Source organism: Canis aureus, chromosome 9 (genome assembly GCF_053574225.1).
Source record: "Canis aureus isolate CA01 chromosome 9, VMU_Caureus_v.1.0, whole genome shotgun sequence".
Taxonomy (NCBI): domain Eukaryota; kingdom Metazoa; phylum Chordata; class Mammalia; order Carnivora; family Canidae; genus Canis; species Canis aureus.
The window spans coordinates 6,133,276-6,277,454 of record NC_135619.1 but is presented as its reverse complement, the minus strand read 5'-3'; the positions used below and the strand labels follow the sequence as shown (position 1 = coordinate 6,277,454).

The window sequence follows — 144,179 nt, the reverse complement described above, 5'->3', positions numbered from 1 at the left end:
AACTATATTTTCCATATATGAGGCATTAACAATGACAGTGGTGAATAAATCAGTCTTTCATGAAAATAGAATTTACAACTTTAAGTGAACACATGGCCTTCTGAAAATCAACATTAATTTAATTTTATTTATTTATTCATGAGAGACACAGGAGAGAGAGAGGCAGAGACATACACAGAGGGAGAATCAGGTTCCTCAGAAGGAGCCCAATGCGGGACTCCATCCCAGGAGCCCCTCCATCCCAGGACCCTGGGATCACACCCTGAACCGAAGGCAGACATCAACCCTTGAGCCACCCAGGCGTTCCTGAATACATTTTAAACACATGAGATCCCCTGTAACAAATATATTTAATTTCAATGTTACTAGACAATTATCCATGGAACTATTTTTTAAAATCTTTAATAATGTAGGAAAGTACTTTGGTCTTTTTAGTTGGCTGATTTAGACAAATGCTCAGTTCTGCAAACACAGATACAGAAAAGACATATTTAACTAAAATTTGTAGTAACTGGCATCTATTTTCTTATCTATCTAATAAGGTAAAGTGGTTGGTGTAGGGCTTTCTTTCCTTAAAGCATCTATGTCATTGGTCTCCCATTCTTGCAAGTCACTTCATTAAATTGTTAAACTAAGCCTTTTGTCTTCAGTTACAATTTTTTTTTTTAAGATTCTATTTATTTATTCTTGAGAGACACAGAGACATAGAGATATAGGCAGAGGGAAAGGCAGGCTCCCTATAGGGAGCCTGATGCAGGACTCTATCCCAGGACCCCGAGATCATGACCTGAGTCAAAGGCAGATGCTGAACCACTGAGCCAACCAGGTTCCCCCCTTCAGTTACACAATTTTTAACCAAGATCAAATTAATGAATATGGAACTTATATTTTTATGACTTCAAAGTTAGAATTTTAATATTTCCATTGAATATAGTCATTAGATTTCTTGTGAATATTTGAAATTCCTTTCTATGCTTAAACATTTCATCTATCCATAGAAGCATAGATGCTTACTAAGAGATTAAAAAATTGGGTCAGGTGGTGGGATTTTGGTGCTTATTGTACTCTTCTTCTTTTTTTTTTTTTTTAGATTTTTTTTTTTTTTTTTTTTATGATAGTCACAGAGAGAGAAAGAGAGAGAGGCAGAGACATAGGCAGAGGGAGAAGCAGGCTCCATGCACCGGGAGCCCGATGTGGAATTCGATCCTGGGTCTCCAGGATCGCGCCCTGGGCCAAAGGCAGGCACCAACCGCTCTTCTTTATGCTTTTCTCTACATTTGAACTTTTCATAATAAAAAGTTCCAAAAAATCAGATCTATTTGTATAATTGCAAGAGACATTTAGAAACACTCTAGAAATGATAGAAGAAAGAGGGAGTCAGCCATGGGAAGGAACTAGAGGTTGTGTGATTTATAAGTAGACAGTTGATACCCTCTGTTGTTTTCCCTCATGGAGAGCAGAAATGCTCGAGTGTGGCAGAAAATATTTAGATTGTATATAACAAGGGATGTCTTTCTGCAGAAGACCATGCAGCTGTTCTGCCTTGATTATCTTTAAGAGCTCCAGAGATGCTCTCTGCCTAGCAAGGCAGAAGACTTGCATGGGGGTGAGATAGCTCTTCCTTTGATTGGGGAGAGGAGGCAGTGTAATAATTCTTCAAACAGACCTGGGGGCAGCTGCAACTCATATAACTGAATGGAGTTAGCAGGATGGTGTCTAACTGCCCTGAAAAGAGTGGGAAGGCACCAGGCAAGGATGCAGATTAGGTTCTGCCTCAGTGGACCTGCTGTGGATCAGTCTCTGCCTTACATCTCACAGAATACTTCCATTGAGAACACGGATCACAAGGTAGGGAGGTGCTCTGGGGTTCATGAAGCCTAGCTCTTTACTCTTCTGGGAATGAAGAATTCATACTAAACTGTCACTCACGAAAGCATGGGATTTTCCAAGGGAAACAATCTTCACGACATCAGCCAGGCAAAATGCCCTGACAGTCATTCATGCAAAACATTAGTTGGTGCTCACTATATTCAGAAGAACCATTTTGATTATATTCGGGCTACTGAATAGTTTCCAGAGTGCCATGCACATGACACCTGGAAGTATAGGTTCCAGATTCTGAGCTGGATTTAAGTCCTGACTCTTCAATTAACTAGCTGTGGAACTTTGCAAGCAAGTGCCTTATTAGTCTCTGTGTCTCAGACCCCTGGGTGGATTTGGTATCATAATAACAGCACCTAGTTCATAGGATTAGAGATGACAGATGTAAAGTGCTTGGAATGTCATGTAGTAAGTGCTCAGTAAGTGTTAACTATTATTATTTAGCATGGTCATGTTGTATCTTCTTTGACAAGCTTCATGTTCCTCATTTTCCAACAACTCAGGTACCTTAAATGGACCCCGAGTTACCTCAGGGCTGAGAAGCAGCTACTCTTAAATTTTCCTGGTCATCCAACTGGAGGGGGTTCTCAGGAGCTTCTTGCCTTTCTAGCCTCATCAAAACATTAAATTCTAAGGTGAGAGGACTCTGAACCTTGCTTTTGGGTTCTGTGGGTGATGGAACAAGTGAACCATCCTATGGAAATGGCTTTGGAGTCTCTCCTCTTGAGCTAAAGATATAATTGTGGGTAGAGATTCATTCAGCTCAACTACAGGCAATCTCGGAGCCTACTGGATTATCCTTCACCTACATTCTGGAGTAACATCCTTGAGTATCCCAAGGACTTGCTATTCTGGGGAGACTTTGTGACTCTGTGTGCATCTAGCACAGGCCTTGTGTATGTGGATTGTTTCCCAGTTTCTATGGAATTTTGAAACTTGGAGTCCCAAACTGAGAGTTTTCCCCTCTCTGGAGAGAGGTTGTGGGGCTTCTCCAGAGACTCATTACAACACTGTGATAACAAGGCCCTAGCCACTTCAAATCCCCCGCCTGTTGATTGCTCTAATTTTAAAAATGAAAGTTTAGGGGCACCAGGCCAGCTCAGTGGGTGGGGCATGTGGCTCTTGATCTCAGCGTTGTGAGTTTGATCCCCACATTGGGTGCAGAAATTACTTTAAAAAAGCCTGAAGCAAAGTAAGTCAGTCAGAGGAAGACACATACCACATGATTACACTCATATGTGGAATTTAAGAAACAAAATAAAGAACATGGGGGTGGGGATAAACCAAAAAATAGACTCTTAACTACAGAGAACAGAGGATTATGGGAGGGGATTTGGAGGGGATGGGTTAAATGGGTGATGGAAATAAAGGAGGACACTTCTTATGATGAGCACTGAGTGTTGTATATAAGTGATGAATCACTAAATTCTACACCTGAAACTGATATTGCACTGTGTGTTAACTAGCTGGAATTTAAATAAAAACCTGGTAAAACCCTGGAAGTGCGCTCTTTTTCCCTCCATTTGCAGAGCATGGTAACTTTGGAAAAGCTTAATGAGCCTGGTTGAGGGAGTGAAGGGTAAAATAGCAGCTAAGCCCTTTCCTAAGGGCTTAACCAGTGAGTTATGACCATGGGCATTGTATGGCTGTAGTATGTGGGTGTGGACCATGCTCCAGGAGCTGCAGCATAATTCCTTCTCTGTCTCTTTTTTTATGAATCTCTGCCTGCCCCTTGACCTCCTCATCCCCCAGCTTCTATGATCTAGCTCTACCCATGGTGGCCTTCTTGTTCTTCAACCACACTCACACCTGTCTCAGGGCTTGGGTCTCAGCCCTTGGGTCTCAGCCCTTGTCGCATCTGCTCAGTGTCACCTCTTTAGATGGGCTTTTCCTGTCTAATGTAAAATAGATCCTTCCTTGTCATTCCTTGTCCCCTTACCCTAATTGCCCTAATTCATAACACTATCTGATATTTTATTTACATATTTACTTTTTTTGTTTACATACTTACATATTTCTGTTTTTCCTACTAGAAGGAAAACTATGAGGATAGGGACTGACCTGCTCATTGCTCTATCTGTTATGCTTAGAACAGTGCTTGACATAGAAAAGGTGCTGAATAAATACATTTTATGAAACTGAGAAAGCAACACACCTCTTGCCCCGAGGACTTTTTGCATGGAACAGAATAGCTGTGGGTAGTCAGAAGGGGAGTAATGAGCACTTTTTGTAGCATTTTGAAGGGTTTCAGGCTTAAGATGCTGGAGTGCCTTTTGAGAAGGGGACATGAGACATAAGAAGACCAAAGATGAATCACTTAGCTAATTTGTGTCCTCTTGGGATGATTGGTCTCTCTCTTAGAAGTAGCACCAGTTAAATCAAGATGTCTTCAGCACCTCTGATTGCTCCACTGAGACCACTTTAATATATTCTTATCTCCAGGCCTCTTATCTCCGGGCCTCAAGAAATGTGGAGGATGGATACTTAAGAATATAAACTTGCTTCCAGCCAGACCAGGTCCATTCCTTGTTTAAAGCATACCTTAGACTCTGGCATCTTCATGCTTTGGCTCCTGCCATTTCTCCTAACAGGAATTCTCTTCCTATTCCTCCCACTTTCCAGTTACTACCCCCTCTTCAAGACCTGGTTCAAATTCTTTTGTGGGGATCCCTGGGTGGCGCAGCGGTTTAGCGCCTGCCTTTGGCCCAGGGCGTGATCCTGGAGACCCGGGATTGAATCCCACGTCGGGCTCCCGGTGCATGGAGCCTGCTTCTCCCTCTGCCTATGTCTCTGCCTCTCTCTCTCTGTGTGTGACTATCAAAAATAAATAAAAATTAAAACAAACAAACAAACAAAAAAAAACAAATTCTTTTGTGAAGCCTTCACAGTCATCATGGGCAAGAACTTTTCCTTCCTCTGAGCTCCTTTAAGTCTTATTGTTCACACATTCAGGACACTTAGGTATGAACAAGTGGGGCAACTCAAGAAACTAATTAACTCCGAAGTCTTTTTCTTTGGCTTCTCAAGTCTTCAGATATCACCCTTCCCTTTGGGGCTTAAAGTCACAGATGACCAAGGCCAGATCTTGATAAACAGCCTGAAAGTTCAGTAGATTACTGGATTCCCTCCCAAGTAATTCCCAGAGAATGCTTACATTTTCTGCCATCCCTGCTGGTTCTGCAGTTTGGCTGGTCTTCTGGCCATCTTATGACCACCTTGTCCAACTGCTATTCTTTTCCCAGACCTTCCCCTCCATGTGCAAACAAAGGTCCTTCTGTTATCTTTTTTTTTTTTTTTTAATATTTTATTTATTTATTCATGATAGTCACACAAAGAGAGAGAGAGGCAGAGACACAGGCAGAGGGAGAAGCAGGCTCCATGCAGGGAGCCTGACGTGGGATTCGATCCCGGGTCTCCAGGATCACGCCCTGGGCCAAAGGCAGGTGCCAAACCGCTGCGCCACCCAGGGATCCCCTTTTTTTTTTTTTTTTTTTTTTAATAATACCTTCTGTTATCTTTCCAAGTGCACCAGCTCTAGCAACTACCAAAACTTCACAAAAAGCCTTGGAATAAGAAGAGGGAATTGTAGTGCAGAAAAGGGATGGGTTGGGGGGGGATCTCATAAAAGAACATGTAAAGAACAAGTGGAAGTTATTATTCTTAGAGTGCACTAACCATAAATCTTTACACTTTCCTCATCCCTCTTTCTACTGCCATATTGCTAAAAAATCTTGCCTTTAAGTCATGCAATGCCATCCCCATACCTCACTCTGCTCCATTCACCTCTGGATGCAAGATCCTGATCTCTGAGGCCTAGTGAGATGTGAAAACCCCATTTGAGCCCAACGACACATTCTATTCAACAGAGATGGATCTTTCCCCAATGTAAACCATTTCAATGTCTTGATGAGCCGTATAGCTCTGCATGGTCTTAAACCACAGAGGACATCATTTTGGCTTTACTGCCAATAAAGCAATTGAAATGTTTTCCCCAAACAAACAAACTAACAAATACAGTATAGTCTCCAAATTGAATCAGAAAATTGCTGGCAATTTTTAAATAACTTACCTTGGCTTCTAGACATTAGATATTTTTAAAAATATTGTGGTTCAAACTCCTCAGAACACTCTGGTATATATATATATATATATATATATATATATATATATATATATATATGCTTTAAATGTGTTTTATTTCTTATAGAAGTCAGCAGAATAGTAAAGCATCTAGGAAGAGAATGGTGGTGGCATCCAAGTGAAGGCCTGGGGATCTGTCCCTCCCTTTTGAAAGCATAAGGTGTGTAGGGGCATGGGTGAGTCGTGTTGATGCAGTTTTGGAATGTCGGTGAGGTTTGGTGGGGTGGGGTGGGGGTGCGGAGCTGATGACCAAGAAAGAATTTTGAGATGTCTTTGGTGCAAAATGGTGGTTTTATTAAGGCATGGGAACAAGACTTGTGGGCAGAAAGAGTTGCCCTGGGGTTGTGAGAGGTGGCTGATTATATACCTAGGAGTTGGGGGAGGTAAGGAAAAGAGAGGTTTCAAAAGGATTTTCATATATTAAAGAAGACTCACAGGATGCCAGCCTCGCCATTGTCAAATTAAGGTTGTTTTTCCTTCTAACAAGGCATAAACATTAAGATAGTTGGGAGTTTCCCGGATGAACATTACCTCTGCCGCTTGAAGTATCTGTCAATGGGCTGCAGGTTATAAGGACATTTATTTGGAGGGGGTGCCTGGGTGGCTCAGTTGGTTAAGCGTCTGCCTTCAGTTCAGATCGGAGTGTCCTGGGTGTTGTGCCCAAGATTGCGAATCCGAGAAACCACCAAGGAGCCGACACCGATGCAAGCACACGAGGGTTTTTTTACAAGCTCGAGCTTGCGTCCAAGTACACCTGACACAGCAGAGCAGGGACTTGGACCCCGAAGTGGGTTACAGCTGGGTTTTTTATGGGCTGTCTAGGGGATTTTCTGAAGGGGTGGAGGAATTTTTTTTTTTTTTCCAATATGGGGGAAAGGATGGGGGAGTTTCTTAAGATCTGATATGGGATTCTCTGCCGAGGGCAATTCTGAGCTCTGTTGTCTTTCTGATAGGGGATTCCCGGCCGAGGACATTCTGCAGTTTTTCCTGTAAAGTTCAGCTCTTATTCACAGGGGCCTAAGATGGCTGTACTTGTGCTAATGCTAAACTTGAGGTGGGATGGCCTTAATTTTCTCGGCCTCCACACTGGGATTGAGCTCCATGTCTGTTCCCTGCTCCCTGGGGAATCTGCTTCTCCTTCTCCCTTGCCACTCTCCCTGCTCATGCTCTCTTTCTCTCAAATAAATAAATAAAATCTTAAAAAAGAGAAGAAAAGAAAATGCCTTAAAGAAAGGCCATTTAATTGTATCTACATATTGATAAAAATGCTTTGTTCTTGTAAATTACTAAAACATTTGTAAACTGAGGGAGACTCCTGTCTTTCAGGATTGTGATCTCTATAACTTAATTATTTGTTTTTTCCTTTCCTTAGCTTTAGGGCAGCCAGGAGTGCCTGTGGAATGTCACACATATCCTACCTGGGATGGGGATGGAGGGTTGCAGGATGTCTGCTTCTGCTTTGTCCTCAGCTTTCCTTCTGTTCTCTCATCAATGTTTGAGAGGGAGTCACACTAACAAAAATATACTTGTATGATGAGCATTTCAGAAAAAAACATTTTATTAATCTCTGTGAGAAATAAGACTGCAAGGCCAGAATTGCTCTCCCCAGTACATTCACTCCCTTTGCCCTCTTCCTCATCTGAACCACTCCCTAAGATCTCTTTGACCCTTCATAACAGAGAAGGGTGTTCTTCCATCTTCAGTCAGCGTATGTTTAATCTGGAAAGTCTAAGCAAGCAGGCATTACTTTAGAAAGAGATACAAATTTTTCTCTGGTCATGCTGCAAGTCAGGGAGTAGACAGTGGTCTGCCTACTGGATGAGCCCAAAGTCATCCAAAATTTCAAGGGCAGTCACTCCCTGGGTAAAACTATCCTTCCTGGGGCTGAGCCCCTGGTAACCAGGAGACAATGGAAATCATGAGTTGTACTTCCTTCCTCTACCGCCAGGAGTCTGTCACAAGCTGGTGAGGAAGGCGGGTCAGGAACACAGTAAAAAGCTAGAGACACCCAAGAGGTGCTGTAAATACTTGAATACTTGCCAAAGAGCTTAGAAATGAAAAAAATGGATGGTTCCAAATCACTGTTTTTTAACCTTTTTTCGAGTCACAAAGCCATTTGAGAATTTGACTCTTCCCACTTCCCTCTCAATCTACATAGACATACTCGTTTGAATGCAGTTTAAGGGATTTCCTAGAACACCCTGAGGTTCATCTACGGACCTTCTGCTCTAGACTACTAACTTTTGGAGGGCAAAGATTGGGCTTGTTCTCTGATGTGTGTTCAGCACCTGTTAAAAGTGCCTGCCATATGAGCAGTGTCAATAAATGTTTGTGGAGTGGAAGAGAGCAGAAGCAAACCTGCATTTGCCTGGCAAAGGCCAGTCTGGGCTGAGTACATGCTAGTGGCATCAGTGCCTCAAGAGGCTTTGGTAGTGACTCCTTATCTTTATTCTTGATATGAAGGTTGGTTAAAGCATCTGACTCCTGATTTCAGCTTGGGTCATGATCTTAGGGTCCTGGGATTGAGCCCTGAGAGTTGAGAGAGTTGGGCTCCCCACTCAGTGGGGAGTCTGCTTGCCTCTCTGTCTGCCTCTCTCCACTCACACACACACACACACATACTCTCTCTCTCTAAAATAAATGGATAAATTTTTAAAAAAATCTTAAAAAATCACTTTCTGATGAGAAAAGTGATATTGCTTCCTCAGCCATCATACTTTGAATTTAAAAACAGAAGCCTATTAGAGCTAGATGACTAAAGGTGCATGTGTGTGCACAAGTGCACGCATGTATAGGGCAACGAAGAGAAGTCACAAATAATGTTGTTGATCTTTTCAAGTATAAGGTTGAGCAAATGATGTCAAATATAAAACAATGCATGCTATATGAATTTCAAAGACACGAAAAACTAACCCATGGTGTTAGAAATCAGGATAAAGTTCACCTTTGGGACAGGCAGCTTGAGAGGGACGTCTAGGGGACTAGTGCCATTCTATCTCTTGACCTAGATGGAGGGTTTTTTTTTTTTAATTTTTTTTTTTTTTTTTTTTTTTTATGATAGTCACACAGAGAGAGAGAGAGAGGCAGAGACACAGGCAGAGGGAGAAGCAGGCTCCATGCACCTGGAGCCCGACGTGGGATTCGATCCTGGGTCTCTAGGATCGCGCCCTGGGCCAAAGGCAGGCGCTAAACCGCTGCGCCACCCAGGTATCCCTAGATGGAGGTTATATGAGAGTATTTACTTTATGGTAATTCACTGAGTGTATGCTCTGTGTGCATTTCTGTGTATATATATATTTAAATAAAAATTCAAATTCTCAAATTCTACACTGTGGATTCCTGATTCCAAGTGCAAGAAAAATATGTCTAAGAGGGACAACACACTTTAGGCTTAAGCAGGAAGGATATGAGCTGGGCTCTGGAAATTAGGTGTGTGAAGACTTTCCCAATGGTAGGACATATGGGGACACAGGGGCAGTATGGCGCAGGGTGAAGATAATGGCTAGATTGAAGTAAATGATGTATATGGACTATGTAAGGTATGAGCGGAGACTGGGAGGTAATTCTGAGAGAGACTAAGGGTAGGGCTCTCAAGTGCCAGGCTCAGCAGCTGGGGTTTTTCTTTCAGATAATGGAAAATCACTGATGATTTGGTATATTGATAGCAGTTAGGATGTTAGAGAGGATGGTATTGAGTAGCATGCAGTGGTAGCATGTAGTAGGGCTGTGGATGGGGGTAGATGGAGGACGATGTACTGTGAGATTCTCTAAGATATGTCTGGTAGTACTGATTTTGGTTAGTGTTCCTACTCTAGTTCTTGCTAGTTTAGACATGTTTGGGTTTGTATTCTTTCCCAAGTGGGCTTCAGAGGCATCAGGCTCAGGCAGTGGCAATTCAGAGACTGCACTGTAAATTGTCCCCCTGAAGACTCCCTATGACTGGATCCTTCTCAGATAGTCCATGCTCTTACCTGAGCCAAACCTGCCCCATTTTCCCCCTGTGGGGTCCAGCATGGGACCCAAACAGGAGACCTTTGTATAGTATTGCCCCTTTTGGCCCTGAGAGTGCAGAGTCTGCTTGTGCAAGCCCCCAAGCCTGGGGCTGCTCTGTGGGCAGGACATGCTGAGGGCTGGCCAGCCTGCCTCATTTAGGCTAATGTGAGTATTGCTGAGTCCCGTGTATGACAGTTACTCTGAGTATGCTGACCCCTCTGTAGAATGCAGATGGTGGAGGACAGAGGGGGTTGATTCCTTCACTCTAGGAATTCTAGGCAAGTAGGGCTAAGCAAAATTCCCATGTACAGAAGTATCTTCCCTTTGTCTTTACTTTTGGTAGTCAACTAGGTATACTGTCCAAGGAGAAAACAACTGATTGAGGCAGAACTATGGCCTGACAAGATATATTAGTGGGTTGGGTGGGATGGTCAATATCTCAGTAGGGACAAGGAAAACAGAATTTGTTCTTTGCTAAAATTAGAGAATAGCAGAGCTTCTAGAAATAACGGCAACATCTTATGATTTCCTAAGGCACTGCATATGAATTATTTTCCATTTTGAATTTCTCAATCAGGCTATGAGAAAGATGAGGAAAATAGCATTATCCTTGATTATCATATGAGGATTCATGTACATATGTCCAGAAAGGGGAGGTGATTTGTCTAGTCTCAAGAATGGTAAGAGGTAGACCTTGACACCAGGTCTCTTGACTCCAAGTCTAGAGTTTTCCCTGTGTACTAGCTATATTGCCCCTTGGTAGGACTCTACCGTCCTGTAGTAAACAGAGAAGTTTAGACCTATGGACAATTTGGCCTTCCAGTCTCTGAAGAAATCAGATGGGAAGGTGGTACATGTTGGACTGAGTGGGCATGGAAGAGTAAACGAGAGAAGTAGAACAGTAATTGTTGTCTATCAGGTGAGTCAAGCAAGAAGCAATGAAGACTGGTAAGGGGGCAGGGAATATGGTAGGAGAAGGGATAAAGCACTATCCAGAGAGACTACTTTGCCTTCTGTCCCCCAGCCAGTTTAGACTGTGCACATAGCACGAGAGGCTCCAGTTGGCCAATGGGTGGCCCAGATAAACCAAAGACACTTCCTCACCTACTCAGAGGACTTGTAGACCTCTCAGTGCTAGAACCGGTGCTACAACCTATAATTTTTTTTAAGATTTTATTTATTTATTCATGAGAGACAGAGGGAGAGAGATAGAGAGGCAGAGACAGGCAGAGGAAGAAGCAGGCTCCATGCAGGGAGCCTGATGCAGGACTCACTCCTAGGACTCTGGAATCATGCCCTGAGCCAAAGGCAGATGCTCAACCACTGAGCCACCAGGCATCCCAACCTATAGCTTTCTAAGTGGCATAAACATCCAATAGACTAGACTGTCCAGCTGTCCATAACATGTGCATGCTCATCAATGAAGACTTCACAGCTAGAGGGGCAATCTAGAATATTTGGGTGTGATTCATTTCACTGGCCAGACACTGCTGGTCTAATATGGAGCTCACTGTGGCTTTTGATCAAGATAATTATTATAGGGGCACCTGACTGGCTCACTTGATAGAGGATGTGACTCTTAACCTCAAGGTGGAGAGTTCAGGTCCCACATTGGACATAGAGCTTACTTAAAAAATAATAACAAAAAAATAAGATAATTACTGTAGAAGATCCTAGGTGGCAGTAAAGCCAAGGTGAGCAGACCTAAACTGTAGAGGTGAAATGAGAGGTCCCCAGCAGAGGTGAACACAGAACAAACATTCTGCTGTTCCGGGTTACTTAAAGAGCAGAGCTTCTGCTATAACCTAAGGCATGTATCTTCACTTTCATTAAATTTCTTGGTATTTCTAAAAAAAAAAAAAATTCTTGGTATTTCTGATATGGGGGAGTTATTTTTCACTGGATATAGTGGCAGTTCCTCCAAAGATGTATTTTGAGAGTTGAATGGATTGTCTGGCTCCCTCATCTTATTTCCAGATTTGGTTACCAAGCTCAGCCCAGGCTCACCCCCTGTACAATTCTTCTTGATTTTATAGACTTTGAATATATCTGCTTTTAGTAGTTCCGTGTGTGGGTGTGTGTATGTGTGTGTATGAGCAGGTGTGTCTGCCATGCCTAGGGTGGGTCAGGGCTTCTCCCTGAGGCCTTTCCTTCTGCCACATTCCTTCTTCAGGATTCTTGGCAATGATCTGTGCTACAACATGGATGAAACTTGAAAACAATATTGTAAGTGAAGGAAGCCAGACTATGTATTATATGATCCAGTTATATGAAATGTCCAGAGTAAACAAATCCCATAGACACAAAAAGATTAATAGTTGTCAGAGGTTGGAGAGGGTTGATAAAAATTTTCTTAAATCGATTGTCGTGATGAATGCACAACTGAATATACTAAAAGCTATTGATTTGCATACTTTAAGTAGATGCATGGTATGGTATATAAATTATATCTCAGTAAAGCTTTTAAAAAAGAAAAGATCCTTGTGCACAGTGAGTTAGCTGGTGAGACTGTCTATGTGACATGATTGCACTGAGATGGGGGCAGGTGTTGGGTACAGACTCCATGCAGGAGTGGCTGATACAGAATTCTGGCTCAGTTGAGATAGGTAGAGGTTAATTCAGTCCTCAGGACTCTGCAGTCTTTCCTTTACAGATGTATTCTTCTGGTTTTTTTCTGTCTAATTCATAGACCTTTGGTCACCAGCAAGCACATGGTCCCTTCTATCTAGTATCCAGCCCACCCCACATAGTTACCTGACCTATTTGACCTTATCCCTGGAATCTATCCATTTCCTTGGCATTTGGTTTGCTGTCTAGACTAATGGTCCAGGGCTAATAACCTATGAAAGAAATTTTGCTTTCCCTTAATTTTTCCTGTTTCTGTAACTTCCCTGAACTCAGGTTCCTCCACGTGTCTTTAGACCAAGAGCTGGGATGCCTGGGTGTCTCAGTGGTTGAGCGTCTGCTCGGGGCGTGATCCTGGGGTCCTGGGATCGGGTCCCACATCCAGCTCCTCGTGGGGAGCCTGCCTCTGCCTCTCCCTCTGCCTGTGTCTCTGCCTCTCTCTCCCTGCATCTCTCATGAATAAATAAATAAAATCTTAAAAAAAAAAAAGACGAAGAGCTATTCAAGGGCAAATGTTTACCTGCTGTCTCCAAAGACTCACATCAATCGTAGACCCTGTGACATAGCCAGCTGTCACTATGTGCTTGCTCATAGACATTTCCCTCCTACCTTCAGAGCTACAATTAAATTATACATATATATTCTTTTAGGATAAATCTAACTTAGAGTCCTACCATTGTAATAACCCCTGTTGGGGCACCTAGGGTGGCTTAGTCCGTTAGGTGGCCAACTATTGATTTTGGCTAGGATCATGGTCTCAACGTCCTGAGATTGAGCCTGCATTGGGCTCCCTGCTCAGTGCAGCACCTGCTTTAGGATTCTCTCTCTCTTTCTGCTCCTCCTTCTGCTTGCCGACATGAGTGTGAGTTCTCTCTCTGTCTCTAGAATAAATAAATCTTAAAAAATAATTACCATTGTTAATAGTTTGGCAGAACATAGTATGTTCTTTACATACACGTTTACATTTTTATTATCTTTTAAAATATAAATTTTGGCATACATCAAAGAATATATTTAGCATGTTAAAAAGAAAACCACAAGGCCCTGGGACGCCTGGGTGGCTGAGTGGTTGAGCGTTTGCCTTTGGCTCAGGTCGTGATCCTGGGGTCCTGGGATCCCTGCAGGGAGCCTGCTTCTCCCTCTACCTCTTGTGTGTCTGTCTCTCTCTCTGTGTCTCTCATGAATAGATAAATAAAATCTTTAAAAAAAGAGTGTGCAGCTGCTTCCTGATTGGTGAAGTCCTCCTTCCTTCCTCAGCAGTATCTTTTAGGAGAAAACTACTAGAACTTCACATTTGAGAATTTGCTGTCCCTTTTGAGCCCCTTACATAATTTTCCTTGGAATATTTAAAGATCTGACTTCCTGAAAACATAAAAAATATGTCTGGCCATCTTCCTTCAACATTCTAGCAAGTCAAATTGTTAACGGGGTAAAAATTTACTATGTGCTCCGCTTCCAGCAGAAGGAGCTGATGTCCTGATGCCTGGGACTGCTGGCACAGCTGTATCCTGCCTTAGATCACTTTTTCGGTCTGAATTAAAAAACATCACCCATGTCCCCTCTTTATTTTAACATCTATTCTGTATTCCTACCAGGTTTTATTTCCTGTTTGCTTCTTCTTTTATCTGCATCCAAATGCTTCTTTTCCGAAGGTTTGTGATTTCTTTCTTGTCTTATACACTACTATTGAATACTGTAATTAGATCTAGTTCCTCTGAGCAGTGTTATCTTAAAGGGTCATCCACCAGTCATGAGCTCCTAATAATCTGTTTATTTTCTTGTGATAAAATTCAAGTTCCTTCCCCATTCTGGTCTTCTATAATACAGCACTTCCCAGACTTTAGGATTTTACTATAATTAAAATTTCAGGGGAAAAAGGGCCCAAGTTAATGTGTTTGGTAACAAAAAATGATATTTCCTCCCACCCCCCAACAGTCTTAGAATATCATCATCCTTTTTTTTTTTTTTTAAGATTTTATTCATTTAACAGAGAGTGAGCACAAGCAGGGGCAGCAGGAGAGGGAGAAGCAGGCTCCCTGCTAAGCAGGGAGCCTGATGCAGGGCTCTATCCCTGGATCCTGGGATCATGACCTGGGCCAAAGGCAGATGCTTAACTGACTGAGCCATCCAGGTATCCCATCATCTTTTCATAGAAGAACAATAATTTAATTCTGTAAATATTAGAAAGGACATAATTTCAGAATTTAAAAATATTGAAAAAGCATTACTTTATTATAGACCTGAAAACCTTTGTCATAGACCAGCTCCAGTCCACAGACCCATGTGGGAAACACAGCTAGAATATATGGTTTTGCAGTGCTATTTGGACACTTTTCCCTTTCCTCTAAAATTTTAGGAAATCCATGATGCCCAGTTTTTGTGTTAGTTACCTTGTCATTCATCAGAGGCCCATAAATCTTCTGTCACAATCACAAGCCGTCCCCCAAATCCTAGTCTGTGACACTATCTTTGTTGTCAGATGTCCGGCCTTGTACTTGCTCTTTTCCAAAGTCACTCTTTAAATTGGGAAGATGAAAATATCATTGTAACCACAAGCCCTTCAGAGTCCTCTTCAGTAACTAGCATGCCTCAGATTTCTCTGCTTGTATAATTTGTTCTCATATGGATCAATTAAAATACGAGGTTGCCAAATTACAACAAACTCTACCTCAGGCCTCAGAATACACTTGAGGAAGAGACTAAATCATTACCAAGGCCAGGTCTGCAGTGGGCTCCTACCCTCTTACAGAGTTCCTAAGAGAATGGGGTCTCATCCTCCTGGGTTCAGGGGAGGGCTCGGTCATCTGTTGACATCAATGGATCCTCCTTGGTATACTGTGTAAGGATGCATTGTTCCTGTGCAAGTGTCAGGTTGGGATTGTCCTTTCTCTTCAACCATACTGAAGAGTGATATTTAGTAGGATAAAGACAAAAGACTTTTCTACCATGATAATGCTGAATTTATGCTATGAAAAAGTCGACATTAGCAAGAGAAAAGATGGTTTGAGTTATTTCATTCAGATGGGGTTGGGATGACCCTCCAAATCTCACGTCTGGTTTGCTATGAGAACGTTGGGGGCAGGACAGAGGGGGTGGATACCAGAGAAAAATGACCTTCCAGAGCCTATCCAAAGAGGACTCTGTATGAATCAAAAGGTCACATGATGAGAGAAGTGATGTTTTTCACTGTTTATTAAGCCTTGTGCTTATTATCAGCCAATAGGGTTATTTTCTATCTGGTCATGAACTGTAACCTGCACTCACAGGCTTATCGTGTGATAGGTCAGAAAGGAGAGAGGTATTCATCAAGATTTCACCATCTGTTTTGGCAATGAAACCAGACTGCATTTTTAGCACACATATTTTGGTGTCTATCCCAAGAAGGGAGTTAAATTTAGCACATTTCCTCCTAGCCACTGAATAGTGCAGCAGGACGCTCCAGTCTTGGGTTACTCACAGTCCTCTATGTCTGTGTGTGGAATCTCTCCCTGCAACTGCTATGCCTTTGAGGAACCCCAGTGTATAGGGTAAATTGGTACCTCAAATCCTTAGAACCCACCAGTAAAGGTGTAGACCATTGTATATTCATAGTGATTTCATGGTATATTCATAGTCTCAGCCCTGAGAATGTTAGGAATGACCCAGTTAGATGGAATGTGTGTGTGGTATGTATGTGTATGCCTGTGTGTGTGTGCATGCACACACACGCCAGCAAGCATCCATATATGTGGGCCTGGGAGTGTAACCAAGGTACTCTGGGGGGACTTTCCTCAGACTCTTCTTGCATGTGGTCTTGCATTGTGTTGGGTTTGAGAAAATTAGATGAGCACGTTATGCAGGTTCCCAAAGAGAAGTGGTTCTGGAGCAAGCAGAAAATGGGAACTCTCAGGCACCGTAAGCTCTCTCTCCACATAGGGCCTTCTGGACTTAGCGTCAGAGACATAGGTTCCCTTACATCAGTGCCTGCACGCAGGAGGCATCAGACTCTCTGAGCAGATGTGTTTGTTTAAATGAGGATGTCATGGCTAGACTCCATCCAGATACACTGAATCAACCTCTGGGGATTACGGCCCAGGAATCTATACCCAGGATTCCATCCATCCATCCATCCATCCATCCATCCATCCATCCATCCATTCATTCATTCATTCATTTACTCATGCATTCCTCATGACATGGGCAGCTTGTGTAGCATCATTCAGTGTTCACCTCAAGTCCTTTTGATTTTTCCTAAGCGTTTCTTGCAGCTTTTCTCCTCTTGTGTGTCCACTAGGCATATGCCAAGTGCAAGCTACCAGCCTCTCTGGCTTGGAGCACTGCAGTAGCCTTAAATTCTCCCACAGGGGCCACCCCTCTCCCATACTCCATAGAGCAGCCAGGGTGGCTGGCTCAAGTCACAAATTAGATTGTCACCCTTCCTACTCCACCCTGACCCTCACTCCAGTTCTTTCTGTTGCTCTTAGGATGAGCACAACATTCTTCTGGAGGCTGGAGGACCCAGATCCCTACCCATCCCAGCCTCACCTCAGGCATCATCCCTGCTAACTGGCCTCTGCTCTCTCCAGAGGCTCCTTCCTCCTCCCTACCTCACTGCCTTGCCTCCAGGCTCAGCAGGGCTCCTCACCTCCTAAGGCCTTCCTACCTCTCTGGGTGGCCCTTTTCAGTTGCAGTTTTGTATTGATTCACATAATAATCGTGTCTCTCCAAGTCCAAGTGTGATGTCCCATGAAGGCTGGCACCAGGCTTCTTCATTATTGCAGCCCTCGTGCTTGGCTTACCGTAAGCTCTACACACCTGCTTTGTCCTCCTCGTAGGTTCAAAGGGGGATGGCCAGGGGTTGGCCATCGAGCAATCTTCAGTCACAAAGACACCATGTGTGATTATAATCACATACCCAGGAGTTCCATTCATTCATTCACTCGTTGATTCGTTCATTCCCTCATGCATTCCTTATGATAAGAGTAGGATGATGTGCTGTTCGGAGCAAAGAATTCTGAGCCTGGCTGGAGTCAGCCAGCACACAGAAGGCACTGTTGGCAATGATTTGAACACATTTTTGAGCACTTGGCATATCTCACTTCTCTTGGCTCAGTCAAAACAAACATTTATTGAACATTAACTAGGTGCCAGATGTGCTCCTTTTCCTTAAGTGGCTTCTGGTCTAGGGAGGCAAGGCAGACATTAAACAAGTGACAAGCTCATCAATCTTACAAAGAAGCAGTTGGGTACACCACAGAAACAGAAGAGGGAGTCCAAGCCTAGTGTGGGAGGTCAGCGGGAAGCTTCCTCGCATAAGGAATATTTGAGCTGAGATCTAGAGGATGAGTAGGTGGTAGAACAGGCTGTTGAACAGTCCAGGTGTAGGCCCAGGTGGAGTACACTTTGGAAGACGGGGCTACTTAATGGCATTGGGGAGTACCTGGTGTTCCCTAGTTCTCCTCCTAGGATTTGGGGCTTGGCCCATCCACACTCCTTGTCCATCCTATGAGGGGCTTGGCTGACACAGCCTGTGCTGACCCAGGGAAATGCTACATTGAACAGGAGAGGGGTGGGGTGTAACCTCTCTGGCCCCCTTCTCTGACTCAGGCACCACCCGGCTCTATCAAACATCACTGCCACCAGTTTTTGCTCATTTCTTTATTAATATAGAAAAGGAGCCCAAGGCAGCTGGACCAGTAGTACAAAGCACCAGGAGTTAATACTATTCTGGTGAAAGGGTTGGCTTTACAAAACTCAAGGAGCAGACAGGAGCTGCCCTGCTTCTGGGGCCAGGCCCAGCCCACTGCCCAGAACCTCAGAGCAGCACCTGGAACCAGCCTGTAGGAGACATGACAGGTAAATTGGGGGCAGGATGAGCTGAAGACCATGGGACAGATGGCAGGGATAGAGGGCCAGGCAGTGAGAACCATCCTGTGGCTGATGAGGACAGGGAATTGCTGGCTTGAGGCTCTCCACTGGACCATGGGCAGGGGCTCATGGTGGGCCACAGCCTGGGGGACAGGTAGAAAAACCCTGATACTAGTAGGAACAGGGAATCCAGACAGTCTTTCCCTTATCTCTCCACCAGGGGCCACCTTTGCTCTCTACTACAGGTGGGGCTTTAGGGCCCAAGGCACAGAGAGAGGAAGGCCAAGAGGCCTCCCAACTGGGAGGATGAAAGGGCAGGGAAGGAAGCACTTGAGTGTCCCCAGCTTTGGCAGCCAGGGCTGAGACACAGGGCAGGGTAACAGCACCCCTGCACAATGGGGCTGGAATGTGGGATAGGGATGGGCTTACCCTTGGCCAGTGACCAGGACCAGCCTCATGACAATGGTGCCTGGCATGAACTTTAGCAGAAGTGAGTACTGGGTGTCAGCAGACCTGGGTTCTAGGCTTAGTTTTCCCAGAGCAGAGCTCTATCACTGTGGGCCAGCTGTCTCCTGCCCTGGGCTGGTCCTCATCAATTAATGAGGCCTTTGGATAGGACTTCTTACTTAGGTCATGGGAGGGACTCCACAGCTCAAGGGTGCCCCTCAACCTGCTCTTGGTAGTTAAGAAGTTAGTAGTTAGTTGGTAGTTAGCTCCCAACCAGATTCTGGACAAAACTGGCATGGAATGGAGGCTAGGGGGTGATGGGGGAGGATGCTTTTGCTTGGAACCTACCCCCACAAACACTCCAGAGTTGGAAAAGACTGCCGGGAGTCCTTTGCCCAGGGGAAGAGGCTGCCCTCCCTTTGGCACAGGGAGGGAAGGTGGCTCGGTGCAATACCTTCACAACCACCATCTGGGTGACACTTGGCATGGAGAGAATGGGTGGCACTATGCAACCCTTTATGTTCTTCCCTGGGGTGGAGTGCTCAAGGCCTCATGTGGCTTCTGCCTCCAACCCTTAGCATGGGCTCAGGAGTGCTCCTTTTCACTGTGATCCTGGCCTGGGGACAGCCCAAGACTGCCTGGCTGGCACATGTTAGTTGGTGAGGAAAGGACACGGGGGCGAGTAAGCGGACAGGGAGGCGAGAGCAACTCTGGCTTTCTCCTCTTCCTCTAGGGACAGCAGCTCAGTCAACTGAGTCACAGATCTCTTCCACCACAGAATTGAAGATGTGTGGCTGGTCTGCATAGACATGATGTGAAGCACCTTCAATCTCCTGTGGAGAGAGGAGGAACCCACAGTGGGTGGGAAGGATCTTTATTCCCAGCCCTGGAAAGATGGCACACCATTTCTTCCCCCTTTAGACCTGCTTGGCGATCATCTATGAGCACTTATCAGAAACAACAGTCCACAGTATACCTGGGAGGCTCAGTCAGTTGAGCACCGGACTCTTGATTTCAGCTCAGGTCATGATCTCAGGGTCATGAGATCGAGCCCCGTATCAGGCTCCATGTTTAGCACAGAGTCTGCTTGAGTTTCTCTCCCTCCACCACCCCCCTCAACGCCCTCACACACACTCACACACACACTCTCTCTCCAAAAAATAAATAAATTTTAAAAAAGAAAGAAAGAAACAAACAAACAAACAATGGTCCACCTTCCTCCTAGAATTTTGGCACTTTCCTGTGTGTGGGGGTAATCAATGAATCCCAGAGTCCCATTCTTGTTCTCCTCTGGCTCTTCACTGTACCTCCTTCAATGCCAGCCCCACTGCCATCTACTCATTTCATCCCCAGGTCTGCTTAACCAGGGCCCACAGATGACACCCAGACTAATTAAGCACACTCATTAGCAAATGAGGAATGGGATAAGAAAAAGGGAAGGTAGTGGTGGGAAGACTTAATGGCAGCCTCTACTGTTTGCTCTACTGTTCATGGTGCTGGTTTTGGGTGGGATACGGGTTGGGAGTGGCAGCACCCGTATCTAGCTACTGAACAAGAACCTGTCATTTGGCTGACCTGGACTGTACGGAAATGAGAAACCCTTCATTACAGTATTGAAGAGTCATCTCTTTCAAATCCACTGCACTATCTGAATCTGTCCATTCCTCTTTCTCCTATTTGCTTACCCTTCTCCACCCCAAGGTTCATCTGCACCCAAAGTTCACTGTGTGCTCGCATTCAACACACAACACTTCTACCTCAGTCCTGCTCTCCTTGCTTGGCTGACATACCATGTCTCGGACGTAGGAATCCGGTCGCTGCATCTTTACTTTCTTCCCTGTGCTGGTATCTATCCAGGTGTTGGCCCCATAGATCATGGTGATGGGCACATCTTTTCGAATCAAGTGAATTCGCTCCAACATGGGGCGCCGTGCCCAGCCGAAGGACTCCATCATGGCTTTGAAAGCTGTCTCACCACTGGAGGAGCAAAACATGATGAGGCAGGCAGTGAGCAGAATAAACCCTGCAGCACCCAGTGTCAATACGACACGGCTGGAACGGTACACTTGACCACGTATGTATTCCTCTTAGAATCCTGGGCCGGGCTCGTTAAATATTGGGAAGATGAGGAGACAGGTCTGAGGCTGTGGAGACCTCCCAGCACAGGAGATAGTCAGGGACATACTTGGATAAACCGCTGACGCCGACAACTGTCCAAGATGCAACAGGTTAACATTTATTTACTCAACAAATATTCACATGTCATGCCCTGGGCCATGTGTGGAGACATGAGAAAGACAGAGGTGGTGCCGGCCCTCATAAAGCTTACAATTATCTTACACTTTGAGGAAGTGGGCGTTTAAGTAGCTAATTATCAATAAGTAAGTAAGTAAGTAAATAAATAAATAGGTGCCTGAGTGGCTCAGTCAGTTGGGCGTCCAACTCGTGGTTTCGGCTAGGTCATGATTTCAGGGTCCTGGGATCCAGCCCTGTGTCAGGCTCTGTGCTCAGTGTGAGTCTGTTTGAGACCCTCTCCCTCTGCCCTTTCCACTCATGCTCTTTCTCTAAAATAAATAAATCCTGGGATCCCTAGGTGGTGCAGCGGTTTGGCGCCTGCCTTTGGCCCAGGGCGCGATCCTGAAGACCCAGGATCGAATCCCACGTCGGGCTCCCGGTGCATGGAGCCTGCTTCTCCCTCTGCCTGTGTCTCTGCCTCTCTCTCTCTCTCTCTGACTATCATAAATAAATAAAAATTTATTAAAAAAAATAAATAAATCCTTTAATAAATAATTAATAGCAAATTATATGATTCATTATTTAACTTGGATTTCTCAAGAATTACAAAAAAGATAGTAAACAGACTAGGGGCTTGGCTTGCTGGGGGTGGAAGAGAGGGGTGAGGGGCTCATGTGAGGGGGGCCGTGAAGAGCAAATACGAGACAGCAGTGCCAGGGGCTTCCTGACAAGACTCTGGAATGAGACACCAGTCTTGTGAGGACCCAGGGGGAGCTGTACTTACTATGTGAGAAGCAAGGCCAATTTAATTTACTTTGCTCCCTGGCCATTTCCTTAGGCAGAGCTGAGAAGTAGTGTGAGGGATCTGCAAGGTTGGGATGGAAGCTGGCCTTCTGGGCTGCTCTGCAGCTTTTGTAGGAGGCAGGAAGGTTCAGGAGACTGCTGCCTACCAGGCCCAGCCTGTTTGGGTATTGTATCCCAGTCTCCTTTGTACCCCCAGCATGAAGACAAGCCTGAGTTCTGCACAGGCCACCAGAAACAGAGTTCTTCCCTGAGACATAACAGCATGGTGGAAAATTATGGACTCTGGAGTCAGAGAGACGGGAATTCAAATCCTGGCTGTTTTCTTAGTAAGTCATACAACCAGAATACACTTCCCTTTTTTTTTTTTTTTTTTTAAATTTACAAGTTGGAGAATTATATCCTCTTTATTTCTTCACTGGGGAAAATGAAAATATGGACAAGGCCCCTAAAATTAGGTAAAGCAAAGTATGTAAACCTTAACTATTTTTCCCTAGCCAGATTTCATGTTTTCCAAGGAACTGATAAGAGTTAAGGTGAGTATGTCAGGGCTACAACTCACAAACATCTGGGCAGTTATAAAATTAAGTGATGGTATTGCAGGGAGAGGGTAGATATCACTGATGTCACCTCTACTTCCCCCAGGACACGAAGGAGTTGCAGGATTATATATTCTGAGGCTGAGATTGGGAGGCCATTCATTACACACAACTAGGTCTGGGACTGGGTAAAGTTCTGAGCAGAGAGCTGGGGTTGGGCCTTGAGTGGGTATGGACTGGCACTGAGCCCAGTGGGGACTGAGAGGGGGGTCAAGAGCAGGAAGTCGGGGGCTACCTGATTTGACTGCTGAGCTGAGTCTCAATACGGCTGCTGAAGCAGGGCACTTCAAACAGCTGAGCTCATGCGGAATGTTGGACAGACAGTTCCCACACTGTCCCAAAGCCGGCTGGGTGTGGGCTAATACTCAGACAGCATTGCTGGAATGTAACCACTCCACCATCTTCACAGCTTTGGGCTCACCACGGCTGACCTGGGCAGGCCTGGAATGAGGTGGTGCAGTGCCTCTGCTCCAGTGACCCTGGCTTCCCCCAGATGCCTCACAGCAAGCTGGGTGAGGCTTCCACAGAGGCAGTGCCACCAACCTAGGCTCCTATATCAGTCATTCCTAGGGCGCTGCCTGGGAGGAAGATTACCTTCCTGACTGTGCCCTGGCTTTCAGTTGCCAAGACTGCAGCAGGTTTGTGGGGCCTGCTGTGTGAATAGTCATGGAAACTTCTCAAGATTCTGGGGACACCTCAAAATGTCCATAAGGTGTGGAAGGGATTCCTATCCCACCATTAAGTATTTCAAGGTGCACCTGGTGTGTCTTGGTGGCTCAGTAGGTTAAGCGTCTGTCTTTAGCTCAGGTCATGATCCCAGGGTCTTGGGATCAAGCCCCACATGCTCTCTGCTCAGTGGGGGGCCTGCTTCTCCTCCCTCTGCCTGCTGCTCTGCCTATCTGTGTATTCTCTTTCTCTATCAAATAAATAAATAAATAAAAATTTAAAAAATAGTATTTCAAGGTACACATAATTAAATTTTAAAATGCATACTACAGCAGTTCTATTTGTAGTAAGGTATTGTATAGATAAAATTGTGTGTGTGTAAAGGAAGATGTGCAAAGAAGTTCTCTAAAGCAATGTCACATCATATCTTGGACTGGAAATAGCAAGGAAATTTGGGAACTACAGGCTGGGATGGGGAAGACTTTTTTTTTCCTGCCTTTTAAAAAATACCATATTCATATTACTTTTTCAGTTAAAAAAAAACTTTTAAAATGTTTTCCAGACTCTTGCCTGTCAGGCTAAGTACCTATCTCTAGGGAAGAGTAAGAGTCTTCCTCTAGAGATGGGCAGTATGTTGAAGCAATCTATTATCTTCTCCATCCTTTTGTGCCACTCCCTAGGGAGGTCTCTGGAAATAATTGAGGCTGCTAGTGCCTGTATTTCCCTAATTGAATGAGAGCTTTGTGCAAGAAGAAATACAGCAGAGAATGATCTTGGGACGGTTCTGGAGTTACATCTCCAAACCCTTCCACTCCAAGCTGGCTCCAGGAGCCACCCTCACCTGGGATTCTGTGCGTTGCAATGGTAGATATACTCAGATATAGTATCATCTTCAAAGAAGTCTGCAAACTTGCGCTTGAAGTCCGGCCGGAATCGCTGTACCAGGCCAGGCCCTGGGAGTGGAGAGAAAAACATGGGAGTGGCTAGTTTGGGGAGCAAGGGTGATGGCGGTGTGCTTATGTATGTTTGAACAACTTGAACCACATGTTATTTCTCCAGGGGTTTGTTTGCTCTGCACGTTTAACTTTATAGTGGCAGCCAGACTGTGTGAGCTGTTGGGAAGCCCCAGACGACTACAGTGAGAGTCAGCTGGTTGCCAAAGAAGGTAGATAGTCCAATGGAACCAGCTTATTTTCAGCCCAATGAAGTCTCAAGCACTTTTCCTCCCAGGATCTCAAGCCTTGTAAGAGTCCATGGCTGAGGAGGGCCTGGGCGGCTGTCAGTTGGACATCTTTTTTTTTTTAAGATTTTATTTATTTATTCATGAGAGACACAGAAAGAGAGGCAGAGACACAGGCAGAGGGAGAAGCAAGCTCCCAGCAGGGAGCCCGATGTGGGGCTCTATCCCAGGACCCCAGGATCATGCCCTAAGCCAAAGACAGACGCTCAACCGCTGAGCCACCCTGGTGTCCAAGGCATCTATCTGATTTTTGACTCTTTATTTCAGCTTGGGTCCTAATCTCAGAGTTGTGGGATTGGCCCTGCACTGGGGGCTCTGTGCTCAGTGGGAGTACTTGTGTGCCTCCCCCACTGCTTGTGCACACTCTCTCTCAAATAAATAAATAAAAATCTAAAAAAAAAAAAAAAAAGTCCATGGCTGAGATGCTTTTCTTTTATAGTCTGAGCTATGTTCTTTCTCCTTGAGATCCTTAGGGATTTTTTTTTTTCTTTTTAAAGTCATCTCTACACTTGATGTGGGGCTCTACCTCACAACCCCGAAATCAAGAGTTGCATGCTCTATGGACTAAGTCAGCCAGGAGCCCGGAGACCCTTAAGGCCTTTCAATCTTCTGAAGGTATCAGATGGAACTAGACTATCTGCCAAGCACCCTCTCAGGTTCAGCCCTATAATAGAATACGAGCGGAGAGGTAAATTTAACTCTGGCATCTCAGACTTGGGCCGTTTTAGAGCAATCTGTTCCCTTCCCTTTCCCCTAGAGCACACACACACAAGCAGGAGGGCACCCAAAACAGACTAAAAATTGGGCCTAATGGTCAACTTCTGATCTCTCTCTTGGTCTTCTCTCTGTGCATGAGGATCAAGATGTGAGAGGGAGGTACAGCCAGGATCCCCTAGGCCCTGACCCTCCTCCATGGCTGCCAGCCAGCTTCTCAACCACACTGGTTCTGAGGCCTCTGCATGAACCTGGCCAGACACAATTCCAGAAAAGGGGAGAGTAATCACACCAGAGCTTATCCCTGGGAAGGGACCACAGAGGGCGTGCTGGAGTCCACAGTGCTGGAATGTCTGAGGTCAGCTCTCTGATCATTTATTCTTCTTTGGCACCTGTGTGTCTTGATAACCTTCCTTTCGTCCCAAACTCCTACCTTCTACTCAAATCCTCATTTTCCCTCTTTTATCCAGAGTCATTCTGTTTCTTTTGAAGGGCCTCAAGAGACAATACTTATTCAACCATTAGTAATTAGCTTTGTAATAATTGGCTACTGAACAGCACTATGTATACATAAGTAATTGTTACAGGATAGGAGATCACCAATCTTTTCTATAGAAGGAATCTGCTTTTTACTTCATCAGATTAAAAGTCACTCCCCGGGGCAGCTCTGGTGGCTCAGCGGTTTAGCACTGCCCTCAGCCCAGGGTGTGATCCTGGAGACCCGGGATCAAATCCCACATCAGGCTCCCTGCATGGAGCCTGCTTCTCCCTCTCCCTGTGTCTCTGCCTCTCTCTCTCTCTCTCTGTATCTCTCATGAATAAATAAATAAAATCTTAAAAAAAAAATCTTAAAAAAAAAAGCCACTCCCCCCTCGAAAGTAAGAGTATTGGCAATATGAGGTCAGAAGGCTGAGACCTACTAATTTTTTTTTAAATAATTTATTTAAATTCAATATGCTGAGACCTACTAATTTTACTTACTCTGGCTGGCTCCCCCTGACTTCCTTCCCTTCCCTTGCCCAGAGTTTGCTGACAGCTCCTAAGTGGTAAAGATATAATACCTAACTGGAATAGGGTATGGTTTAGAGGGGCTTGCCTGCCACTGTGGGTTATGTTGGAGGCTCCAGCACCTACAGGAGGATCTGCGGTGGGTACCATGGGATCTGATGGTGGGTACCATGCTGAATCACCAACGGGTTGCCATAAACATTGCAGCCTAAGAACTCAGCAGAGGAAGAGTCACTTGATGGCCCCTTTTTCTCTCTCTCTAGCCAAGACACAGAATAGTAGTTCTGCTCCATCTGTTCCCCGTATAGGAAAGCTTTTTGCGTGTGGATGAAGAAAAAAAGAACCTTCTGAAACTGTAGACAAAGAGATCATGTCCAGATTAAGAGTTTTAAAAAACAATTGAGGCCTATTCCCACTTCTCATGGGCCAGTGGGCACAAGTGAGCACAGTGGGAATCTAGATGCAGTGAGGCTTCTAGAATGGGACAACCTTGGTTTAAGGAGATAGTTTCTTTATCTGCAGGCTACTCACCCCAGGGCCCAGCTACTCGAAGAACAGCCAGTGGATTGGAACGCCCTAGGACAGACACCACAGCCTTGAACCAGGTTGGGGGTGCACGGATCTCACTGGGGTCAGTCGGTCGAAGAGGAAACCCCCAGGGATCCACCAGGATGAGGTGTTTAACTCTAAAGGAGGAAAAAGGAAAAGACAAGTTGTATGTTCTTGGAGGTACCATGGCCCTTAACTTGCCCTGGAAGAAGAGAACCATTGGAAACTAATATTGTAAGGTTCCAAGTGGGACAAGGAGTTAGGTCATGAGCAGGAGGTGTGACTTTTCCTTACCTTTCAGGGTACTTGATAGAGTAAGAGGTGGCCAGGAATCCTCCCAAACTATGCCCCAGGAGGATCATACTGGGGATCCCCATGGTCTCCCGCCACGTTTCTATTGATGTCACAAACTCGTCCTCGGCCCCTTCAGGGTCCCTCGGGAACGTTGGCCTTGAGCTTCGCCCAAAGCCAAGTAGATCAAAGGTGTGCAGTGTGCGGCGGGCACTCAGTGAATCCATATTGAGGATCCAGAGGCCTACGCCACCCCCGAAGCCATGCACCATCACCAGGGGGGTGCGATCTCTCAGCTCCGGACTCACCGTTACCGTCCAGATCTTGTTCTGATTTGGGAGGGAAACATATCGGGCCAGGAACTTGTTCTGGAGGCCTGGGGAGAGGGGAACACAGGGCAGAACAAGAAGACTGTTTTCTGACTGCTGTCATGTGTGCTTCAGCTTCTCCACTCTGTTGCCAAACCTTCCTCATTTCTTTCCTTTCACAACCCTCTGATCACATGCTCTAAGAGATCAAATCTAAGCATGATCTGTAGGCCATCTAGTCTCTAGGTAATTAGAGGGGCCATCTTATTCCTTCAAATTATGTCCAGGTTCCTTTGGGCCCATGTTGTAGTGACCCCATTGGCCTTATAGAGCTCCTGCATCTACCACTCCAGTACTGTGTGTGCTTGGAACTCAAAAGATGGACAGAAGCATCCTCACTGGGGGTGTCTGGGAGGGTAGCTTCCGACTGGAGCTGAGCCCGGTGGAGGGGTGATGGGTATGGACTGAGCCACAGGCTTATTCCTCTTGGAGACTGATGGTGTGCAGTGCTTACTCTGCTGGCATGATAACTGTCACGTGACAGGGCAGCTGGGGGGCTGGGAAGTTGCCTGGATCCTGGGAGGAGGCTTCAAAGCTGTGGCTGTTCTGCAGCTGTGCCACTCAGGCCCATGGGAACAGAGGGTTTCCATGACTGGGCAGTGGGTGCAGGGCGGGGAGATATGGGCAGATGCGGCCCATGGGTCTTGTTTGAGCCTGTGGCTGCTGTCAATCACAGGATGCCCTGCCCCAACATACTACTGCCCAAGAGAGTGGGTCTGTGGGAATCCCAAACTAACTGTAGTAACCAGGTAAGTGGTGGGCCTAACTGGATGGAATACATGGATAGCAATATTAGAGAATATAGGGCTGCTGCTGGTCCTCAAGTTGCAAGGTGGTAAATCTGAGAAATGCTTATGTGTTTGGAAGAAGAGAGGGAGAAAAGGAAGAAGGGAGGAGGGATCCCTGGGTGGTGCAGCGGTTTGGTGCCTGCCTTTGGCCCAGGGCGCGATCCTGGAGACCCGGGATCGAATCCCACGTCGGGCTCCCGGTGCATGGAGCCTGCTTCTCCCTCTGCCTGTGTCTCTGCCTCTCTCTCTCTCTCTCTCTGTGTGTGACTATCATAAATAAATTTTAAAAAAAATTAAAAAAAAAAAAAGGAAGAAGGGAGGAATGGGGGAGAAAAAAGGAGGGAAAGAGAATGTGTAGATATGTGTGTGTGTTGATAGCTGTTGTTGGGTTTGAAGTGAAGTTGCGGGATGTGCCAGGAACTAGCATAATGGAGACGGAAGGAGCTGTAGAGAAACCACAATCATACAATATGGTGTCCTCTGTGCAAATCCCTTCTCAAATCACTGACATATTTTCCCTCTACCCTAAGCACCGTTAATCAGGAATCAGTGGGCTCAGTGTAGCAGGCAGGCCCTGGAGAGATCCTGTATCTTTGGACCTCCTGATGGAGGTGGGATAAGCCATCCCTTCTACTTACACTGGAGGATCCTGGCTTCCACATTCTTCAGCTGAGACATGGAAGTGGGGCGCCAAGCAGGCAGCCAGCTACTCAGCCAGCCCTGAGGCCTGGGACAAAGAAACACAGTGATACCCATCGGCAACATTGATGCCCTCAGCCTTGCTGACAGTTACAAGAGTAATCAGGGTGTTTCCAGGTTCAGGAGGCCTGCGGCTAAGGCAGTCAGCAATTCCCTGCTGCGGCATAGACTACTCTTCTCCAACAAACGGCTATTAACAACATGCCCTTTGTCTCAAGAGATACTCAGGACACCATGTATATAACACTTCACAGTTTGCAAAGCTCTTTCACATTTATTATCTCATCTGGGCTTTATAACTCCCCTTTGTTACTGGTTATCATAATGTTCAAGATCACAAGGGGAAAAAGAAACAACTATTAACTAATGCTTCAGTTATCTTTATCTTTTGCCATTCCCAGGACTGGCTGTTCCTTTAGGGTAGGACAAATTCCCATGCCACCTGCCTTCTTGGCAGAACCTTGGGGTTTGTGTGTGTCCTTCCAAGCCCCTGGAAGTACAGAGCAGGGTCAGTGCCCAGCTGGGCTCTCAGAAAATCAATCGGTCCAGCCTGGAACAATGAGATGAGACAGAAAGGGAGAAGGAGGCAGGAGACCTGGGTTCAAGTCCTGTTGTGATTGCTTTGCCAGATTGCCTCTAGCCTTGTTTTTCAGATTATAAAATGTGTATAAAATATGTCCTCACCTCCAATGGCATGCAGTAAAATGACAACCCATCCTGCTATCTCCTTTATTTCCAAGAAAACTTAAGATTTCAGGGTAGAGGTTGAAAGCATTGGGTTGAAGGGTGAGGGTGACCCTCTGGTTCTGTATCACACTATCACATTTATAAGCAGAATGGCTTCGGCCTGATAAATGATTGGCCTTTGATCATCTAGATATGTAAGGGACCTCAAAAGGTGCCTAGGATGCTGAATGAGTTTATTATTTTCTGTTGTATATGATATTTCTATTTTCTTGAACTCTGCCTGAATGAAGGGCATTACAGGATGGATACCACCAGCTACAGGAAGGGTCTGTGAATATTAGTATAGTCAGGCAGGGGCATTCTGTGGGGGGAATGAGAGGAACCATTACTGATTCCTCTTGCCACACACTGGACATCCTGATACAGCATTTGAAGCACAGGATTTTAGATTAGGGCAGTTCCTTAGGAATCATCTAGTCCAGCCTATTTCACAGACGAGGAAACTGATGCCCAAGGAGGTCACGTGGCTAGTTAGAAAAAGCAGCAGAACTAGAGCCCACACCTCAAATCTAGGTTTCTCTGTACCCTTCCTCTGGAAGCTCCAGCTGCAGTTTTTTCTTTTTTTTCTTTTTTGGAGAATTACTTTAAAAGTTCATTTATTGATTACTTATTTTTAGATAATCTCTATACTCAGTAGTGTGGGGCTCAAACTCATGGCCCTGCCATCAAGAGTCACATGCTCTATAGACTAGAACCAGCCAGCCCCAGCCTCAGCTTTTCAAACTTAACAGTATATAACCACATTTTCATGCTATTTCTGTTTTCTGAAAGGAAGTGTGAAATAAAGAAGAAAGCCAGAGTTCCAATCCTGACACTGCTACTTACCAGGAATGTGACTCTAGGCACCTTACTTAGCCTCTCTGTGTCAATTTCCTCATCTTTAAGAGAAAGATACTAATAGTGTCTATTTCATATGGTTTATAAAAAAAAGATTAAATAAGTTTATGCCCCTAAAACATACAGAATAATGCCTAGCATAAGATAACCTCCCAGTAAATGTTCTTTTCCTCCAGCTAAGTCATAAGCTGTTTATATTCATTCAACGTTTTGACGACGAGAGAGGCTTGCAAGAAATCCTGGGGTTGGGGAACCTGTGTGGCTCAGTTGGTTAAGTGTCTGCCTTCAACTCAGGTCATGATCCCAGGGTCCTGGGGTCTAGCCCCACAGTGGATTCTCTGCTTGTTGGGGAGTCTCTGCTTGCTTCTCCCTCTACTCTTCCTACTCCCACCCCCTGCTTGTGCTCTTTCTCTGGGTATCAAATAAATAAATAAAATCTTAAAAAAAAAAAGAAAGAAATCCTGAGGTTGCAGCTGAGAGTGGTATATTAGTGACTTCAGCCAGATAAGAGTTCTCATCACAATCAATCCAGTGACTCTCAATCCTTTTGATACTCTACTGGAATTCCTTACGGTAGGCTTGAAGCGTGGGTACCAAGACTGCAGAATTTTGGCAGTCTTAAGAGACCAACTTTCTCTCTACATCAGAGACTGTGACAAGTGAGCCCGTGACATGTGGACTCCACCTTGCCTTGTACCTGCTCAAAGCAGTATTTGGGAGAAATGCCATACAATGCAACAGCACTGTGGGCTGCTTGGCAGATATGCCTCAGGGAGGAGCTTTAGTTTGCCTCTCTTCCCCAAAAATGTTACAGCTAGGGGACCTCTGGGTGGCTCAGTGGTTGAGCATCTGCCTTTGGCTCAGGGCATGATCATGGAGTCCTGGGGTTGAGTCCCATATCAGGCTCCCCATAGGGAGCCTGCTTCTCCTTCCACCTATGTCTCTGCTTCTCTCTGTTTCTCATGAATAAATAAATAAAATCTTTTTTTAAAAAAAATGTTACAGCTAAAGCACTGGAAATAGTCCCTGGCACACTACATCTACTCAGTGCTATTGGGGAGGTGAGGGCTAGGGTGGGAAACTGAGGCAAGGGGCAGAGAAGCTGCTCAGCTGTGAACTTAGCCTGGCCAGAGTGGTCTCTTCCCTCTAGGGGGCTTCTATCCCAGTGGTAGGGGAGGCAAATGGGGTTCTGTGTTGGGTCAGAGCCTGCTGTGGACCTCGGTGATTGGCGCAAGTCTCCTCTAACTTTTATGAGCCGGCTTCTTCATCTGTAAGAAGGAGCTGAACTGCCTGCATCTCTACTAGCTCTAACCTGTGTTTCCCCAAGTCATTGCAGCCGTTGTAAATTTGCTTTCGGAGAGGTCATCTTTAGGAAGCAAAACTCTTCCTGGGCAGTTCCTTCAAGCCCAGGAAGCTATTATGGTCATAAAGCTAATCCGTTTTGCAAGCTGCCAGTCCTGCAGCTCTGAAGAGCAGGAACGCGGGATACAGGCAAGGCCCTGTCGTGGTGAAATCAAGGCTTGGCTGGGAGCTGAGTCATTCTTCTGGAGCAAGCAACTTTTCCTTGCTTCTCTGCGGCTGCGGACGGCTAGTCGTACCACCCACAGGTGGCATCCCAAACCCGACGCCCTTGAGACGGTGAAAACAAATCCCCAAAGGTGGAATTCTGAAACCACAGCATTAGGGATCTTGCGAGGATTTAAAAACGTTATCACCTAGGGTCGAGAGCGACCCAGTGTCTCGGCGGGCGAGCGCCCCAGGCACTCGCGAGCCCCTCACTCCGGGCAATCCCGCCCGGCGCCTCGGCCCCTCGGCCCCTCGGCCCCTCCGCACGCCGGCCGCGTCCCGGGGCAGACCTCCACGAGCACCGACTGCTCTGCGCCCCCGCGCCCCGTCCCACGGGCTGCCGCGGGGCACCGGCCGTCACCACCAAGCCTAACCTCTTCGAACAGCGGCCGCGGACCGGGGAGCGGCCGCGAAGCCACAGCGGCCAGGCAGAGCCCCGGGGCCGCAGGCAGGCGCGTCGACCGCCGCTCCCCAGCCCCGCCGCCGCCTCTTCTGGGCAAAAGCGAAGCCCCCCCGCCCCCGGCCCCCCCGACGCCGACCTGGAAAAGGGAAGGCGGGAAGGTGTTTACAACTGCTCCTCGGTCACCGACCGTCCCGGGGTCCTGGCCCAGAGAGAGAGAGGAAGAGAAAGACACAGGATTAACTCACTGTTGCTCCAGGTCATCAGCCATAGTAAACAAGCCCTGCCGGGTCGAGCTGAGCCGGCCCATCCCTCCGCTGACGCCAGCACCAGCTGACCCGGCACAGGCCCGGAGAACGGGGCGGGCGCGGCCAGGCGGCGGGCCGGGGCGGGGCGGGCCGGGGCGGGCCGGGGCGGGCCGGGGGCGGCGCGGAGCCCGAGAGGACGCGAGTCCTGCGCACGCGTCTGGGGCACCGCGAGCGAGACGGCGGGGCCGCTAGAGCCGGGTCTCCTGCGGGGCCTCCCTCTGCCCTGCGTTCCGTCAGTGACAGAAGCACCCCTGCGCGCTCACACTCTCGGGGCTTCCCCGTACGGCGCCCTCCTCCTGGTGTGTCTTGTTACGTGACGCCGAAGGACTGAATGCCTCGTACAAAGGGGCTGGGGGGCCTGCACCCCAAGTAGAGGGCCACATCTTGCAAATTAAAAAACGGCATGCCTAAAGTTGAACTTCAGGTAAACAACGCTTAAAAAAAAAAAAAAAAAGGACACTCCCTGCAATATTTGAGACATAAGTGGGCATCCAGTATTTTCTCTGGCAATCCTAAACCTTAGCGACCTATGTCAAGATGCAGTTCCTCTGCTCTGGGGATCTCCCAACCTAGTTCCCAGGAAAGACATGCTCAATCCCAGGTATCCCTGTTCCGAGGATCCCTGCCTCCCCTTCCCTCAGGAGGGGCAGCTGAAGGATTAACCTATAAGGACCCACCTGCTTTAGGTTGCAGGAATGGGGTGTGGGGTGGCTGGCTTATCTCTTAGGTCCTGAGCGTACTTTAGGCTTGCTCAGCAGAAGGGCCAAATCTTGAGAGTGGCTCCAGGGCTTAGCTGAACTGGTAAACAAGTCCTAACGTTCCTGGAGTTACAGGTTAGTTAGGTTAAAATCAAAGTGTAGTGGAGGGTGGGTGGGAGAATGCTGGTGGGGAGGGGTTTGTCAGTGTTTTTCCTTATCCCTCTTGCAGGTCTTAGACTCTAAGATTTCTTTCTTGTAACACAGTGTTAAGTTGACCTGATTATAAGGGCTCAAAGTTTAAGAGAATGGGCATCTATAGAGTTTAGGGGCCTGGGAATTTGCAAGATTTGGGGCAAAGTAGTACAAATAGTAGAGTACTTCATTTTTTTCAACAGAGCACAGTGGTTCTCAACTTCAAGTGTGCATAAAAATCATCTAGAGGGCCTATTAAAAATTCAGGTTTCTAATCGCCAACCTCTGAGATTCTAATTTAGTTGGTTTGGCTTGATGCAAAAAACTATAGTTTTAGAAAGCCTTTCAGATGCTGGAGCTCAGTGAGACTCAGTGGTTAATTAGAAGCATAGTTTCTGGGGGTCAGAAGTCTTGGTTTAAGGGTAATCTTGGTTTTGCCACATACCTACTACATGCCCCTGGGTAAGTTACTTTGTTTCTCTTAATTTTCTTCCCTTGACTTGTTTGTATCTTGTTGTGAGGATTAACCAAGATAATTCCAATAAACATTTAGTACATTTGTGCTAAAATCGACTCTTATTATATACCTATTCAAAGCCTAGCGTTATGTTAGGCCCTAAGAATCCCATTATCAAAAGGGAAGAGATTAGCCTGCTCTAATGATAAACGTAGACTTTCTATCTGCTGCCACCCTAGGCTCTTTGTCCCTTTGCAGAGCTGGCAACTTTAGATTCCAAGCTCAGCTCAAACCTCCCCTCTTCTGAGGTCTCTCCTGACCACAGAGTCTAAAAGAGACCTGCAGTGGGATGCCTAGGTGGTTCAGCCGTTGAGCATCTGCCTTCAGCTCAGGGCATGATCCCGAAGTCCCAGGATCAGGTCTCTCTCTGTCTCTGTCTCTCTCATGAATAAATAAAAGCTTTAAAAAAAAAAAAAAAAAAAGAGACCTCCAGTCACTCTATCACACCACTCTATTTTATTTTCTTCATAACACTTGTCACCACTCTGAAATTATTGTGCCTTTTTGTTTACTCATTTAGTAGCAGATCCCCACCCCCACTAGAACTTAAGGTTCACAGGGGCTTTGTCTGTTTTGTTCTCTGCTTTAATGCCAGCACCTACAACAGGGTGTGGCTCAGAGTAAACACATGCATCTACTTATTGGATGAATACATAGATACAAAAGTCTAGCTAGGAGGCAGATGTGTAAACCATTACCTATAGGGCAGCCTGGGTGGCTCAGCTGTTTAGCGCCACCTTCAGCCAAGGGCGTGATCCTGGAGACCTGCTTCTCCCTCTGCCTCTCTTTGCCTCTGTCTGTGTCTCTCATGAATAAATAAATAAAATCTTAAACAACAACAATTACCTCTAAACTAATATGCTAAGGGCTTTAGGAGCTGTATTCTGAATTGTACTGTATAGGGAATTCTGGACTACATCATTCTAAGATAGGGCAACAAAATACCTTGCTTTACTGAAAACCTGCAAGATGTAGAATTTTTTGAGGCAAGGATGACCTGGCTGGGACTGGCTGTATTTCTCTAGACCTCATCTCAGGAGGCAGTGCATTCTGTTTCTATGTGCTAAACCATCTTTACAAGAAAGGTTGCTTGGAAGTAGGAAACATGTATATGTGGAAAATCCTTTTACAACCAAAGTTAATAGATTCCTTAAGGTGTCCCCAGAGCTGGGATAATTTAGGATTGGGCTGGATCCGCTAGAATAATGGAGTGGAGAAGTCTCTTAGTGCCTGCTCTAGGCAGGCCTCTGGGAAGAAATATAAGGTACTTTTTGTTCCTTATCTCTGAGATAAGATATACTATGTACAAGTACTAAAGACTATATTTTCCTTTTGCCATCATGTGTGATTTTATGGATGATTAAGATATTATTATGGTCTTTATTGATGGAAACTAGTTTGATACACTGTCTTTCCTATGCCTGTAAGTCACATTAAATATTCCAGAAGTAGGTGGAGCTGATAACCTGATACATCAGGCCTCGCAGAGATGGATTATTCTTGAGTTTCAAATGGGTGTCACTGCCTTTCAAATGAACTATGAACAAGATATGACTTTCAGATTTAACATAGGAACTAAGTGGAATAGTTCTAAAGTTGTTCTGTCCAATATGATAGCCACTAATTACATGTGGCTACTTAGGTTTATTAGAAAACAAAATTTAACCAAGTAAATGTTGAAGATCTAATTGTCTTTATTAAACAATTCATGAATCAGGAAGCATCTTATCTAGCAAATAGAGGGGAATGCCAGGAGATTTACAAAATGGAAGGCTTTTATACAAAGAGGGTGAGCAACAAAGCTATTAGCAAAAGAATTGTTCAGGTCACTTTGCCTTAGTGTGGAAAGCAAGGGGTCTCATCCTCCTTTAGGGCAGGGAGAGGGCCCATGTGTTAAGACTCATTCGCACTGATGGGAAAATTCTTGCTTAACCCATTAAGACTACGTTTCTGGGGAAGGTTGAAACTGCAATTAGAATAGTTATTAAGGCTTGGGTTTGGAAACTTGGCCTAAGTGAAGCCATTTTGGGCCTGTGGGTTTTTAAAAACAGATTTAAATTAATAAAAATAAAAAAGTTTCTTGTTACAACTGGCTGTATTTGAAGTGCTCAATAGTCACGTGTATTTAGTGGCTGCCATACTAGACAGCTCAGGGACATTTGGATCATCACAGAAAATTCTATTGGATGATGTTGCTTGGGCAGTGATGAGTTCAGTCCTGTGTTGTGGAGTGTCCTGCCCTTGCAAAGGACAATATGGTAGACTCTTGGGTGCTAGGGAGGAAGACTGGGGTGTTCTCTTTTGGGACTCCCAAAGATTATGTCAGGGAGAAAGAATTTCCTCTGACCTAGCTCGACAAAGAATCAAATTGACATGACAAATTAACAGGAGAAAATCAAGTCTAGGTTGTCACCTGTGCTTCTGCCAACTGGCTACAAATTGGAGGCCTCCATGACCCCTCCTCAGGTTCAGTAATTTGCTAGAATAGCTGACAGAACCCAGGAAAACAGTTTACTATATTACTGGTGTTAAAAAGAGACACAAGGTCTAAAACGGAGGCACTTTTGCTAAAACTCTACCAAGACTTAATACCTCACCTTACTGCAGTTGCTGCCTTTGGAACTTCATGGTCAGCACTCGTGAGGTAATCTGCCCGAAGACCCGAGGACTTCACCTATAAGAAGGTAGCCTTACCTGAAATAATCCTCTTCCAGCTTCCTGTCCTACTCTCCACCTGCCTAAAAAACCTTCCATCTTGGTATCGCTCCTTGGAGCTCACTTGTTTGCTAGGGCTTATGTTCCCTGATTCAAAAATTATTGTATAAAGCCAAGTAACTCTTAAGTTTACTCAATTGAACGGTGCCCGGCTGGCTCAGGCAGTGGAGTATGTGAGTCTTGATCTCAGAGTTGTGAGTTTAAGCCCCACGTTGGGCAGAGTTTACCTAAAAAAAAAAAAAAAAAAAAAAAAAAAATATATATATATATATATATATATATATATTTATATTGACTCAGTTGAATTTTTAACACTGATTTTTATAAAAGGATATAACTCAGGCACAGCAATATGGAAGAGATGCATAGAGCAAGGTATGGGGAAGGGGAACAGAGCTTCCATATCCTCCCAATTTGTACCACCCTCCCAGCACTTGGATGTACTTAGGCAACCCATAAATTCTCCAAACTCCTCTGGTTAGGGTTTTGTTGTTGTTGTTGTTGTTTTTATATTTGCTTTTTATTTTTTATTTTTTTATGTATTTTTTTATATTTGCTTTTTAAATAGAAACTTCATTACATAGGCATGATTGATTAAATATTTGTCCACTGGTGATTGAACTCAATCTGCACCTCCTTTTTCTCCTTGGGGTGGTGCTTAAAGTTCCTACCCTGGAATCAGAGTTGTTTCCCTAGGCAACCAGTCCCTACCTTTAATGGCTTTCCAAAAGTCACTTTATTAACTTAAATTCAAATGTGGTTGAAAAGGGCTTGTTACAAATAACAAGACACTCCTTTTATCTTTATTGCTCTGGAGGTATTTCAGTAACTTGGGTCAAAACCAAATATTGTAACAAAAGATACTCCTTGTGGGATACCTGGGTGGCTCAGTGGTTGAGCGTATGCCTTCGGTTCAGGTGTGGTCCTGGGGTCCTGGGATCGAGTCTTACATTGGGCTCCCACAGGGAGCCTGCTTCTCCCTCTGCTTGTGTCTCTACCTCTCTTTTTTTCTTTCATGAATAAATAAATAAAATCTAAAAAAAAAAGAATACTCCTTGTAATGAAGGACAGTTGGAAGAAAGGCAGGAGCAATACCCCCACCACCACCACCCTTAAAAGGATTTTACCTGGGGATCCCTGGGTGGCTCAGCGGTTAGCGTCTGCCTTTGGTCCAGGGCGCGATCCTGGAGTCCCAGGATCGAGTCCCACATCAGGCTCCCGGCATGGGCCTGCTTCTCCCTCCTCCTGTGTCTCTGCCTCTCTCTCTCTCTGTCTATCATAAATAAATAAATCTTTAAAAAAAAAAAAAAAAAAGGATTTTACCTTACTCTGGAATGAGCCCTCCCTCCACCCTTTCCCATGTGATAGGTAGATGACAAAAGCCTGACTGGATGACAGGCACAGAGTGGTTACTCAGATTAAAACAGCCCACCAGGGCAGCCCGGGTAGCTCAGAGGTTTAGTGCTGCCTTCAGCCCAGGGCCTGATCCTGGAGACCTGGGATCGAGTCCCACGTCAGGCTCCCTGCATGGAGCCTGCTTCTCCCTCGGCCTGCATCTCTGCCTCTCTCTTGCTCATGAATAAATAGCAAAATCTTTAAAAACAACAACAACAACAAAACAGCCCACCAATAAGCCCATAAAAACCTTTAGATTTAAATATTTTATTTATTTATTCATGAGACACACAGAGAGAGGAAGAGACAAATGCAGAGGGAGAACCAGGCTCCATGCAGGGAGCCTGATGTGGGACTCGGACCTGATCCTAGGACCTGAGCCAAAGGCAGACGTTCAACCACCGAGCCACCCACGTGTCCGATGTTGAGTGTTGAATGGCAGAACATGCCACCCCAAAATATGCCACTGTAGCATAAGGATTATTTTGAACTGAAGGTAATTGAGAAGCAGCAGATAAAAGCAGCAGGGAAAGCCCTCTACCCTCCCCCTATTTACCTAAAAGCAGGACATTACTTTGTATATGTGTCCCCGCTCCCCCTTATAAGGGACAAACAGAAGAACTCTAGATCCTTAACAACCCAGAGAGGGCACCAGAGGAATCTACAAAACAAACTTTACTAACTAAACCTTGTTTTTATTAATCCTCTTATACATTTTTACCTTCCCACAACTTGCTGCCCTAGAAACTCAAAAGTCCTTTTTCCTTGTCTTGTCACTTCTCCAAAGGGTATTCCTTTTTTGGTAAAGTGCCGTTGTTACACAAACAAGACTGACAGGCCCTAAATGGAGTCACTTATGTTAGGCCCCACATCATCAAACCTTACAGTTTTGGCTTTCCCATAAATGGAATCAATCAGGAATTGCCTAAAGGAAAATTACCTTAATATCACCAGTCTGCTTTTTGTTTAGTGTTTTCCTAGTTCCTGCTCCCATCTGCCTAAAAAGTCTTTCATTTTGTGTAGCTTCTTGGAGCTCCTTTCTTTTAGACTGACTATGCCTGATTCATGAATCATTAAATAAAGCCAGTAATGTCTTTAAAATGTACTCAGTTGAGGGGCACCTGCGTGGCCAGTTGGTTAAGCATCTGCCTTTGGCTCCGTTCATGGTTCCAAGGTCCTAGCATAGAACCCTGCATCAGGCTTCTTGCTCAGCAGGGAGCCTGCTTCTCCCTCTGCCTCTGCTCTCTCTCTTTCCGTCAAATAAAAAATAGAATAAAATATACTCAGTTGAATTTTGTTTCTTAACATGATATAAGCCCAAGTTCTAACCACTCCTTTGAGTTATTAATAATTGAGTACACCCATGTGTCTATGTGATGCATATGTTAATAAACTTGTTTGTTTTCACTTGCTAATCTGTCTTTTTCAGTCTAATTTACAGGGCCAATAATACTAAGATGGTTAGAGGGAAATTTTTCCTCTCCAACAGTGTTTTTGTAATAAAACTCCTGAAGTCTCTTCTGACTTCAGCTTCAATTTATAAATTTGTTTTGCCCCCTGAGAGCCATCTGAGTTGGTCTTTCAGTGCCATCTCTTACATCCCAAAATATTTGGAGCTCTGTGGTTTGCCCAACTTTTAGTCAGAGAAATAGAGGAAGCATAGTTAATTACCAGTATTAATTGTTAAGAGTAAATGTTTACTGAACATTTACTGTGTGTCAAATACTATGTTAAGTGCTTAATGTTAACATCTCATTTAATTCTCACCACTGTTTAAAAAATTCAACCAAGTAAATTTTGAAGACCTAATTGGCATTTAAAAAAAAAAAAGATTCATGGGGTACGTGGGTGGCTCAGTGGTTGGGTGTCTGCCTTTGGCTCAGGTCATGATCCTGGGGACCTGGGATCAAGGCCTGAATTGGGCTCCCTACTCAGCAGGTAGTCTGCTGCCTGCTTCTCCCTCTGTTTGTGTCTCTGCCTCTCTCTGTATCTCTCATGAATAAATAAAAATAAAATAAAATAAAAAGATTCATGAATTGGGCAGTGTTTCATCTAGCAAATAAAGAACTCTGAGGAGTTTTGCAAAATGGAAGATTTTTATAGAAATGAGGGTAGGGTAAGAAAGTTATTAGCTAAAGGAAAGGATTATTCAGACCATTTTTCCATAGTGAGGAAGGCAAAGGGTCTCATTTTCCTCAGGTGTATGGAGAAGGACCCTGTGGCCAACTCATTGGTGACATATTCCTAACTGGTTAAGACTACATTTCTGGGAGAGGTTGAAACTGCAATTAGGTTATGTGGTTGCTCTCCCTCTTTGCCGATGACATGATACTCTACATAGAAAACCCAAAAGCCTCCACCCCAAGATTGCTAGAACTCATACAGCAATTTGGTAGCGTGGCAGGATACAAAATCAATGCCCAGAAATCAGTGGCATTTCTATACACTAACAATGAGACTGAAGAAAGAGAAATTAAGGAGTCAATCCCATTTACAATTGCACCCAAAAGCATAAGATACCTAGGAATAAACCTAACCAAAGAGGTAAAGGATCTATACCCTAAAAACTATAGAACACTTCTGAAAGAAATTGAGGAAGACACAAAGAGATAGAAAACTATTCCATGCTCATGGATTGGCAGAATTAATATTGTGAAAATGTCAATGTTACCCAGGGCAATATACACGTTTAATGCAATCCCTATCAAAATACCATGGACTTTCTTCAGAGAGTTAGAACAAATTATTTTAAGATTTGTGTGGAAGCAGAAAAGACCCCGAATAGCCAGGGGAATTTTAAAAAAGAAAACCATAGCTGGGGGCATCACAATGCCAGATTTCAGGTTGTACTACAAAGCTGTGGTCATCAAGACAGTGTGGTACTGGCACAAAAACGGACACATAGATCAATGGAACAGAATAGAGAACCCAGAAGTGGACCCTGAACTTTATGGTCAACTAATATTCGATAAAGGAGGAAAGACTATCCATTGGAAGAAAGATAGTCTCTTCAATAAATGGTGCTGGGAAAATTGGACATCCACATGCAGAAGAATGAAACTAGACCACTCTCTTGCACCATACACAAAGAGAAACTCAAAATGGATGAAAGATCTAAATGTGAGACAAGATTCCATCAAAATCCTAGAGAACACAGGCAACACCCTTTTTGAACTTGGCCACAGTAACTTCTTGCAAGATACATCCACGAAGGCAAAAGAAACAAAAGCAAAAATGAACTATTGGGACTTCACCAAGATAAGAAGCTTTTTTTTTTTTTTTTTAAATTTATTTATTCATGAGAGACACAGACACAGGCAGAGGGAGAAGCAGGCTCCATGCAGGGAGCCCGATGTGGGACTCGATCCCAGGACCCCAGGATCACGCCCTGGGCTGAAAGTGGCGCTAAACCGCTGAGCCACCCAGGCTGCCCAAGATAAGAAGCTTTTGCACAGCAAAGGATACAGTCAACAAAACTAAAAGACAACCTACAGAATGGGAGAAGATATTTGCAAATGATATATCAGATAAAGGGCTAGTTTCCAAAATCTATAAAGAACTTATTAAACTCAACAGCAAAGAAACAAACAATCCAATCATGAAATGGGCAAAAGACATGAACAGAAATCTCACAGAGGAAGACATAGACATGGCCAACAAGCACATGAGAAAATGCTCTGCATCACTTGCCATCAGCGAAATACAAATCAAAACCACAATAGGATACCACCTCACACCAGTGAGAATGGGGAACATTAACAAGGCAGGAAACCACAAATGTTGGAGAGGATGCGGAGAAAAGTGAACCCTCTTACACTGTTGGTGGGAATGTGAACTGGTGCAGCCACTCTGGAAAACTGCGTGGAGGTTCCTCAAAGAGTTAAAAATAGACCTGCCCTACGACCCAGCAATTGCACTGTTGGGGATTTACCCCAAAGATTCAGATGCAATGAATCGCCGGGACACCTGCACCCCGATGTTTCTAGCAGCAATGTCCACAATAGCCAAACTGTGGAAGGAGCCTCGGTGTCCATCGAAAGATGAATGGATCACGAAGATGTGATCTGTGTATACAATGGAATATTGCTCAGCCATTAGAAACGACAAATACCCACCATTTGCTTCAATGTGGATGGAACTGGAGGGTATTATGCTGAGTGAAGTAAGTCAATCGGAGAAGGACAAACAGTGTATGTTCTCATTCATTTGGGGAATATAAATAATAGTGAAAGGGAATATAAGGGAAGGGAGAAGAAATGTGTGGGAAATATCAGAAAGGGAGACAGAACATAAAGACTCCTAACTCTGGGAAACGAACTAGGGGTGGTGGGAGGGGAGGAGGGCGGGGGGTGGGGGTGAATGGGTGGTGGGCACTGAGGGGGGCACTTGACGGGATGAGCACTGGGTGTTATTCTGTATGTTGGTAAATTGAACACCAATAAAAAATTAATATAAAAAAAAAGATTACGTGGTTTGGGGACTCAGTCTAAGGGTCCATTTTGGGCCTGTGCTTTTCTTTTTAACACAACATTCCAGCCATCCTGGTATTGTTATTTCCAAATCATAGAAAAGGAAAATGAGGCTGCATGACTAACTTGTTATGGATCAGGCAACAGCAGAACCAAGGTTCAAACCCAGAACTCTGACCCTAGAACCAGCACTCTTATCCATTTTTCTGGATGTGAATTTTTACATATATTCTGATTTAAACTGTTGAAATCAATACTAGTATTAGCAATTTCCTGTTGACAGGTCAGTTAAAAATATTTCAGTGATTATAGAATCAAACTGAACACAGAACAAGACCTTTTCTTGCTGTTTTAAGTAGTCCAGAAAAACTTTAGTTTATTATATATTGATGTTTGACTTTGCAGGTCTCAGAAAAGGATGCACTCAGTAAGTGAATTAGTTATTTTTCATCTCTTTTGCTTTCCCTCTTTGGGAGTTCCTATGGAGATGCTAATAATGATAGTTGACACGGATCAAAGGCAGATACAGCATAAGGGAGAAACTGCTGGAAGGAGCCTGGCTGATGGAATAGAAACCCCCTGAGGAATCCACTCCTGAATGATTAAAAAGCATCAGTGTAGCCTTTAAAGTCTGAAGTTGAATACTTGGTGAGGAAGCTACTCTCCTACTTGCTGAAGAAGCAGGGAGGAAGGTTCAATTTGTCAGAGAAACTGAAGCTTCTTGCCTTATTATATTGAAATAGGACCTAGCCTGGTTATTACTGCTCCCCTCCTTTTTTTTCTCAGCAAGATAAGAGAGTTTAGGCTGAACTTAAGTTAGCAGTGCAAATCTCTGTGAGTGTGAATATGAATCTTTTTCAAATAGATTGTAAAGCTTTCTGAGGACATGGATTATTTCTCTTCTTTCTAGAACCTAAGCAAGGTTTTGCTCATCAATGCTAATCACTATAATTGTTGACGCTGACATAGTTTCCACGTTAACAAATAAAGTAACCTTGAAGACAAGGAATTTTGCTTTAGCAATTTTGATAGAGTACCTAGGATAACTCAAAGTTGTTAACAAGGTTAAAAAGCACCTGGTGGGCAGCCTGGGTGGCTCAGCGGTTTAGCGCCGCCTTAGCTCAGGGCCAGATCCTGGAGACCCTGGATGAGTCTCACATCAGCCTCCCGGCATGGAGCCTGCCTCTCTCTCTCTTTCTCATGAATAAATAAATAAATAAAATCTTAAAAAAAAAAAAAAAAAGGCACCTGGTTACGTGCGACCTGCAACTGAAAGATGAGAGAAGGGGAAGCAGGGCTGGAAGGTTAGATTAATGTGAAATTAAAAGGGCAGAGAAAGGGACGCCTGGGTGGCTCAGCGGTTGAGTGTCTACTTCGGCTCGCCATGGAGTCCCACATTGGGCTCCCTGCAGGGAGCCTGCTTCCCCCTCTGCCTGTGTCTCTCATGAATAAATAAATAAATCTTAAAAAAAAAAAGGGCAGCGAAAGCCAGAAATTAAAGTGGATCTGATTTTTAAAAAAGTTAAAACGCTAAATATATTATAAATATATAATGGTAATTCCATTTGTTAAAACGCAAAACCATAAACCTTCAGCCTCCTCTGCAAAAGGAGCTGGAGGAGGTAGGGTTTGAACCAGGCAATGCTCCTGTGTGCCTTCCAGCGTAGCGTCCTGGGGCACTACACCGGGTTCAAGATGCCAGCTTGTGAGCAGAAGGTTGCTTAACCCGGTCACCCCCTGTATGCAGGTTAATCGACTGTTTTCACTCAGTCCCCGCCCCCAGCAAGACCCCCACCCCCACCCCCACCCCCGGACGGCACCTACAGTTTAGCACAGCGCCACGAGGCGCCCAATAAATATTTGCTGAACTAATGAATGCCTGCGGACTTGGGGTTCCCTGTGTACCGCGCTTATTCGTTAGCGCTCCCAGGGACAAATCCCAAGTCCCGCTCAGGGCCAGGTAGAGGGGAGGCTGCCTCCCCCCATAACCCCGCCTAAGCTAGTGCCTGCGCAGCGATTAGCAGCGGTGGTTCTTTCTGCGGGCGGACGTAACTTGCTCTAATCATCTGGGGCAGGCATTTGCCCTTAACAGAGCTGGGGCTGCGTCGCGACTGAACCCCGAGGACGCCAGGCGTTGCCTCACAGTAGATCCAAACAGTCAATCTTTGAAGACGCGGGTGGGCCAAAGAAAGCCGGAACCCTCGGGTGGCTACGCTGTCCTTTGTAAAACCTGTCCCCCTCTTCCTCCCACAGTATCCTGTTGCTAGAGCAACTGTGGGCGTCACCGACCTGACCACGGAAGTAGGACGGAAAGAGCACACGTCTCCGGCCCAGGGACGGATCAGATCCACTGCGCAGGCGCCTTAGCTTTAGCAGGCCGTGGCCCACGTCTGTAGATGTGCTCTGCGTCTGCGCGGTAGTTGCTTCGCGCCCGGGCCTGAGTACACGCCTGCGCAAAGAGGCGACTCGGGGCGGGCGGAGCGGGGCTGCAGAGGTGCGCAGGCGTCAAGGCTACGGACTACATCCGGGGTGGCCGTGGCTTTCGCCGGGCGTTCGGGGAGCGCAGGCCGAGAAGCGAGTGTGTAGTCATGTCGGCGTCGGTAGCGTCGGTTATCTCGCGGTTCCTAGAGGAGTACTTGAGCTCCACGCCTCAGCGCCTGAAGCTGCTTGACGCGTACCTCCTGTACATACTGCTGACCGGGGCGCTGCAGTTCGGTTATTGCCTCCTCGTGGGGACCTTCCCCTTCAACTCTTTTCTCTCGGGCTTCATCTCTTGTGTGGGGAGCTTCATCCTAGCGGGTAATGGTTCTCTACGTAATCGCAGTAATCATGTGTTTACTTTGGTGCGCTGCTTTTCCTCCCTCGTCACTCTCTTTTATAGCAGATCACCGCCCCGTGAAGTCCCGAGAGGAGCCTGCATTGCCCTCTTTTGTGAAAGGGGAAATTGAGGCTCAGAAAGGTTGCCACAAGCCTGATTCTGGAATTCTGGAGAAACCCGCTTCACGGCGCTGCCCAGCCTGATGATCCGCTTCACTCCAGGAAAACTCCATTTCAGCGTTCACTTCGGCTTTAACATACCTTTAAAATGGGTAGAGCTTTAAAATGGAAAAGCAGACTCCGAAGTATCTCTCTCACCTCGACCTAATCACTGCTAACCGCTAGTGAAACAGTGTAAGAAATAGGAGCATAGGTGGTTCGCTTGTTGAATCAACCTTTACTTGACTTTGGCTTTCAGCTGCTCCTACTTCTTTCTTGTGGATAAAGCTGTTATGTCAGTATCCTGAACTCCGTTTTTATTCACAGAGCTCTATTTTAGCAGTTATTATTCTGATTCCCAGCATTTGATACGTTGTAGACTGCCGTATATAACAAAAGCTGACCTTTCTTGCCCAGCAGGAACTCTAGTGAATGCTAAGTTCAGCCTTGGCCCATGAGTTAGCCTGGCACCAGGTGGGCCCTTCCAGTCACTGGTATCGTCTTCTGTCTGATTTTGAGAACATGTTAGAATCCATTTTTTCCCCCAGTGTGATTATTATCAGACCATCAATTGTGTTTTGAGTCTAACAGAGGGTACTAGCTTTGGAGGTGCATCAGGTTTCTGTTTCTTGTCCTCAGTGAATTTACAGTCTATTTGGGGCAGAGACAAAATACAGCATTAGAATTGCTCATTTATAGTGGTTCTCAGCTTATAGAGCTGTAGAATGCTTTTTACACAAATGCTAGCTCAGACTCATACCAGAGATACTCCACCTTCTTTCTCAGAACTTAAAATAAGCCTAAGGACTTAATGACTTGTGTACTAGCCGGTCTGGAGTTGTAGAGTTAATAGCCTGTGAATTGGATGTTTTATTATGATCTTTGGGTTTTGTCCTAGATGACCAAGACTTGGTTCTTTGTGGCAGCATCTGGGCTATCAGGAGTTCCGATGTTACCACCGTCATATACACCAGATAGCCTACCCTGTTTGCTCTGGATATCAGACCTTCTACCCCGTCCCCCTGCATCCCCCCTTTGCCTCTCCCGCCTCCCCCAATCCAGGGTGCTTGTAACTAAAAATTGTATTATCCAGACCGGAGAAGGAATTTTGAGAACCTCTAGTGACTTCCATTTGATGATTTTTGTCTTCCAGGTCTGCAAGAGTAGGAGTGGGCCCCCTAAGTTGATTGAAAAGAAAGTTTCTTGCTGAAGTCACCCCAGCTTCATAAGCCTAAGGTTAAGAATGCCTCCTCAGGGCTTACATGGAAGACTGATTTACTGAGGAGTGGGTATGGACTACAGTTGTAGATTAGTGTGATAAAAGCAGAAGATTTTCTTTTGAACAGATAATTTTTTCTTATGCCAAGTCCTATTTTTGGGCTGTTGTAGCTAAAATTGAGTTGGCAGATTCCGTTTCCTCCTCCCCAGTGAAAAGTCCTAGCTTGCTTTTGAAGAGAATGTCTAGTGCAAAGGCACAGTGATAGTGGAGTCAATATGGGGGATTAGGATTTCCAAAGCTCTTAGATAACAGGTAATTGGGCCAGAGAAATGGAAGTTGCTTCAGGATAAGAAAGGATTCATGAGAGTTCATAGTCATCATCAAAGGTTCATTTCTTTTGACAACATTGCCCTTGCTAGATCCTAACTCTTCTGCCGTTTGTTACCCAGATCTTCAAAGGAGTTGTTTAAACGGGAAATTTGAAATTTGGGGTTTATCCTTCATTGGATTGTTGGGAAGGGAAGCCTTTTATCTATTTATGGTTCCGGGTTTCTCATTTTCTGGTGTTTTTTTCCCTGTTGGAAGAGCCCCGTTTAGTTGGAGAATGGGAATTGTAGGAGATTCTGTTCAATGTTTACGTAGTGCTGGATGCTAGAGCTTTGACAGGGTCAGGCCAAGGATTTTATTCTGTAGGTAATAGAAAAGCTAAGGATTTTTAAAGATTTTTTTAAATTAAATTAATTAATTTTTGAAGAAGATTTTATTTATCTGAGTGAGAGAGACACACAGATAGTGAGAGAGAGCACGAGCAGAGAGGAGAGGGAGAAGCAAGGCTCCCTGCTCAGCAGGGAGCCTTATGCAGAACCCAGGTCCCCTGAGCTGAAGGCAGACACCTAACCGGCTGAGCCATGCAGGTGCCCCAAATTTAATTTAATTTATTTTTAAAAGTTTAGTTAAGCAATCTCTATACCCAGGTACTCATGCACCTGTGGCTTGAACTCACAACTCTGAGACCCAAGAGTTGCATGCTTTTCTGACTGAGCCGGCCAGTTCTCCTGTGTCCACTGGGAGAGACAGATTAAAAAAAAAAAAAAAAATCCAAGTAAGGGAGAGACTTAGAATTGGTGTGCCTACACTAGATGAGTTGGAGGGAAATGTTATTTAGTTTAGTTTCCTAATTTCTTTTTGGCAGGCTATTTTCTTCCATTCCTCCTGCATGTATTAGTTAAGCATATGCTCTTAGAAAATTTCCTTAGCAGCTGACTATTTATCTTATAGTTAGATATCTCTAGCTGGGGACATCTGTCCCTTTGTTAAAGTAACATCCCAGGTTGGCAGCCCTTCTAGTTTCCTTTTTTACCTAAGTGAAATCCCTCTTTCTGCTCATTCAGAGTGCTATTTAAGAGATAAGTGGAAAACATGAAGACTTTTTAAAGCGTCTTTGATCTTGAAACCAGTTTAGTCATTTTTACAACTTTGATCTGTTTTATTTCCTAATCTATATGAAACAATTTTGGATTTTTAAAAAAGACTTATTTATTTCAGAGAGAGAGAGCATGCACACGTTAGAGGAAGGGAGGGGCAGAGGAGAGAGAATCTTGAGCAGACTCCCTATGGAGCAGTGAGCCTGATGTGGGGCTGGATCTTACCACTTGATATCATGACCTGAGCTAGAAAGATTTGGATGCTTATCCAAGATTTGGATGCTTATCTGACTGAGCCACCCAGGCTTTTTGGATTTAACAAAAATAGTTTTGTTGTTTCTTCCAGTTTACAAATCCAAAAGCAGTTTGAATTTGAAAGGCAAGGAGGCCTAATCCAGAGTATTTTCTATCTCATAGGAACTATTGGGCCACGTGGACTGGGGTCTAGCATTTCTTTGGGCATTATCTATTAGATTTATGGGCCCTGATATTATCTACCATAACCATTATCCAAGGGATTGGAAGTTTGCTAACCTTGTGCTTGAGAGTCCTGTTTCTAAATCTTTCATACCTGTTGCTAGCTCCTCTCCATCTATACTTCTCTTTTAACTCTTCCATATTTCCTCTTTTCCTTTGTTCTCAGTTGAGATCTTGTTTTATTTTATTTTTTTACTAAAAAGTAGATAGGAATCCTTGTATCTTCCCAGCAAGGAATCATAGCAGCCCATCTGCATCTATACCCCCACTCTTTTACTTCCCATGATGATGGTTTGTGTGTCCTTTTCTTGTCAACTCCTTTACTTGGGCAGAAGATCCAGTGTTCTCTTGCTCCCTCAGGGACTCAACTTCTGCAATTATCTTTCCATTCTACATTATCAGTATTTCTCTGTTGGGTCATTCCCGTTATACAATATGCTCTAATATTGTCCAAATAAAAAATGTTTGGCCCCAGATGCCCCTCCAGCTGCCATTCTATTTCTTTATTCCCCATCATCAGAGAATGCTATAAAAGAATAGTCTAGTTGCTGTTTCTGCTTTCTCAGTTTCCATTCATTCCTTACCCCACTCTAGCCCCACCACTCTGATGAAACTACTCTTGCCATCTTGCCAAACCTAGTGGCCATCTACTTTACCTTGTCTGAATGCACAGCAGCATTTAGCATTTAAAATAGTTGGCTGCTGCCTTCTGTGTAAAGGACTTTCTTCTTCTTGAAGCTTCTGTAGCACTACACTCTCCCGGTTGTTCCTTCTCAAGTCATTGGTTTTACCTTCCTACTCTGTGCTAGACGCTTCTCTGAGGACATGGTGATAGACCCCTTCTGTTTTCTAATTTCTTTCCATAGATGGATTTAAATAATCTTTCTGTAACTACAGTTTGCCCCATTTATGTTTTTAGTTCTGACCCATTCCCTGCATTCCAGATTAGTAAATCCAGTTGCCCACTTGGCATCTTTATTTGATGTCTGGTATGAAACTACAAACTGAACCTTTCCACCCAGCCATCTGCCTCTTCACCAGTCAGTACGTTGGTTGAAGCCAAAACTTTAGGAGGTTTTCTTGATCCCTTATTTCTGTTATTTCCCACTTCTATTTCATTAGCAAGCCCTGTCTTCTCCGAAATATAGCCTGTATCTCTTCACTTATGTTCATTTTTACTGCCATTGGCTGCCTCTTCAGCCTGTGTAGTTCCTCTGCTCCTTTAAGTCTGTAAAGCATTCTCTGCTGTGGTTCTGGCAACCTTAACAATGATAAATCAGATTATTTTACTCATCTGCTAAAACTCTGAAATGTTCCATTTCCTAAAGCGTACAAAACTCCACAGGATTGGGCCCTTGACTCCCTCTTAGCCTTGATCACTATGGTCTAGTCAATCTGACCTATTACATCTAAGACATGTCAAGATTGTTCTTACTACCTGGAATGCTCTGCCCCTAGATCTTTGCATGGTTGGCTCCTATTTTTCAAATTTTGGTCTTAAGCAGTACCTTTTTAGAAAGATATTCTGGGACTACCAAATAAAAATAGCTTCCCAGTCACTCTCTTATTACCTTGCTTTATATTCTTCATAGCACATATTACTACCTGGTATTTCCTTGTTTATTTACTTACGTATTTCTCTCTGTTGGAGTGTAAGTTTCTTGGGAGCCAGACTCTTCTCTTGTTCTTTGCCATGTTCCCAGCACCTAAGATGATGCTAACACATAATAGGTGCTCAGTAAATATTTTGCTGGATGAATGAACATTTAAGGAGATAGATTAAATTAGAACGGCCTAAGTGAAGCAGGCTGCCTTAGGAGGTAGTAAATTTCCATCTTTGGAAGTGTTTAGGGAGAGAATGGAGGATCATTTGTGGAGGAGCTTTTTAAACAGATGTTCTTTGCCATTTTTGTATCTTAATGCATCTGAGATTATAGGACATCCGTGTCAGTAACACAGGCTCTGGGAGATTTGTAATTTTCCACCGGGGATGGCTTGTCAGATTCTGGGTGTGGTGAGTATACTTTGGAAAATTTCCTAGGTGACATCAGCCTCCCCCAGTATGCCCATCCCCACCTCTTGGACATTTTATGTATCAAAATAGGTGTTGGTCTTTATAACTCCAAGGTCCTTCCGTCTCCATAGACTCTTTGATTTCTTATGTTGTCATTAAAATAAGCTGGGTGACTATGGCCACGGTAACCATACACATCAGTTCATTACCTTATTCACCCTCATGGGGAGCTTCTCTTGTCCCCTTGCATTTCCTGAAACACTACTCTATCCCTACCCTCCATCTCAATAGCCATGGTTAATCATTTGGTATCTATTTCTCCAAATTTTTCCTAGGTTCCAACTAAAAGAAATGAGAAAATAATGATAACTTGTTTTCTTAAGAGAAATATGGAATGGAATAATTTTTGGCTTTTTTTAAACTTAATATATCTTGGATATCTTTACTATCAACATGTAGAGAATTTATCTTTTTTTTTTTTTTTTGAGTAATTGTATGAGATTTCATTGCATGTCGGTAGTGTAATTTATTGAAATAAATCCCCTTGATGACATTTGGACTGTTTGCACTTTTTTTTTTTCAACTTTATGAACATGCTGTTAGCAATTCTTTGTTCTGTAAGATAAATTCCTTATCCAAAAAGTAAAAAAAAAATTAAATATTAATGGATATTGTCATCTCTCTCAAGTGGATGAACCAGTCTGTACTCTCCAAAGCAGGATTTTAATTGGTTGCCCTTGCTTCAATGTCTTTCATATTTTGAAGGGTCCAGGTGCTTGAAAAGATCAGTGGAACAGTGTTATTTACATGTTTAAGCATAATGAAAACTGTTGCCATGGTGATGGCCTCTGGAGAACTAGTCTGGTAGTTTTCTGATCTTTGGGTCATTTTCTCAGGTCAATTTCTTTCTTGGTTGGTGATGGGATGGATGCTAGCCTGAAGCAGATTTGGGTTTTCTTAGGTAGTGTAATTATTTAACACAGGCATAAAGATATTTTGGAAAACTGTACTTCTGGAGCTTCCTTTTCATGTCAAATGTGACCATGACTAACGTATCAGGTTGGCGTATTCAAGGATGTAGATAGAATGTGGCTAGAGAGTTGTGTAGTTTAGGTCTCAAGTTTTTTGAAAGGAGCAGTTACTAGAACTTTAAGATCAAAGGTTGTAACTGTGAGAGATTTCTCATGGATATAAGGATTTTATACTCTGTGCTATCCAGTATTATACACATTTTATTAGAAAATAGTTCACAGTTTTATAACATTTTGTCATTCAGCCCAGCCGCTTTGTTACTGCTACCCATTCGAGGCAATTATAAACTTAAATTGGGCGATAAGAGAGTTTTGAAGATATTTTGGTTATATGTATCTTTTTCAGAGTAAGCTTTTTGTTTTTAGCCTGGGAAGTCATATTTTTTTCTTTTAACTTTAAGAAGAGCACAAAACATAAATGAACAATTATGAATTCTTAAATTCACCCATCTAGCCAGCACCCAGAGCAAGCTACAGAAGATGTCCAGCACTCTAGATGCCTCCTCCTTGAACTTTGCCAGCCATTCCTCCTCCCTTGAAAGATTAAAACCAGTATCCTCACCTGTATTGCTGTAGACTGGCCTGTGTTAAGCTTTATATAAATGGAATCATACAGCATGTATTTTTTGTATCTGAATTGTGTTGCTTAACACTATATTTGTGGGAAGTATCCATATTATGAAGTTCTTTTCATTGCTGTATAGCATTTTATTGTGTGCATATGCCATAATTTACCCATTTTATTGTTGAGAGACATTTATATTGTTTCTAGTTTGGGTCTGTCATGGGCATCATTCTGGTACATGTCTTTGGATGCACTTATGTGTCGTTTCTGTTAGAATTATTGGGACATAGCATATAGATATGTTCATTAACAGTCATATGTTTTATATTTCTAGATAATCATTTTCATGTTTTGCTTCTTGTGCAGTTTGCCTCAGGATACAGATCAACCCACAGAACAAAGCAGATTTCCAAGGCATCTCCCCAGAGCGAGCCTTTGCTGATTTTCTGTTTGCCAGCACCATCCTGCACCTTGTTGTAATGAACTTCGTTGGCTGAATTATTCCCATTTACTTAACTGGGGAGTGGGAGACTAGAAGAATGTAAGTAGTGATATAGCCCTTGTCCCATAATGTTGCTTTAGGAATAGAAATTGAGTGTGGCTAGTTTTGATTATGGTTACCAAGGTTCTATTGCTGATAAGACATTTGCAGAATTTTATATCAGAATGCAAAGTATGCATTATCATCATGATTCATTGGTGCTGCCTCTCTTGGTCATTGCCTTCCCTTCTCACTGTTCTTGGAAATCATTAAGAGAACAGAAAATAAGTTCCTCTCTTAGTACATTAATTTCTACACCAATAACTCCATAAAAACAACTAAAATTTTGGAATAGACATAAATTGTAGGTTCTTTTTTTTTAAGTTTTTTTTTTTTTTTTTTTTTTAATTCATAGAGACACAGAGAGAGATAGAAGAGGCAGAGACACAGGTAGAGGGAGAAGCAGGCCCCATGCAGGGAGCCCAACATGGACTCGATCCCTGGTCTCCAGGATCATACCCCAGGCTACAGGCGGCGCTAAACCTCTTGGCCACCGGGGCTGCCCTAAATTGTAGGTTCTACCTACAGATATGCTCTGTAATTTTTTTTTCTGATTTTGATCTCAGATAACTTTAAATGCTGGGCAGTTATCCCTTCTAGTACCTAGTCTAGTGCTCACACCTGATAGATACCTGGTATATGCTGAATGAATGACTATACCCATTTACTAATAATATGTGTGCTAAAGTGGAAGTAAATGAGGAAATTGGATTAACTTGAGAGATTTTAAAATATAGGATGAGGGATCCCTGGGTGGCGCAGTGGTTTGGCGCCTGCCTTTGGCCCAGGGCGCGATCCTGGAGACCCGGAATCGAATCCCACGTCGGGCTCCCGGTGCATGGAGCCTGCTTCTCCCTCTGCCTGTGTCTCTGCCTCTCTCTCTTTCTCTCTCTGTGACTATCATTAATAAAAAATTAAAAAAATCTTAAAAAAAAAAATATATATAGGATGAGATGTCATTTGTTTCATTTGCCATTTTCCCTTTATTCACAGTAGAGCTCCTTTTTTTTCCTAAATAAACTCTTATGTAGAATCTCAATATATAAAGCAGCAATGGAGCCAGATTTATTTTGATTGACAGAATTGAGAAGCTCTCTCTGCTTGGCTTCTGTTTCAAGTATGGTATGCCCTTCTCTCTATCTCTCCCTTCCAAGTGAATCCTAAATCTCTAAGAAGTACATGAGTGGGCAGCCCGGGTGGCTCAGCGGTTTAGTGCTGCCTTCAGCTCAGGGCCTGATCCTGGAGACCGGGATCAAGTCCCACATCAGGCTCCCTGCATGGAGCCTGCTTCTCCCTCTGCCTGTGTCTCTGCCTCTCTCTCTCTGTGTCTCTCATGAGTAAATAAAATCTTAAAAAAAAAAAAAAAAAAAAAAAAGTACATGAATTTTCCAAACTGAATGTGAACACTATTATTTTGTGTTTTGTTTTTTTTGTTTTAATTTTTTATTTATTTATGATAGTCACACACACACAGAGAGGCAGAGACATAGGCAGAGGGAGAAGCAGGCTCCATGCACCAGGAACCCGACGTGGGATTCGATCCCGAGTCTCCAGGATCGTGTCCTGGGCCAAAGGCAGGCGCTAAACCGCTGCACCACCCAGGGATCCCTGTTTTTTTTTTTTTTTTTAAGATTTTATTTATTTGAGACAGCACGAGAGAGCACTAGCAGGGGGAGCGGCAGCGGGAGGAGGAGAAGCAGGCTCTCTGTTGAGCAGGGAGCCTGATGTGGGGCTTGATCCCAGGACCCTAGGATCATGACCTGAGCTGAAAGCAGATGTTTTTAATCAACTGAGCCACCCAGGAGCCCCAACACTGCTATTTTATTTATGAGAAAACAGGCATTCTGTGGGCACACAGCTCTTACTTTGCAGAGTAATGCCTTAGCCAGTGGTGCTCTTGGCCTAGTGCTTTTCCAGCACCCCACCTAGCTTACTTATGAATGAATGTGCTTTTTTCTTTGCCTTTCCACTACATAATTTAGTGTTGTTGCTGTTGGGTGGCAGAGAAAAAAAGAACCTTAGGAAATGTTATCTTGTGGCAGGGAAGAATATCCCAGGATGGACCTATTTCTGTGACTACTTAGAGATCTATCATCTTTTTTTTTTTTTTTTTTTTTTTAAGATTCTTATTTATTTATTCACGAGAGAGACACAGAGAGAGAGAGAGAGAGAGAGGCAGAGAGAGAAACTGGCTCCATGCAGGGAGCCTGACGTGGGACTCGATCCTGGTACTCCAGGATCATGCTCTGGGCCAAAGGCAGATGCTCAACCGCTGAGCCACCCAGGCTTCCGGAGATCTATCATTTTTGTACTAATCAGCAGTATAACACACGAATTAGCAACCATGTATAAAGTCTATGCTATGTGATAAGGACTATAGATGAGTTGTGGCATGAATGAATCCATTAACTTACCGTGTTGTATGAATTCTTTCTGTTACTGATAATTGCCTCAAAAAACAGTTGTTAATTCAGGTAAGGTTTCTTTTTTTTTAAAATTTATTTAATTTTTTAATTTTTAGGTAAGGTTTCACTTTGGGTAGTGGTAAGTTGACAGAAATGGTTTATTTTGGTGAAAAGTTTGAGAAGTGCTTCCTTCTACTATTCTAATACAGTTTAACTCTTTGGAGACCTGATTAGGACTTGAGTTGTGCCCCATCCCTCCCCTTACCATATCTTCTGTGTGCCAGTCATGTCTTGTTACTGGGAATATAAACAAAAGTAAAATGTGGCTCTTAACTTTTCTAGTAGGGGAGAAGGCCTATAAACACAGCAGTTAAAAGTCAGCATAGTAAAAAAAAAAATTAAAAAAAAAAAAAAAAAAGAAGTCAGCATAGTTAGAGCTACAGCAAAGATCTGAACACAGTGCTGTGGGAGTCCAGAGAAGGGAGCTAGCTATGTGCCATTTGGGAGCAGAGGCAGCAGACAGAGTGTCTGAGAATGATAACTCCTTGAGCAAAGCTAGAAAACAAACCAACAGCGCTGACTTTACCCTTGGCAAAACCTCATGAGTCACTCTTAGGCTCTCTGATAGTAACCTTGCTGGAAAGGTCATAAATTTTCTGTCTTACTTTAGATTGCTAAAATTACTCTTTTCTAGATGAGTCATGTGTATGCTTAGGAAGGGAACAGAGCAAACAATTCAAGGATATTCTCTAGGCTCAGGGAGATACCAAATCATGGAAAATGATTTCTTAGGCCTGTCGTGATCGGCAGAGGACTCTGCTGCAGAGAGCCTAGAATTTCAAAATTATGACAAAAACAGAGGCAATAAAAGCAGGCTCAGCAGGAACTGCATACTGCAGACCATATTAAGAACTTAACGGCCACCTGTTCAGCTGGGAATTATGGGCCCAAGGTACAGCAAGAGCCTCCAATCCTAGATTACAGTGTTAAATTATTTATAGAGCATATGCTCATTGAAAAATCCTTCTCTCTGGGACACTGCCCGAAAGGTTTTTCACAGATCTTTCATTTGATGCAGTTTATACTGTCCCACTTCTAATTTTCTTTTTAAAGATTTTATTTATTTATTCATGAGAGACAGAGAAAGAGAGGCAGACATTGGCAGAGGGAGAAGCAGGCTCCACGTAGGGAGCCTGATGTAGGATTTGATCCTGGGACCCCGGGGTCACGCCCGGGCCCGAAGGCAGACACCAGACTGCTGAGCGACCGAGGTATCCCATCCCGTTTTTAATTTTTAAACATCCATCTATTTGCCCATATGTGCTTCTAACTCAGCTCTGTGTGTAGTGTGCCAAAACACTTAAAATAGTTTCCAAGTGAGTTCTCAGTATTTATACCAACTCAGAAGGTAGACCAAAACAGATTGAACATTCTCCATACCTGTCAAGTACATTGAGGGTTGGTTGTAAAAAGAATAAACATCTATAGTGTACTGTTCTTGCATGAATTGGGGGATGACATTTAAAATGAAGAGCTACTCTGAAAAAGGCAAAAAAAAAGATTAAAAGAAAATGGCATTGAGGTAAAAAATAAATTTATTCAAGGATAAGTAAATAAATTAACAGATAGTGAGAACTCACCAAAGGTCAAGCTTCAAGTGCTTCTTCTGTGTCTTTATTTTCAGATAGGTTTGCTAGTGCCATTTATAAGAGAGTCTGATAATCCAGTCTGACTTCAAAAGAATTTTTTATACTCTATTTTTGCTTAAATTTGTTTACTATAAAGTATCTGGCAATTGCAGAATTAAATGTGTTTAAAAAGTATTTATCATTGTTCTCCTCTTAATTATTTTCCTTCTTTGCTTTTATTATGATAATTTAAAAAAATATAGAAAAGTGTGGAGAATATTATAACCAACCACTACGAGGAATTAAGATATTGAACATATTAGGGTCACCTCGGTGGCTTAGTCGTTTAAGCATCTGCCTTCTGCTCAGGTCGTGATCTCAGGGTCCTGGGATGAGTCCCCCTAGGATGAGACCCCCATCTGGCTCCCTGCTCTGTGGGGAGCCTGCTTCTTCCTCTCCCTTGGCCCTTCCCCTGCTTGTGCTCACTCTATCGCTCTGCTCTCTCTCTCAAATAAAATCTTAAAAAAAAAAAGATTTTGAACATACTAGATATTGTAGATTATCAGCTAAAGTTCCCTTTGAATTGCTGTCTAGTCTCCATTCCTTCCCTCTACTCTAAGACCTGAGTTTCATGATGATTTCCTTCAGCCAGAACTATTGTAAAACCTAGATCTATTGGGATGCCTGGGTGGTTCAGCGGTTGAGCATCTGCCTTTGATTCAGGTCATGATCCTGGAGTGTCAGGATAGAGTCCCACATTGGGCTCCCTGCATGGAGGCTGCTTCTCCCTCTGTGTCTCTGCGTCTCTCATGAATAAATACATAAATAAATATTAAAAAAAGAACAACAACCCTAGATCTATTAACACAGCCTTTTCCAACCTTCAGCTTTTGTGGCCTTTGAAAACACATCCTTTGGTAAAGACCCACTCAGTTGGCAGCACTGTTTATATGTAGCTATCCCAGGGCCAAGAATAAACTCATGACATACATACATATATTTAATATTTATTTATTCATTAGAGATTTTGTTTATTTGACAGAGAGTGAGCAAGCACGTGTCGAGCATGAGTCAGGGGGAGGGGCAGAGGTACAAGTAGATACCCCTCTGAGCAGGGAGTGACGCTGGGCTCAGTCCTAGGACCCTGAGATCATGATCTGAGCTGTATAGGCAGCCGCTCAACTGGCTGAACCACCCATGAGCCTCTATTTTTATTTTTTAAATAATATTTATTTGAAATCACTTTATTTGGGACACCTGGATGGCTTAGCGGTTGGGCGTCTGCCTTCCACTTAGGCTGTGACCTGGATCTGGGGATAGAGTCCTGAATTGGGCTCCCTGTGAGGAGCCTGCTTCTCTCTCTGCCTAGGTCTCTGTCTCACTCGTGCGTGCGCGCTCTACCTCTCTCTCTCTCTCTCTCTCTCTCTCATGAATGAATAAATAAATAAATAAATAAATAATCTAAAAAAAAAACCCCAACAAAATCACTTTATTTAAGTTTGTCAAGCCGCTGAGCCACCCATGGATCCCCAAAATCACTTTATTTTTACGCAACATCCATACCCAGCATGGGGCTCGAACTCTGTACCCTGGTATCAAAAGTGAGCCAGCCAGGTGCCCCACTTTTGAAAATGCAGAAGTAAAAAATGCTCCTTATGAGCTTTGGAGTTGCTGATCAGTGTCTGGCACTTTAGGTGGCTGTAAACCGTTTTTTTTTTTTTTTTTTTTTTAAGATTTTATTTATTTATGAGAGACACACAGAGAGAGGCAGAGACATAGGAAGAGGGAGAAGCAGGCTCCCTATAGGGAGCCTGATGTAGAACTCCATTCCAGAACCCCAGGATCACGACCTGAGCCAAAGGCAGGCACTCAACCACTGAGCCACCTGGGTGCCCCCTGTAAATCTGTTTTGTGTGTGTGTGTGTGTGTGTGTGTGTGTCTGTGTGTTTTGTAAATCTGTTTTGAATGAATGTATGACACAGAAGTTCAGGAGATTTGAATATTTTAAAATTTACATGGTATCTGTAAATATTTACTGTGTTGTTTCTTCATGTCTCTTTGTGAAATTTTTTTTCAAAAATTGTCAACCTATATAACATATTCTGAAAGGAAATGAATAGGGACATAGTTACATTGGGTAACACTTTGGGCAGGAAAGTTCCTCATGACATACATGGTCCCTGGATCTGAGGGAAAGCGAACTGGGAAAAAAAGGGACAAGTCTGAGCTTGGAAACATGCTCAGTCTGGAAGGAGGTTGTTTGCCAAATGCTTAAATGCTCATGTTAAAATCTTGTTAGTGTTGCTTTGCTTTTGCAATGGAGGCCATTCTCCCACAGATCTTTAAAAATTCATAGTGTTTAATCCTGGCTGGAACCAGGAGACTGACAGGGCTGGGCAGAACAGAACTCTGACAAGCAGTGCTTTCCCCAAAAAATTGCTAATTAACTTTTTGAATTTATCAGTAAAGTACAGAAGTCGTCTCTTACCTGTGGGGGATACATTCCAAGACGCCTAGTGGATGCCTGAAATCAATGGTACTGAATCCTACATATACTAGTGTTTTTCCTGTATGCATATACCTGTGATAAGGTTCAGTTTATCAGTTAGGCACAGTAAGAGATTAAAAGCAACTACTAACAAAATAGAGCAGTTATAGGAGTATACTGGAATTAAAGTTTTGTGAATGTGTTCTTAGAATATCTTACTGTCCTGTATCCATCTGTCTTCTGATGATGGGAGATGATAAAATGCCTGTGTGATGAGATGAAGCAAGGGAGGTGATGTGGGCATTGGGACATAGTGTTAGGCGACTATGGACCTGACAGTATGACAGGAGGAAGGTCATCTGCTTCCCCTGTGACCGACTGCAGGAACTATGACTATGGAAAGTGAAACCTTGAATAAACGGGTGCTAGCGTGTAGTGTCAGAAAATTACCTCTGGAAGGGAATCGAGGTATTATTCTTTAGGCTGTACTGCCACCTAGTGGGTTGCACATTTCATATGCTAAGAATGTGCTACAAAGCAAAAGAAAAGTTGAATGGGAGGGGGACCACTGATACCTTTGTGATAAAATCTAGTTTCTTTCTAGTCACAGGAGGGCAGTAGAGGTCTAAGTGGACTTAGGTGCTGGGTGGGGGTTTGCTTTACATTCTGACCAGAGGTGGGCAGTGTGGAGTTAGGCACAGAAGGTCATGCAACAGGGATTTCCTTAACCAGGAAAGACATCAAGTGCATGGAGACCCACAGATTTTCCTTTTATTTCCTTTTCTTATTTTGTCAATTCAAGAGCTCTCTTTTTGGTTCATTCTAGACCTGTTTTTGTTCCCAAATCCACGGTAGTAATCTTTAATTTTTTGATTAGGGGGAGCTTTTTAGTTTTTATTCCACTTTCTCTTTGACATTTCATCTTATATTGAATTAGATCTAGCCACCAACTAAGTTCCCAAAAAGAGACCTATTCTAAATTTGTAGAACGTATTTTGAGCTAAGCATACAGTATGATCTTTTTTTTTTTCCAACCACCTTTTTTCTCCAGTTGGAGGGGGAGTTGAATTCTTTAGCCATTATTAAAATGCTGAATCTACTTATTTTATTTTATTTTTTAAATATTTTATTTATTTATTCATGAGAGACAGAGAGAGGGAGAGGCAGAGACACAGGCAGAGGGAGAAGCAGGCTCCATGCAAGGAGCCCGATGTGGGACACAATCCCGGGTCTCCAGGATCACACCCTGAGCTGCCGGCGGCACTAAACCGCTGCTCCATCTGGGCTGCCCTACTTATTTTATTTACTAAAAAAAAAACCCATTAATTGATGACGAATTGGTGATTGAGCTCTATTTTGTATTTGGTCTATTTAAAGCTACCAGTTTAAAAAAAAATCAAATATTGTTGTGTTTATGAATTTCACAGCTGCCCTAATTCCCTGCCTTATTTCTCCATCCTTGCAGCTCAGATGATTCCTACTCCATGTCATCCCAGCCCCCAGGTTGTATAAGAGCCTGTTCTGGAGCCCACTGTGCATACCTCTAATGCTACACTTACCCAATAGTTACGAAATGGTTTGTTTGCTTTCCTCTCTCTTCCACTGAACTCTGTTTTTTTTTTTTTTAAGATTTTATTCATGAGAGACAGAGAGAGAGGGAGAGAGAGAGAGGCAGAGACACAGGCAGAAAGAGAAGCAGGCTCCATGTGGGGAGCCCAACACAGGACTCTATCCCAGGACTCCAGGATCACAACCTGAGCTGAAGGCAGATGCTTAACCACTGAGCCACCCAGACCTCCCTCTTCCACTGAACTCTTAATTCCCTGAAGGCATAGCACGGGGCTAATAGTCACTATGCATATTTGTTGAGTGAGCGTATGAATAAATAATTTCAACTATAAGAAAATGCTATAAAATAGCTAAATCATAGTTACACGGATGCTAAGACATGGAAAATGCTGTGGAAGAAGGAAGCCAACGAAAAAATTCTTAGGAAGGGGCTGTAGGGTAGGGCAAAGCATGAGACTAGAAGTTGGAAGACCTGCATTGTAGATTTTGCTCTGTTAACTAGTTGATTGGACAAATAAGCTTGTTTCTTACTTTCTTTCTTCTTCTTTTTTTTTTTCTTCTTTTTTTTTTTAATCAGCTTGTTTCTAAGGCCCAGTTTCCTTATCTACAACAGTGAGGGAATTAACCTGGATGTTCATCAGTCTTTTCCAGCTGTTACAGCCTGTGGTTATTAGAATTCACGATAATTCCTGTTGTATTTCAGGCAGTTCATACCGTTTGTGTGGATCCTCAATTGATCTTTGCTTTTTGTTTTCTTCAAGTGTTGCTTTTTATTCATATTACCAGATTTCCACTATCCATTCACAGGAGGTGGAAAGTTAGTGTGGCTGTATATAACAAAATGTACAATGTTTCTGTAAGGCCTTTTACAAAATTAGATAACATTTATAAAATGTTTTATAGGGCAGCCTGGGTGGCTCATCAGTTTAGCGCCACCTTCAGCCCAGGGCGTGATCCTGGAGACTAGGGATCAAGTCCCGTGTCAGGCTCCTGCATGGAGCCTGCTTCTCCCTCTGCCTGTGTCTCTGCCTCTCTATCTCTCTCTCTGTGTCTCTCATGAATAAATAAATAAAATCTTTAAAAAAAAATGTTTTATAGTTAGCACATTACCAGGCTTGTGGGACTCCTGGTACATACATACGCTCCTACGTGAACATACACTCCTAGAAATGTTAATCCATTGATCCTCATGGCCAACCCCGTGATGGAGTTAGATGAATAGTAGTATTCCCATTTTATGCATGAGGTAATTAAACCTTGGTGAAGGGGTGCCTTTGTGGCACAGTCGATTTAAGCGTCAACTCTTGGTTTTTTGGCTCAGGTCATGATCTCAGGGTTGTGATACCCAGCCCCACAGTGGGCTCTGCACTGAGTGCAGAGCCTGGTAGTTTCTCTTTCCTCTCCCTTTGCCCTTGCCTGCCTTGCTCAAGCGCGGCACACACTCTCTCTTTCTCTCTCTCTAAAATAAATCTTAAAAAACAAAAAAACAAAAACAAACAAAAAAACAAACCCAACCTTGATGGAATTTACATTTTTAAAAAGTAAGCTCTATACTCAATGTGATGCTCGAACTTATGACCTTAAGGTCAAGAGTCTCATGCTCCACTGACTGAACCAGCATTTAGTTTAACTTGTCCAGGCCCTGGAGCTAGTAGTGACTGCATGGGAATTTGATAACATTTTGACTCTGAACTTTTATATTCCTTTTCCTCTATTATGTTCAGAGACTTGGATAATGGGTATCTACATCTTTTTGTTAAGTTTTCATAAAAATATTAACATCTTTTTTCAATAGGAAAAGCTTAGGAGAGATTGATAAGACGAAAGTAGGCTATCTAAAATGTTTCTGTGGGGTGCCTGGCTGGCTCAGTTGGAAGAGTGTGTGACTCTTGATCTTGGGGTTGTGAGTTTGAGCCCCACGTTGGGTATAGAGATTTACATACATACATACATATATAAATTTAAAAAAATGTGTCTACAGAGTTGATCATCTTGGGTTCAGAAGACACGCAAGAAAGATCAGGAGACCTGACTTTATCCAGAGAGGATAATGTGGGCTCAGTGCTCTCCAGTAGAACTCTACGATGGGGAAGTGTTCTAGGTTTGTGCCATCCAGGATGGTAGCCACTAGTCATGTGATTTCATTTGTTTTGTTTAAGATTTTATTTTTAAGTAATCTCTACATTTAGCATAGGGCTAGAATTTACAAGCCCTGAGATTAAGAGTTACATGCTCAAAAAAAAAAAAAAAAAAAAAAAAAAAAAAAGGTTGCATGCTCTACTGACTGAGCCAGCCAACTGCCCCCAGCTACATGTTGTTAGTGAAAATTTGAAATGTGCCTGAGTGAGGCACTGAATTTTTTATTTCATTTTTTTTAACTGAGTTTAGATAGCCATGTATGGCTGGTGGCTTCAGTGTTAGCACAGTTCTAGACAGATCTGTTAAACTCCCAGGTTATTGCTTCCTCATCTATAAAACGAGAGGATCAAACTAGTTGATCTACAAAGCTCCTGTCATCTTTAGAAACACACAATTTCCCTTCTGAAAGTATAGTGATTCAGATTGAGCTCAGAACCTAGAATTTCTGCAGAATGGTCTTGATGCACATTTTCTCTAATTTCACTATTAATTGGGTGATCAGGATATTCAGGATGAGATGTATTTGAAGGAAAATCAGTATTTGAGTGTATCTACTTAGTGCTGGTGTCTGAATAGAGAGAGTACTGGAGAAGAATACAGATTCCAAATAGAAATGACCCCGTCTGGCATTATCTTTTGTATCTCTACAGAGAATAATTATTTTTAACTTTGTGTTGTGCCTGACTTTCTTTTAAGATGATTAGAACAGACTGATCACATGGCACGGTCTTTTCTGCATGGGTGAAATAGACTGAAGAAGTCATGTGAACTTTTCTCAGTAGGTGTCTTCCATTTTGCATGTCTCAATTATCATGGGAGGCAATTTTATTAGTTTCCTAAAACCTTTATCTCCTGGTTAGCAGTTGAAGCATTCTTCTGAGTGTGGCATAGTCTAATTTTGTTGAGTTAACATTTCAAAGAATCTTAGATCCACTGCTTTTAGAATACTGTCTGGGAAATGTAGTTTTGTCTTAAAAGAAGGGAGCAGAGTTTTGTTAAATAGAATTTTCTGAAAACCACTATTAAAGAGACTTAATCTCATGAGTCATTTTTGCCTTCTAAATGAACCAGTCCCAGTGTCTTAGATTTAACTGTTTTAATACCAGAAAAAAAAAAAATTAATACCAGAAAATCTCAAAACTTGACTTTCATGCTAAACCTAGGATTTCTTTTAAAATTCTGCGTCAAGACTCCTCACTGAAAAGCCCAATGCTCTAGTCTGCTTACCTCGGCCGTTAGAACTGATGCATTCTATAACCAGAGAGTTTGCTTTAAGAAATTTGATGAAGTGGGTGTACCTGGGTGGCTCAGTCAGTTGAGTGTTTGCCTTAGGCTTAGGTCACGATCCTGGGATCCCGGGATCCAGCCCCACATCGGGGCTCCCTGCTCAGTGGAGAACCTGCTTTTCCCTCTTTGTCTCCCCCTTCCTCTACCTATGCGCGCTCTCTCTCTCTGTCAAGTAAATAAATCTTAAAAAAAAAATTTGATGGAGTGGGGCACCTGGGTGGCTCAGTCCATGGAGTATGCGACTCTTGATACTGGAGTTGTGAGTTTGAGTCTCATGTTAGGTGTAGAGATTGCTTAAAAATTTTTTTTAAGAAAAGGAAATTTGATGGAGTGAGTAGGTTAAGTTTTAATAGATCTGTTTGTTCCTGGTTGGCACTATGAATGCTTTTTGTTCCCTGTTTTTTGCTCTTTTTTCACAGTTCAGATGTAGTAATGTTCTACAGTTCTATATCATTTCTTTAAATGCCCTTGTTAGTGAAATAAAAGCACCCTGGCTGGAAGTCTAATAAGATCTTTCCTTTAAGTTCTGATGCTAGAGTCTCCAGGTCACCAGAACCAGTATGCAAAATAAGGTGATGTGTTTTACCAGCCAGGGTAGGCCAGCTCTTGAAAGGTAGTGTTTTCCAACCTTTTTCAAGTCATGACACGGAAAGAAGATCGCAGTATTTTAATGACACACTGCAGGAAAAAGGGCTGCTGATGGCTAGGAATGTTGGAGCCTCTAAGGCTAAGGGGCCACTTTCTGGCTGCACCCATGTTGCATTGCGCTAGGCTGACAGCTCTCCTGGAGGGCCTTGAAAAGGTTTGCTGGGTTTGCGGGAGGGCTTCATCTCACAGCCTACAGATTGCAGTCTTGTGTGGCCAGCAATGTGGCCAGCAATGTGGCTGCTTCTCTTGGGAGTTATCCTCTACCTTCTTGCCAAAAATAACCTTATCTTTCAATGAAAATGAAATTATTTCTTCTATTTTGGGACCTTTGTTAAATCTGAGATTGGGAATTTTTCTCTACTCTTTCTCCTTTGAAATTCTTCCTTTTTACCCCCTATTCTCTAACTGAAATTTAGTCCTTTGTATGCTTTTTAGATCCAGAAAACCTCTTTAGGCTAAGTTGCAGCCCTCCTCACCTCCCAAGATTCTGTGAGCTAGAGAGGTCAGGGTGACTTATATAAAGTTGTGTGCTTTATTGATTGCAGAGCTGGAATTAGAACCCATGCCTGCCACTCCTAGTAAATTTTGCCGTGGTGTGCTTGGGATTCAGATTGGAACATTCATTTTTATGGATACCCCTATAAAATGTTCTGTGAGAAATATTTGCTTTATTCTGGTTGTTCTAGCATGGCTTGAATACTGTCTAGAATTTGGGAGCCCCATAATTGTCTTTGTGGGTTCAGAATTTAGATTGAAGGATTTGGGGCCCTGTTTTCTGGTATTGTAAGACATTTTTAAAAACCTTGGATGTCTCTTTTACCTTTCTTTTTCTTTCTTTTAGGTTCACTTTTTGATTTCCCTTGGATGAGAACTTTTGAGATGGCAACTTGGACATGTGGATTTTCTTCAAGAAAATAAGATTTATACTTAAATACTGATTCTGATTTCAAATGTAGGTGGAGAGCCCAGAGAAGTTTCCTTGCTTCTGTGTTAGAGCAGCTTTGTAATGAGCATTTATTAACATGACCTCTGCTTCCCATTAAGTGTAACCTTTTTGCCTTCCAAATTAAAAAACTCCATGCCACTCCTTCCTGTGCCTCTGTCTCTCTCTCTCTCTCTTTTTAATTCTTTATTGGTATTAAAATCCTTTTCTTTCAGTCCTCTGAAAAGCTCTTTAGGAGTTGATAATTTGCAACTGGGAATCTACTTCCATGTTTTCATTAAGTGTATCTGAAATTAATGACAAAAGGCAGTGCTGACAGCCCTGGGAAATGACAGTCCTTTGTCTTTTCCCTGAGGCTGGTAATCCTTTACTAATCCTTTACTTGTTACAGGTGGTTCTGTGCTTATGACACAATGCATTCCTGGAACTGCATCATTAAGCACTTTGTTAGAAATGGAACTAAGCGGGTGCTTCCACATTTACATCTGTTTCAAATGCTTTAGTGGTGAAAAGTGAAATATGTAAAAAAAAAAAAAATAGATAAGTGAAATATGTAATATGCAGTGTCAGCAAAATGTAAGGGTTGTGTATATGTTTGTTGATAGATAACAGTCCTCACCAAACCACTTGCACAAATATTTTCTCATTTTGTTCTTGTAACTTTCAGGGGCTCTAATCCTCATTAGATATGGGAAGAAATTGAAGATCTGATCTGTCACTTGCTTAAGATCAAAAGTCCCAACACAGCTTGTGTAGAGCAATAGATCTGCTGGCTGAAGTCTAGGCATATTTATATGTATCATGCTAACAATCCTGTTTCCATCTTGGGTGCCATATATAGGACCTAAGCTATGCTGAGAATTCCACTATTTAAATTTAGCTGACTACTGAGATGATGAGTTGTGCTCTAGAGGTTCTCCAACTTCATGGCTCATTAAAATCGCTCGGGGAGGGCAGCTCGGGTGGCTTGGCGGTTTCGCGCCGCCTTCAGCCCAGGGCGTGATCCTGGAGACCTGGGATCAAGTCCCGCGTCGGGTTCCCTGCATGGAGCCTGCTTCTCCCTCTGCCTGTATCTCTGCCTCTCTCTCTCCCCTCTCTGTGTTCCTCATGAATAAATAAATAAAAAATCTTAAAAAAAAAATCGCTTGGGGAACTTAAAAAAAGGAGATCTCAATGCCCAAGTCACACCCCAGACCAATTAAATAAAAATCTTTGAGAGTGGTATCTGTACTTTGTACAGCTGCCCAGCTAATTCTCATGTGCAGCCAAACTGGAGGAGCCCTCCTCTGGATTCTTGCTACTCATAATGTAGTTCACTGATGAGCAGAATCACCTGGGGATTTAGTTGAAAAGGAGACTTTCAAGCCCCACCCCAGACCCTACTGAAGCAGAATTTTTAACATGGTCTCATGTGATCCATGTGCATATTAAAGTTTGAGAAGCACTGAGCTAGAGCAATGATTTTCAAATTTTGGTGTATCTTACAATTCCTAGGAATACTACTAGTTTACTGAATTATGATTGAGCAATGTAATTTGCCTTTTAAAAAAAAAATATATATATTTATTCATTTGAGAGGTAGAAACAGCACAAGCAGAGAAAAAGGAAGAAACAGACTCCTTGGTGAGCAGGGAGCTCGATGTGGGGCTCCATCCCTGGACCTGGAGATCATGACCTGAGCCAAAGTCAGACACTTGACTGACTGAACCACTGAGGTGCCCTTGTAATTAGATACAGCTTTATCAAGTGGTTTCTAGATTATTTTGTGTGGATTGATAAATAGGTATTTTTGAATAAAAAGAATGTCTGAACTTTGAGGCAAATGCATTGTAAACTGGGAATAAGAATTTTAAAGGGGTGCCTGGGTGCCTCGGTTGGTTGAGCATTGGACTCTTGGTTTCGGCTCAGGTCATGATCTCAGGGTTGTGGGATCAATCTCTGCATTCTGGCTCCATGCTCAATGGGGCTATGGGGGTGAGAGTATTTATTTGGCATTCTCTCTCCCTCTCCCTCTGCCCCTCTTCCTGCTCTCTCTCTGAAAAAAATAAATCTTAAAAGAGTTTTATCAAGGAAAGCATTGCAATGTTCAGAGCCTTTAAATATACAGATTTTGTTAATGGTTTTCAATGATCTTGAGATAGCAAGTTCCCATTATTCAGGTTATCTATTGTCTCAGATAATTTACCCAAGCCAGTGAACATCAACAAGATACATTCATCTTTGATGTGTCTTTTCACCATTTGTAATAGGGCCGAAAGGCTAGAGAATGCTTTTGGAGTTTTGAGTTTAAATTTAGTTAAATGCTCATTACAAATGACTAATTTGTTTTAAGGCCATTGTTGACTTGCTCAATGGTTCTCAACTCTGAACGTACAAAAGGATTAGCTGTGGAACTATTTCTTCAAGTTTAGAAGAATGTTATTACCCCCTACTCCACTCCCCTAACTGGGTTTCTGATTCTTTGGTGTTTTTGTTTTTGTTTTTCCCTAGCTAAAAGACATGATATATGAGAGGCACTGAACCAGAATAGGTAATGTGTTCATTAGATGCCTCTTCTTATTTCTGGACCTTTCTCAATACCCACCAGCTGTGTTGTGATAATGCCTCTCCCTGGACCTTACACATGGGTGCTCAATACAACATATTGAACGAGTGGATTTTGAGTATTACAGTATGCAGAATAACAGCATTTCCTGCTGCCTGTAGCTCATACCTTTTATGAGGTGGATTTATTTTTATTTTCTGTGTTCTTTGTGGGGCTGGAAGCTATTTGCCACAACCACTGTAGTAGCTTGTTCTCTGCCATTCCCTGCAGTGGTGGGAAGCCCAGCCCTGAGCACCTCCTGCCCACACATTTCCTGTCCCCTATCACGTGGAAACCATCTCCTGTGTTTTCTTAGCAGCCTATACCTTTGGCCTCTTTGATCATACCCTTTCATCTTGGGGCTTCAAAATAATTTTGTTATGATGGTTGGAAAATACTCAGCAAGGTCACAGAGGCCTGTTCCCTGGTTGTGGAGGCTCAGAAAGCTAGCACTGGCTGGTTACCAGAAGCTTGGAGTGCCTAAACTAAAGTTTGAGTGCTATATGACTTTGTAACTCCACTTAATTTTTAAAAAGTTTACCAAATATCAAAAAAGGAACTCTCCTATGAGGGAAGACAGCACTTCCCAGAACAAGGAATCTTGGATGAGAAAACGAGAAAAGAGTAGGAGAAACCTTCTGAAGAGCAAAATAAAACACATTTTATTTGCTTACACTGAATAAGAGGGTCCAAGCTTATTGCAAAATGTGTGGAGGGGATGAAAAATATTTTCCAGCCCCAGCACCCTGCCCCAGGCAGCCTGTTGCAGAAAGCATTCTCCTGGATTGGAAAGTGTTGATTTAAGAACCCCTTGCGCCGCTTATTGTCTGTAGTGACCTTTTGTGCTACAGGTCCCTGAGTGGCTTAGTCTTAAGTGTCTGCTTCAGCTTGGGTCATGATTCTGGGGTCCTGCCATCCAGCCCCATGTTGGGCTTCCCCGCTCAGGAGGGGGTCTGCTTTGTGTTCTATCTTTGCCCCTCCCCACTACTCATGCTCTCTCTCAAATAAATAAATCTTAAAAAAAAAAAAATTAGCACATAATTAGGCACCTAGGTACTGTACTCTGTAGTGCATGGGGTTATAAAAATAAGACCTAACTCTTCCTGTTCAGGAGTGAGTGAGCTAATACTGAGTGTCTACCACGTGTCTGGAAGGGCATTAAGTGCCCTCCTGCTCTTTGTTTCCCTATAAATTCCATGAAGTGAGGAGGTGATACTCCTTTCCAGAAGAGGAAATGGAAATGCAGTTTGCAAGTGTTAGGCTTTGAATCTTATTTCTGTCTTACTCCAAAGCATTTGGATTGGGCTTTGAATGTGATAAATAAATAATAAGCATGGGGATAATAATACACATGCCAACAAAATGTAAGTGAGAGTATCTTGTTAATGTAATTGCTCTACAAATATGTCAGTACTCTTATGGCAGTGATCAGAAATGCTGAGAACCATTTCACACTTACTGATTTTCTCCCTCAGCGGCATGTCCAGTTTTACTGGCTTTGGGCTACAGGACTATGGTGGCCAATGGCAGGCCTTCCTCTTTCCCCAGAGGAGAGAGACTTTGCTAGGAGTCCTCATTCAATTCAGTGTTCAGGCTTGCTCTTCTTTTTTAAATTCCAGGGATGAACAACTTTTAACTTTTTATTATTGAGATTCTCTCTCTCTCTCTCTCTCTCTTTCTCACACACACACACACACACACACACACACACACGTGCACACAGATGAACACACCAGACTAGTAAAATAAACTCCCAGATGCCCAACACTCAGTTTCAACAATTAGCAACATTCTCCCTCAATCTAGTTTTAGGCTATTACTTAAACACATCCAGAGGTAGAGCACCTTCTTCCTAATACTCCATTATTTAGTTAAAAAATATCTGTGTAAGGTACTACAGAGAGATACAGAATCAGAACAGACCAGGTGCCTCCCCCTCTGAGCCTTAAATCCTAGCTGGGAAGAGAGCCAGATTAGCATAAAAACAGAATCCTGTTGTTCTATGGGAGGAGTGGAGGAAATAAACTGTCTGAGGTTGTTGTAAATGGAGCAGGGGAGGGAGGTCCTCGGAAGTGGTCAGGAAAGCCATCTCTGAGCGGGTGACGTTTTGGCTCAGATCTGACCACTGAGAGAGCCAAGGGCCTGGCCAGCCTAGTTTTCACTGTACTAACTGTGCTGCCATGTGAGTGAGTAGTGGAGTTTGCTTGTGTAGAAAATACTGCCTCAGGGGATTCACAGCACAGGCCTCTGCTTTGCCTTCTCGTCTGACTGTAAAGAGGGAATCAAGTAGATGCAAAGTCACAGAAGAGGGAAGGGACATTGAGCAGAATGCAGGACATTGGTCTTGGGCAAGTCCAGGGACCCCTAGGTCTTTTCCATTCTTTCCTCGAAGCATCTGGAACCAGGTGGTACTGGGTGTCGGCGGTGCTTTGTGGATGGCCAGGGAGTCTAGTGCTGCTGCGGGCCTAGTGCGCTGTGATCCCAAGTAAGCCACTTCACCTGCTTCCTCATTTGTGAGGGAGCTCATACTCTGCCTCCTGCTTGGGTTTTCTGCGAAGATCACAGGAGATAATGTTTGCTTTGGTGTCCAACAGGCTAGTGTGTGGTGAAGATTGTAGATAAGGATGCTGCCCAACCAGGTTGCCTGCTAAATCACTGGAATAATGGGTCAGCAAGAAGTGACACCCTAGCGTTTGCTAAAAATAGGGTCTTGAGGTCTCCACTGGCAAGATGTCCTTTGTAAGGTTAACCCAGTTTCCCCCGATCAAGGCTGGAAGCATGAAGTGGAGACCAGTTGCTCACCACTCTCTAAACGTCATTCCTTCATGTACTTACATTCTCTTAAGTCTTGCCAGCCTTGTCTTACATTTATATGCTCTTCCTCTAATATTTTCATTTCTCCTCCTTGGCCGAATTGTAATTGGGTAGTACAGGGAAAGGGTGGACAGGCAGTCTTTGCCTCAGTGAGATTTTTGAAAGGTTTTGAACATGGTCGGGGGGTCCCTGCCGCATGGGTCCTACTGCCTCTGGAATGGAAACATGTTCCCATTTCCAGAGCGAACAGGAAGACGGGGCTCTTCCCAAAGGTGCGAAAAGCCCCCTGGAGCCACTTGGGGTATTCTGGCCTTTGGGAAGATGGACGCCCAGAGAAGCTGCCCACTGGAGGGTGCTGCAGAGGTCTGCCTTATGCTTTCAGGCCTGTGTCCTGTGGGGCCTCCAGGGACCTTTCTGTGGGCAGAGAGGCTCCACAGGGTGAGAGGGGACATCAGAATCAAAAGTGTTTGGGGGTAGGGGATCAGGGAGCTCTAGAGTGCCCTGGGGCCAGGAGTGGTGGCTTTTGTCAGAAACTGGGTCACAGCCTTGCCATTATGTCTGGCAGGCTCTCCATCAAGTTCTCTTGGAAGCTGGGAGCCATGGAGGGAGCAGGAAAACGTGCCTGCTGGTGTAGTGAGAGGCTCCCGTGCCATGGTGAAGGGAGAGGGGTCATCTGCTATGGGAAACAGCACATGTGAGTGGGGCCTGGGAGCCTGCTGGCCAGGGGCTGGCCTCGGTCAGTGTGCTGGGCCAGCCTGACAATCAGCATGTGGGGTCACAGTCCCTCTTCCCAGCTGTTGCCATGGACATGGGTGGGCGTTTACTAAGCTTGTACACCCTTATCCCTTCGACAGCAGTGAGAAGTGGGCAGCTACTTTATATTTTATTCACATGATTGGTGAAAACCTGGGACTCAGATGTTGAAGGCTAGTGAGGGGCGGCAAAGCTTACAGATGACCACGGGTTATCCTGACTCCCCAAAATCTGATAACAGAAACCTCCGTCATGCAAGTACAGTAACTGACACGTCTCTTTCATGCCCACATACTCCTTGGACTCACTGGACTGTTAGCTCCTTGAGGACAGACACTGTATTTTTTAAAAAATATTTTATTTATTTATTCATGAGAGACAGAGAGAGAGAGGCAGAGACATAGGCAGAGGGAGAAGCAGGCTCCCTATGGGAAGCCCGATGTGGGACTCGATCCCAGGACCCTGACACCATGACCTGAGTCTGAGGCAGACCCTCAACCGCTGAGCCACCCAGGCACCCGGAAACTGTATTTAATGGGGACAGTACTTACATTGAGATATAGTTTACATGCACTAAAATGCACAAGTCTCTGGTGTACACTTTGAGACATTTTGACATGTGTATACACCCAAGTCACCATCACTCAGATCGCGGTACAGGTAATTGCTGCCACCCTGAAAGTCCCTCATGCCCTTTCCCAGTCAATCCTTTTACCCCAAGGGCATCCACTATTCTCATTTCTACAGCGGTGATTAGTTTTGCCTATTCTTGAACGTCAGAGTTGTACAGAGAGAACCCCTGGAGCCTGGCACCGGTCTGGCAGGTGGCAGGAGTGCAACGTGAAAGGAAGCCCTGGTTCCGAAACTGCCCTGCGAGAGAGCACTGATCTCACGGGAAGCTGAGGCTGTGGGCGGACGCAAGGCCGGGGCAGCGCGGACCGGGCCCAGGTCCCCGCTCTGGGCGCGGGCGCTCCTCGGGCTCCCCGCAGCGCCGCCCTCTGGCGCCTGCTGACCCGCCCGGTGGTGCCCCCTGCCGGCCGCCGGCCTCACCCGGACCCACGTCCCCGGCGGGAGGGGCGAGGCTCCCGCACTCCCCGGAGCCCCGAGCGGCCACCGGCAAAGGGCAGGGCCTCCGTTCGCGGAAGGACAGTCACCTGCCCTTTTATTTTCCTCCGAAGGAGATTTTCCTAAGTTTTGGGGGCTTTCCTTCCCCCAGAATAGGGACGAAGGGCAGGCGGCCTTTTCGGTGGAGCGCTGCTGCCCCCAGCTGGCCGCGGGGGACACCGCCGGGGGCGCCGTCCGAGCCCCGCGCGTCTGGCGTCTGGCGTCTGGGCTCCGGGGCTCCTTCCCCGCGTCCTGGGCCCCGGGTCTTCGCGGGGCAGGCGTCTGCGAGGGCCACCACCCGGCCCCGGAGCCCCGGCCCGGGGTGAGGCCCTTCCCCGGAGAGCCCGCCCGCCCCAGCTGTGTGTGGGGGCGGGGGGCGGGGGGGCCCACACCTCGGGAGGGCGGCCGGGCCGGACGGAAGCTTGCAGGGCCTGCCCAGGGTAAGCAAATGCTTCCTCGGGTGTGGTCAAGTCCAGGTCTGACCTCAGGGCTCGGCGCAGGGGAGGGCAGAGGCGGCGGGAGCGCTGCGGTGGGTGGCGGCTGCCCCTCCCAGCGCTCCTCTTCCCGGCGCACCTGCGGTCGGTGGCGGCCGGTGGCGGCCGGTGGCGGTCTAACGGCCCAGCCAGCCTGGCCCAGACACGTGGCCCCGGGCGATGCTATCTCTCACTCAGTATTTTTAACTCCTCTTTGCAGAGGATGTGGCTTCTGCGGGAGAGCTTCAAAGGTGCCCCGTTTGCCCCTCTCGGCGACCATGACGTCATGGAAGCGGGGAGGGGAGGCCCTCGGCCCCCAAACACCTGGTGGGAAGTGGGAGAGTTTTTCCACTTCCTGTCCTACTTCTGGCTACTGACTCAGTGTCTGACCTGTTTATTGATTTCAAAGTATAGCTCTCCGGTGTGGGACTCAGAGGAAACCCAAGGCATGTGTGTGTCTGGGTGTCTGGGGGCTGGAAACCAGATGGCCTTACACGAGGTCCTGCCGGGCGGGTGACAGCACTGGGCTCCTGGCTTGCCCCCTGCACGTCAGGAGTTCTCTGTCCCACACAGCGCTCCAGGAAATAGGCCAGAGAAGGGCTTTTAAGATAGGACTCGTGGGCAGAGTGAGGTAGAACCGTAATGCGACCTCTGGCCCCTGACCTTGGACTGGTTGTGCAGTGACCTCAGTTCTGACTCCCTGGCACCCAGAGTTCCATCCTCCAGACTCTATTGGATGATTACCCCCCTGGGGGTTTCACTGGCCAATGGGCCATCGCTCAGGTTTTGCTTTTCCTGGTAGTTCTTGACAGGTTATTCTGAGCTCTTGGCAAAACTGAAATAGTGGCTCACCCAGCTGACTCCTCTATTAATCTCCGTCTTCCTTTCTCTTACGCTCCTTCCGCAGCCCCCACCGACTTGGCTGCCTTCCCAGTGCCTAATGGCACTAAGTATTTATTTGTTCATTTGCTACTTAAGTGTATATTAAGCATCTGTTGTGTGCCAGCCACTGTGCTAGGTGTTGCAGACACACTGAATGAGCAAGATACATTTCTCATCCTGAGGAGTGGGTAGTTGAGTGGACTTTCTTGCCAAGATATCACCTGGTAAGTAAGGTGATATTGTTAAAACTTTACATGTGACCCAGGGAGTTGGATTTTAATGGGTAAACCAAGAAGATAAATAATCCTTAAAAACTCAGATGGCTGCCTCTCCAACGGTGGGTCATGGCAGAGGGGGTCACTTGGTGGGAGCTGAAGACCCCACCACACTTTGAGATGTCCCTGCAGCACATACTTGCTTAGCCCCCTTCTCTTGAAGGGACAGTGATTCCAATTACACTGAGGGGGCTGGTCTCTGGGTAAGGTGTCAGAGAATCCTCTAGAATCTCAGAACGGTGGTCATGAGAAGTCATTTGGTTCATTCTTTTGCCTCCAGGGCTGGCCTGTGCTTAAGCAGTTTGGGGCAGGAGGGTGTCTGTCCAGACAACTCCATTCTACAACTGGCTTTGGCGACACATTCACTAGTGGGGTAGTGGCCTTCTCTCCTTGAGGTTGCCCTCTGTTCCTGGGGCCTGGGGCTCTCCAGGGCTGGGCCTTTGTATGGATGTGATGACGGGTGTCTGGGTTTCCTCAGGAGCCTCTTCCTTCCAGGCTGAGTGGTGCCTGGTCCCTTACTGCACTGAGGGGCTCTGCTGTAGTGACCCTAAGCCTGGTGCTGGAGGCCTTCTAGGGGGCTCAGGAACCCTTTGTCTGAGCCTTCTCGTAAGGGTATTTTAAAAAATATATGTATGTATTCATGAGAGACACACAGAAAGAGGTAGAGACATAGGCAGTGGGAGAAGCAGGCTTCCTGTGGGGAGCCCGGTGTGGGGCTTGATCCCAGGACTCTGGGATCACTACCTGAGCCAAAGGCAGATGCTTAACCACTGAACCACCCAGGTACCCTTTGTAAGGGTATTTTAATTCCCTCTGTCACCCTAGTGGGGCCCAAGGCCAGACATGAGAACAGGGTGGATCAAGATGAGTGGGGTCTCCATGCCACCCCCTCAGCACTTGCTCCACAGCTGCCCTCTGACTCGGCTCTCATTGGCTTTAGGCTTCCCTTAGACTTGAGGGAAGGTTCTTGCTGGGATGGAGGAACCCTGATTTGAGATGGACATGTCTCAGGGGGTGTGCTAACCCTGCTTTCCAGATGAACTCTACATGCCTGAGGCCTTGTCACCCTTGGCTTGGGCTGGGCCTGGAAGGGGGTACCTTTGCTCCCTCCGTGGGTCTGGGTGGATCCCCAGCCACTGCCCATCACCTCATAGGTCCTTGGGTGGCTTTAGAAGTCCATGACTTCAGGGCCGTGGCAACTGAGGGCCCTGGGCTGGCATGACTCCATAGGGTCCCCTGGCCTCCTCCCAGGTTCTTGGAGGGAGTCTGTTTTTATTTTAGTCCCTTCTCTGCCTCTGAGGGCCTTCCCTCCTGTCCCCTGCCCTAAACCCCGTGTCTCCTTCAGCCTCAGCATCTTTGCTGCCACCAACTCTCAGGAGCTGAGCTGCCTCCCCAGCCACCCATACACATCCATTGCCTGGATCTTTTGTATACAGACCAAAGTGAATTACTGCTTTAGGAGGAAAAGAAGATAAACTAATTTGCCTTAGGTTTTTAATGGTTGATAGAGGCTTGCTCAATTAACCCTCCCCCAGGGCATTTTCATTTACTAGGGGGAGGAGAATGCTTTAATTAAAAGAAATTCCCCATGGTGGGATCTCTGGCATTGTGCCAGGTCGATGGGGAGACAGATTAAAGTTCTCCGCAGGTGGCAGTACCACCTTTGGGAAGGTGGTACCTTGTCCTCTTGTGTGGGAGAGTGACCCACTGTGATGGGATGTCCTCTGTGGCTGTTTCCTTTAGTGATCTTTAAGGGGACTTGTATGTAGGCCACAGATGAGGGGACTCAGGGAGAACTGAGGATTCTGTGACTGCCCTGGATAGGACTGACAGGAGACGGACTGGTTCTTAGTTCCACAGAGGCCACACAATTAGAGGTGCGTGGAGCTGGAGGCAGACTCCCAGTCTTAGATGACATTTTACAGGCAGTGACCCTGGAGCTCATGCAAGTGGGGGACACGCCCAAGTCCCCTATTGAGCTGGTGGCTCTATCCCTGTGAAAAGAGGCAGGCCTGAATTGTATAGCTGGAAGGATTTGCATATTTCTGGTTGATTTGGTCAGAGACATGCGCATGAACCATACAGGTGTTTGGGGATAGGACCTTCTCCTACCCCTGGGAGCTGGGAAGCCTGGGCTTGATAGCAGTAATTGTGAAGAGGATGGCTGAATCTCTGAGGGGTGTTCCCATCAATGTCCATGACCTCAGGAAAGGCACTCAGGCTTGGAAGAATACCAGGGGGCCCAGGGAACCTTACCTCCTGTTCTGTAGGTGAGAGCTTAAGACATCCACTGTCCTTGGCAGAGTCTCTGAGCTTGAGGGGAGAGGATTCATTTCTTACATCCAGGCTGGGGGTGGTGGTGGGGGGAGTAGAAAGTCTAGCTAATCTTCATTCCCTTCCCCTGCTCTTAGCCTGGGCACCCCAAAGTTGGGGCATTGAGGGTGGGTGGTCCCCAGCCATGGATTTGTGGGGGCAATGCACAATTTCAATGGGAAAGGAAAGGCAAAGGAAATGTTCCCGGAGGGCAGGAGACAGTGGGTGGTATTTTGGGGATACTTGCTGTGTGGTCCCTGGCTGCCAAATTTCAACTGCCAGTCATTTTCAGTCATGGATGTGGGCCTTCTGCTACTGGTGGCCCAGTGGTGTGGCTGGAAAATGGAGGAGCGAGGACCTGAGCTTTTAAGTGGGTTTGCCTGGCCCCCAACTCAGCCTTCTAAGTGGAATTTTTTACCCGTTGTTCCAAGAAAAGGTTGACTTAAGCAGCTTGTTGAATTAGGCTCTCTGAATGACATCAGGACAAATGCCTTGGTTTCTTTCTGGCCAGCCAGTGATCAATAGCAAGTCGAAAACAACCCTGACCAAACCCAGTGAAACAGAAGCACGGTCTCTGCTCTTCCAAACTGCCTTTAATGAAGGGTAGCAGAATATACAATGTGGCTCAGATAACAGCATAGCAGGGCCTAGATAATCATTTTCCCCACATCTTGGGGGAAAAGGGGATACATATTTCTTTATGAACACTATTAAAAAAAAAAGAAAACTCCTCACAACATTCTTCAGGAGCTAGAGCCCAAGAGGACCCAGTGGGGATCCCTCATCCCAGGGGACATAAGAGGCAGTCTCAGGGGAGGGGCTGGGAGTCTCCCCACAGCCAAGAGAGGCCGCAGCAGCTCCCTGCCTTTGCAGGGAGTGAGAAGCAGCAATGAGGGAACAAAGAGGGTGGAGACAGTGTTTGGCAGCTCTTCAGCATCTTGATCACAAATATCTGGTAGGATCCAGTTGGCGGTGTTGCCAGTTGGGCCAGAGAGGCAGAGGGAGCCTTCTCCTCCATGGAGGCAGAGAGTGTGCCTTTCTGCTTGAAGAGGTGGGAGAGGTACAGTGCATAGCCAGGAGCAGGGGAGTGCCAGGCTCTCACATCCTTGGTGACCTAGGATGAGGAAGAGCAGTGGTTAGGCTAGGTAGGTACTGAGGAGACAGACTAAGGACAGTTAGGGATGCAGATGGAGTTGTCTCTGTTTGTAGAGCTCTAGGAGCTCAACACTGGATTTCTTGTTGATGGTGGTGGAACGGGATGCGGTTGTCAGTGGGATGACCAGGGATACTGGGAGAGAAGGGTATGGAGATGCTAGCTGGGATTAGGGTATAATAGGAATATAATATCTTCTCATCGTATTGGGTGCAGAGGATACAAGGAAAGGAATTGGGGGCCCCTCCAGGTTTTGCAGTGAAAGGGGTACAATAGAAGGCATGGGTATAAATGAGTCTGGGTCCTGAGTTTCTCTTATTTGTCCACTCATTAATGAGTGGCCTTTGCTGTTACTTGGCCTCAACGTCTTCCTTTCCAAAATGAGGATACTAACAGTTGTTCTTCATAATTCGTAGGGGATACATGGCTCAACCGAGGTGCCTGTTGTCACCTGAGGAGTGTACTGTGTCATAGCAATGTTCCAGGCCATTGTTATTAATGACAGGAACCCCTAACAGGAAAAAGTGGAAGAATTTGGTGGGCCCAGCTTTAGAACCTAAAAGCAAGACCCCAGGGGTTGGGAGAGGTTAGCTTTCTGACCTTGGGGATCCACCCTAAGACCCTCACAGCCTGCACTCCCACCTGAGATGCCTACTCACCTCAGCAGGACCACAGCCGCAGCGTCATGAACAGGTTAAATCCGATCACTTTCAGGAGGAGGATGCGTAGCCCAATCACTAGCAGGTTGTGGAAGTTTAGGTCCATATCTGCAAAACCAAGAGGTTATTGGCATGGGCCCCTGAAGTTTGCACCCATGGTTTTCCCAAAAGGTGGGTGGGGTTGGGTCTTAGCTCCTGGCCCACATCTCTCCCTTTGAGCTGGGATGCACATGTCTTCATAAGCATATTCCTCCAGGGCCAACCATGTTCCATTTCAAAAGGAAAAACCCAACTGCTTTCAGTGTTTATTTTATTTCTGTACCCCTCAGGAATGGGGATGGGGTAGTGCTCAGAACTCATTGTAATCCCTTGGGTCTGGGCCCCTGAGTGAGAAGCTGGTGTCTGGACCCCAAGAGGGATGATTCAATGAAAACAGCTCTGATGGAAGCAAGTGGGTCTGGGACAGGGGGCCGGGAGTGGTGAGGGTCCTGAGAGACAAGACCAGTGCCTCCATGAATTCTGCTGCTTTTCTTGAAAGAAGACAGAACCCCAGCCAATATTACAGAGGGAACATGTCCTCAGGATGAGATGGTTAGTTCAGAGCTCTGCAAAAGCCAGTTGGAAATATCACAGCTGGGCTACCAAGAAACTCTCTTTGGTTCTCCCCACAGTGGAGCAGTGGAAAGGGATACAGAGCCCTAGTGGTGAGTCATGGGTCGAGTAAAACTAAAGACTCATCCTGAAGTACTTAGAAGGGAAAAGAAGTTTACAGTGGTGAGAGGAGCCTGGGGATTCAAGAATGTTCTCATTCTTCCTAACTTCCAGATTCACATATTCCTGGCCCCCTCTCCTGTCTAGTCAGGGTGATTGTAAGTACATTTCGAAGCTGGGGTAGATCCCTCTCTTACCTGTTTCAAAGCTTTTCTCTATCAACTTGGCATCACAGGAATAGTCTAAAAGGAGAAACAAAGAAACAAACACAATTTTCTTAAAGTTGAGTGTGCTAACTCTCCTACCTCAGACTCCCTAGGATTTGGGCAGCTGAATCTCCACAGGCCTTCCGTGCTTTCTCGTGGAGGGATCCGGAGGGAACTTGTCACATATGGGCACCTGCTGGGAGGGCCATTGGCCGTGGCAGGATCAACACCCTGGCTTCTGGGTAGCATTCCATCCACTTATGCAAAGTACATATTACATGACACTAGGCCCCAAGGAAACCATTAGACACAGACCCTACCCTTGGGGAGGTTCCAGTCTGGAGTGTGAAAGAGGCAGTAAGACATACACAGTGCAAAGTGGCAAGTGTCATAAGGGGTATCGATGCTCTTATGTATCCCACAAAGTCTTCATTCCTGCACTCCACATTTTGTTCCTTTGTTGTCACCATCTCAATAAATGGCACTGTCATTGACTTAGCTGCTTGAGCATAAAATCCAGCCACCTTCCTTGATCTCTTCTTTCCTTCTCATCCCTGCATGGTTCTACCTTTGAATTTGAAAGAGTGTTGACCACTCAACTCCCCTGCTCTCCCTGTCCAGGCCTCCATCATTTGTCTGTGGCAATAGCTTCCTTTCTGCTTCCACTCTTGGCTCCTGTAATCCATTTTCCACTCAGCAGTCAGAGTACTTTTGTAAAAAAGTAAATTGGATGTCATTCTCCTACTTAAAACCAATTGATAGCTTCGTATTGTCCTTAGAGTAGTGGCGGCCCTCTAGTGACCTAGGAGGCCCTGTGATGTGGCCCTTTCCTACTTCCTCCATCTTATCTCCTGCTGCTCTTCCCCTTTCTCCCTGGGTGCCTCTGTCAGGCCTCTCTGCCCTTGGCGTGGCTGGTCCTGTCTTATCCTTTAACACTCATCACACACAGCATTTTCCCAGAGAGCCCTTCCTGGACTCTTGGTCCCTATGTTGGCTGTTTTCTCAAATCCCAAGTGAAAATACATATTACAATCTGAGGTTCTTTAGATTTCCACTTGCTGATGGATAGTCTTCCCCAACTGAAATGGAGCTTCCTCAGGGCAGATCCCTCACCTGACTTATTTATTCCTCCACTCCAGCACTTGGCATGTTGTACATTGCACAGTCAGTGTTGGTTGAGTGAATGAACAACTAGGTGAGGTTAGATCTTTGGCAGAGAGACAGAAACAAGGGGAAGTATCTTGGAGGAAGGCATCAGACTAGGGCCTGGAAGAGCAGCAAGGGTCAAGTAGCCTGAGCAGAGGCAGGGAGGCAGGAACTCAGGGCAGGTGAGAAGCCAGTGCCCTTCCTACCACCTTCTCCCCATCTGCTCTTTGCCTAGGATATCCTGCAACCTGCCAGGAGGGAGCTCACTGGTGCTCAGTAACAAAAGGGTAGGGGCTTTCCTGACCATGGATGAGGCTGAGACCACTGATCAGAGCAACTTTTAGATGCCATCCCCCTGAGCTCCAGGAATAATGAGGCCCTCAGAATGGGGAGACCCAGCTTGATGGCTGTACTCACTTGAACTGGGGTAGAAGGGCTGCTGGAAGTTTTCCTTGCATTCAATATTAGTCTCGCTGTTCCAGGTCAGGGCCCCATTGCTCTTGGAATCCATAACCTTCATGTCCAGCACAGTACTGTTCAAGCTGATCACTGTGGCCCCCTCCGGTTTTTGGAAATCAGCTTGAGAATCAAAATCGGTGAACAGGCAGACAGTCCTACCGGTTTTAGGGCTTCTCATCTGGTACACAGAGGGGTCAGGGTCCTGGACATCTGTGGGCCAAAAGAAGCCAAGTTAGGAGATGCTGATTTCCCTCCTTGCCCCAACCCAGGCCTGAGTCCAGATGCCAGCGGTGGGTAGGAGCAGGCCTCTGTGAGGCTGGCATGTCACATTCTCAGTCTTTAGGTGGGAAAGAACATTCTAGAAACCAGTGGCTCTAAATGGACTGGGAGTCAGGGCCAGGCACAAGCCACCAGTCCTGGCCAAGAGGCTAGGCTCTCAGTGAAGGCTTTCTGCCTGGCCCTGCCTGCCATTCAGGGAAACCAGAAATGCAGGGCTATTTAATGATACTGTTCATTCTTTTACTTCATAGGAACTTCCTCAAAAGCACAGTAGGCCTAGTAAGCAACAACCTTGCTTTGGCAGGACAAAGCAAGCTTAGAATAAAGGCCCAGCAAAGCAAACCATATGTCTTAGAATTTGGGGTGGCCTCCCCCAAATTGGGCTGGGTATTGACAGGAATTGGAGGTTTGTTTTTATTTATTTAAAAAAGATTTTATTTATTCATGAGAGACACGGAGAGAGAGGCAGAGATATAGGTAGAGGGAGAAGCAGGCTCCCCATGGGGAGCCCAATGCTGGACTCTATCCCAGGACCCCAAGATCACGACTTGAACCAAAGGCAGATGCTCAACCACTGAGCCACCCGGGTGTCCCTGAAGCTTTATTATTGGCTGGCATTAAGTTGGAAGATCAGTCACATCACCAGGAGATTTCTCATTGATAAATGTTTTAGACAATAAATCAGAACACCCGCCTCCCAGTCCTGGCTTTACCATTCACTAGATACAAAGCCTTGAGCAAGTCACATCAGCTCCTTAAGGGTCGGGAATTTCATCTGTAAAATGGAGGTATTGCCTCCTCCATCTTCCTAACCAAGCTATTCTGAGACTCAAAGGGGGTAGTTTCTCTACATAAAATTATATTTAACAAATATAAAGTACTGAATAAATGTGAGTCATTGCCTCTCTTGATAATACCAGGGTATTGTCATGATAACATGCTGCTGAGTTAGATACAGTCAGTTTCTACTCTTCTCCCTCAAAAAGCAGGGGCTGCTGGAGGCTTTTCCTTAGTGCTGAGAATCATTCTTCAGTATTTCTGTAGGGTTTTGTGTTTTTAATGTAACTCTTATTGTTTATTCTTTCAGACCTCCTGCCTTTAGAAGAGGAAACAGAGGTTTGCTGGGAGGGTTAACACATTGGGGCCACCCAGAGAGTTTATAGCAGGGTTGAGACTCGAGTTTCCTGCCCCTGTGGTTCTCTGCTCCCACAGCTTCTCACCATGCATGCAAGGTTTCTCAGACCAGGGGTGTACCCCACTTGTGAGGCCAGCCAGGGTGGCCTTGGCAATGCAGACATCCAGCTGGACCTGAAACCAGAGAAATCAGCCTTTGGCATGGCCTTGGGTTGCTGAGTCAAGGCACCCCAAGGGTGTCAAGTCAAGGGATGGGTCCATGGTCACATGTGAGGGACATCCAAAGTTTTGGCCCTGAGGAATTCTGCTTGTTCTTCTCCAATGTCCCCATATCTGGGAGGTCTGACATCGCTGTGGGTTAGGGCCTTAAGACATAAATCTTTCACAGGGAGAAGAGAGACGAGAAGTCATTATGTGCCACCAACACACCCCAATGGATTTGTTAGTCCTCAGTGGGAGTCATGGGTGGGACTGGGAAGGAGGATGTAGGAGCGTATGGAGGTGCTGAGAGAATGTAGCCTTGAGGAGAAGGTAGAGGGTAATGTGCCACCAATGCAGTTTCGGCTTAGAGGGGAAAAGGAATTGAGGTGGGGGCCAGATGTTGAACTTTGAGTCCTGGTTAAACACTTACTCAACTCCTAGAGCCAGTAAATGTCAGGCTAGAGAGGGTCTAGACCATGCTGTTCAATATGATAGTCTTTAGCTACATGTGGCTATTTAAATTAAAACTAAGCACAATGAAATAAAATTAAAATTTAATTAAAAATTCATTTTAAAAGCTTAATAGCTACCATATTGGACAGAGCAGGTTGATAGAACACTTCCATCATCCCAGAAAGTTCTACTGGACAGCATTGGTCTGGAAAGAGCTATGCCACAGAACATGAGATTTTGAGGCTGAGTGTGGGCCTTAAAAACCATCTTTAAGTCTGTGGGAGTGGGAGGTGACTCCATCAGGGGCAGACCAATTTTTGCTCAACTTTGCTAGTGAGAGATAAAAATGAAATAGCGATCAATGAAGTCAGAAGACTTGAGGTGACTTTAGCTGCTCTCAAGTCTCTTTTTTACCAAGACTTGGTACCTTTTAGGCTTTCCTATCTGCCTTTTTGCTGTTGTTTCTCCCGTCCAGCTTACCTACCTCTGATTTCCTCTCTTACTTCCCTCCCTTCCCTGCCCTCTCCGTCCCCCCATTCTCTTTCTCAAGCTCATCTTCGAGATTATCTGATTGTGTCACTTTTTGTTTAGAATAATTCAGGGACTCCCTATTGCCCATAGCATAATGACCATATTTCCTGGCATGACATTCGGGTGCTGCCATGATCTGGAGAGCTTGAACTTTTTTCTCTCAAGTTCTTTATGTGCCCTATATGAGTAGAGCTGCACCAATCTCTTCATATTGGCATCCTGTAATGTAAGTTTCATGATGGCACAGGCCTATCTCTGGCTTACTGCCATATCCCTGGGTCTGCCATATAGTAGGTGCTCAAGAAACAATTGTTGGATAAATAAATGGACAAATAAATTGCAAAATTCTTGCTTATCAGAACTTTTTGGGAAAAAAAAGCTGAGTACTGATACCTAAACTTGATTTTTTTTCTAGTCCCTTTTACTTCCACTCTCATGTACCTCTAGTGTAACCTTATCTTTTTGTCTGAAGACAAGAAATGAATCACTTTTAATTTGGAGGTCTTTAGGGTCCATCTGCCAGAGCCCTGGAAGGAGAGGCATCCTGTTCCACCTTAGCAAAACATATCCTGCCACTGATGACATCTCAGAAGTTGGCCTTAGCAAGACTGGATCAATTCTTTTGATGCAGAAGTTCAGCTATTCTAGATCCTAACCTTACATTTTAATTCAAAATTGACCACAGAAGCACATGTCTGAATGCTCTAGTGCTTTGGGTGGATAGGGGCACAACAGTGATTGAAAGCTTCCTTACCACTAAATCTATGCTTTGTCTTTAGTACTAGGAACCCAGAAGTGTGAGTTATCAACCCTGACTCTGGGTCCCATTGAGCCTCTGGTGAGCATCAGGAGGCAGTGAACCTGGGCAGACTTACCAGGAGTTATGCAAACTGTTTCCTTTGCCAAATCTCAACTGAGAGGCAATACCTTCATATCACCCATAATGTCCCCATTACAGAAACCCTTGGATTTCTCTTCCTCTGAGGGATGGGTGTAACCTATCAGATCCCACTGAAGAAGGAGAGAGGAGGTCCCTAGGATATGAGGTATCCATGGAAGGGCCTGGCCCCTCTCACTTCATATCTGTGTACATTTCTAAATTGGATCCCAGTTTCCCAGTTGCTGGTTTTGGCCCTAATTGTCTGTATTGTCTTGAAGGCTCTAGAATTCCCTTTCTCTATTGTCTAAGAAGACATTTTATTTGCTTTTCTCTGCATCCTAATTTATTATCAGATGTGTTTACTTAGGCCAAAATGCACATGCCTTGTTCATGCCCAAGATCATGCTTCCTTTTTTGTTGTTCCTTATGCCTGAAAGTCCCCTTCTCTCCATCCTTTGCCCATACAGATCTTACCTACCCTTCAGGCCCAGTGAATCCTTTCTACTGCATAAAACCTTATCTGTCTAGGCCAATTTCCAGCCATAGCCCTACCTCTGAATCCCTATTGTGCCTATTGATGTCATCAATTTGTTAATACTTAGTTAACAAGTTGCTAAATTTATTTATTTATTTATTTATTTTAATAATTAATTTATTTTTTATTGGTGTTCAATTTGCCAACATACAGAATAACACCCAGTGCTCATCCCGCCAAGTGCCCCCCTCAGTGCCCGCCACCCAGTCACCCCCACCCCCCGCCCTCCTCCCCTTCCACCACCCCTAGTTCGTTTCCCAGAGTTAGGAGTCTTCCATGTTCTGTCTAAATTTATAATAGTTATGTCCCTTTGGCTAGTTTTTATCCAATTGGGGAACAGGTCAGTCATCTATCTTAGACTTCTTTGTAGTCAGCCTAACATTTAATAGAGTGATGGCTACATAGAAGGCATTAGAAAATATCCGTTGAATGATTAAAATCAAATTTTAATGTGTTTGACCTAGACAAACACAGATTTTCAAAATTGATAGTGAGGACTTTCCCCTTCACAGAGGACTCTGTTAAGACAATTCGTTGTAACACACACAGTTACAGCCTCACTGTAAGATGGGTATCCCCAAGGAAAGGAATAGTGATGCTCACTGGCCCATGGGATTGCAAATGGTGCTACCTGGGATGACTCACCAGATATGACAGACAGATGGGTTCCTTTTCCAAATGTGAGTTTGCCCAGTTCCACTGCAGGTGACACCATTACAGAAACTCACTCAATCTACCTCCTGCTTCAATAGGAAAGCACTGATCTTCCACAGGGAACAAGAGGATCATACTGTCTAGAGTTAGATCTTCTGCTCTTTTGTGTTGAGACTTTGGTTGTTCATCTCTTTTCCTCCTGTCCTATTCTGCTGTAGGACCCTGGGTTAGAGGCTGTGATTTCAATAAACCAAGAATTCAGCAGAGCAAAACCCCTGTTCAGGGCAGCAGTATCTTGGATCTTTTTGTGGAAGGTGCAGGACTACTTGCTTATCACCTGCCTCATGATTCCTAAAGTCTCAGTCTAAAGATGTTTCCCAAGCATTGTGTGCTAGATGGGAGGATTTTCTGGGGAGGGGTGGAAAGAACCATTTAGGATTCTGCAGAAGAAAATATCTGGGTTCAATTCTACATTCTGGACAAAGTAGAATTAATTGTCATTGTTGACCCTTGCCCCACTTTACTTACTTGGCTGGACACTCAGTCTGGTCCCTGCTCCAAAGATTAGCATGCCCTGCTGTATCCCCACTGCAGCTGGGGCCTTTGTAATATCCTTCCTGACAATCTACTGGAACCCATCAGGCTCCGAAAGCACCATCCTAAAACTCTCCCTGGGTCTATGTTTCTTAGATTTCCTATTTCCTAGGGAATCTGTTCCTCCTCCCCTTTATAATAATGTAAACCTTTTATAGCAAGGTCTTGATGAGGATGGGGAGAATAATAATAATAAAGCTACTGTTTACTAATTACTATCTGCTGGGCATTGTCTTATATTATTGTGATGCGGTTTTTGGCATTTTGCTGTTGAGGAAGCAGACACTTTATTAGTTAGAGAAGGTAGAGCCAGAATTTTTCCCAGATCTGGCAGTCTCCCAAGTTTTCTATGAACCCCATACCATCCTGTCTCCGTGCCTTGTTGTGTCACACCATATGATTGCCATTCAGATAGGGGTCAGGGTCACTTTTACCCTTGGAGAGGTTCAAAACTCTACTAAACTTCGGAGAGGAAGATTCTGGTAGCAGGTGGCCCATATCCTGTCATTGGTCGAAACAAGGAATGTAGCTACCTGCGGCAATAAGAGAGAATATGGTTTTGCCATTAAATCATTCCTTTCTCCCAAGGGCACATTGCTAATTTCCTGAATGTTCAGATTACCTGGTGCTGATATTATCGTCTTTGCTTGAGAGCACTGAGTATCTGGAACTCTGTTTATGTTTTTGTAAATTATTCTGCTTAGGTTTTCATTTACTCAACTGGCTCTTGGCACTTCTGTCTTTAATATAAGAAATGGGAATGTTTTAAGTCACCAAGAGAGCTTGAAGGAAATGGAAAACAAGTGTTTAATATAAACAAAAGTTTACTATAAATCATTGCCTGTTTTCTCATAGACAAGCTGACAGTTACCTTTGCCCCAGACACCTGCATGGTCATACTCACATGGGTGCACAACCAGCCTGGTCCCAGCTCCAAAGGTCAGCTGACTGTAGCTACCAGATGACACACAATAGCGGGGTGCTTTACAAGAACCCTAACCTGGGCAAGGTCAGCCTTCCTGGGGCAGCAATATCTGCTGTCCCTATAATACAGACTCCCCCAAATCACTCTTTCTCTGACACGATAGAAAAATTTGGCTTACCGAGTCCTGGTTCATGAGCTTTTGGTGTAGTAACCCCACAGATCTTTCCCTCATACAAAGCCAGCCTTGAGCTGGTCCAGCCTTCCTGGAGGGGTGGACTCCCTTTCTGGGTTCCACACTGAACGTAAAAGAGGACAGTTGGAGGAGTTTGAAGGACAGCCAGGAATTACTTGGGAAATGAATTTTGAAAGGGAATTCAGAGCACTGGCAATAGATGGCAGACCTAGGGTAGGGTCAAATCATGGAATGGAAGCCCATGCAAGGCTCTTCTTTTAGAATGTGGTTCTGTTGTTCTTTGCGGGCAGAGAAAGAGAGAGGCTAAAATTGCCTTCGGAATGTTCACATAAAATGTACAGGGAGGACTGCTTAACTCTGATGGTTGTGAGAATCACGAGTGAGTTACATACAAGGCCCAAGAACCTTTTTCTCCAGAGGTTTCTAAGATTAGAGTGGACATCCATATGGGTAAAAAAAAATCTCCAAAGTTTGAGAGTGGTTTAAATAAGTACTTGTTGGTGAGAGTTTCATAGGACTCTAGTCCTAAATTTTTCTTCAAAAAAGATTCTAAGCCCAAATTAGTTTGGAAAAAGCTGTATACTTTATACTGACGAGGCATATTAGCTAATTTTAAGGGCTCTGTGAGAAGCCCTGAAGTAAAGGAATCCCGAACTTCTTAAACTTATTTGATCCACTAATCTTTTTTCTTAAAATAATCATTAGGATCTGTGGAACACATGCAGGTTTATATATAAATATAAATATAAATATAAATATAAATATAAATATAAATATAAATATAAATATATTCCTTGGAAATCCCTTTTCTAGTTCCAAGCATTTAAAATTCCAATTTAACTTTAGCCAATTTTATTCCTTAAGTATTTTGTGTTCTGAATCTGTTCTCCTGCCTACTCCTGTGGACACAATTAGGGGTCTCATTGATTCTGATTATTTTTTTCTAATTATCACAGAACAGCTTCATTCTATTTGGGGAATTGCTGAACATGTAGTCAGCTGAAGAGTGAATTCTCCTGCTGTCATCAGAACAGCTCGAGGGCAGATAAGGATGCAATCAACATGCAGGAACCACATCACTTCAACACTTTGCAAGGTTTACCTTCTAGAAACAATGGCAACTTTAAAACCTTTCCCAAAGGTGAATTTATTGGTCTTCCTTCCACCCACCTTCCTACACACCTTGGAGCTGGGTACTTAAAAGAAGATTTCCGTCCTAACAGAGAAAAGTTTACTTAGAACAAACAGAGAGAAGCTTCCTGGGTGGTCTCTCAAGTAGAGACACAGACTTCCTGTATTTATCAATAGACAGTTTTCCTTTTTCCTGTTAAAACCCATCTGTGCTGCTTTCCTATCATAGGCATTATCTTTCTTACATGCGTCTGAACTCTAGTTCCTGAAAAATATGATGGGTTTCAGGCTTTCCAAGTGCAGCCTGGGAGGAAAGACGCATGGGAGGGAAGAGGCTTTGCTAAAGTGCCCAGATGAACAGGTAAATATGGAGGAAGTTTTCCCCAGAGAGAAGGGCTTTCTCTCACCTGCACATATTTGGACGGATTCTGTAATCTCCTGTTTTGAAGTCTTTGACAGCTCTCTCCGTTGGGGAATACTTGCTACTGCCTAAAGTAACATGTTCTGAATAGTTACTATCCCTCCACTCAGGCCTTCCTTGACTCCCCTAGCCAGAAGGCATTTTTTCAACCATCATGTTCGGTGACATTTCTGTGCCAGGCATAGGGCTGGGCTGTGGAGGTGTAAGGATGAAGAAGAGAGCTTATGGTGTAGTGCAGGATGCATATAAGCACCAGGCGACTAAGATAGGAGGTTGGGCATGCCTTCCTCTCTGTTCCCATTGCAACTTGTATATATCTCCTCTACAACGTGGTGGCACTGTGCCAAATTGTTTATACGCATGTTTACTTGCTAGGAGATCCTGGATAGCAGAGACTCCGTCTTCCTTCCTTCCTTCCTTCCTTCCTTCCTTCCTTCCTTCCTTCCTTCCTCCCTCCCTCCCTCCCTCCCTCCCTTCCTTCCTCCCTCCCTCCCTCCCTCCCTCCCTCTCTTCCTCCCTTCCTCCTTAATTCTCTCTCTCCCATCTAGCAAAGTGCTTAGAATGTAGTAGTTGCTTAGTAAATATTGAATAGACAAGACCTCTAAATATTTTAATTCATTTTTGATGCAGTCCTGCTCTCTATCTTTTATTAGGACTATTTCATTTCTCTTTTGAATTCTTTATGTTTCTGTGTTCAAGTTTTTATTGTTTTTATTACATTATTTAGGCCTTAAGCTCTTCCTATAGCTCGCAATTAGATACAGAGTTTTGTGAGAGTGTGTCCAATGGCCAGCATCTTTGGAAAGTTTAATTTCCCACCTTTTATGAAAACTAGAGGATAACAAAAACATATTTTTTTGGCATAATCATTCATAATTTCTTTTCTGATAAAGATCTTTCATCAAAAGAATCTAGAAACAGCAAGAGAGTCTGTCTCAATAATGATGAAAAGGCCAATCCCCATGGGCAATTTCTAGCATTAGAAAATGAACTGCTATTGAGCCAGTGGCTGGAAATTAAGATTTCAAAACATTCAAGCCTCATGAAGAAACATGAGATATTGGCTCAGGAAGTGCAGATTCATTATCTAAGAAAGCAGAGTAGGGATTCTCTGTGTCTTTGGCTAGAGTCTCAGGTCAGGCACTTACTTGGATGCACTTGGAGTCTTGTTCCACTCCCAAAAGTGAGTGCTCTGGCACCTGTGTCTACACTGTGGTATGATCCAGTACAAATACCTGCCCTCTGCTACACAGGGTGGCCACCCAGTCCCCTCACACGTTTACAGCATTCACTCTTGGGAACAGGGCTCTTAAACAGCCTGTTGCAAGGGTGCCTACATGGCTCAGTTGGTTGAGCGTCTGACTGTTGATTTTGGGTCCATGGGATTGAGCCCTGCTGAGTGTGGAGTCTGCTTGGGATTCTCCCTCTCCCTCTGCCCCTCCCCCTAGTCCACTCTTTCTCTTTCTCTCTCCTCTTTCTTGAAATGAATAAATACATAAAATCTTAAAAAACCCCAGCTTGTTCCATGGTTTTGATGATATACTTTTTCTTTCCATGTCACTTCATGCCCAATAAACAGTCCTTCTAGGTTTCTACTTCCCTTCCTGCCATCCCTGCATCCTGCCAACCCAATCCAATGATTTTACTGATCTCTTCAGAGATGCTGAGTCCTGGGTCAAGGCTGCCATGCTCACCATGGCAAGACGGCTCAGGATGGGCAAACCAAAGACCAAACAGTGGCCTCTGAGGTCTGAGGTCTTCCTTCTCAGAGCATGGGAGGGATGGTGCTAGCAGTGTAGTGTCATGGATAACAAGAAGGCAAGAGTTAAACAGAAGTCAAATAAATCTGAGTTCCACTCTAACTCTGTCATCCCTAGCTGTGTGATCTTTGGCCCATTACTTATGGGAAGCCTCTATTTCCTTATCTGTAAAGTGGGCATGATGCCAGCTACCTAACAGTAGGATGGAATTGAACATTGAATGAGAACTTTTGTGAAAGACAGAGAGTAGTCACTGGTACATGTCAGGCATTCAGTAAATAGTAGCTAGTAATGTGATGCTTCAGGAATGCTTTACACTAGGGCAAGAGATGAGGTTTTTTGCAGCTTGAGGAGACCCCCCCCCCCCAACACCCATGGGTGCCCTCACCCTGGCTGGGATGCTCTCACATAGGTTAGGTATTTCATCGATCCAAGGGGATGTATGAGAGAATCTCAGCCATAGGATTGAGGGGCAGGGTAGACCTCTTAGCTGCCAAGGAGAAAGTTCTGCTTCAGAAACTGAACCAAGAGTGCATGTCTTTTCTCAAAATTTGAGAATTTGTCCTCTGAAAGGACAATACCTGTGCAACACCCTTGTTCAGCAGATCCTCAACCATTCTATTAGACCCAACACCCTGATAAGTTACTCCCAGACAACAAAGGATTCTTAATGATGGGGCAGACACATCACAGACTCTCAGTATTACGATATCTTTCCATAATAGATTCTTGTCTACAAAATTTCAATAGGAAAGCACTAATGCTTATTGTAATGATAATTTCTATAATACTCACATGGATGAACAACAAGCCTGGTCCCTGTTCCAAATGTAAGTCTGTAGTTTCCTCCTGATACACACAGGTAGCAAAGCCTTTGATAAAACCTGTCTTATATGACCACCCTCTACTGACTGCCCCAGTGGTGCTGGGGTAACAGTCCAGGGAAAAACCACTGGTGGAAGCTCTGAGAGTTGCAGGAAATCTCCCGCAGCCCCTGAACTGTGGTGTCGAGGGGGGTTGGTTGATGGGACCCAGTGTTGAGGGCTGGAGGATGCCTCACCCTTCCTTACCTAGGAGAACACCCGCACTCCTGTCAGCAGAGAAGCAGGGAGCAACTTCCCTATACCACCACCACCCTGCCTGCTTCACCAACACTAAGGGTCTGATACTGTTCTTCTTTTGTCAGATACAAGGGGCTTCCAGGATGGAGGGCCCAGGAGGTTTGATACTTTTTTGTGCTGAAGCTTGTCTACCTCCTTTTCCTGAAATGCTCCTGTTCTATCTTCCCCCTTCCTTAGCTCTTTAGAGATACCTATTCCTAGGCTTCTTCCTGCCTGAGGCCCAGGGGTTTGGTCCCTGTATTTCCCTGGTTCCAGGATAGACTCCAAGCAGGATCCAGGCCCTTCCAGTGATCAGTGCTTTTCTCCTTCCCTCTTGACCACCTGGAAATACGCCAAAGCATCCAAAGCTCTTTGATTCCTTTTTGTTTGTTTGTTTTTGACAGTAAGCTCTATGCCCAAAGTGGGCATGACTCTCAGATCCAGAGTTGCATGCTCTATTGACTGAACCAGCTAGGCACCCCTGATTCCTTTTTTCTAATGACCTTGACTCAGATGGGGTCTGGCTGGGACGCCTGGATAGTTCAGCGTTTGAGCGTCTGCCTGTGACTCAGGGGGTGATCCTGGGTCCGGGGACTGAGTTCCACATCAGGCTCCCTGTGAGGAGCCTGCTTCTCTGCCTATGTCTCTGCCTCTCTCTCAATCTCATGAATAAATAAATAAATAAATAAATAAATAAATAAATAAATAAATCTTAAAAAAAAAAAAAAAAGATAGGGCCTGGCTTTTATGAAACATAGGACAGAGGAAAAAAAATCACAAGGTGGGAGAACCAGAGACCATGCTCTCTATTTCAGAGATGCAAAAGCTAAGCTCCCAGAAAGCATGGCCTGGGCAGATGTCCTGAGCCAAGATGGGAGCTTGGCCCTGGCTCCTGGCTGGCAAGTGCTGCCTGTCCTCAGCTTACCTCACTCTGGGCTTGAGGGCCACATTAGCAAAGAGTAGTGTGGCTCTGCTGAGCTCAGGGGTAGGTGTGAGGGGCTGGGGCCTTGCCACTGCCTTGCATTGCCTGCCCAGCATGGCCCTGGACAGATGCTTGGGCCCTGGGCCTTTGGATTTCCCTACAATAAGAGCAAGATGTCCCCAAGGGCCCTTCCAACTCTCATGGGTTGTCTTACATGACCACCCTCTACCAACAAATTTTTGTTCAATTTGAAACCCAGCCTCAGGAAAAAGCAGGGCAGACTTTCACAGATGTTGGGAGTGTGGTCAGTGTAGATGCTGAGAGAAGCGGAGGGCAAAAGAAACAAGGGCAAGCAAAGGTTTGGGACAGTGACTGTCTAAGAAGCTTAGGTGTGGCATTGATGAGTGACATGCCCCCCTTCCCCCATGGACAAAAGTCTAGCACTTGGGGGTAGGAACAGTTGTTGAGGGTACCTGGAGGTGGGTCATTTGTATAGGAGGGTCCCAGCTCACTTACTTGGTATGACCATCACTTGGATCCCCTTCCCAAAAGTGAGTCTGTTGTTCCCACAGCCACGCTCTGGGTAAGTGCATTACAAAAAGGTCCTGGTGTCGTGTAGCCTCTCATGCAGGACACACACCCTTCACTGGAGCTCTAAAAGCTGGGGACCTGGAAAGGCTGATCCTCATGTTTTCCCTGTAATACCTGCTCTGAGTCTCCCTAATGGATGTGGCAGCACCCACCCTCCCCCAACCCTATTGGTCTCCATTTTCCTAATCACAGCTATCAACAAACACAGCCTCTAGCTATTTCTTCTTTGGGAAAAACAGAGGCTTCACAAAAGTTTGAAAAAACCTACCTCCTACAGAGGCTGGCTGGCGTGGGTGTACTTCTAAAGATAACAGGCCGAGGCAGGGGGCCGGAGGGCAGAGCAGGGAATATTTTCTCACCTTAGCTGCCAGGCATGAAAAGGAGGTACCAATTTTTGGGTTGGGGGACATATGCAAAAATGTATTTTTCACTTTGCCATTAAGAGTAGGAGAGCATGCCGTACTGGGGCACATGTTAAAAAACTCAGTCACCTCTTCCTCTCCCAGGCTGAGCAAGAGTTCCGGTGACTCATGCCTGACTGGTAACTCATTGCAGTTTCTATGCTCACTTCACTCAAGGATTCTGCAAAGGGGGACTTTTGTACTCAAGAATGTCAAATATCTCAGCAAATCTCAGACATAAATCCTTTTCCAGAAACACACAGGTGGAATCATGTTTGGTCTCTGCCAGGTAATATGGATTGACCCTTGTCACCACTGTCCTGACCCCAGCCAATGGGGCTTCATGCCAGGTCCCAGGTCTGGTACATCACCACATACAGTACCGATCTTGGCCCATTCACATATACATTGTTATTAGACTTCTAATATGTAAGTGTTGTTTGTCTGATAAGACTGGGGCCATAAGAGCAGGGGCTATATCTTATGCTTCTTCTTTTTCTTTCTTTCTTTCTTTTCTTGAAAACCAACTATGGCTTATTGATGATACGCAGTAATCATTTAATGAGTTGAACTGATTTTTACTGTGCATAATTATTGGGACAAGGAGGCCAATTTTGGGAGAGGTTAAAAAGAAACTATACTTTGGGTAAATATGAGCTTCAAAATCTAAGTGCTTAGGCAGGAAAAAAAAAAAAAAAAACAAGCATTTCTGAGACAGATAATAAGGAGGCAGTATAAACCCCCAAACATTGTGATGTTCATATTGACCCTCAGAGAGGGGGCAATTGAATGAACAAGTAAGCTACTTGATTCCAAAGGAAACTCAAACATTTTTCTCTTGGTACCTCGACACTGATTCTCCTTAAAGGGTAAAAAAAAAAACCAAAACAAAAAACAAACAAACAAACAAACAAAAAACCCAAAAAAACACATGGCAGGATGTATATTCTGAGCTAGTAGCATTGTTATGATCAATAATAACAAAATAGGAGTGGTAATAATAATGATATTCCATTACAGACCATGCTGAATGCTACATATGAAAATGTAAACCCAATATTGGAGGTGAGTTTACACATTTCTGGAGATCTGACTTACTTGGGCTGATCAGAAGTCGGGTGCCACTTCCAAATGCAAGGTTCTGATAGCCTGTGTTCACACTCTGACATAATTCTATGCAAAATGGTTCCCTGTAACTAAGTCCTTGTCTGGCATTCCTATGTCCCACAAAGATTAGTTACTAAGCATGTTCCTGCATCTGTGTGCATGCACCAAAGTGGGAGGAGGCATATAATCTTACTACTTAAACTTCATTTGCCTAAGACCGTTGGAAGATGACAAAAAATAAGACAGAATCCAATAGGAGATCTTGCTTACATGCGGTAGGTTATATGAGAAATGTCATGACAAAAATGTCATGAAAATTCGGGTTGAAAAAGTCATTCATATAATTACAGAATTTCATTTCTAGCCAAGACTGAGGGTACTTTTATCCATTCACACTTACTAAGTGTTCAGGACATGTTTCTTGCATTAATGATGCTTATGGATAATAATGCAACACTGTCCTTGCCAACTTATCTTCTAACTTAGATAGACAAAACTATGCCCAGCCCCTCAAATAAATCAATGGAAAGAGATGTCCCTCAACTGTAATCCAAATCAAGATATTTCATAGAACTTACTTGCTTTAACAAATAGTCTTGTTCCTGTCCCAAATTTGAAGCCCACATTATTTCCCACAGTGATTTGTGCTATGACAAAATGGGCCATTTCCTTCTCCTTCCATTTTTGTACCACAGCTTGGGGAGCAGGCCCAGGGTGCCTATGGGAAGGTGCTAATAATAAGGAACACTTTCTTTTTTTAAATTTCCCTAGTAAAACCCATTTGTTTTTTTTCCTGTGTTGAACATATATCACACCTCCTACCAGGTTGACCAAACACTAGTCACTATTCTATGAAATCCAGGGACCAGAATCCCCACGGTTTAGTCCCAGCCCTACTTCTCACTGACTTCATGATGTTGGACAATTCAACCAACCTTCCTGAGTCTTAATGTCCTTTTTAGAAGAATAAAGAGGTCTGAATTAGAGTCTAAGCTCCCTTTCAGAGCTGAAGTTCTGTGATCCAGCAATGTCCAAGGTGCCCTTAATCTTGCATTTTCTATAACTTACACCTGTGTCGGGCACTTGCAGATCAGCTACACTGTCACTGGTCTACCTGGGGATAATACAAGATATAGTGAGGCAAAGGAAGAATTCGGACAAGGGAATGGTTGCTGCCAGCTCCTCTGTCTTTATGGGGGTAAATGCTCCCAGGAGCCCTTGTACTTTTTGTCTCTTCATGAAAAGGGGAAGAGAATCCTTTGGACATTTGGGGCATTCAAGTCAAGATCTCCCACCCAAAGCTCCATCTGTAAGTCCTGGCAATATTTAAGAATAGAAAAGATAAATTCCATATTTTTCCTTACTCATGTGATTGGCATTGTCTCTTATTTCTAACTAAGGCCTGGCGCAGGGTCTGTGACAGAGTGTAGTAGAAAGAGCAAAGCTTTGAGATTAGGCAGACAGACCCTGGTTGAATCTAAACTTTTCTACTCACTAACACTGGGTGGGATCTTGGGCGATTACTTTTCTGAGCCTCATGTTCTGTGTCTGTAAAATAGGGATATTGCCCTCTGCTCCATAGAGTTATTTGAGGATAAACAATGCCATATGTCACATACCTAGCATCACATCCACACATCCTAGGCACTGAGAAGGTAATTACTATTTCTAGGTTAAGTTGGATTATTGATTAATAAGAGTATTTTTTTTCAAGGTTGTAGAATTTGTTTATGAAATAACCATAAGAGTCAGCACCCTTGAGTCATATAAACTCTAGGGTGGTATAGGAGTGAGGTCCCAGAACCATGGATTTTGAATGCTTTGCACCACTCTACTCACACTGGAGGAGTCTAAGGCACACCGAGGAGCAATGACTTGCTCAATGTCACACCACCAGCTGGAGCCAAGTTGAGAACTTTGACTGAAATCAGAAGCCTTGGGCTCTTTTCTCTGCACTTCACTGATTCTTCTTGAATAACATATAGTGTAAAGGAACACAATCTCTGGAGTAAATTTGGTGTAGCTTATTTGGGGCATGGATCAAGTGACCTTGAATATCCTCCCCCGGCTCACCCCGCCCCAGTTTATCTCTGAATCAATGGAAGGAGAAAAGGTCCATTAGATCATGGCCATGCAATTTTCTGCTCTTCTAGCTTTTCCTCTCAATCAGGCTCCATTTAGCTCACTTCTAGTGCTAAAAACTCTGATATTAGAGCTTCTGCCAGCCTCATATCTCAGGGAGAGTCTTAATGGTTTGCTAAATCCCACCCCAGAGAAAATATACTTGTATAGTCTTGGAATACTTTCACTAATGTATCTGGGTGCCATAATTCTGAACTTTCACTAATGTATCTGGGTGCCATAATTCTGAATAAATCAGCACTGGATTATATTTCGTCATAAATAAGGCACAAATGATGCATATGACATCTCCTTTTCACCCTATCACTGTCACCAGAAAACATTTTGTAGTCACCACTTACCCAGCTCCACCTTCAGCCAGGCACCTGTCCCAAAGGTGAGTTTGTTGTTTCTCACAGTCAGTTCCATAGTGTCTGATGCCTCACAATCAATTGTTACTTCACCTCTTCCTGATTTACCCTAATGAGTTGGAAAACACTCAAGATTTCATATAGCTATAGAAGTTATTTATAGGAGGAAAAGTACCCCTCCTCATTCATAGGCTGCTGGTGCTGGGCGGGGGGATGGGGGTGGGGGCAGAGAGGTCATGCATACCTGCTTGCCTGTTTACAGGAGAGAAAACTGAGGCCCAGAGGCCAGAGATCTGTCCTAAGTTCCACTGCTAGTTGTTGCAGAGACCAAACACGGGTCTATTTGATTCCTAATCTAGAGGTTTTCCCCTCTCCACCACATCCTGGATGTAATGTGTCAATTACTTTATTTCTTCTTCTGTTGGCCTAGAAATTTGATTTCCTTGGGTGCCTGATTTCCATTAAACAAGCATTTATGAAGCACTTACTTTGTAAAAGGACCATATTAGATGCTTCCTGGGGTATAACAAGAGTCTCTGCTCTCAAGGATCTTTTAGTTTTAATAGGAAGATCTCAGTAATCAAAGATTTCCCATAGCTGTATCTGTCACAGATTGTCCAGGATTCTACAGCTCAATTTGGGATACGGAGGCTAAGAGGAATGGGAGGGATGCCTGGGGAGAAACCATATCCAAGCTTCGAACAGGAAGCCAGGCTATTTCCAAAGATACTTTTTCATTTTGTCTTATGTCTAGGGTGTTAGTCTCTGCTCCTTTCTGACCTAGTGGATTGGTTCTACTGTTATTTCCAAATCTGCTGTCGCCTATTTTCATTTTTTGGGCATATTTTAATTTTTAAATGTTCCCCACGAAGGCTTGATCTTAAATTCATAGATTGATAAAACAAGGAAGATGCACCATAAGGGTAAAACACATGTAAATACATGTAGAAGCCTTAAATAAGGGCAGAATGGGGTCAACATTTACCTGGAGAGACTAGAAGCATGGTGCCCTCTCCAAAGGTCAACCTTCTGTATCCTACCTCTGCACCAGAACAAACACCCATACAAAAATGGCCTATAGAGTTGGGCTTTGTAACCTCTGATCTAGAGAAGAGGAAGAAAACCATCATTTATGGAGAACCTATTATATGCCAAGCAGGTTAACAACCTACATATGTCACATTATCTCATTCAGGCCACAACTGTGCCATGGGCTTAAATATTATTATTCTTATTTTACAAATAAAGAACAGGTGATCTGAGGCTGAGCTGGTTGAACCAGCACTACTACAAAAGACAGAAATAACCCGGATGCATGAGATGTTTTAGCACAGGACAGGTAAATCTTAGAGGAGCTACAAGAGAAAAATCTTCTTTCTTGTCCCTTTTAGAGTGAGATTACAGCTGCATTGGGATTGATTCTCCTGCTAGAACCAGATGTCAGAACTTTAGTAACAGTGATCCTGAAAAACTCCAGCTCACCTTCTACAACACAATCATTTCTTGAGACACAAAGACATTTTATCCTCAGTCTTTCCATTATTGCTCTGATATGCTACTCACCGGGCCCGACCAGCAGTTGAGTCCCACTCCCAAAGATCCATCTATAGCCTGTGTCCTTCCCACAGTGTTTCTTAGTCAGCCAAAAACACTCACAATCCACACACCCTTCTGATACCCGAGACCAAGAGGCAGGACCCTTTCATCTACAAAGAGGGCTCCATCCTCCCTTTCTTTTTATCTTTCACATAACAGGCCATTTGACTCAAATTTAGGCATTTATTATGCAACACTTAAAATGAAGTCTCTATCCATCACATATCTGGGCCTATCACTGTCAAACTCATGATTTTCAACTCTATTTATCCAACAGATAAATCTAGTCCTTCTATTGTCTCCATTACAGTTATCAATTTTTAGATTCCTGCTATAGTGTCTCTCCTAATTTTAACTTTAATCAATCTGAAACTTCATGGACTAGCATCCAGATCATTATGAATGACAGCTTCCTGTTCCCTCCAGTCATCTTGTTTTGTGGGCAAGCCTTGTTACTTACTCAAGTCCTGTTCTGCTCTCAGAGCCGGGTGTCCCTCTGATTAAAGGACACCCTGTCTGTTTCAGGTCTGGTAAGAAATACCACTTGTCTTCTCTTTAGTTCTTATCCTTTGCATACCTACTGTTTTCCACTGGCCTCAGGAGTAATATCTTGGCTTTCTCTTCTATTGAGAAAGAACTCAACTCAGATGCAACACTATTATCAGAATGTTAAAGGACAACCATGGTATCCTCTATCTTTGTATTTATTCTGAAAACAGCCAGAAAAGGCTCATCATATGCTCTGAATGTTACAATTGGAAAGGAGATGACATAAGGAAGGAGAAATGCTTGGGAATTTAGACTTACTTGGGGTGACTTGGAGCTGTGTTCCAGTTCCAAAGGTAAACTTTTGGTTACCCCCAGAATTCACTGTAATTCAGGCCTTTACAAAATCACTTCCTTTCTCCTGCCATTTACATTTGGGTAACATTTGAGTCACTGTACTTCAGTAGAAGAGAGAGTTGTTTTTACCAATGCCCATGGCTATAGATCACATGAAAATGGCGATTGTACCAAGAACTACATATGTATCCTACATATAATTCCTTGAACGAATTATGCTAGCTGAGCTAGCCGTTTCTTTTTGTTCTGAAAACAAATAGTATTTTATACATGTATAGGTTTTAATATTTATAGAATACTTTCAAATGCATTAACTTATTTTAGTTATAAAATTACTTATGCGGTGATGTTAAATATTTTCATTGTACAGATGAAGAAAATGTGGCCTAGGTGTACTAATCAAACTAGGTGTAGAAGAATTGACTCAGCCAAACTTTCTGCCTTTTTTTTTTTTAATTTTTTTTTTAAATTTTTATTTATTTGTGATAGTCACAGAGAGAGAGAGAGAATGAGGCAGAGACACAGGCAGAGGGAGAAGCAGGCTCCATGCACTGGGAGCCCGACGTGGGATTCGATCCCGGGTCTCCAGGATTGCGCCCTGGGCCAAAGGCAGGCGCCAGACCGCTGCGCCACCCAGGGATCCCCAACTTTCTGCCTTTTTCTTTAGTATCAAGCCTCTGACTGGGCTGTTTCAGTCTGCTATTTTTGGTTCATCTAGGTGACTATTTTTCTCCACAGCTAGATATTTCTATCCTCTGTGTCATTATTTTAACATTTCTTTCTACATAAGAATGCACTTAAGTCTGCATAAACCATTAATTTCTTGACACTTGGGCCCTACAAATACTGCAATACGTTCAATGGGCCTCAGTAGCCACATTAAGCTTCCAACTTTATTTTATTTTATTTTATTTATTTATTTATTTATTTATTTATTTATTTATTTATTTTTATGATAGTCACACAGAGAGACAGAGAGAGAGAGAGAGAGAGAGAGGCAGAGACACAGGCAGAGGGAGAAGCAGGCTCCATGCACCGGGAGCCCGACGTGGGATTCAATCCCGGGTCTCCAGGATCGCGCCCTGAGCCAAAGGCAGGCGCTAAACCACTGTGCCACCCAGGGATCCCAGATTCCAACTTTAGTGGCATATTGTCTACTTACTGGGTTTTACTGATAATCATGTCCCACTCCCAAAGATGAATGTGTTCTAAACCACAGCACTATGCTGCCTGACAATGCCTGAGCTACCTTGATAATAGATTAATGTGATTAGCATGAATCTACCCTCCCTCACGAGAGTGTTGGCTGGGATTCCCTCTTCTTCTTCTTCTTCTTCTTTTTTTTTTTTTTTTTTTATCACTGGAATAAAGACTAAGCCTTTATGTTAGGAAATAATGTCATGGAATTAAGTCTGTGAAAGCCTCTTTTCGGGCACAGTCTTAGTGATGTAGGGGAAAGCCTGAGAAGAGTCCAAGTGATAGTGTCTAGACAATTCTGACACTCATTTCCTTCAAAGAGATCTGCAAAATTTCACCAAGTAATCTTGTTTTTTACCAGCCAAAGTTTATCAGCTCTGGATCCCCATTTTTATTTTGGAACTAACACCTGCACACAATCTTGTTTTACCAGTGGTTAGCAAATTGGTTCTATCCCTGTAGGTAATCTTTCTTTCTTTCATCATTTTAATGTATTTAAAAAGTATTGTGAGCATGGAGTGGAACGTGGCATATGGCTGGAGTATTGGGATGGGAACAGCATCCATTTTTCCTTGTTTTAATGGCTTTAATCACTAGACACCAATACTCATGGAGTTAAAGAGTAAGGAGACATTTCGTCCCCTGTGTGATAGAAGGACTGCAGGATAAGCACAGGCATTAAAATCAGTAATAATCAGGTACTTACTGGGGCTCACTGATATTGTGGTTCCCTTCCCAAAAGTCAACGCATTTCCTGCCCCGTAGGCACAGTGAAATGGGGCCCTGCAAATACCTCGGGTACCTACTCACCCTACTTTATTCATCACTGTAAAAAATAGAATTTTGTATTTTGTCCTTACCCTCTGCAAGGAGCTCATTGGGCCTTCAGTGTTTGGATATGCAATAACAAAGCTCCCTAACTTTGTGAGAAGGAGGCTAGATGGTGGTAGGTCCTCTATTCACTCAGTAACTAGTCACTGAACACCTCTGTATGTAAGGCACTGTACTAGGCACAGGGGACACAGTGGAGGGCAACTTGGACATCATTCCTGTCCACTACCTGTAGGTGCTCACAGTCCAGGGAGTGACACACATAAATCCATAGATAAAATAATGTCAAGTGATGGAAGTGCATTAATAAAAAGAGGCTGGACAATGGGATAGAGAACAACCAGGCAGCAGTTGTGGCTTGTTAGACTTGCTGGGCAGGAAAAGTCTCTCTGAGGAGGTGACATCTGAAGTGAGATCTAGGCATGGAGGAATTTTAATCATCACCTCCACTGACAGATAAGCTTACTGATGGCTTGAAAGGTTAAAGCCTGGATCCAAATCACACAGCATCAACCATGGACATGGATGCTTAGATCATGCCTGCTCTCAGCTGAAATACTAGATCTAGTTCTACCACATAAATTCCTAGTTAGAAAAGATAAAGCAAGACACAGATTCTTCCAAAGTGGCTCTTGGATATTATCTGGGTAACTGGAAGCCAGCACTGATCTTCAAGGACATCAGGGCTGTGAGAGGGTGCCAACAGGAAGAGAAGGCATTGGCATTTCAGAGTAGATTTTTTCTGATGGAGGTGGCCACTGACATGAAGAGATTCCCTTCATTTCAATTAAAGAGAGAGAGAAAGAAGCTCTCTCCATTCTGCTTTCCTATTAAGTTGGCAAAGAATGCAAACTGTTACCTAGTAGAGTGGGCTCTTTCAGTTAGAATGGGAAAGGCTCAGAGAGTGCTCTGCTCCCCAGTAAATCTGAATAAATTGAGGACATGTGGAAGTCCACTGAGATTTCCAAAAAAGTTTTACATGTCTCATTAACTAATCAAATTCAGAATACATAGTGATACTTACTAAGATCCACTTTTACCATGGTCCCCCTTCCGAACACCAGATTATTGGTGCTTGATACACCACAGTGATCTATGTCACCACAAAAACCAAAGGGTGCTTCATTCTCAAGTACAGTGATCTTCTTTAGGGTTCTCTCACTTGGTTGAAACCCAACTCAACACAAGCACATATTTAGGTAAACTCAAGAAAGGTCTTAAACTCTTTGGAATCTAGGAAACTTCAGAAACCATTTTCTACTACTCCAAACTCACACATTTGTCTCTTCAGTGATCTTAGGTTTTTGATATTTCCAGGGATAATTCTGCTAATTCCTATGTTCTATTTTCTCATAATAGGAAGAGTTCACCTAATAGGCCAATTCAACCCTTTCTTTGCCATAACTGACGTCTGTTAAACTTGCTTACCCCTCAGGCTTACCCTTCAATGGAATTTTTCATAAAATCTAACTTCTTAAAAATTATGAAGCATTCAACCTCCCATACTTTTCAAAGGGATTTCACATATATCATCTTGTTTGGATCTCACAAAATCCTTTGAACTAGGCAGAACTGGAATCATTATCTCATGTTATAGATGAACTAAGCCTTAGAGAGTTTGAGTGATCTTCCCATGGCCACGAACTTGGCGAGTGGCTGAGCTGGATTCACATTGTCTTTTGGCTCCTATTTGAATGCCTTAATGATTTATTTCATCCACATTTATGTATTGATCACATCACCTTGCTTTTCAAATATCCCTTCTTTTCTTATTCCCTTCCCCATTGAAAAAGGGGAACATAAGCAACAAAAACAATACTTCTCTCCCTATGACCCCTTGTCCCTGCAAAAAAGCCAAGCGAAGCTCCAGTTCAATTCTTTCTCAGAGCAATGTTTTTTTAATCCTCATATGCTTTCTGTGAGCTGGGAGATAAGAGTTACCAATGTTTCAGTTGCATTAATTGGGAAAAATGAGGGTCTGAGGAGATAAATCAGAATGCTGGTTATAGAAGTTGCAGCCTGATATAGACAGCAATATATTGAATCTTAGAAAACATGGGTCCTTGCCTGCTATTGTGTCCATGTTCAAATCACTTACCACTCTGAATAGAGAGAATCACACCTTCCCACTGTCCTTTGCCTCTTGAGACAATCAGATAAGAGATGTGAAGAAATAAGAAAAGTAACTTAATTGTTTTCCTTCTCTTAAGAAGATGGGCTCTGGAAAATATCAAGGTAGCAATATCTTTTATCCATACTGATTTTGTATATACATATGTGCTTACGCATAAGAGCAAGACTAAATATTTTTAAGGCAGGTTTGAGACATGTTAATTTGGGTCAACACAGAACATTAATGGGTAGGCTCTTGCTTCAATGTTGGAGCAGAATTGTGGCTCAAGCCTCAGTATTCATTGGGTTGACTAACACCTGGTTTCTCTAAAAATTAGCTTGTTTCCTGCAGCATTGGTCGCCTGGTGATTTGAGGCCTATCAAAACCCACAGGGACCAAAGAAATCACACTGTGCAGATACTTGACAAAGGACATTTCTGAAAGCATTGACAAAGTGGAGGAGTTGTAATGTTTAGGGTAATCCTGCCTGTAAGTGCTGTACCTGCTTTATAGAGCTAGAATGCCCATAAGTAGGCACATATTTGGGTCTAGACTGCTCATATATTTACTTCTCTGCTTTGACTTTTTGGACCTGGATTTATGAGTGAAGATAATAGTTCTCAACCATAGCCTTGCCATTTTTTAACCCACAAAAAACCCTGAGAACAGGAAGCCCTATAAGCCACGGAAACCTTTTGGAACAGGCTATTTGTATTTTCAGAGTGGAAATGCTGATGAACACAATCACACACGGGCATGCACATTAGGGTCTCTATATTCAATTTAGTGCCCAAAGAAGATGCCAAAGAGAGGAAGGATACGCCAGTTGGTCCACCTGGGCTCTACAAGCTGCTCTGCACTGTGGATCAGCTCTACTTTCCTTGGTCCAACATTCAAGCCCAGACTCTCTAGCTATATTAGAACTTCCACTGGTGAGGCTAGTATTAAGGAAGAGTGTGAAGAGGTTTCTTGGGGAAAGTTTACGGAGTACGATGGAGAAGCCATTCTTGATAAGAAAGGAGTATAATAGTTGATGGAGCTTCTAACAGGGAGATAACCAAGAATCAGAGCACTCAACGAAAATAAGCCTTGTAAACCTATCTTCCAATTTGACCAAATCCTTCCTCAAGCATTGGGTATGAGCCAGAATGTGTGTTTTGAGAAGCCTCACACATGCTAGTGGGATTGCCCTTCTTTTTTGACTTTGCAGGGATGAACAGTCTGCTTTCAGATTCTCAAGTTCCTAAAAGGGCCCCTAGGTCATCTTGACCTTCCTTCCACCTCCCCATCCCAGTCTACCTAGGAAGGAGGGTCCTCCAGGAAGGGCAGTACACATGTTCCCTTAGTTTTAAGACTAAGGGAATTCACTCATCTCTCTTTTCAGTTTCTTCACAGTAATGTTTCCCTGGAGTAGAAAATAACCCACTCACCAGGCCATACAGTTAGCTGAGTTCCTTTTCCGAAGTGCAGTTTCCCTAAGGCTGAGGCTCTGTCGACACAGTGCTGGCCCCCTTTACATGAACCTGGTCCTATTGTTCCCCAAACACTCTCTCCCCTGCCCTGGGGATATGATTGAAAATCCACCTCTATCCCCCTCAAGCGGCTTAAAGTCTTTTTCTTCTGCAGCCAGCAGTCTTAGCGGGATGGTCAGTCCTCAGAGTCCTCAGAGGCTCTCTCTCAGGGGACAAATGGTCTGTGGTAACAATAGCCTTCCCACCTGCAGAGGCCCCTCCCATCAGAAAGCAATTACATATCCTTTTGAGAATGTTTAAATTGGAAGGAGCTTTGCTTCCCTGGCCCTATTTCCCAGTATAAAAGACTGCTCACTTACTTGGATTGACATTGTGTTTGGAACCCTTTCCAAAGCTGAACTCGTGAAAACTTTGATAGACTAGATCTGCCCTCTGCAAAATCATCTCATTTCCCTCATTCAACCTCTGGTCCTCCCTCCATGCATTTCTTTTTTCTCCTCTTTCTTTTTTCCTTCCTGATATCGCTCCTTTATTTTCTCATTTACTGCACTGGGAAATCATACCCCACCGTCTTCTTGGCTTAAAAAAATCCCAAATAGCCTTTAGCTCATGAATAATCTGATGACCTATTTCTTTGGCTATCAAAATAATAAAACTAGAAGGAACAGGTCTGGGCTCACCTTTTCATCCTCTAGGCTTGAATCCTGGGGTCTTAGCACTTAAGAATTGAAAGGAAGCACAGAGGTGATTTAGTCCAATAGCTAAAAGGGTATAGAAATCCCTTCTCCAACATCCAATGCTTAGCCTGAAGGACCTAGCGTGAAGACCTCCAAGGAAGAGTAACTCTACACTTCACAAAGCAGCCTTTCGACTGCAGGGCAATTCTACTTGTTCATAAAGATTCCATAAGAGGTTGAGACATCTTCTTTCAACCACTAGTTTTGATTTTGCCTTCTGTACTAACTCCTTCCTTGGCTACATTGCAGTTCTTCAAATATTTGAAGAGTTCTATCTCATCTTAATATAGTCCAGTGAAATCCTCTCTCACTTTTTCTTTAGGGACCTGAGATAATTTCAGATAGTTAGCTTGATTTTTATCTGACTGTAAAGCCTGTGCCCTCAACAAATTTATAATTGTGAAGGCATACCTGATGGGGAGAGCCATTCTGGGGTAGAAGAGGAGGAGACAAATGAAGTAGACAGCTTTGATCCCAATGCAAACTGGGAAGGCTTTCTGGAATTTAGTTACTGACCATTGAGTTTCCCAGGTGAAATTGTCCATGATCATAGTCACCATTTTTATTTAAAAATTATTGTGACTTTTTCCTTCTTACTTACTTGCTCTTACGGTTACTGTGGTTCCTGCTCCAAAAATGTAGTTGTAACTACTATCACCACAGTGCTAGGTCTTCCTACATAAATCTCATCAGGACTGTGGGCTGGGACAGGCAGGCTGCCTCTTGGCCTAGCTTTACCCCCATGTGCTATAATCTCTTGGTAACTGTCTTAACCTCTTACTTTGGCTTTCACTTTCACACAATTTTCTCATCTGTGAAAGGGGGGATGCTAGTATATATCCTAGGGGATTATTAGGAAGGTAAAATGAGTTCAGGTATGAGGGGCATTTACACAGCACTTTGCACATAGTAAGGATTCAATAAGAGTTATTAATGATCAAGATGATCTAATTCTTTTTATCTTAAAAAATACATATAATTTCAGTTTGTTACATCTTCTCTCTGAAACCTGGGACATTCATAGGTACTTTAAATTATATCCAAATGCTCTTTTGTCAAATAGCAAAAGTAGTAATAGTTAAAATTGGGGAATGTTCTTTAGATAGAATACCATCCCAGGAATAGGGTCTGTAGTTTCAGTATATTTACTGAATCACAGGATCTGTTTACTATGTTTTATATCTGTTTAGGAGACACATGAACAAGGAATGATAAATTGTTATGGGTGGGAACCCAAAACACAAAATGAAAGAACTCAAAACAAATAAAAACTGGTCAGAGGAATTTAGGATAATATGTTGGTGACTTTTACTTGTAGAAGTAATGATAACTTACTTGGCTTTACACTGAGCTTGGTTCCAGATCCAAAGTAAAGTCTGTTATAGTTGTACACCATGTTTGCTATCATTACAAAAAGTCTGGGGCTTCCTAAAAGGGAGGAATGCTGAACAGAGACAACCAATCGAGGTAGGTCAAGACTAACCCAACTCTACCAGCTTCTTGCTATTTTTCTAGAAAATTCAACAAAGTGAGGAACGAGCCAAGAAGACACATTCATTATCAGAGACAGGCAAGATAAGGGCAACTGATTTTCTTCGGTGGTTTTATCGATTTCTTTTCTTTAGTTTTCTGCTTGGGTTCATTCTTATGTTTTCTGTGCTCCATATACACAATATTTGAAACAAGGACACTGCCAGTAAGTGCTTTTTACCTTTTTCTTTTCTTAATTATAAATGAAAATTCTCAGTTGGCCAGGATTGTGAGAAAAATTTTTACTCTGCCTTTAGTTCCAGGGCTATCTGGAAGCTTCTCTCCCTGAGTCTGTACCTGGATCTGCATTGTGCTTGACAACTTGACCTGAGCTACTTTTAATGATATCTTGAACCATACCAGATAGCTGTAGTCTGTCTGTATGTATCATCTACCAAGATCCTTGTATCCTATCTGTCAAAGTAGCTACATTATGTAACCAAATATACTTCCCCATCAGCACTGACAATCTCCTTCCAGCCCCCACAATGAAACTGTACATTTTGGCTTTTTTTTTTTCTCTGTTCTGCCTGCATATTCCCTTTAGCAAGGGAGAAAGAAAAGAGGCTGCAGTACTGGCTGTCATTTGCAAGTCTAGATGAAACATTATTTATGAGCAAAATATTTTGCTGACAATAAGAACAGGAAGGAAACCTCAGAGCCAACAGTTAGACGCCCACACAATTTGGATTTAAACAAATTTCAACAGATGAACACCGTTATGGGAAATAAAATAGAAGTGACTTCAGTCTAAGCCAAGTAATTATAATACTTATGCAGTTTTGGAGGGCAAGGGGCTTACTTGTTCTTACTTGTAGAAATGATAAGCAGTGTGTTACAGGAACACTTTGCTGGAAGGGCACCAGAGAGCTATAGAAATAGAGCTTCATTTAAATATCTTAAATGGGCGCCTTTGTGTTTAGCAACTTACACAGATGTAAGCTAGAATAGGCTAGAAATATAGCTGGCCAACTAGACTTGGTTTAAGAAAGTTCCTGGTGAAAACCATCATGTAGCATTTTGTCTGGTTCAAATGAAAATATTATGAGAGGGGATCCCTGGGTGGCGCAGCGGTTTGGCGCCTGCCTTTGGCCCAGGGCACGATCCTGGAGACCCGGGATCGAATCCCACGTCGGGCTCCCTGCATGGAGCCTGCTTCTCCCTCTGCCTGTGTCTCTGCCTCTCTGTCTCTCTCTCTCTGTGTGACTATCATGAATAAATAAATAAAATCTTTAAAAAAAAAAAAAAAAGAAAAAAAAAAAAAACAAAAAGAAAATATTATGAGAAACAGAGGCTCCCTTTAGGGAATCTGTTCCTATTATTCAACAATTCTTCTAGTTAGTATAGCTTCTTTTCTTCTCACTTTAAACAACTCCCCTTCAAAACTTAGCAAAAAAACTTCTCTTTCTCTCTGGACTTTGATGAATACTACTTTTCTTACATTACCATTTTGAGCATGGGCTTTTGGTATCTATTCTTTTTTTTTTTAAGATTTTATTTATTTATTCATGAGAGACAGAGAGAGAGAGAGAGAGAGAGGCAGAGACATAGGCAGAGGAAGAAGCAGGCTCCATGCAGAGAGCCCGATGTGGGACTTGATCCCAGGACTCTGGGATCACGCCCTGAGCCAAAGGCAAATGCTCAACCACTCAACCACTGAGCCACCCAGGTGTCCCTCTTGGTATCTATTCTATACCCTCAGCCCCAGGCCCATCAAATTCCATGTATGTACAATATACATTTATAGATTCATAAATCAGTGCAAATAGTATTTGATCTTGGCAACCTACCGGGTACAACAGTCATCTGGGTCCTGGATCCAAAGATCAGTTGCTGGCCTGAACCAAGAAACACTGTGATATGCCCAACATAAAAAAACAGGCCAAAAAGGCCAGGTTGGCAGGACACAGAGTAAAGAGTCAGCGATTACTTTATGGGTTTGGCTTTAACATCATTGTCAGCCTAAGTTTGTTGTGGAGTAACAAACAAATATCTACAATCATGAATAAATTCTTCTTTGTCTTTATAATCCCCCTTTCGTCTAGGGAATCTTTGCTTTCCACTTTCTACTACAGAGTTCTAAGCATTCAACATATGCTTTAAATATATACAGAGAGTAAGTGCTCTCTGATTTTAGATGTTAAACCAGGGTTCACATCTTTTTGTCTAAGATGACTCACAAAACCCAGGTCAGAGACTCTTTCTCCTCTGCTCTGGGCATTGATGAGTTGTGCGACAAGGGCTAAATCCTTGATTCCTCCTCAGACTGAGTCTACAGGATGGAAATGAGGTTTAGAACTGCCATTATCTACTTAATTTGGCTGCTGATTTGGATAAAATGATTTTATAATTATTAAATTATTGGGGACATTTCTAGTTTTCTGCTTTACTTTTTGGGTCATTTCTTTTCTCCTGACTAAAGAGGTCTCTATGTTGATTCAGCTGCTAAGAGACTTTAAAAAATGCAACAAAAATGAATTTTAATATTTCCTAAAGTAGTGAGGATGGCATGATAGGGTCATGCCCAGGAGGGATCAGAATATGGATTGTCATAATCAAGGGAACAAATGAGATCCACCTCTAGAAGTTCAGTTCCCTGATGGCAATATCTCATTGAGTTCATTTCCTGATGGGTCCATGGTCTGAGCACCAAGCCTGATGTAGAGTGGATGAACAAAAGTATTTGTCAGATTAGTCCTGTGGACTCCTCAAACTTCAGGCCAGGAGAATTAATGACAAGCTCAAGCAACAAGTTCGGCAAAGTGGAGATTTAAGTTCTGTTCCAGCTCTGGTACAGACAGGCTATAGGATCATGATCAGTCTCTTCCTCAGGCCTGAGTTCCATTCATAAATGGAGATGGTCAGAAGGGATGATTTTTAAGGATTCTCTGTGCTCCATGAGGCTTTGTTATATAAATTTTTGGCCTAAAGTTTCAGAAACAATGAGGTGTCCCACAGTACTTATGAATAAACTTTTTTTTTTTAAATGTGATTTTTCAGACAGAGAGGCTAATGACAATTATTTGGGTCAATGATCACTATTTATAACATTCCTTCCATAAGTTGACATAATCTTAGCCAAAAAGAATAGTGCCTTAAATGCTTGTTAAGGAATTGGAAGTGTTGTCCACTGATGACTATAGAAATCTGGGGCTACAGGGCCTAGCCAGTACCCTAAATAATCAGTCACACCTCTTTAGTCCCAACACATATATACTGGAAGTAATTCCTAGGACTCCCTCACATGCCCATTTTGTACTAAGACATCAGATCCTAGCCAGGGAGACTTTTGTCCTCCTTCTGTGTGATGTTCATTCACCCTTTCTAAACATTCATCATATAATGTATAATTGGGTCTAAATCAGCCCCTAATCCACAGACATTGCTTAATCCAGGGATACACTTTTATACTTACTGGGCTTCACAGATAACTCGGTTCCTTGTCCGAAGATAAGCTTTCCTCCCTGGTTATAATTCACACTGTGTTACATATCCTGTCAAAAACACATCCAATCTTCCTGAACACATTTCTAATCCTCTACCCCAAAATTCACAGCAGATCTCTCTCACACTAAAGCATGAATTGTGGCTATGCTTATTGTTACTTTTTTTTTCTTATAAGGGGAATAAAGTACTTACACGGGGGACTGATAGAGAATAATGAGAATTCCTATTTATCCAAAAATGTTTCTATCCAAACCGATTTCTCGTTTTTGCTTAATAGCTCTGGGTATTGCAGCTCAGGGAAATGGCTTCCTTTCAAATCTGTTTCTCGTGGTCTCAGCTAGTAATACGTGGCATCTGGGGGTTAAAATTAAGGGCAGGTGAGACTCCCGGGAATCGGGCCTTCCTGCAATGACCACAGCCTGGGTTCCTGCTCCAGAATTCAATTTCCACCAGCCATCAGTTGTCACGCTGGTGACAAACACTTCTACAAAATGGTTTCCCCAGAGAAGACAGCTGCTAAATGAAGACAAACTGCTCATGGGGAAACAATCTTGCTACAAAATGAGGTAACTGCATGATATGAGATATAAGCTTTTCCCTCCTTCTCCTCTAATTTCTCTTCTTTCAAGATGCTCAAGATGATGTGTGCCAAGAGCTGTACTTCCCCGGGCAACAGGGCCAGAGCATGGTGTCTCTGGGGTTAATGAAGCCTGGGCCCTCACTCTAGATTCTTTAGTGACAAAAACCACCACAGCCAGGAGTTTAAGTAATGCTGAGCCCAGTCCTCAATCCCGTTGGAGTTCAGAAGACAGCTAATCACCACTGCCACCTCACCTTTAAATAACCTGGTGCTTTGCATTCACGAATCTCCAGGAAAAACTGTCTAGGCTCTCTGAGTTCGGAGCCTCTTGGAACTTTATCAGTCACTGACCTCTACTTGCCTCAGTTTTTAAGTCCATGAAATAGGGAGGACTCTATGGGAATCTCCTTCTGAGGAAGATTTGCCATCAGATGGTTTTACTTACTGGAAGTTTGGGAGAGTGGACAGACCCCAGGACTGGATTACTGGTGGGGTCCTGCAGGTTTCTTCCCTTCTGCCCCTGCCAGAGCTCCTTCAAGGATGAGGAAGATGAGCAGGCACTGGGCCTTGGTTTGCTCAATCCCTTAATATTCTTCTGACCCAAGGAGGCCCCCACAGAAAACAGAGTAGGTCTTCCTTTTGGAGAATAATAGTTTTTGGTGCACAATTCAAATTCTATGGTACTTACTTGGCTTGACAAGCAACCTTGTCCCCTTTCCAAATATAAAAGAGAAGCCTTGTCCTTGCGCACAGTGATTATCTCAGCATCAAAAACCTGCCAACTCAGCTTTCTCCTTCATCAAGCCCTCCTGAGAAGGGAAACCTCCAGTGCATTTCCTCCGGTGTTATTCACACAGACCTGTGATTTCCTCCCTGGATGATGATCCTTCCCCCTCCTTATTGTCCCTTTCTGCCTTCCACCCCTTACCCGCTCCTGAGGTCACCATGGGTCCAGGCCTCAAGACCCTCTGGCTCACTCCCACGCTGAGCATAGGCTCATTTATCCTCCCACTTAGCTGTACTTACAGGGCAGCACAGACAAGCTGGTTCCCTGACCGAAGATCAAATCCCTGCCAGAGTTAGTCCCACACCACCTCTAGGCTTTGCAAAAACCCGCCAGAGCTCCCCTGACTGCATCTCAATACCACAAAGGACCCAGGACCCAGAACCCAGAACCTGTGTTTTTAGCTTTAGGATGAAAAAGCCAGCCTGTTTGTCCTGTCCAGTCCTGAGAACAAAGGGAGTTTGGGACACACCCAGCTAAGGTTCCAAAATGTAACCCAGCGACCCTGGTATCCTGAAGGATGCAGCTCTGCATTAATGAGCCAGAGTCTTTTTCCTGGAGAGAGACTCTAGGGTCTGGAAAGAGGCTTAAAGAGGTTCTCTCATTTCTCCTTCTGCCTTGAGGCAGAGCTGCACGTCAATCACCCTTGATAGGAGGGTGTCTATCTCCTTTCAAAAACCCTCTAGAGAAAGTGCTCTGGCAACTACTCCTGACAGCTCATTTTCACTGTTCAAAAACCTATTAGGAACATTTTACCACTAACCTCACTCCCTTCTTCTTGCATTATTAGCTGCATCCTGTGGGCTGAGTCCTGGTGGAGCTGGAGAACACAGCCCCTCTAGGTTTCACTCAATGCCTCCTTTCCCAGACTGAATTGTGTGACTCCATGCCACTTTCTCCTCTACCTCTTTTCTCCCATATTCACTGCCCTGATTTGCTTCTAGGGACTTCACTGACCCCCCACTTCTGGGTCTGAGACTTTCACTGATGGGCTACTTTTAGGTGCCATATTTTATCCTAAGCTTTATTAACCAGAAAAGCAGGAGGACAATTTGCTTTTTCCTGTGAAGCTTCCATTCTGTCTCTGTCCTGGTCCCTGCACATGGGAAGCCTGTATCTTTGGGCACTCTGGAGAAATCACACTGGGGTTGGTATGGTGGGAGGTGTAAGGTTTTAGCTACTGTGAATGTACCCCTGCTGTAAGGGCCTATGTGTAGCCCCAGGAGTTCCAGCCATGCAGCTCTCTGCAGAAACCTCTCCCCTGCCTCTGACACTTGGATAGTTTTGTATTTAAATAAGCCAGGATTCTTTCTATTTCCACTTAGATACTTTCAAATCCCAGGTGAAGAATTTCATAGAACAGGCTGACACTTTCCATCCTCCCCCCATGCCAGCTCCTGATGCATGACAGAATCTTGACAGAAGAGCCTGAGGAGTGAAACAAAAGTTCTACTGTGTGTTGGAGATGATGTTTATCATTATTATTAATAGCTAGGGTTTGATGAGCTCTTTTTATGTTTTGGGCACTATGCTGAATACTTTAGCTGTGTTATTTTATCTGATCCTTACAATAACTCAACAAGGTATCCTCATTTTATACTTTGGGCAATTGAGGCTCAGAAAGGTTAAGTAATTTGCCCAAGGTCACAAAGTATGGAGCTAGGACTTGAATTTAGGTTTTTCTATCTCTAAAGCTCATGTTATACTGCCTAATCCATAAACACGTGTGTTTGAAATGTCCCAAGGGAACACATGACATCTCAGGGATGCTGCAGAAGTAGACCGAGTCTCAGATTCTACAGCAGAAATTTTGTTCTCAAACGACATGCCCAAAGTTCTAATGGTTCTTTTCAGAGATTTAAATTGCAGTGGCATGTGGTGGTGGGTGGGGGTGGTCAAAGTTAGATGTAAAATATTTTCTGGCAGCAAGGATTGCTAAATTTCAGAATTGATCACAGAGAGGCACCGAGGAATATCCTGCCCTAGACCATCAGATGAACCCAGAGCATATCCTAAATGGCCAGGGAGCATGCAGGGAAGTCTAGTTAGGGGTGGTATGGCACTGGGTCCCCCCTGGAGGTCCTTCCTGACATTCTCATTGGCTCGATGCTTGTTTATACCTCTATTTCTTTGAAAATGTTTTATATGCTCCTGAGAGCCCCGCACCATGAGCCACAGTAAGACATTGTGTGTGCGTGTGTGTGCGTACACGCACATCTCATTTTAAAGCAGAGAAGGGAACCAACTCTCTTTGGCCTGGGGAAAGAACATTAATAAAGAGCCCAAGCAGATGCACAAGATTAAAGTATTTTTCAAACTAATGATTTGATTGATTGCCCCTAAAGGCCCAGCCAAAGAAGAACACAACTTACTTGGCTTCACAGTGAGCATGGTCCCGTCCCCAAAGGTTAATTTGCCTGTGTTGGTGTTACACAGTGCTCAGTGCTATTGCAATAACCTTGACTGGGGCCTCTAGGAAGACAGGTGGAGGTGGAGGAGGCAAGCAGGAAAACAAAACCTGAAATGACTGCCCATGGCCAAAACAATCTCCTTGTAATTAGGTTAGAACGTGGGATGAATACTAATAACTAGCAACTTCGCAGCCCGATTGTACTTGCCATAATTTTCCTTGAAAGAATGGGCCTTGGCAGGAGTACCTCCTGGGAAATTCACTCAAAGTAGCTACTGCTGGTCTCCTGGGATCCCATCTTGTTTGTTATTCCTGCAGGCCTTTGTCTATTTTCATCCAATTCCTGCCTTCTTCCTCCCTACTTTCCCTGGACCCTCCTCCTTGCGGCTCACATATTTTCTCAGGGAGAGACTCCATGGATAGCAAAAGTCAAGCATAAAACCCTAGGGAATCTATGCTTTAATAACCTTGTTTTCCAACTGGTATCATGAACCACCCAACACAAACCAAGCAAAGAAAACACCACCTGTGTTTTGACAGCTTCTGCATGATGTAAGACAGGCTTCTTGGGAAGAATAATTAGCCAGAAAAAAGAACTTACTTGGTGTGACCAGGAGTTTGGTGCCCTTCCCGAATGTGAGCTGGCTACCAACCCCAGAGTACACACAGAGTTTCCTTTCTTTGCAAAAACTCTCTAGATGCTGAGGAAATCAAACTACTCACAGCACAGGAGCAATGCTGACCAAAGCTCAGACTGTAATGGTAATCAGATGACAGGCAGAAGAGCCATGACAGAGGCTGGCCATGGGATGAACCATCCTTCACCAGGCGAGACCTGGCTGGAATTCAGAGGCCATCTTGCCCATCCTTCTGTCTTCAACCAAGGTGTTCTCTGTCCAAAGACCTATCCATTCTTGAAGAGCCCCTGGGAAGGTGGCTCTCTTTTGCCAACAGCTTTTGCATTCAAGCATCTGTGCCTTATCTAATTGAAATCTGCTAACTGCAGTCTGACTTCTTGGTATCTCCAGCCTCTTGCCTTGAAGACCGGAGACTCCAGGTCAACAAACTCCAAATAGAAACTCATCATAACATACCACACCAGTCCCAGTGGTCCTTTCTGGGGAGAAAACTCCTATTGAAGGAACTAGGTCAAGGTGAATATTGGCTTTAACTGTAATTTGAATTGTTTTTACAATGAGAAATTTCGTGCGTTACTTAGACAAATGAAAATTAATAAACATTAAATATTTTAAATAGCTCCTGGATCTCAGATGAGCCTCCCTGTGTACCACAGGCCAAGGACTCTCTGGTTTTCTGTCCTCAAGTTTTGGTTTCCTGGGATCAGTAGAGGGAACTGGGCCAAGACATGTGGTCAGAGCAAGCTGGAGGTGCCGAGGCTGGGCTGATGTACATGTGTTTGCCTGTGATTGTCTGGTGGGCTTGTGAATCATGCTAGTGTACCTGCTCATCTTCCTGCTCAGAACTAACTTCCCAGCTCTTAACAGACCTTTTTTTTCGGGGGGGGGGGGGGCAAAAGCATTCCTAGGGACCTTAATGACCTTAAAAGTCATTAAAGGAAGAAGCCATGCTGATCAAAGTTAGGAATGGCCGCCGGATACTTACCTGCAATCACAGAAAGTCTTTCCTGAATTCGCACAGCGATTGCCCCCACAAAAGTCTGAATGCCTGGCTCAAGTTTTTCTGGATGTTTCCTCTTGTTAATCTTTTTCCAAGATCAAAATCTTCCCTTTAACAATAGTTTTTGTTTTCCTTAGCATGTCTTTGCCTCCTTCTCCTTGACCCTCTACAAAATGTGGTATGATTAAGATGTCTCTGGCTTTGACTGTCTACAAGAGCTTCCATACATGACTGTATACAAGAGCTTGGGCCATGAAGTTGTGGCCCAAGAATGAATTTTTGAAACCTGCAAACTTCCAGTTTATTGTTAGCCTATGAAAAATGTTTCAAAGGAAACTCCTGTCTCTGGTCTCATGATGAACTTTTTGCTGTGCTAGAAATGAAAAGGGGTGGCTACTTTTCCTACATGAAGAAAAGGATTTGGAAAATGGCACAGAGCGAGAAAGCCCAACCTAAGTTGTTGCTCTTGGCCAACACACCACCTTTGTTGCTTCTGACATTTAAGTAGGCCTTTAAAAAGTTATCTCCCACCCATCCCTGGAACAAGGGAAATGAGAAGGCATGGAGCATCAGAGCCAGGAATCTTAGCAGAGGCCCAACAGGAAAAAGCGAGTCTCTCATGAAGAGTGGAAGGAGAGGGTCTAGGCTGCAGTTACTTCCAAAACCACTTTAGTTGGAGCTAGAACTCACACTGAGTTTAACAATGTGTTCAAAGTCTGCTAGGGACAAGCCCGGAGTGGGGGGAGGCTTGAAAATAGACTCTGGGCAAAAGTTCACAATTTTGTACTCTTGATAATATACAAACAATGAAAAAGATCATTGATATGTAAGCAACAGAACACTGGCAGCAACTTTCCCAGCTCTGGAGGGGAAATAATTGGTATTTGGCTAGGCTGTGGAAGGGCCAAGGTGCAGGCCTCCATGAGAGTGGAAGGGCCAAGGACCTAGATGCTGCCCACACGTCTTCAAGCCTAAGAAACTTTTCATGCCTGACACCAAAACCACTTTGAATTCAGTGGGAGTTAATACCAGAAAATCACAAGAACAGCACTTACTGGGGAGAACATGAAGTTGAGTCCCCTTTCCAAAGATGATTTTTTCCGAACTTTGTACACACTATGATTGGGGCCATAACAAAAACTCTTGGTGACTCTTTTCAGGAAAGTTATACATCCCTACACAGATATTTCATCTTCCAGGGACCTAACAGATCCCCACACTGTCTCCTCCTACTGTAATAAACAGACCTCATTATCTCTTCAGCCATCTTTCCCTGTGTCTCCTGGTTATTTTGCTTGAATTTTATTCTGCTTATTGCATAGAAGAAATTGCATGACCCCATTTAACAGCGAGGACAAATTATAAAAGGAAAAATTCAGCAAACTCCTTTGTGATATCAAACACAATTCTATTACAGAAGTCAAAAAACGTGTGGCCAACTGCCATTGGGCTAGAGATATTCACCCTTCAGAGCCCAAAGAAATTTGGGGGCAGGTAAGGGCCACATCAGCCCACACATCTGAATTTCCACCTGAGATAGAACTTGCATTACAGAGCCCTCACCTCACCCTAGGCCAAGCACACGTTTGCTGCACCAACGATAGCCCTGAGCCAGCTGGGGGTAGTAAAGATCATTCATTTTGACCCAGAGGGATCCTAGTCTTTTGAGAAATGTTCTCCTTTCCCAGTCAATGGATATGGTCTCTCACCACTAAGAGATGGACACCTGATGCTGTTACCACCAGCCCTTACAGGCTCCTTGTTTGACTTATAAAGAACCGAGTCCTACTGTCTCCTCATGGTCTATCTGACCCCTTGTCTATCAATCATTAAAACAATTAACATGGGTTGGTCATGTTTACCAGATTTAAGCAAACTTATGGCATGATCTAGCTTGTTTGCTGTCTTTTGGCATTTCCCACAGCTAAATCATTCAGAAATAGGCTACTCTACTTTAAAGCTCCTTGGGTTGGTAATTTCATAGTCTGGATTATAACCCGTTGTTGGGTTTAATAACTCAGTTAGCCAACTTGACAACACATGCCTCTTAATATTAACATTTCCACTGAGCTTTGGATGGGCCATGTTGCCCCCAAAATGGCACTATGGAGGAACTGACAGCTCCAGGAACGCTGGCCTCCTGAATTCCTTATTTCCCTCCTTTCCAGTTGGGGCAGGTTTAGAAGTTCTTACTCCCAATGGAGGAACTGATCATTAAACAAAAACCTTGTCATTGCACTTGCCATTTTATTTTACTCTGAATTTCCTCTCAGGTGTTTATAAAGCCATCTGGGCTCGTCAATTCATCTCTGAATTGTTTTTATCCCCCATTGCATTTGAATAGTAAAGCTATGTTTTTAGCAAAATCTGACATGTATAGGATTAGATGTGGACATTTGTCAAAATGGGAAAATGTGCGGGTTTTGTATTGGATCTATTAGAATAAATACATAGGCAGGCATGAGAGACAAAGAAGTTATGCTATACATATTAGTGGCATTTAAAATGAGATAGATTCTCATTTTTAATAGAAAGAAAGACAAGTTTGGTGGGCAAAGTCACAGTAAACACACAAATCCTTGCATAATATAGTATAAGAGGTATCATGGCTGTAAATAACTCATAGCCCCAGTATCTCTTCAGAAGTAGGATTGCTAAGCTACCACATTAAAGGCAATTTGGGGTGGTCTCACTTTGCATCTATTTATCATTCTTGCTCTAGTCTCAATAATCATGAATGTTTCATGCATTTGCAAAAGTCATTTTTCAAACGGTACATTTGTCTACATATTAAATTAAACCTTCACTAACTTCACAGGATTTATTTGTTTGGTCAAATATAAATAGAACATGGCCACTTACTGGGCTTTACCACCAGCTGCGTTCCTGTTCCAAAGAAGATTCTGGCGTTGTTATTGCCACAGCATTTCCTGCCTTTACTGAAATCCCTAGTAAAACCCCACAACACACGGTGGGGAGGAGGTTTTGGACTCCCTGTGATTTCTTTCTTTTCTGTGTCTTTGGAAATTGGCCTTTTAGGATAGGAAGAAAAAAATTGGTTCTGCTACATAAAGCAAAACACTTTTATTTTAAAAGACCAAACTTATGAACTTCTCAGACCTTTTTTGCATTTCCAGGCTTAAATCTGCCAAAGCTGAGTCAAATAATTTGTTAAATCCTGTTCTCGCATGTATAAGTTCAGCCTTAGACACACAGGTCTGAAGGGATGAGTCAATCTTATTCCATAGAGATGTTTCCCAGCAACAGAGCCATCTGAACTCACATTTGGACTCCCCCTGAACTCCACAGTCTTGTGCCCTACTCACTGGTCAAGTTATTTTAAAGCTTTCTTAACATGCAATACTGTCTATATGGTAGCAAAAGAAAATATTTCACCAAGGAAGAGTAATAAAAGGCAAGTAGTCCTATCATTTCTCAAAGAAGTTTCATCATGAACTCATGATATTTTAGACAGACAAGGGCAAGGAGTCTCCTACACTTTTAGAAAGTCCAGTCCTGAAATAAATGGAAGAGGTGAACATCTTTTGTTATAAGGAAGGCTGTATCCTAAAGGCAAGGATAAGAGCACACGAGAGCCCCTTTATCACAAAGCATTGGCTGGATGGTAATATACATCAGGTATCAAAGAAAAGAGAGAGAGGGAGCATCTAAGACAGGGGTACAGGTCTTGGTTAAAGTGGAGATTGAATTACAGAACTGTAAACTTGGAGAGAGAAGGAGACTTGAACTCATCTCCAACATGACTGTCTCTTCCTGATTCTTCAGATTTGAAGAGAAAGAATTCAAAACTGATGTTTGAACTCTCAGCCTGGAAGCAGTGGGTATAAGAACAAACCAAGAGGACTTATTCTAGAGAAAATGAAAGGGGAGACAAATGTGGGAAATATAGGGAAGGTATTACAAGGGTCCCAGTTTTAAGAGCTAACCTACCCTAAGCCTCCTCCTTGGCCTCCCCCACTCCGGATCAGTTCTGCCTGACTTGTCAGCAATCTCCCCAGCTGTAGTTCTGCAGTCTCTTTGGGAAGAAAAAGAAACAAAGAAGATACAGCTGGTAGAAGAGCTGGCAGATAATTGTACAAACACCTTAGCAGAGGCTGTATCTATGCGGTAAAGGTAGGAACAGACCTGACATGTGGCCTGGAAATAGAGTTCACAGAGCAGAGAGCCTGCAGCATCCAGGGGCTCGACATTGTCACAGAAGTTTCCCTCCTGGGATTTATCTCATCATTCCCTCTATCTGCCATATCCTGGCAGGAAAGGGATGACTGTGAGGGTACTAGGTCACACCTCAGCCCTCCTTTTCATCAGAGTGTCTGTTACTTCCTGCTTGTCCAGGACACAGAACCCCATTACTCACGTACTTGGTTTCACCGAAAGCACAGTTCCAATCCCAAAGATGAGCTTATTTGTAGCACTCCCAGAGTTCACAGCCTTTCAGAGCCTTACAATAACCCACAGGAGGGGGTGTGGTGGGAGAATGGGGTGAGGATGAATTTAGTCTTTCAGGCTCAGTACCCCTTTGTCCCACCATTGCAAAAGCCAACTTGCCAGGCATCCCTTCAGCCTCCATATTTCCTTGCCCTGCTCTGCTACTGTCTTTTAAGTTATGTCCTTATGGGACTTGCACTAAGGTCCAGAACCGAGGTGATGCACCAGCAAGTGACTCGAAACTTTGCAGACATTTGCTCCCCACACAGGACAGCAGCCAGAGGCCAGGACTGGGGGCAGCTGCAGGCACACTACTTTCACCTGCTGGTCTTTGACTGTGGACCATTCTTTTTTCTCTGAATCTGCACTTCCAGCGGAATAAGGCTGGTTCTGTCCTTGGGAAAGCATTCTAACGGTATCCGAGGGAATTAGATACTCCCTAACAACCCAGCTCTGCTCTCTTGGAGGGCTAGTTAAGTATTATTCATTCTGAAAAAAAAAAAAAAAAAAAAAAGTATTATTCATTCTGGAAGCAACTAGACCAAACAAGAGAGAGTTTAAAGAGAGTTGGTGGCTGACATTGCCTCTCACAGGGAACGAAAACCCCATTTGGGTTGAGTGCATTGTCTCCAGCAAGCCGGGTTGTTCTTAAAAATATAATTTGCATGCTATGTTTCGTGTATTATTCAACTCGTGTCTCCTCTCCCTTACAGGCGCATCTCTGAGACTTACCTGGCTTTATAATTAGCTTGGTCCCAGAGCCCCAGATCAACCGATTGTTGCTATCCACACAGTCACAAAAACCTTAACAAAAACCTTCACTGTCCTTCTGGGGAGCCTATTAGAGATAAATCCCAGATAAAAAGTCCAGAGCAAAGCACATAAAACAATGTAGGAATATTGACTACTGAAGATTATTTGCTCATTTAATTATATTTGATTCCCTTGCCCATTACAGATTCCACACACAGATGATGAAATTGAATGACTAAACATCCAAAGTCAATCTAGGTCTCTCTGCATATAAAAGGGGCATAATTCATAAAGTTTTCAGGTTGGTGAAGTTGAACTTGCTTCACCTTCCCTGATATTTTAAATAAAAATGCCAAAGAGAGAAACAGATAATTTGTTTGGAGTCATAATGCATCATAATGCATCTGATTCTCTGGTGTCTTCTTTCTACTGCTGATAAGATTCTAGTCTGAACCGTGGTATTTGCAGATAGATCAAGCTGATTAGGTTTACAGAGAGTTCTACCTGTGAGACACAGAGTCCCGAGGGGACACGGGTCTAGGCAGGGAGAGGCATGGAAGGCCCCACCCAGTGCTCAGGCGGGTGGCCTGCAGTACAGTGGGAATGTATCAAAGCCAGTTGGCTGTTTACAGAAAACACCTTTTCAAAACCTCTGTTTAGGTTTCCAGCACTTACTTGGAAACACTTGTAATCTGGTTCCAGCCCCAAAGAAGAGTCTGTCATTGTTGCTGAACACTGTGATTCTGAGGTCTACAAAAACTCCCTGAGCCCTGTAAGCACCAGCACCAAATAACTACCAATGGCAAAACTTTGGAGATACATTGTTTTCAATCACAAAGATGACAGCTCAAAATAACTCACCCGACGAAAACAGGGAATTTCAAGTTCTAATCTCAGTTCTGAGTTTTTTTTTTTTTTTTGCTTTGGCTTAAATTATTTAACTTGTCTGTGCTCCAGCTTTTCCATCTGTGAAGTATGTCTGATGATGTGTGACCCTGTTTATCTTATTAGATGGGTGCTGAGAAGATATAAGGTGGGTAGTAGTGCAGTGGGCTACACCAGAGAAATGCATTTTGAATAATGTGGGAAAATGAGCCTGTTCGAGCCAAGATATCACTAACAGGAACAGGAGAGAATATGTTAGCTGAAGTTTATTGTCAAAATTGCTAACAAAAAGCTTTCTTAGTAAAAACTGAAGGAGAATATATCTGTCTCGTGTGTTTTCCCACAAGAAAGTTAGCAAACACGACCACTTAATCTGCCAGAATGGAGAGGCATGGAAAAGGTCAGCTGAATTCGGAGGCCTCAGTGCTGGAGAGGGTGGGCCATAAGAAAGAAATGCCAGTCCCTCCCTTCCTCGGCAGTGAACTGAGCATCGATTAGCTTCCCATGACATGCTAATTTCCCTTTGCTGTCGGTGGCACTAAATGAAATCAAAGTTATTTTTTAAATTGAATTTGACCATCTTAATGGTCAAACTGGCAGTGTGGCTAGATCCAGAAACTATATGCTCAGTGACTCCCTGAGACGTGGGGGATGAAACAGAACTCCTCAGCATGATTTACAGACATCCTAGTGCACAGAGATGAGAAAAGACACTTACGTGGTGTGACAATCACTTTGAGGCGGACCCAAAATGCAGCACCCTCGCCAAGCCTGTCTGTCCAGTGGCTGACTCGACTACAAAGAGTCTGCCACTGCTTCAGAGACACGTGTCTCAGATCCCAAGCTGGAAGCTACGGTGTCCCAGACAGGAGAGGATTCAGACTCATGAGTCACGAAAACCATGGTGTTCCTTACTCCATGTGGACCTTCCTCCCAAGGTTCTTCCTCATGCAGGGCCCCCAGCTCCAGCCTTCACGTGGGCATTGGGTAGCCCATGGCGGCTGCCTCCCCCTCTGGGTGGGGGGTACTCTGCTGGGGCCCGTCAGCAGGAGAGATTCCCTCAGGCACCGGAGCCATCTGAGGATCACTCAAGGAGCTAAGAAACTCCTCAGCAACACAACTGACAGGCTAAAGAGGCGGGCAGCAGCGTGTGTTGGGGTTCGTGCTGTGGGGGGGAAGGTGGCCAGGAATCAAAGGAGAGAGAGTCAGAGGTGGAAGGAACAGACCTGGAGTTGTAGGGTCCAAAGAGAAAAGTGAGAAGGAGTAGATAGACACCACCAGCTGATGTCAAAAGGTGTCATGCTCTGCTTTGTGGGAACACATGAGTGAGTTCTAGGGGGAAGAAATGTCCCCGGCTCTGTCAGTTGCCCTGACCTATTTAGTGCTGTTCTGCCTCCTCAAACAATCTCTCACGTGCAGCTGAGAAGGCCACGCTACCCATGATCATCTCCCTTTCTTATTCCTGTATCCCAGAGTAATCTGACTGAAGGTTCTACATGTGGGGGCAGGAATGGCAGCCACAAAAAGATACTGAGAAGCGGCTTCTCTCTTTCTAATTAGGCTGTCAATCTGTTTAGCTAATAAGTCGTATGAAGTGTCTTAATCTCTTCCAAGGAAAGGAGTCATATAAATGCAAAATAGCAGCAGCCATAAGTCAAATGGCTTCCTGGGTATCTTTTCTTTGTGTGACTAGAAGGAAACTTTCCGCGCCGAGAGGAGACAGACTGGGGAAAAACACACAACAGCATTTGTTTTGATTAGGCTGAGTCTATACAGCACAAAGTAAAACAGATCTGGCAATTATTTAGGTAATGTGACAGTCAATTGAGGCAATTTTGAGCACCAAGAAGGTTTCTCCAGGAAGTGCCTAAATATCTGGATCAGCTACTGACATTAATCAAATTAACTGGACAATTGTGCTGTGTAGACGCAAACTAATAAGTGTGCCTTGAAACCCTTCTGAAAGGCTTACATTTTATAAACTTAACACTAAAACTGGTCCAGTTTTTATACCCATCCTCTTTGTTTTGGCACAGCAATTGACATTTCCCATTTTTCTTACAAAACATGTCTTACATTTAGAGCCAGGAAAGTAAGGGTGACCCTCTCCCTGGAGAGTCTTATCAGGTTAACACACGGAAGCTCATTTAGAAATTCATTAGGTGTCTGGGATGTGAGAGCTGGTCATTATAGATTAAGGGCTTTCTCTCAAGTAGTAAAGGACTTATGGGGAATAATGGTGAGTCTTGTTCCAGGCCCAAAGAAAAGCCTTGTTCCAAGCTTGTTTGTCCCAGAGATTGGCACGGCTTTTCTGCCTAGTACAAAAACACTCTCAACTCTGCTAAATTTCCTTCCTTTTCTTCCTCTATACAGCTCACCAGAGGTATGCTATACATATTCGACTCCTACTTGGTGACAGTAGGAATTTTAAAAAGGTTTTTAAAAGCCATCTTATGGAAAATATGGTCTTCCATGTTTCTTGACCAAAAGAATAAATTAAAAAGAAAAGATCCAAGTCACCAACAGTTTCTCTTCTGTCCTCCCCTATTTTTTCTTTATTTCTTTCTTTTACCAAACAAAAACTTGCCATTTCCATGCTTGAAAGACAGTTTTCTCCTTGAATGACAGTTCTTAGAGAATTCTAGAAACCACAGGGGTGGTTTCTACCCTAGTACACTATTAGGAAAATCATTTTTAGTTTTCATGAACCTCCCACATTGGATGTTTTTATTTCTCCAAGTTAGCCAGACTTACATTCTCTCAGTCTTAGCCTAGAATTCCCAGATCCAGTTCACCTTCAGGCTTGCCCCACTTTTTGCCTCTAGCTGAAACTGAATGGGCTGGGGAAGACCCTATTGGCTAGGTTTTCCACACATCCTACTAAGTATTACAAAAAGAAAATAAAACTGAACAGTGAAAGTCCTCGGTTAGAAGTTGAGAAGGCAGAGAAAATTAGACAAGACACGAATGTAGTGGGCAGCTGTGCCTCAGCCGGGAACATCCAGACCTACCTGGTTTGACTCGTAAAGTGGTCCCCTGCCCAAAGATGAGTTTTCCTATGTCGCTAGAGCCACACTCTAGTGCTGCACTTTACAAAAACTTTAGAAGGATAGAATTATTCCCTTTTCCTTCCCCCTACCCCCAACAACCTGATTTAGTCATAATAACTGATATTTACTGAAGACTTACTATGTGCCAGCCACTAGGCAAAGCCCTTTATAGGTACTAACTCTTTTAATCTCATAACAATACAGTGAATTAGGTAGTATTATTGTCCCCATTTTACAGATGAGAACAATGAGGCGTGAAGAGATTAGGTAACCTGCCCAAGGTCACACATCCAGTAAATGGCAGAGTTCAGTATGCCCTGCAGTTCAATTCTAAAACTCATGTTCTTAAGCATTATGCTATTAGCCATCTTTTCTATTTTAGGTTTTCCTTTGAAGTGTGTATGCCAGTAACATTGACAAAACAGTTAGCTCACTGACCCTAATAAATGTACCCTGAGCCTGTTCTCCTGGAAGGCTCACATTTCATCAACTGAACATTAGAACCGATTCGGTATTTACACGCTGTCTCTTCATCTGGGCGCTGCAATTGACATTTCCCATTTTTTTTCTTGCAACGCGTGTCCTACATTTAGAGCTGCAAAGGTAGGTGACCTTCTCCCTGGAGAGTCTTATCAGGTTAACGCACAGAAGCTCATTTAGAAATTCATTAACACCTATATCAAAGATGCCTTTCCCGAAGCTCCTTGGCTCCACTGTCAACTCCTCTACTTCTCCCCGAGCTTTGCCGAGCCTACAACTGCCCTGGGAGCTAGCCCCAGCCAAAGCCACAGCAAACGCTGCTGGGAACAGAGGCTGATTGTGTGAAGCATGATTCCAAACAGGGTAGGTGGTCTCTAAGATGCTCCTGAAGATTCTGGGAGAGAAGAACTTCTCGGGGGAGGCCAGAATTAGGGTGAAATCAAATCCTCTCCTGTTACTACTAGCAAATCCTCTCTAAGCCTATAAGCCAAAGAGGACTCAGAAATGCAGTAATTATATGGCAAGTCTGAGTCATTCTGGATTGTCCATGGTGGGGAGGCTTTCTCCAGGGTGGCCACAGGGATGGCCCAGAGTCCTGGGAGTTCCTGGCAGTGCCTGACTTATGTTTGGCCAGGGGGAAACAGTATTTACAATGGCCCACGTGAGGTTGGCGCAGTGTGAACGGAGGGGGCTGTGCTACAAGATGCATATTGTCACCTTCTCCAACTTTCAATCCCTAAAGGCTCTTTCTTGGAATGGGTCCTCCTGTGCTCTATATGAAAATAATCGAATACTCTAACTGCCTTCCTACCATGCATTTCTGGATCCCTCTACCAAGTTATTTTGATTGAAGGGTAAGCAGGGGCTCAGCTTGGGCGGACAGGAGAAAAACGTGACCCGCAACTGCACAATTTAAACATTAGGGCTTAAAAGGGAGACAGTTCTGAGATATTTCAAACTGCAGAGACAGGTTTGAGAGAGTTAATTTGAAGACTCACTTGGATTTACTGCCAGCCTTGTTCCCAATCCCCAAATCAGCTTACGGTTGTTGCCAATATTACACAGTCATAGGAAGCTTTACAGAAACCGACCAGGCCAATGTGTATCAGGAAATCCCTCTCAATCCCCAAATCCAGCCAGCGTGCTCCTCCAGCTGGGACCCTGGCCAAAGAGGCAGGGGAGGAGACTATTTATTATTGTGGTCAATTCATAGCATGGTCGGGATGGAAAAGCTCTTCTCAGATAAAATAGTTCATCCCTCCATCTTTAGACCGAGCTGCCCCCTGACCAGCAAGGAGTGCTGCGATCCTGGAGAAGCCACTGGGGAAGGATCCTCCCACTCCAATGCCCAGCCATCCCTGCATTCATCACAGTCAGAACTGTCTAGTCCAATGGTTAAGACAGAAAGGACAAGGAATCTGTTATTCTCTAGCCCATTTTTCCCTATGTTTGGCCATCACACATGTGCCTATTTTCACAGGTACCTATGGCATGTGTATACACTGTATAACCATTAGGATTCACAATTAGAATTAACAGAAAAAATAAAATTGGGTGGAGAAAACAGCCCTCATATGAAGCTTACTGCTATGGCTTCCTTTAGAAATTAGAGCATTCATTACGGATTCAGCAGAGATACTTACTGGGTTTGACCATTAACCTTGTTCCCCCTCCAAATGTGAGCCTGTTGCCTGCATTATTATTCACACAGTGATCTTCAGCTCAGCAAAAACCTCCTAGAAACTGAACTAAGTTTTCCCTAAAGATCTTCTGGAAGGAGCGATACCATGAGCACAGAGAATATTAAGTAATTGTCAGAGTAATAACCTGGCACAGAATCCTAGTGCCAGCTTGGATTTCGGGACTGTTTCCACATTGGCTAAATGAAGGATATTCTTTCTAAATATTCTAAAGAGGGAGTTTTCCTGCACAAGCCCAGAATGCTGACTGCCAGAATCCTAGCATATCCTCCGGTGTTTTAGCTAATAATTCACCAGGGTTTCTGAAGATCATACTCCTCATTCAGATAAAATAGGAACAGCTCATGTCCATGGCACCAAGCCAAAGGAGTCAGAGATTTTGTCATCGACCGTGGGAGAGAGCAAGGCAGCTGCAGGAGGGGTAAGCATGTTGGTCCACCCCTCAGGGTGCTGGAGCCAGACACCTCTGACCAAGGTCCAGCCTGTGGAACATCAAAAGGATATTTCCACCTTTTCTCATTCCAAAGAACTAGAGACAGGAGCAGGCACTGGCCAGCCCTGAATTCACCAACTCCAACCGCAGACCTTTTCACTCCCTGCTTAGATGGTCACTAGGACAAGGACACTTCTCCTCTTTGTCCTAGGGTAGACTTTTCAATTCTTTCTGTCCCTTTCCCCAGGTCACATATCTTGAGGATTACTTTGAACTCTTTCTCCTATTATTGAACTATTTCTCCTAGGTAGCTTCTCCTATTCTTTCTAGATGATCCTTTGAGATCTCTCTTAATTTTGAGGGTAACTTGAAGGAAAATCTAAGAAGGAACTCCATGGGCACCACTGCTCAGTGTACAGCATGGTATCCTCCTTTCCCTCATTTTGGGCTGCCTAGAGGACCAGGGGCTTAACGAGCAACACTCAGGAACAGGCCATTCCAGAGGGAAAACAAGAAACACACAGGTAATATGGCAGTCCATAAATTTCCTACTTGGATTTAGTCAGTGTCCTTCCTTCTCCAGAGAATATCTTCCCGTGGGCGGATCCCTTGCTCCCATATCCATTACAAAAGCACCTCCTTTCTTCCTACTTTGTTGTTTGCCTGCTGGATCTCTTACCCAAGCATCTTTAATTTTTAAAAAGGCATATAATTTCTCAAACTCTCCCTGTGAAATTAAGTCTGGTGTCACCTACGCAGGGTGTCCTGGCTAAGACACTGTGAAACTCAATTTGTTTCATGTGTACAAGTCTGTTTATAGTGGTGGGGCCATGGCGACTGATTTATGAACACGAAGTGTAGGTGTGAGCATGTGTCAGCATTCAGGGGAAGTAGGTGGCCCGTTTGCCTGGAGCAGAACATTTGTGGAAGGGAATAGCTGGGAATAAATTTAGAGAATGGAAATGGCCCAGGTTTTAGAGAATCTTAAGTGGCAGGCTAACAAGTGGATATAATGGCTTCTCAAAATATGAATGCCCAGAATATGAAATGTTGAGTTGGACACAGGAGAGCTCCCCCAAAAGAAGGGTAGGAAAAGCAAGTGAAAAGTATGGAATGAGAATACAGTTTTATTTTTTTAAATTTTATTTTTAAAAGATTTTATTTATTTATTCATGAGAGACAGAGAGAGAGAGAGAGAGGCAGAGACACAGGCAGAGGGAGAAGCAGGCTCCATGCAGAAGCCCGACATGGGACTTGATCCCAGGACTCCAGGATCATGCTCTGGGCCAAAGGCAGGCACTAAGCCACTGAGCCACCCAGGGATTCCCAAGAATACAGTTTTAAAAGGAGAATAAGGAACAAAGAATTCCTACTGTGTTTAGAGGGGTCTCTCAAGCTCTTTAATTAATAAATATTTTTCTAATGATTAATACAATTCTAATGAGAATGGTGGTAAGTCCATTGTGGTGAGCCACGGAGTAGAGAGACCCAGAATTGCCACTTCAGGTAGCAGTAATGTTCACTTCTGCAACTTATACTGAGTATTTCTCTTATTTTACCTTTTCTTGACCCTCTAACACCAACACCTTTAAAAATGAAGTCTTGTCTGTAATACTCACTTGGTAAAACCTTCAGCTTAGTGCCTTTTCCAAAGGTGTATTTGTAGTTTCCTGAGGTAGTCACAGTGTTATATGGCTCTACATAAACCACCATAAGGTTACCATTTCTTGGAGTAGCTTTGCTGTCAATTAGTAGGACATCATATGCACTTCCCCATTGAAAGGTACTGTTCTCATGGTTTTCTAAAAGGAATTTACTTGGGATGATATCTCAGTTCATACATAAAGTCTTCTCTGCTTTGGTGGGGTCTGAGTTTGGAAAACTTCCTCAATTTCATGTTATGTTTATCTTAAGTGTATTTATTAAGAGGCTATTTTAATAAACATGTCAGGATTTAAACCTCTAAATGATTGTTGACCCCTTTGAAGTAGTCCCTTTAGGACTTCCAGTGAGAACCAGTTTAAGAGCCACACACACACATACACACACACACCAGTGACATGATTTTATATTCATATCTCATTTTGGAACCAAAATAGTACCAGTAATGAGTTTGAGTCCCTTCTTTCTTTATAAATCATAGCTCTGAAAGGCTTTTGATTATTAACAGAAATGAAATCCATTTTCAAAGGATAAAGCCATCATGGATACTACAAAAAGAATGTGCCTTAAAAAAAAAAAAAAAAAGGATGTGACTTGACCTTTAAGGGCAGATTCAAAAGCAGAAGGGACTCATGGGCAGTGAGTCATCAGACTAACCTATGTGCCACTTTCAGCTGAGTGGCTTACCTGGGCCACTCATTTAAATGTATCAATTCCCTTTGCTAACAAATCAGCCCCATTACCTAAGTGTCACACCTGGTTCAGGCACAGAGGGTTGTTGACGAGAAATACTATGAAATGCAAAGCGGCAGGCTTTACTGCAAATAGTATGCCTGTTTGTCCTTCTCCGATTGACTCAACATTATATGTTCTCATTCATTTGGGGAATATAAATAATAGTGAAAGGGAATATAAGGGAAGGGAGAAGAAATGTGTGGGAAATATCAGAAAGGGAGACAGAACATAGACTCCTAACTCTGGGAAACGAACTAGGGGTGGTGGAAGGGGAGGAGGGTGGGAGGTGGGGGTGAGTGGGTGACGGGCACTGAGGGGGGCACTTGACGGGATGAGCACTGGGTGTTATTCTGTATGTTGGTAAATTGAACACCAATAAAAAATAAATTTATTTAAAAAAAATAAAAAAAACCAAATAGTATGCCTGCATGGAAAGTATCCCCCAGTTTCTGTAATTCTAACAGGAAAGAGAAAAATAACAACAAAAAGCAAAACCACAAAACGCTGAATTCTGCAAGTGTGGGGATAGCTCGTACCTCTTTGATACTGCTTTCTATAATCCATCTTTGTTACTCTGTCCCTGACAGCTTCACAGCTTGCTTTATCACAGGTAATCCCGCAGAGATGGGGAGTTTTCTAAGGTTCTGGGATTCTCTGCTCCTCCTACGAGGTCACCTCAGCCAGCCATGGTAAATGGGTGAGGCTTGTCCCCTGGGTGAACAGGGCCCGTCCTGTATCCAGAGAAGGTTTCCTTCTACTATTCTCCCAGAAGAGGAAAGCCATGAGGAGCTTGTAATCCTGCTGCCCAAGCCTCACCGGAGTCCTCAGTCCACTTGCCAGATTTTCCTATTCTACTGGGTGACAGGCGCATAAACTTAACTGGATCCCCAGCACTTATCTGTTAAGGACACGCTTCCTTAGCTCCACACTCCTGCTTTGGTCGCCTCCCTTTCCATTTGTTTTATATCTGTCTCTATCACAAAGCTTTTCTCCTCTTATCTCTGCCTCTTTCCCAAAGCCTTAACGTGTTATGTGGACCTTTGAGAAACACTGCTTGCAGTATTAATACAATTTATCAAACTGCCCATAGACCTGATAACCAAATCCAGCCTCTGGGGAAACGCATGTTCATATCTGGCTCACACATCCGACATGGTTAACAACTGCACACTAAATGAAGCAATTAAATTCAGCTGTGTTTCAACAGGTCCCACTGGATTTCTTTCCAGAAAGGATAATTAGTTAACCACAAGAACTCACCGGGTATGACCAGCAGCGAGGTGCCTTTGCCAAAATTGAGGCTATACCTGTTGTCTGAGTTCCACAGTGCATTTACCTTAAACAAAAAGCCCCTCACAGTAACCACTCTGCTGTTCCCCTCACGTGGCTCCCCGTTGGCTCTAATGTCTGAAAGCCAACCATGTAGCAGTCACACAGACCATGGCTTGTCCATGAGACCATTGCTGAGAAGGTCACCCACTTGCCATAGTGAGGAGGGCAATCACTCCCAAGAGCTGCCATCCTGGGGAGAAGACCTTGTTTCATGTCCTGAAACTCAAGAGTTTTCCACCATCTGGCAGAGGGAAGTGCCCAACTGGGCTGAGGACAGTTGGGGGGTGGGTGGGGGGAAGGCATAGATCAGGAGCAGTTCTGAGGGCTCAAGGGTGAAGGGTGGAGAAACACCACCAGAGAAAGAGGTTGGTGAATTTCACTTCCTACTCTGGGTTGTCCTGGTTGATTTAGTTTCCAAGACCCCCAACACTTACTTGGTTTAACGGAGAGTTGAGTGCCTTTTCCAAAGATGAGTCGTCCTTGGCTGCCTCCATAATTCACACAGTCATATGGCGCCTTACAATAACCAGTGGGAGGGAAGGACTGGGGGGACACTGGGCAAGGGAGGCCACTTTCCCCTTTGGTGGAAGCCTCACCACCCCGCAGCCTCAGCTCCCAGCTCCTTGGCAGGGTTATAGGACATTCCTCTAAAAGTAACTGCCGGCTGCATGGATAGATCTGAGCTTGATCCTAATCCACCGTTTTGGTGGAACAGAACACTGGGTTTTGATATCCTGCTCATGCCTGAGACACATGGGACAATTGTAAAGTCAGGCAGAGACATGCCACTTAGCATAGGTGGTCACAATGGGGGCAGAGAGTGATTATTTTAGGGACCAGGATCATCACGCCACTTTCAGAGCCATAGTTCTTGTGAAGAATATTAATGAAAACAACAACAAAACCCAAAAGATACAGTAAGAGAGCTATTTGTACTCCTTTTGGATTGGAGGGGTTCTCATTGAGGAAAACCTGATTTCTGAGTTGTTAGGTCTTTTTCTTGGTCTTATCACAGAATATGGGTGTTGCCTATTATCTTTAGCATTTCTTTAGCATATCCAGAGCCAATGAACAAGCCTGTGAAAACTTCTACTTCTTCATGACCTGTCCTTAGGATTGCCTGAATTCACTAACTAACAGACTTCCCATCAGCTCAGGCACAAAGAAATGAGGCACATCAATACAGGTAGGAGTGGCAGTGTCTCAAAACTGCACAGAAGACCAGCACCACTCATACCAGCTTTTGAGATTGACCCGCTCCCCTCACTCACTTGGCTTTACAGTCAGTCTGGTACCTGCTCCAAAGTGAAGGCCGTAGTTATTATTGCCACAGCGATACACCCTTTAACAAAAACCTCCTGGGGAAGCCTTGCAGCCAGGGTCCTAATGTAGCAGGCATGACGCAGAGAGGCACCGACCAACGCCACACCACACAACAGTCCTATTCTCCTTTTCCAATAGGAACCCAGCCACTGTGTCATGCTTCTAGGCTGTCAGGGTGGGTACGTCTCAGTTCACTAAGCACAGCTAATCTAGACCCCAAATTGGCACTCTGAGACATCTCATCAGCTTTCAAACAAGTTCCTGAACTGTGTATAAACCCATGCCACAAACAAATCATGCCCAAACACACTGTTTGTCTTCAGGGACCACTATGTATGAGGTGCTGCTGGGTGGCACGCTCCAGAACTTCTATAATTTGCGTCTTAATTATGGGTTCAAAATACTCAAACTACTCATCTATATAATTTCATGTTAATTATCACGTAGTCATCTCATAATTGGCAAATAATGAAACACAGCAGAACCTTGGGGGAGAGAATTGGCATTTGACTATGTGTTCAGAGGCCTAAGGTTTTGCTTTTACTGCAACGAGGGCCCGACCCAATGACTCCTCTCAGAAGTTAAGCGTGTAAGATGTTAAGCAAGTTTCCTTACAGCCTCTCTAAAACAGTCATTAGAAGGTCATCTAACCCGGTTCTTGTCATTTACACATATGCCCCCTGAGAAGTGATCGGAACATATAGGACTCTCTAGTCTCCATTTGAGAACCCTTTTCATTCTGCTGTCTGGAGTGACAAAGTCTTGAAGATGAATTAATTCCCAAGCTTACGTTCCAAAGGAAACACAGAGTGTGAAGGCCGAAGAAGCTTGGAGCAGGGAAAAGTCTGTTTTCACAGGTAGAAGGAAAGATTCCATCATGGAAAGAGAAAGAACACAGATTCTGATTGAATGCAGGTATCCTCAATGAGAACTCTAGGAGGGAGGAAGGACTATGTCCAGCCAGGACCGCCCCTCCATGGTAGCCCTTATTTGAAAGCAACACACAGTTAAGTTACCTCATGGCTCCCATCACCTACCCAGGGTGACCTGAAGCCTCGTTCCAGTCCCAAAGATGAATTTCCTGGCACCACCAGTGGTCACACTGTGAGATGCTCCATAACAGAAACCTGCTGCTAGAGTTTCCATCTGGTCTCCACTCTCCACTGGCTTACTCAGAGCTCTCTCCATGATCTCCTCCCAGATGTGCAGCTGGGTGGGCCCTCGGGGACCCATTACCTATTTCCAGACACTGCAGTTATAGCCACTCTGAGGGCAGTAGGGCGCTGGTCAGACACCTGTTTAGCTAACACTATCGGCCCCATGGCCCTCTCAGGCCTTAACTGATCATGGGGTGCTGCCTAGGTGCTTAGGGCCAAAGGGTTGTCAAGTTAAACTCTACAGACTCTTGAAACTGAACTCTTTGTCCTTTTCCTCTCTGGGCTTTATGTTAATGGATCCCTCTTGTCAGACTTGATAAGTGATGGGGCTCAGAAATCAAATGATGAATCACTGTTCTAGTATAAGGTCTTGAAATCAGGCAGAGAAGAGGGCATGAAGGCAGAGAAAGAGAAACAATTAAATCTCTATATGCACAGCCATTTCCGAAATTCCTACAAAAGCCATTTTCATTGTAAAAGTGCTGCTGGGGATCCCTGGATGGCTCAGCGTTTGGTGCCTGCCTTTGGCCCAGGGCATGGTCCTGGAGTCCCGGGATCAAGTCCCACATCAGGCTCCCTGCATGGAGCCTGCTTCTCTCTCTGCCTGTGTCTCTGACTCTCTCTCTGTGCTTCTCATGAATAAATAACTAAAATCTTAAAAAAAAAAAAAAAAAGTAGCGGTGTAAAGGTGCTGCTAAGAAAGTAGCCCACAGATGTTCGTGCCCCAACCCAGAGTGGTGCCTTTTGTCCACCAGAGCCCAGAATTTCCAATGGCCTCATAATCAAATATAATCACACGAGCACAGCACACAGGAGTCCTCAAGGCACGGACTGTGTCACCTCCCTCATGTACATAGCTCAAAATCCCCCTGTGTGTGTTGGATGGTGCCAATGAAGGCGGTGGTACCAGAAACTCATCAGCAAGGTTTGGAAATGTCCCCATGGGGGCTGTATTTAGACTCCCACGTCCCAAGCAGAAGCACTTACAGGGCTTGATGATGAGTTGGGTCCCTTTCCCAAAGATGAGTTTGTTAGCTGTTCCTACAGTGACACCCTAGGTCGACACTTTACATAAACCTCTCTGCTAGAGACCCATGCTTTGAAGCTCTCAGAACCTCTACAGCTGCTCTGAAGCCCATGGACAACAGGAAGAGCTTGTATAGGCCTGGCTGGTGCTGTGGGTCATTTCTGCCACACCCTTGTTGCTGTCATAAAAGCCCGAAAGACACATGACCAAGGGAAGGGGCCCAGGAATGAGGACTGGGAGAGCCATCCCACAGCCACTCACTGTATCATGAGAACGGTGGTGGCCATGAAACTCTCCCCAGTTACGTAGGAGAGAGGATGGAGGATATGGAGACCCTTCCTCACTGATATTTAAAGGGGCATGAAAATATGTCATGGTTTGTCTATCTGGAATCTAAAACAGGACAACTCAAAAGTCAGGCCAGAATACATAATAGGAAAAGACATAAATACCTCACATTCCCTCAGACTTACTGGGCCTGACTGTTAAACGAGTCCTGGTCCCAAAAGTGAGCTTGTCCCTGCTGCCAGTCTTCTCACCGTTGTCAGCAGCTTCACAGAAATGGGGCAGACACCTGTCATGAGTGTCACCTCACCAGCCCATCCCCATTTGCCTGGCTTTCCCCTGACACGACCTAGAACTCACACCCTCTGTGTCCCCCACCCCCTGCCATCCCAAGTTCTCACACTGCCCTAAGTCACAGGCTTGGGAGAAATCACTAAGCTAGAGATGACACACTAAGTTTTCCATTTTGGAGTCTAGACACCACACGGCAGGCAGTGTGGTCCCCAGAGACACTGACATAAAAAATATATATTAAAAAAAACCCTCTATTTTAAAGCTGTGGGTCACACCCGTTAATTGCTGTGATAGACTCTCTCAGAGGCAACGTTCAGCAACTTGAGCGAATCACACTCAAGAGGTGTTTCTAGTGCCCCCGAAATCTCATGTTGTGTTTCTTTGGAGTCAAGTATTTCTAAACCAGAAAGTTGACTCAATATGGAACAAAACTTGGGCTAGGATTAGAGTGGGCCAGAATGTGTTTTATACTCACAGGGCTCGACTCTCAAAAACGGTTCCTGAGCCAAAGATGAGCCTCTTTCCTAAATCAGCTTGTTTTCCTACAGCATCAGACTCTTGTCCAAAAAACCATGTGGGCATGGGTGTGTGTGGGGGTGGGGTGGGGGGCCAGTGGCTAGGCCCTGGAAACAGAGGACTGTTCCACTTTGCTCTGAGGAACTGCTGATATTTGGCCAAGAAGCCAAGGACTTTGGAATAATTGCAGAAACTTTTAAATGTGGAAAGTCTATTGTGTATGGAATTTGGCTTGTGTTTGGTCTCTGCTTCTTGGCCTAGATAAATGTTGCAAATCTTCACTTGGAGGAACACTCCAAAGGGTTAGTGTATATTTTCTTCCATGGCTCTTCTAGCCCTCTAGCCAGAATTTTCTTTCATCTCATTAATCCTAATCATACTCCCCTGTTCCAAACCATTCTACTCTGCTGTGATGTCCTCTAATTTCAAAACCCATTGCAACTACCAACCACTAACAATTTCTGGAAGCACCGCTTGGAAACAAACTCATTAGAGCTGGCTTCCATATACAGCTTTCAGTCATTTGGGACTCCGAGTTGGTTTAGAGCCACTCTTCCTGGCCCCTGCTGGGTATAGCACTCTTACACTGAGTTGCTCTGCGTGGCACTATCCCAGTGTGTTATGTTTTGCCCTGGGATGATTCCCTGACCGCTTCTGGCTACTATGGCTCTGTGGCCGGGAGCTGCCTGACCATCACTGGGTCCCCAGATCCCACTGCTCGGGTCTCACTTTGTAACTCCACGACACTGCCTGAGCTCCCTGGATACAGAATGAGGAGAGTACGACTCTCCTACCTTATCTGGACAGGGCAGAAGAAAGACCTTGGATGTCTAAAGGCGCTCTACCAGGCCTAGCTGGGAGGCGCTTTGTCACGCAACTTGCAGTGGAACGGTCTGAGCCAGTCAGATCCTCAATACTGGTGCCTGTAAGGTCTGATGTAGCAAAAAGAAGAAAAAAATAAAAGAGATTCTTCTAGGTAACTGAGTAGTTAAGACAGTTGGAAAACGCATGCTTGGAAAGGTTCTATACCTTCAATTTTTGCTTTTGCAGTATGCTTTTCTTTCCATTTGGTGAAGTTGTCTTTGGTTATAAAGTGGACATGTTCAAATTTTCCACAGCTTTTAATTTCAGGTGCAAGAAATGTATGTGCCCTGTGTTTTTCCCATTAGTCTGTGCGTGTGTGTGTGTGTGTGTGTGTATCCAGTATCCCCCTCTCTATTTCTATCATTTTTCTATCTCTCATCTATCTAGACATAGCTGTTTTAATGGTTAATTCTGTGCCTTGCCCAATCTATAATTTACTAAATGCAGATGTGCTGCCATACTGATAAACTACTGGAGAGAAACAAAACAAAAAACCCCAAACCCCTGAGTTTTCCAAGTTTAAACTTTCACCCTTGGAATCAGGGTTTTGTTTTGCCATTGATAAGTCTGCCCCACCAGAACATCAGCAATAGCACCTTTCCAAATACCTTTGCCATCTGTAAAGAGAGCCACACATTGGACTAATTTTTAAAATTATACTGCCTGGCATTCTGCCTGCCTGCCTCTCTGGCTCTCCTGGTTGCTTGTCTCTTTGGTAGCCTATGTTTCTACCATTCCTTCCAAACATATGCAGTACTCTAAGTGAAAATTATCATGCAAGATAAAAGTGAGGATGAAGTCATTCTGTCTGAATTCTCTTCACATGTCACATTAGCACCTGATGGCAATGGCCAAAAACAGAATTGTGAATCATATTTTCTGGTTTTGAATTAAATATTCAAGACTGAAGTTCCCTAGGAAGCTCAGGTACTTGGCTGACACCCATCTCTACCAGTTATGAGAAAGAACAGATAGAAGTTCTCATGCCTGAGCCTGCATGGTCCAGCATGAAACCCCCTGCTCTGAATCTTACACAGGTGACCTGGAAATTAAAGAATAGCTGGTCTCCTGACCAAGGGCAAAGTACTTACTGGGTGTAACAGTGACTCTAGTTCCTGTCCCAAAGATTAAGTTGTTGCTTCCATAGTTAGACACACAGAGTTCTAAGTCATTACAAAAACCATCCGTCCAAACTCTTTACCCTGTACAGGAGCCCCCCCACCCATTTCTCGTGCTTCTCCTCCCTGCCATGCTTCTATGGCCTCAAAGCCACCAGTGACTCTTTTGTACCATTCCCTGCTGGAGCAACTGAGAGAGAAACTGAGATAAAAGGCTAGAATTAGGAGAGGCTTTGACATGTGAGGTCTGTTTTGTTTTTTTCTGCCAAATTTTCCTTTGGAGAGAACAGAAATTCTTGTTCTCTGTCCGGGTGCTGTCAGCGATCCCTGGGCTCCAAACTCAGCGACGAGCCTGGACACTTCTGCTGTCTTGCTCATCCCCAGATTTGAATTTTTTCCCAAATTGTCCCATTTCCCTTTTCTAGCCTTCTGACCCATTTTCTCTCAATTGACAGCTGTCCCTCAACTTGCTGCTACAGTGGCTTCCTCCACAAAGGGCCACACGTCTCTGGTCAGTGCAGAAGTGAGGGGTCAGCGAGGGGACAGCCTGCTCCCTCCCCCTGGGGATTTTCAAGGAGGGGCAGGGAGGAGAGAAGGGAAGGGGAATAAAGACCTGTAGAGCCATAAATCATTCTTGGAGTGGAGGGGAAGGGCTCTCCACTATGTTCCAGAGAAAGTTATGCCTGGGAACAGAGAAATAGAGGAACAGACTTTTGACAATGCTTGCTAGAGTTTACAGGCCTTGCTCAACACCACCCTGATGGAAAATTTTCTTTGACTTACTTGGAATGACAGTCAAACTTGTCCCTCTCCCAAAATAGAAGTTCTGGTTACCGGTGTTCCACTGTGATAGGAAGCTCAACAAAAACCAGGCAGATGAGAGAGCCAGGGTCACACCTGGGGCCCCACCTGGCCCACCCAGCGAGCAAGCAGTGGGGCAGGCTGGCCAGCAGGTGGACCATCTCAGGGCTTAGAGCAGCTGTGACCATGTACTACTGGAGGGATTGAGCCCCCTTGAGAGGGGATAAGAGGAAAGGCTAACGTGCATCTGGTGCTGTTTGCTACCTAATTAAAGGTGTTGGTTCATTTGTTTTATGCCTGGGCATTTAAAACATTCTTTTTCTTTTAAGATTTAATTTCTCTCCTGATGATCCTATGATTTTGAAGTGCATTTTAATTAGGTCTCTTTATTACATTTTTTGAGTCTGGGAAAGATTTTATTTCTCTGTGAGATTTGGGGAACAATTCATTGTCTCCAGAACAATTCCATATGACGCTCTGATCACCTTGCTCTTTTCCAGCCCTGCTTGTTTCCCCTGGAACACCCCTGTTATGCATTGCCCATTGTCCATCCCTTCACCCCGCCCTGTCCTCCATATGCAATGAGCCTGTGTGGGGAGGACACACAGGTTGGTGACTTGATTTTTGAACTGCCATTTGCAAGTCCTGAGCTCTGCGTGGTGACTTTTAAGGACTCAAATTACATCTGCCGCTATTTGACTTTTTTTTTGGTCTGATTAGAGTTAATATACCTTGATTCTCTCGGCACAACCTGTTGAGGCCCATGCATGTGATGATTAATTAGCCCCACCATACAGGCAAAGTCACGGGGAGACTTACTTGGAATGACTGATAAGCTTGTCCCCTGCCCAAATGTCAACTTGTTGGAAGAGGTTGTCACACAGCTATGCAACCCTTTGCAATAACTGACAGGTGACTCTAACAGATTATAGACCCCTATCTCTCCACACCACTTCAAAAGGCATCTCAGGTACCTATGCTGTGGGGTTGCACTTAGGCCATATTCTGTAGGGCACGATAGGAAACTTGCTACAAAGGTGTGCTTCTCCACCTTGGATTCCAATTTCTGACATGCTGAAGGTTTGAAAAAGCATCAGCGAGCTCTTGTCTCCTCTTCCCTTCTCTGTTATTCCCTTATCCACAAAACATCCCAATCTGCATCTCATTTCCATCTCCAAGCTCTAGCATGGTGATACCAGGTCCTCAGGCACCATTGATCTGCCTTCTCTGAGACAGCATATGTTTCCTAGCATGCCGTGATTAAAAGACTGGAAATGCCAGGCTCTCAGAGGCTGAGATCTGGGCTCCTTGTTCCTTTATCTCTGGTCAATATGTTGTCCTCATTTGTCTGGCTAATGAAGAGTTGACCTTTCTAAGTGGATGCGTTTTGCTGAAATGACAAGGGCCCGGGGGGCTCACAACCAAAGCAGAGCTCTGAAGGCAGTTTTGGCTTTTCAGACCCCGTTAGCATAGTTCAGTCAAAAGGATCTCAGGCCCAAATGTCAACCTCTTGGCTTTGGCTCCCATATGCCTGGACTTGGAGAAATTCAACAAAAACTGGGTAATTGGTCTAACACACTCCCTACTCATTAGAACCAGACTTCCCTTGGAGGCATCTTGTACATTCAAGATGATCATAACAACACAACATTCTGCCTTACAGTGGGGCTGGCACATTCTAGCTCCACACCGAACTGACATGGACTGATGCTGCCACTCAGTGGAGCAGATAATGTTGGGGATGTCAGATAACCTCCTCTGCACACACAAAGCAGGGACGCAGCCTCACTGACTATGCCTGCACAGAAAAACATGGCCTCCACTGTCATCCCTTTGGCCTGGGAGACCCTGTCCTGGATGGAGATCCTGAGAAAATAGAGTGCCCCGACATAGCTGTTGGAGTGATGACATCCTGCTCTTGCGCCCACCTCCCCATCCTCGTCTTATCAAGCCATCGAGAAAGATACATTCCTATCTGGTTACCTTTCTCCCTTCCTGTCTCTCATTCTTTTCATTTCTCACTTCTGAGCACCCAGGGGGCTCGATTTTTCCTTGCTCCATTCTATTTGACTCTATTAGAATCCCTGCAAGAGAGACCCAAAAGGCCTCAAGGGCAAAAATGCACGGGGGGACACTGAGTGTGGATCTTTCCAGCTTGCTTGGCTTCCGGTTAGTCTCATCTCCTTCTTAAGTATCAGCTTCTCAGAGCTGTCACACTTCTCCTTGCAGCAGGGAGTTTTATAACAAATGACAGAAGGAACTTTATGAATCTCAAAAAAAAAAAAAAAAAAAAAAAAAGCCGAGAAAACCCAAACCCAACCAGTCAGAGTTTTTCCTCTCTTCCCAGCGGGGTGCAGCAGCAAACACACCAAGCCAAATCTTTCTATCTGCTCTAATTATCAGCAAGGATACAAGTCACCATGAGGACAAATGTATTAAGCCTTGTATCTGAAACTCTTTGGATTTAATTGTAATCCTTTGCCTGGTGGTTTCAGTGATAGGAATGGACACAGTGGTTGTGCGATTCTTTCCGTTCTGTGTGTGTGCGTTTTCTCTCTCTTTTTGTAGTTTTGCATCTACAGAAGCAGTGGGAGACATTCAGAGAACATAGAGGGATTTGAAATAAGACCTCAGATTCCCATTCAGTTTTCATTTTTTCCCTCTCTGCTTTCATTTAAAACCCATTCTGAACTGAATGCCTCATATCTATTCAAACTTTGCTCTCAATTATCCCTCTCCACTGCAGAAGATACCAGTGGGAATGGCTTCAGCTACACTAAGAATTTAAGATTGATGTGAGGAAGAACTTCCTGATGGGAAATGGTACTAAGTGGTAGACTGGTTTACCCCGGGGAGAGTCGACTGGAAAAGGTGACTCTTCCCCCACCCCACCCTCAACGCCCCTAAAGTTGTGCATCATCTCCAGAGAACACTCTGAAAGCAGTGAATATTCTTTTCTACCTTTTCTAGGTCAAAGTTAACTTCACTCCACAGCAGGGATCAGATAGACCTGATGGCTGAGAGTCCCAAAAGGAATCTGTTAATATTGAGATTAAGGAAGGAACAGGACCTTGGAGGTGACTAGTTGACTTCAAGCAGGATCTGGTTCCCAGGCAACATACATTTCTCTCAAACCTGTTACCAGGGGTGAAATTCCAGAATTTCCAGTATGCTGTTGTGTCCCGTTACACTTACTTGGATGGACGGTCAAGAAGGTCCCTTGTCCAAATGTCAGCTTTCCATAGCTGGAGCCAGTATTAGCACCGCAGTGGATGCCTTTACAAAAACCCCAGGGGGAACTCTGAGGCTCATAGACATCTTCCTCTTTACCTCTGGGGAGAAGAGACTCACCTCCAGGGGTCTGAATCTGGGGCTGTTTCTTCTCACTGAGGGCCAGAGGAACATTTCCATGTCAGGTCTTGAGACACTGACCTGTTGCATCCTCCGAGGGCCTGACTCCCTCTCTCTCTCTCCATTTCCTCTGGTTTCAATCTTGAGGCTTCCTGATTTCTCATGTTCAGCATCTCTCTTTCTAAAGGTCTCATTTCCATTTTACAGCATCATTTTCAGGACAATTTATCTGATCAGTTTTCAAGACATGTCCTCTCCTCCCTTCAAGGTGTCACACATTTCTGATGACAGTGAATTGATTATAAGGAGACAGGAGGAGAGTGATCAGCGTTTTGGAGGCTGACTAGACTCAGATGAGATTTAGGCTCTGGCTTCCATGAAACATTGAGCTCTCCTTCATGCCCCAGCAAAAGAAATGAAAACAACGGGCACATCTGAGCCTTTCTTCACGAGTGCACCTTTTCTATCAGTCTTATACCTGGTGAGATGTGAGGGGGATCTCACGGTAAGTTTACACTGAGCTTATGGTGACCCGCTATCCTGGGGACCATTCTGGGGTTAGCAAAGAAGACCTTTGTCCCGGGAAGACCCTCAATCCCAGTCAAACTGGGACAGCTGGTCACCCTGTCTTACCCAAGGTGTCCTGACCTCACACAGAGCCCAGCGGCTGCAGTTGGAGAGTTAAGTGAGGCCTCTGTCAGAGACAGGCTCTTGCATGTTTACTTGGGGTTGCTATGAATTTCATTCTCTGGCCAAACACAGCTTCTACCGCTGACAGTCACAAGCACAGGAAAACTGGGGGTCCCTGTGGTGGTGTCTGGAGGACTCCAAAGAGGTGTAAGGAACCAAGTTGGGGCAGAG

At 44.2% G+C, this 144,179-nt stretch overlaps 2 protein-coding genes and 1 gene segment (V, D, J or C); 1 reads left to right on the top strand and 2 right to left on the bottom strand.

Annotated features, from left to right (window-relative positions):
• Window positions 1–17,727: 17,727 nt before the first annotated feature.
• ABHD4 (abhydrolase domain containing 4, N-acyl phospholipase B) lies at window positions 17,728–32,808 on the bottom strand. Of its 3 annotated transcripts, none has more exons than XM_077908556.1 (7): window positions 32,690–32,808; window positions 28,831–28,919; window positions 27,040–27,412; window positions 26,728–26,882; window positions 24,076–24,187; window positions 20,724–20,910; window positions 17,728–19,766 (listed from the first exon to the last, which is right to left on the bottom strand). In XM_077908556.1, the coding sequence occupies exons 1-7, from the start codon at window positions 32,749–32,751 to the stop codon at window positions 19,677–19,679; spliced, it is 1,068 nt and encodes a 355-aa protein (XP_077764682.1). In that variant the 5' UTR covers window positions 32,752–32,808; the 3' UTR covers window positions 17,728–19,676. The 3 variants fall into 3 exon arrangements, with proteins under 3 accessions (XP_077764682.1, XP_077764683.1, XP_077764684.1); XM_077908557.1 differs by having other exon boundaries at window positions 32,581–32,719; XM_077908558.1 differs by lacking the exons at window positions 17,728–19,766; window positions 20,724–20,910 and adding an exon at window positions 26,285–26,509 and having other exon boundaries at window positions 24,070–24,187.
• A 12,395-nt stretch (window positions 32,809–45,203) lies between these two features.
• DAD1 (defender against cell death 1) lies at window positions 45,204–66,236 on the top strand. 2 transcript variants are annotated; one of them, XM_077908559.1, is made up of 3 exons: window positions 45,219–45,534; window positions 52,808–52,982; window positions 65,988–66,236. In XM_077908559.1, the coding sequence occupies exons 1-2, from the start codon at window positions 45,324–45,326 to the stop codon at window positions 52,936–52,938; spliced, it is 342 nt and encodes a 113-aa protein (XP_077764685.1). In that variant the 5' UTR covers window positions 45,219–45,323; the 3' UTR covers window positions 52,939–52,982; window positions 65,988–66,236. The 2 variants fall into 2 exon arrangements, with proteins under 2 accessions (XP_077764687.1, XP_077764685.1); XM_077908561.1 differs by lacking the exon at window positions 52,808–52,982 and having other exon boundaries at window positions 45,204–45,534.
• An 11,626-nt stretch (window positions 66,237–77,862) lies between these two features.
• Window positions 77,863–128,507, bottom strand: LOC144320267 (T-cell receptor alpha chain constant-like). The segment is given in 5 exon segments: window positions 77,863–78,401; window positions 79,100–79,207; window positions 80,008–80,052; window positions 81,580–81,831; window positions 128,364–128,507. Coding segments are annotated over 4 exon segments (417 nt in total).
• Between the last annotated feature and the right edge of the window lie 15,672 nt (window positions 128,508–144,179).

Coding starts and splice junctions, on each gene's coding strand:
- ABHD4 (XM_077908556.1), bottom strand. CDS start 32,751: ATGGGCCGGCTCAGCTCGACCCGGCAGGGCTTGTTTACTATGGCTGAT. Junction 28,920..32,689: donor GCTGATGACCTGGAGCAACA/GTGAGTTAATCC, acceptor TCTTTGTCCCAG/GCCTCAGGGCTGGCTGAGTA. Junction 24,188..26,727: donor TCGAGTAGCTGGGCCCTGGG/GTGAGTAGCCTG, acceptor CTCCACTCCCAG/GGCCTGGCCTGGTACAGCGA.
- DAD1 (XM_077908559.1), top strand. CDS start 45,324: ATGTCGGCGTCGGTAGCGTCGGTTATCTCGCGGTTCCTAGAGGAGTAC. Junction 45,535..52,807: donor GGGGAGCTTCATCCTAGCGG/GTAATGGTTCTC, acceptor CTTCTTGTGCAG/TTTGCCTCAGGATACAGATC.